At 45.0% G+C, this 131048-nt stretch overlaps 6 protein-coding genes across 8 annotated transcripts in view; 2 read left to right on the top strand and 4 right to left on the bottom strand.

Moving 5' to 3' along the window:
* Positions 1 to 4955: 4955 nt before the first annotated feature.
* CCR9 (C-C motif chemokine receptor 9) lies at positions 4956 to 7712 on the top strand. Its single transcript, XM_034065133.1, has 3 exons — positions 4956 to 5073; positions 5550 to 5555; positions 6619 to 7712. Exon 3 carries the CDS (start codon positions 6636 to 6638, stop codon positions 7710 to 7712), a length of 1077 nt encoding a protein of 358 aa, XP_033921024.1. The 5' UTR covers positions 4956 to 5073; positions 5550 to 5555; positions 6619 to 6635.
* An 11582-nt stretch (positions 7713 to 19294) lies between these two features.
* GLB1 (galactosidase beta 1) lies at positions 19295 to 57924 on the bottom strand. Its single transcript, XM_034062399.1, has 16 exons — positions 57791 to 57924; positions 48263 to 48432; positions 42890 to 43040; positions 42538 to 42598; positions 41746 to 41840; positions 40041 to 40221; positions 38327 to 38385; positions 37334 to 37455; positions 37191 to 37231; positions 36718 to 36830; positions 35310 to 35384; positions 29895 to 29984; positions 28243 to 28356; positions 26795 to 26926; positions 22990 to 23229; positions 19295 to 19724 (listed from the first exon to the last, which is right to left on the bottom strand). Exons 1-16 carry the CDS (start codon positions 57842 to 57844, stop codon positions 19461 to 19463), a joined length of 1962 nt encoding a protein of 653 aa, XP_033918290.1. The 5' UTR covers positions 57845 to 57924; the 3' UTR covers positions 19295 to 19460.
* Positions 51813 to 57906, bottom strand: TMPPE (transmembrane protein with metallophosphoesterase domain). Of its 2 annotated transcripts, XM_034062404.1 has the most exons (3): positions 57791 to 57906; positions 56156 to 56315; positions 51813 to 55502 (listed from the first exon to the last, which is right to left on the bottom strand). In XM_034062404.1, the coding sequence occupies exon 3, from the start codon at positions 55411 to 55413 to the stop codon at positions 54097 to 54099; it is 1317 nt and encodes a 438-aa protein (XP_033918295.1). In that variant the 5' UTR covers positions 55414 to 55502; positions 56156 to 56315; positions 57791 to 57906; the 3' UTR covers positions 51813 to 54096. The 2 variants fall into 2 exon arrangements, with proteins under 2 accessions (XP_033918295.1, XP_030908155.1); XM_031052295.2 differs by lacking the exon at positions 56156 to 56315 and having other exon boundaries at positions 57791 to 57879.
* A 3614-nt stretch (positions 57925 to 61538) lies between the features above and the next one.
* Positions 61539 to 97732, bottom strand: FYCO1 (FYVE and coiled-coil domain autophagy adaptor 1). 2 transcript variants are annotated; one of them, XM_034062859.1, is made up of 18 exons: positions 97614 to 97732; positions 88354 to 88538; positions 86763 to 86869; positions 85586 to 85711; positions 83332 to 83438; positions 82450 to 82593; positions 81596 to 81689; positions 78473 to 81103; positions 77042 to 77134; positions 75725 to 75843; positions 74293 to 74460; positions 73724 to 73873; positions 72102 to 72307; positions 71611 to 71749; positions 67229 to 67324; positions 66366 to 66576; positions 64531 to 64640; positions 61539 to 63780 (listed from the first exon to the last, which is right to left on the bottom strand). In XM_034062859.1, exons 2-18 carry the CDS (start codon positions 88406 to 88408, stop codon positions 63705 to 63707), a joined length of 4632 nt encoding a protein of 1543 aa, XP_033918750.1. In that variant the 5' UTR covers positions 88409 to 88538; positions 97614 to 97732; the 3' UTR covers positions 61539 to 63704. The 2 variants fall into 2 exon arrangements, with proteins under 2 accessions (XP_033918750.1, XP_005152776.2); XM_005152719.3 differs by lacking the exon at positions 97614 to 97732 and adding an exon at positions 94888 to 95020.
* A 5336-nt stretch (positions 97733 to 103068) lies between these two features.
* On the bottom strand, positions 103069 to 104082 carry XCR1 (X-C motif chemokine receptor 1). Its single transcript, XM_005152720.2, has one exon. It carries the CDS (start codon positions 104080 to 104082, stop codon positions 103069 to 103071), a length of 1014 nt encoding a protein of 337 aa, XP_005152777.2.
* Positions 104083 to 127825: 23743 nt separating this feature from the next.
* LOC101878302 (C-C chemokine receptor type 8) overlaps positions 127826 to 131048 on the top strand; it is a 3530-nt gene continuing 307 nt past the window's right edge. The window contains exons 1-2 of the mRNA XM_005152721.4: positions 127826 to 127907; positions 129808 to 131048. The exon at positions 129808 to 131048 is cut by the window's right edge and continues 307 nt beyond it. Coding sequence (XP_005152778.3) covers positions 129817 to 130872 — 1056 coding nt within the window. The 5' untranslated portion in view covers positions 127826 to 127907; positions 129808 to 129816 and the 3' untranslated portion in view covers positions 130873 to 131048. The remainder of the gene's footprint in view (positions 127908 to 129807) is intronic.

Raw genomic sequence — 131048 nt, 5'->3', positions numbered from 1 at the left:
AATACAAGGTACCATAAAGACAACACTGAATGCACGGGCCAGAGGTTACAGATCAAGCCAGATGCAGAAAAGGCAACTGTAGGCAGTGGCATGCATCCTTCTATACAAGGCTACAGTAAAGAACTTCTTCCTTATATCCAATTAAACGTCCCATGTTTCAGTTTGAACCCATCACCCCTTGTCCTATCACTACAGTCCCTAATGCAGCACCCTCTGTCCTAAGCTCACCCCATCATTTCTTCTGTCCATCATTAGTGTCAGGGCTTGCTTTGCATTCTCACCAGAGGGTGGCATCATTAAACACTCTCAGAATGCAAGGTCAGTAATGGTAAAGGAGTCACTGAGGAGCAAGCCCAGCGTGGAAAATGTACTTAAGAGAACTAAGAAGATCATCCCTTGCATTCTGCTGCTGGAGGAAACATCCATTTCTTCAGGTCTTTTTGATGGGCTTGTCCTTGAGCAAGTGAGAGCCTGTGGGTGTTAAATTAAGCAGCTTTACCAGTGATTCCCAAGCACATCAGGATCTCTTGTGAATCACAGAGAGCTGTTACAAAGAGAAGCTTTGTTATCAGTTTTACTTCAGTGCCCTGCATGCTTTCCTCTGCTACTGCATAGATCACATCAGTTACCTGTACAGCTTGTCTGAAGGAGGACGTGCAGTGAAACAGCTTTCACAGTGGGATGGATGGCAGTGACTGTGTCTCAGCAAGCATAGAAGGAAGATTAATGATTGCTAAGAGCAAGGACTGGCTCTTTCTTAGCCTTGTTCCTCTGCAAACACCTGGTTTTCTCTAACTAGCTTCCTTTATATCACAGCTGCCATGTGAGGAATGGGGCAGGAAAGGCTATGGAGGCACTTGTCTATGATAAGGCCAGCCTTTCAATAAGCTTTTAACACTACCAATCATTACAGGTTTGAGACCTGGGGGCACTACCACAAATCAATCAGAAACCAAAGCTTTTACACCAGAAAGCCACCCTTCCTCTGTATCTAAACATCTCAGGGAGCATCAAACTGGTCTGGATAATTCAATGCTGCCTTGTCTTTTCCCTTCCTTTGGAGAGCCCAGAGCAAGCTCCTTATGGTGTCACTGCATTTAAGAAGATGCCAGCTCATGGTTCTTGCATCAATGACTTTTACTTAAGTAAAACTCAGCCTCCAAAATGACTGTTCCAGTTGTGTTTGAGGTCTGAAGTTTCAGTTCTTGCTTCAGGAGTTCTGAATACAGCAGCTTTGCAAGTGCATGAAAGAAAGCAAACCAGGCTGAGGAAACGATGGCTGGTGCCATTCATAGAACAGCCAGTGGATGCAGGCGGCAGGATGCACAGGACTGGACCACCAAGAGGAAAACAGATGTAGACAACTGAACTTAGCAAGGAAAAGATGTTTTGGCCTTAAATCATCTGCTGTCAGTGCAAAGGCTGCCTTGGCATTTGGAGGTTCAAAAAGATGGAGGTAGATGATGAGTGGATCACTGGCACAACAGTGTAGACAGTGGTTGTCTCTAAAACCAGCTTCTGTTCCATCAGATCCCTGCAGTTTTAGTCATGCACAGAGAATGTGGAATAAATCTAAATGACAAGGAAAGGAACTGCACAAGGAATAGGTGGCACAAACACCTTCCTAATGAACAAGGATGGGAACTACAGATACACAGACTGCCCTCTCAGTTCACTTGAGTTGCAGAATTGCACAAGGCCTGACCATGCCAGAAGGGGTTGGCTGCCTGATGGAGAGAATGGAATTGTTTGTCCTGGTGTGACTTTGGCTGAGCCACACAATCAGTCTAAATACTCATTTCTGTGTAAGCTGCTCCCTTCAGTTACCATCATCTGCATCTCTCCTGAGGCAGCATCTTCTGGATGAGGACTTCGCTAAGAAACACTTATGGATCATCAGCCAACACTGATATTGGAGGCAATGGATGGTGCACTGGTGTATCAGTGGTGGGTATCTCACAGCCTAGCTCATGGCTTAGATAAACATCTCTCTATAACCCTTCCTCGCAGAAAACTCTTGGGCATCCTGTAAACTGGCAAGTCAATGATAAGACCTTCTGTAAAGGTGGGGGTGGCTGAACCCATCTTTCGGTGACAAGCAAGGTTTTAACTCTGTCTTGTTCTGCTTTTTGCTTTTATTAAGTTCCCCTCTTTTGGTTTTGATGGCCCCCCCTCCACCTCCCATCCCATATAAAAGGTTAATCTCCTCCCAGTCATGCAAAGCAGTTTTGGTTGACCTCTCTGCACTGTCGTGATTTACTTGGTCAGTGGCACATACCTGATAGCACGCAGTAAAGAGGTAAGGCTGCTTTCTTCTCCCCTTCTCCTGCCAACCCTTAGTTTTACAGCAGCATCCTCAGTGAGAGCTCTTCACCCTTTCCTCTTCTTTGGGAAGCCATCACAAGGTGTTTCTGGGTTCATCTTTATCCTCTTCATTTCCCTGAGCTGGCAGATAAAGGGTTTTAGAGCTTCATTTACTGGTGTTCAAACATCCTAAGCTTTCATTGTCTGCAACCACAACCATTCTTCTCTTTTTGTGGCTCTTTTCCTCCTTCTGCTGCCACATTCTTGGTCAGTCTCCTTACGAAGACAGACGTGCTGCAGCATTAAATGCGTTGGGATGGCACAATCTGCAGTACAAATGCTGCTTTGCAAGGCAGTGTGGTCCCACCATTCTTCTCCACCCAAGCCAACAAGGATCCTTTGCTGCCCTCACCTCTGGTGGAAGCTGAGCTTCCCACCCAAAGCAATGAGCAGATACAAAAAGCTGCTTCAGAAGCTTTTCCTTCTTGGAAGTCCTCCAAGGAAGCACTGGGCAAAAGCCAATAAGGCAGATAGGTGGTAGGTTCTTCTTTCAGGCCAGGGCCATATGGAATCATAGTATAGTTAGGGTTGGAAAGGACCTTAAGATCATCCAGTTCCACCCCCCTGCCATGGACAGGGACACCTCACACTAAATCATGTCACCCAAGGCATATAAATCATAATGAACTGGAATCCATAAGGCTGCAGACCTGGGTCCCTGCTAGCACTATGCTAAGGACAGGTCAACTGACCTCAAAGGGTTGCTGACAATAGATCACCCCTTAATCAAGAAGAGTTCTTCCAGGGTAGGTTGTATGTGGATTCAATGCTGTTCACTGCTCCTATTCATAGAAACTATCTGGAAATCAAGAAGAATCACCAGTGATGACATTCAAAGGAGATGCAGACACATAGTAGTTTACTGGGGCAAAAACATGACAGCCAAAACTAAACTGTAGAGCAAGAGATGGGGTTTTCCCTGAACAGCAAGTGCCCAAAGAAAGATTTATGTCATTGCTAACATGGGTGAAGAGCTGAATTTTGCCTCTCCTGCAATAAAGGAAGAGATTAATGGGGCCCTTACATGGACAGCAGAGCAGCAAGAGGAACAGCTTCTTGCTCCCATGAGTAGAGCTGATGAAACTGGTACCACAGCATTGCCTGCACCTCCAAAGGACTGCTAGTAAACTGCAGTGAAGATGCACATGTGTGCAGGGCAAAAAAGTGCCTTGGAGGGACATCTCCCAGTGACAGAGTTAAACCCCCAGAGGTGCAGCTTGTGGAAGGTGAGTGAGAAGCCATCTCCCTGCAATCCTTTTATCCCAGTAAAACATGGGACCAGTAGATCCCACATCTCCTGCTGCCTTCACACCAGGCTTTTTAGGCAGAAATGCTTCAGCCAGGTGTAAGTTATTGGCCAGGATATCAATGTCACCAGCACCAAGGCCAGGTTGGATGAAGCCTTGGGTGATATGGTTTAGTGTGAGGTGTCCCTGTCCATGGCAGGGGGTTGGAACTGGATGATCTTAAGGTCCTTTCCAACCCAGACCATTCTGTGATTCTATATAGGAGAGCAGCAAATAGCATAACTGAACCAAAGATATAACTAGATCAAACTAGGAGATGTATGCTCTGTTCTGGACAGAGACCGATGATTCTTCCTACCCTCCCAACTGCTTTCTTATCTTGTCTCTTCAGTTTCTCCTGCTACCAAGAAATCAGCCTCCCCTGTTGAGAAACAGCTTTTGCTTCTGCTTAATGGGTCTGTTCTGGGACATGGAGAAGAGCAGCACTTGCCAGGTGCTAGCACTGATGGGACTCAAACCCATCCACTTGTCTACCAATGGCCTCTGTGCTCTCTCCTCCCTTCCCAGGATCCCCCAAAAGACCAATAGAGCCCTCAAGAAGAGAGGCATAGGAGCTGCTGAGCTTCCTGTGTGACAAGAGCCACGGTAAACTCCTGCCCTTACACCACACACCCATGCACGTGCGCACAGCCTACTTCTTATCTGGTATTTTACTACTGTCACTGTTGGCCCTGGGTCGGTGGTAGCAGATAATGTGCTGCATACAGAACCTGCCACAGGAGATACAAGCAAGCAGCATGAATTAACACATCTTTGTTTCTTAGCAAGATAAGTAGGAGGCAGGAAGCTCAAACAACCAGGAAAAGAAGGAACCTTCCCCTCACTGACTCTGTACAGCTATTGTACAACCGACTGACTCCATACAGCTATTGTACAACAGACTGACTCCATACTCTATACATTCAGTTACAGAGTGTAATCTGCAGACTGAATGATGTGGCAGAGGGGCTGGAACAACACCTCGAGTGCCTTCCTCCTCTCTGCCCACCACGGATGACACCTTGAGTAGTTTTCCTAAGGTTAAGATGCCTTCTACACCCCATCAGAAAGAATGAGGTTTCTGTTGACTGAGATCTGCTCAGTGACATCTATTTCACTATTGGTTAAGGTGAAGCTGCTTTAACTCAGTGGAAACTTTGCATTTCCTTACACATAAAGCACATTTTGCTTGATTTCAGAGCTTAAGGGACCATCTGATGAGCATGGAGGGAAGAAAGCACTTGTGATACCATCTGTAAGGAAGTACGAAGCTTCCGTTCAGAGGCAGCTACCCAGTGCTTCTGCAGATGCTGGCTATTGCTGTGTAGGCAGCACCTCGACAGAGCTACCTGGGCAGAAGCAAGTGATTCTGCACCTTTAGAGCCAAGAAGCTTCTTCCCATCATCGCAGAGGAAAGGAGAAGGTAAAGCTCATAAAGTGCAGTTGCTTCAGCAGTTGTGTATTCTGTATGCTCATCGCGTGTAACTGCAGTGCTGCTTCATTAAGCTTTCCTTGCTGTCCAGGTAACTTTTAAAGCTGTTTTAACTCCTGCATCATCAGAGCTATATGTGCATCCTGGTAGTTATGTCTTCAGTTTTAAGGATTGCAGTATATTACACTGGGGCTATATTGCATTCAGGTATGGCTAGGTGCAGTTGTTGCAGTGCTCTCATCCTTACACCATTGGCATCAAACAGTTGTTACTCTTACTTGTGATTCAGATTAAGTTCCTCATTGTGTGTAATGGGACACAGCTGTAGGCTGGAGAGGTGGTGTGCCTGGGATGACACACAGGAGGGATTGGGTTAATGAAGTCAGTGTTTGTTGTTCTGTAGCAGCAACGCACAGTGCAAAGTCAAATAAATCAATGATGCTCTTCTGCTATTCCTACACATAAAGACAAAGGTGAAGGACAGAGTTCAGGCTTAGAAAAACTCTGGTTTTGACACTTGCTGTGGTGTGAATAACACACATCAGTGTTACATCAGCTGTATATCTGCACTGTGCCCAGGTTACCTCGAAGTAACGTAACTTAAACCCCTGTCTCTGCCTATTAGACAAGAACAGACATACAGAAATGACCAATTCCTGTTATTCATTTAGCCACTGAAGACAGCTCTTACCTGTCACTGACCTCAGGTCAGCTTCCAGTGAGTGTGAATTCTTCAGAAAGGTCAGATCCATTTTCATTGCTGTCTTCTTACAGTAACATTTACCTGATGAGATAGGGGGTGAAACCCTGAACTGCTACGAATAGCAGCTTTGCTTTATTCCACACAGGATTTATCCCTCTCAGAATTGATATCTGTGGTCCGTACCTTTCAATCCTATTTGCTTTCCTCTTCACTAAGCTCTGCATGCTTGGCATCCAGGTTGTACAGTGCTGCAAGGACTAAACACACATGTCAGGTGTGATGGGGAACGGCTGAGGGACCTGGGGGGTTCAGATGGAGAAGAGAAGGCTCAGGGGGGACCTGATGGCTCCCTACAAGTGCCTGACAGGAGGATGGAGTGAGGTGGGGTCGGTCTCTGCTCCCAAGGAACAAGGCACAGGACAAGAGGAAACGGCCTCAAGCTGCCCCAGGGCAGGTTTAGATGGAGCTGAGGAACAATTCCTTGCCCAGAGGGTGCTCAGGCATTGGAACAGGCTGCCCAGGGCAGGGCTGCAGGCACCGTCCCTGCAAGTGTTCACACAGCTGGAGACGAGGCCTCAGTGCCATGGGTTAGTGGTGGCCTTGGCAGGGCTGGGAATGGTTGGACTGGATGGGCTTAAAGGGCTTTCCCAACCTGGTTGGTTCTGTGACTACATTGCAAGGGTACACATGCAGGATGCTTAACCTGTGTTAGAGAACCTTTAGTGAGAAGTGTGTTATAAGTCAATCAGTGCTAATGATTCAGACTTGAGAGGTAACCACACGATCTTCATGCACCAAAAGTCACTGACATTTTTATGTTGTTTCCTTCTCAGGAACTGGGGCAAAAACCATGAATTTTTCAAGTACAGAGTCCTTTGAAGTTGACACCTCAACCTCATATGAGTTCTATGATAATTATGACGATGCTCCAAGACCCTGCAATAAGGAGTCCGTCAGGAGGTTTGCAGCCTCCTTCCTACCTGTTCTGTATACTCTGGTATTCCTGGTCGGGCTCATGGGAAACATCCTGGTCATTGTGGTCCTCTTCAAATACAAGAGGTTGAAGAGCATGACTGATGTGTACCTGCTGAACCTCGCCATCTCAGACTTGCTCTTTGTTGTATCCTTGCCCTTCTGGTCTTATTTCATGATAGACCAATGGGTTTTCGGGACTTTTTGGTGTAAAATTATCTCATGGATCTACCTGGTTGGGTTTTACAGTGGGATATTCTTTATTATGCTCATGAGCATAGACAGATACCTGGCTATTGTTCGTGCAGTGTTCTCCTTGAAAGCAAGGACTGCCTTCCACGGCTCAGTTACCAGCTTTGTCGTATGGCTTGTAGCCCTTTTGGCCTCAGTTCCAGAGCTTGTATTCGCAGAATCTTTCACTGAAAGGGATTATATTACCTGCACAGCAAACTATCCAGGCAATTTCACCACATGGAAGCTGTTTTCCACTCTGGAAATCAACATCTTAGGGCTCCTCATCCCCCTTACAGTTATGACGTTCTGCTACGCCATGATCATTAAGACATTAGGTCACTGTAGAAACGAGAAGAAGAATAAGGCCGTGAGGATGATCTTTGCTGTCATGATTGTGTTCTTCCTCTTTTGGACCCCTTACAACATTGTTGTGTTTTTACAACTGCTGGAAAACATGGGAGTCCTTAGAGGATGCCAAGTGAGCAGGAATCTGGACTATGCTTTCCAGGTAACAGAAATCCTTGGCCTTTCTCACTGTTGCCTCAACCCAGTCATCTACTTCTTCATGGGGGAGAAGTTCAAGAAGTATGTGAAGATGCTGTTTAAGAACTGGTGGTTACCTGGAGACATGTGCAAGTGGTGTAGAGTTCACATCACCTACCACTCTGAATCTACCAGCTCTTTCCACACACAGTCTACAGGGGATCAAGACCCTCTGTAGTGCATTTCCCACTGGATTCACCAGCAAGCCAACTGACAAGGGCAGGAGCTCCAAAAGGCCAAGCAAATGCACATGCATTCAACAGTATGGACATGCTGGACAATGACTCACTTCAGCTTTGATTTCTGCCTCTGGATTTGATGAAGGTTATGTCAGAAGGTGCCCTCCATGTGAAGCATGGAAGATGGACATGTGAGTTGTCTGCTGCAATCCCCAATCACTGCTCAGCTATAACAGCAGCCCCAGCTCTATGCAAAGCACTGTGCTGTGCATCTGCTTTTCACCAGGATCGGGATGGAGGTCGGCCCCTTGCATGGAGGGGAAAGGAGATTCTTGTCACCAGCACCTGGAAAACACATTAGTTTATTCCAGGAGGATTGTTAGTACTGTTGTGTTTTATCTGTGTTGGACTCATTCGCTCTGATTCTTAGCAAGCTCTTAATAGTACCTGTGATTGCCAAATGTTTCATCTCGGGAGGGGATAAGCCCTCTGTCATTAAGGACTTCAAGTATATTCTTTATGTGCACAAAGACGCAAAGCAAATGCATTACATTGTGTTACAGACAGTTTCCCTTAGGTATCCAAGCTGCCATGTGTACCTATGTGTAAGTGTATATACAGGCATTTTGAATTACTTTATCGCTGTCATTCAGGATTCTGTATTTTAATGAACATTTTTAAAGTGCTTTGGATAAAGTGCTTTAAAAAACCCTTATTTTCCAGCGTGTGTGAATAAATTCAAAGCATCTTGGTTAAAAGACTACCTTTAAAAGTCAATGTTCTTTGTTTCAGAAGTACGTAACCCCAACACTCAGTTTTCATTCACTAGACCATGTATCTGGCCATCGAGACAGTAAAACCCAAGACTGTATAGAAATGGTGTGTCAGAAACCCCACCAAGAATCCTAGTGCTTGATAACAGCAAAACACAGAGTGCGATGCTTCAGTAGCCACTCACAGATCTACACGGTATCAGTCAAAGACCTGATCAGGAAGCAAACTCATGCTGCAGTGATGAGATTTTAGCACAAAGATAACTTCAAAAGAGTTAAACATCAGTACTGTGGTGGCAGGTAAAGTAAGACTTGAAAAGATGCATATTGGGAGGTATTTCTGGTGTGTCTTTGTGCTGTATCGCAACCATTCAATAGGAAGACTTCTATTTCTTAGGTTGTCAGTGCAAAGTGCTCAGCACTCAGGCAAAGAGCAGACAAGACATTCAAATGCAGCAGGAAAGACATGTAAAAATATCACAGTGGTGTTGGCCTCATGGCCCTAACCAGGAAATGTTAAGTGGAAGCTCATCACTGTGTAACCTCTCTTATGATACAAGACTGAGAGTAAAAAGCAGCACACACATCCATCAGTCAATTTTTGGGGCTGAATTACCACCAGCTGTTTGCTGAGGCTGACAAGCAAGGATCTGCATTAATGCAGGTAATGAGAATAGCTGTGGAAGACATTACTTGTGGCAAGAAAGTGTCTTCCTTCCCAAGAAAAACACTATAAATTCTTACTACTCAAACCCTGACAACCACTGAGTAAATCGGTTGTGGGAAAATGCTGCAAGGAGTGGGTTAAGCCATTTATTACCTATGTTGAAAGAGAAGACCAAATAACCTCTCCCAGTCCACCCAGTAATACCCACCACTCCTCAGTGTGGGTGCTGGAGGAGCAACCAAGCTGAAAGCTGTGCTCTGAGCAGGGGGGGCTCACCATTAAAGTGATGGGCTCAGGAATCCAGGTCCTGGAGCTCATCAAACCTGGGTGGCTTCCTCCTCTGTCAATGGGAACAAATCCTTCTCCTCCATGCACTGGGCTACAGTGGATAATGCCATTCAGGGCTTTGGCATCTGCTGGGGAGAAAGGATGAGATGATGGTGTTAGTACAGACAGACACATTGCAGGGATTTTCAAAATGCCACTTGAACAAAGGTGCCATTTCAGCTGAACAAGAGTTTCCAAGCAGTGGGTGAAGTACAGACCTGCTGGACCATGAAAGAGTAGAATATCTATCCACTGATGGGCATTCTAGTGAAGTAAAGCTGACTCATTCCTAAACCTGCACTTTTACATCAGGGTTCCTCAGAAGGCCAGCCTGTGTTCTGCCTTCTGTTGGGCTAAACTGCCATAGAAAACAGACAAAGGGAAGAATCAGCTTAATTATATGAAGCACAAATCATGCTGAAAACATAAACCCAAGTTGGCTGATTGTTTTCATGCAGCACTTAGGCCACTACAGACATTCCCTAAGCAAGAAACTGAATTATACACACTTGCCTTTTACTCTGGAAGTCAGCCCCATTCCTCTTGACTGTACTGTCTGCAGCTCTGGTGTCCTCAGCATAAGAAGGACATGGAGCTGTTGGAGCAAGTCCAGAGGAGGCCACGAGGATGCTCAGGGGCTGCAGCACCTCCTGTATGGAGACAGGCTGAGAACATTGGGGCTGTTCAGCCTGGAGAAGAGAAGCTGTGTGGAGACCTCAGAGCAGCTTCCAGTGTCTGAAGGGGGCTACAAGGATGCTGGAGAGGGGCTCTTCATCAGGGACTGTAGTGATAGGACAAAGGGTGATGGGTTCAGAGTGAAACAGGGGAAGTTCAGGTCTGGTGTGAGGTGTCCCTGCCTTTCCAACCCAAACCATTCTATGACTGTGCAAAACAAGCATGATGGTCACCAGCCTCCTCCCAGTCTGCTCCTCCAACTCTGTGAGCCAGCCAGGAATTGCTGTTCTCCTTCCTATACTAACACTGCTTGCCTCTGCCCCAGCACCAGCTTTGCACACCTGGTCTGGAAGAGAGTACAATCCAACTGGCACTGCAGTGCTCCTCCAACACTAGGATGCTTCCAGCAGGGATCTACACACACACATTTTCCTCCAGGAGCTCTTAATTGTTCCTGCTTTAATCCAACCTCTCTCTTAACACAGCCTGAGACCAAGTTCATCAGCTCCCATCTCTTATGCAAATGCATTCATTAGATTTGATTTACAGATATCAAGGGCCATTCAGTAACACCATTCCAAATGATCATTAAAACACTATTTAAAGCACATCCTACATAGAGCTCAACAGGACTTTGCTACTCTGGGTATGAAAGAAGCTTTAAGTAGGAGGCTGGAGATAAATAGTCAATATAAGCGTGGTGAGATTTCTATACTTGCACAACTGATAAGACCTTTCAAAGGTGATGCAGTGCTGATGGTATCTGCAGTCATCTCACTGTAACCCAGCACTGATGGATGCGGGTTCTTATCGCAAGCAGTGTATTTAGCTCAGTAACAGCACGCTGCTGCAAGCTGCTTGAGATTTCGGGTGCTGCAAAATGAAAGCTACAGAGGCACTAAGAACTCTGGAAGAGATGTTTGTTTCCTTGCTTTTGCTGTTAACAAGTCCAGCAGGTGATGGAGCACCTGATTGACAGCACTGATCTGTTTCTGCAGATAGGAAAGCCTCAGAAAAGGGACTTTTGGTGCTGCTAGCAACCTGTAGGACAACAGACTGCGTGAAGGTTGATGTTACCAGACCAAAGAGACCAGGGGCATTTGATGAGCATTTTCCAAGCTCAGGAAGAGACTTTTGTACCTGGGATTGCGATTGGAACAAGTGGCAGAGGTGTCTGCATGAAAAGCTTGTCTGTTGTACACAGGGAATTGCCCTTCTTGAAGTATCTCCATTGAAGTGTCGTGGCTTGGGCAGCTGCATCCAAGAAAAGGTCCCTCCCAGACGTTGAGCCTGTCACCATAGAAGGAGCAATAGAATAGAAGGAGCAATACCAGCTAATAGTAACACAAAGGTATCTTAATCTAAGTGGAGAATGACCACAAGAGATCTGTGTACTCACTCATCCCCAGCATCCCTATAGCCCCCTTCAGATACTGGAAGGCCGCTATGAGGTCTCCACACCCTTTAACCCAACATTATTGCTTGCATTTTGCTTCAGCTTGAAACTCCTTTTGAGTAAGCACAGCCTGTTTTTCACCATTATTGAAATGGAATATTTCATTATTTCTCATTCAAAGTACATCCTGATGGGGGAAATCATTGCAAAAGTCCTCATGCAACCAAAAGCTATTGAAAGAACTCATGGACTGGTCTTATTTAACACACTACTCTTTTATAGACTATCAAAAACAGGACTGTATGGATTCAATGTCAATGATTCAACCTCGAATCTGCATCTATGGAAGGTCAGCTCTTCAATGACAGTGATTTAACCATTTGTATCAGAGGCTGAGAAGGGTCAGCAGGAACCAAGATCCTGCAGAACTTTCCTTCGTGTGACTGTTTCAGTTCCAGGAATGGGTTTGTATGGATGCAGTTGGGGTATAAACAGGAAAAGCAACCCACCTTTTCCATAAGGTGACTCACTATAAAGACCTCAGCCATCCTATGGTATGACTGAATGCAGCCTGCACTTGCAGTAGGGCACAGGTCTCATTCACCAACTGTCACAATGACATAAAGCACTGGAGATGTTCACTCTTCCAAGTTCCTGGAAAAATATAGGAAGAGCTCTAGAAACATCAACTGTTTGTAATAGAAATAGCTGTGGAAAAGCTGATACTGAGAGTGGAGGAAATGGGCAACTAGAATCAGTGTTCATTTCAGTGACACCTACAATAGTCTTCTGTAGTTTTACACCTGAGTCCACAAGAGCCCACAAAGACACTGCAAGAACCCACAGAGTTTAGCAAAACAACACACAGCAAAACAAAATCCTGGTGATAGGACAAGTGACAGGACAAGGGGTGATGGGTTCAAAGTGAAACAGGGGAAGTTCAGGTTAGATCTAAGGCAGAAGCTCTTCCCTGTGAGGGTGCTGAGGCGCTGGCACAGGGTGCCCAGAGAAGCTGTGGCTGCCCCATCCCTGGCAGTGTTCAAGGCCAGGTTGGACACAGGGGCTTGGAGCAACCTGGTCTGGTGTGAGGTGTCCCTGCCCATGGCAGGGGTTGGAACTGGATGAGCTTTAAGATCCTTTTTCAACCTAAAGCATTCTATGATTCCCAATTCAAACAAGCATCCCATTTTTGCATCAAAATGCATACAGCCTGACAACAAGCAAGTAATCCCCCAAATCAAACACACAGTGAAGCACAGACCAAGGTTGTTCAAAGAGAGCTGATGCTCTTAAAGGATCTCAGTTACTCCACACCAGTTTGCATTTCAGAGTGTGAGCTTTAAGAGCTTGGGGCTGGCTTTTTCACATACTGAGTCATGGTGAGCAAGCAGCTGAATCTGCAGTTAAACCTGAGTCTCTTCCACTGAAAAGAGCTTAAAAACACTTAAACTGCAGCTCAACTTCACAAGAAACAGCAAACCAACAAAAATTCACCTGGAAGTTTAAGGTCAGATGTGCTCACGTCCAGAAGAGCACACAGGGCTCAATGGACCCAGTCACACTCAGTGCCATTGTACTTGGATGACAAAACACACCTTCATTAGATGAGAAGAAGACAACAAAGGAGGTGAGCTGTGTGCTTTTGAAGCCCTCTGAGACAGCAGCATCCTCATGTGCTGCACACTCAAACTCATCACACAGAGAGAACAAATCCCTGGATATTCTTTCACTCACCTTTCAGGGCATGTACAACCGGATGCCTGTGTTTTGGAGGAAGGTGCTTGCTCACCAGAAACCACATTGAAACCAAGCCAGGTGTCATCTACCCATGTTGTTTCATGAGCATCTGATAAGAGGTGATGCATATCAAGGGCTGGCACAAGCATGGTTTGCACCTGGAATTGCAAGGGTAAAATAGAAGACAAGGCAGTGATAAAGCAGCTGGGGAGCAGATCTATGGGCATTCACAGCCTTGCTGTAAGGCAGGTTTCCATTAGGACGTGGATGTATTTCCTCCCCCTGCACATCCAGCCAGGGGAGCTGAACCTTCACCCCAGGTCACTTCCTTTCCTCCGTGTGGGATTCTCCAGTTGTAGCTATGGCAGTGTGCAGACAACAGATCTCAGCATCATCCCCTTCACCAGCTCAGTGAGATGCAAAGCCACAGCATGCAGCGGTGGCTGAAGGCATTAAGAAGGAAACAGTTCTCTTTCCCCTCTCCACTGCCAACCTGCTTGGGTTTGCAGATGTAACTAATAGGAACAAAGCCATAAACCCCCCCCACCAAGCCTCTATTCAGCTGACACCTTATGGTGCTTTTCCCTCTGTCTTCATTAGACGTCTCATCCAGAGCATGTTTGGGAACACTGAGCATCCTTGTTTGCTCTATCTCCACATTGCTCCAACACCCTTCACAGCACTTTATAGTGTACCTACAGGAGAAACTAACTCCATGCAAGTCAAGGTGGCTGCTGCTGCAATCCCAGTTCAGCAGTTTTGCACAGGTTCAGAGTGGAATTTAGAAGAAAAGAAGCCTTTTTGGGTGATTTCAGCACAGCTCTTGCTTCTACTCCAGTATGTGAATTACTGGCACCCTCTCTCCCTGTTTCCTTTATTACCTAGGCTGGGTGGACAAGCTTAACTTGCAGATTGGGGGGTGCCCCTTTCTCAACAAAGGGCATCAAGAGGAGTGTGCACTTTGGCTGATCCTAAACCACCAAGTGTCTTGGGGTCAGGCAGTTGAAATGAGACAGAATCCACAGCAGCTTGAGGTTTCCTTCAATGCACCTGAAGCCTTTGAGTCAAAGCGGGCAGAGAGGTTAGACTTGAAAAGGGGAAAGCAAAAACCCCAAAAGCTGCCTCAGCAGATACCAACCAGCAGCAGTTCTCTTTGAAGGCAAGATAGGTGGGACTCAGTGCTTTAAATAGAGTCATGGTTTGAGTACAGCCAAACATAAGACAAGGCTCATGCTGTTTTATCCTCTGTAGATGCTGCTCTGGCTCAAAGGACCAAAAAGCACCCCAGGAAAGCACTGCAGGACAAGTCAGTGCTTTGAGATCATAGGGGAAGTCATGCTAACTCCTCAGCAGTTCAGGACGAGGTTCTTGGGCTCTTCAGCACACCGGATCTACCTACCTGTGGTTACTGCCAACCACATCCTAAACGAAGGGGAGGGGGGAAACAGTCACAGAAGCTTGAGAGAAGGTAATCTGAGTGCATACAGGAGACCCATCTCCCAGAGCTTAAACTCTTCTGGGAAGCCTCACTGGTACAGTGGGGAGGACAGAAAGGAGTGCAAGTTTTCCTTCCACCAACACCATCAGGTAACAGGAGAACGGCTGCAGTCTAAAGCTCAGCCACAGACAGGGCCTGAGGAAAGCTAACAGTAAGGTACCAACTTCTCCTCCTTCTCAACAGCTCTACCTGTGCTACAGGAAGCAGGTTGCCCAGAGAAGCTCCATCCCTGGCAGTGTTCAAGGCCAGGTTAGACAGAGCTTTGGGTGACATGGTTTAGTGTGAGGTGTCCCTGCCCATGGCAGGGGGTTGGAAATGAACAATCATAAGGTCCTTTCCAACCTAAACCATTCCATGATTCTAAGTGCAGATCCTGCAGCCATCATGCACAACACACAGCCATTCTCCCAGGGACAAGTGCTTTGGAGAGTGCCATTGAATTCCACAACCAGGGAATTCTGGCTAAATTCAGAGAGATCCATAAAGAGTGGTCACTCTGAGCACCTGAGATCTGTGGGACTTGTGAAAAGGAACCTGTGAGTGAGGTTTGGAAGCAAGGATAATATTGTAAGCAAGTTGGAAGCAAAGGCATCTTTACCCAGCTTGCAAACCAGCAATGGATAGGTGGAAGCAGTGGACACATCAGCTCTGCTTCAGCCAAAGACACACATAAGACTCCCCTGGTGTGAGAGTCAAAACCAGAAAGGCTTAAGGAAGACTAAAACCTGAAACAGAGAGGAATAATCCCTTAGCTATAGCATTAGAGGCGTGACGGGCAGTTATTAGGCGTTCCTATGCATGGTGCTCAGATCTCTGGCCCACAACCACAAACCCTACTGGAAATGCTCACTTAATATCAGCATAGAAGCACAAGCCCTATGGAAACACCAAGCTTCACAAAGAAATAGTGCTTACACTGAAAACAAATCAGGAAGCTCCACAGAAAAAGGTCTGGAAACACAGGGACCAGCTGCAGTTCCTACTCGATTTGCACCAGTATTCAACAGATTCACTCAACACAAGCCCTTACCTGCTGGAGCTTCAAACACAATTCCCACTTCCTTTAGGGAGCCTCTTCCCACCCTCTCCCCCCTACATTGCCTACCAAAACCAACATGTAAGACAACACAATCCTTGCAGCTGTAAGCACATTACCAAAGTACAAGATCTTATCGTGATGCTTGCAGAGTCTGATAAGAACACATGCTGGGGAGTTTCCTGAGCAAGACTCTGCTTCCCATTGCAACACTACAGGGTTAAAAGCAGGACCTTCCTAAGACCCTGACTTTGGAGTCCTATATAGACATGGCTCTTGAGGGACAAGTACAGAACAGGACTTCTTAAGTACATCCCCAGTTCCTTGGCCAGAAAGACCATATATTCTACTGCATTACCCAAGCCAAGCACTGGTTCTGTGAAACCCTTGCAGGTAAAACACCCAGTTGCAAGACTTACCCCCTAGCTGGGGGCTGTGGGTCACTACTCCCATCTTTGATAACGAAACAAGGAACAGAAAATACCATCTGAAAAGGGATTTTGGAACATACACACTTTATTCAGCACAAACAAGACACAGATCCCTGTGACAAGCTTTTCCCCATTAAGCCCTTTGCATCAAGTCCCAAGATCATCTTTTCCTACCCAGGTTTGGCTTCTCGTGGAAGGAGAACCATTAAAGCTAGACCCCATTCTTCTGCATCCAGGAATCCAGTCCATCAGGGAGGTAAGAAAACAGCAGAGAGGGCACAAAACAGTCTCCGAGCACATGGACTGCTATGGACAGTGAAGGTGAGAACTGGCTTACATACAGCAAGGAAGACTTGTATTACCTGTTAATGTTTGCAGTCTGGTAGAAGATACATACAAGAACAAGTCAAAGACAAGGTACTGCACATCCATCAGCAGTTCCTTTGGGACCTTATGTTAGAGCATTTGCAAGCAAAAAAAGGGAAGATAAGTGATGGGAAAGCCACGTCAGACAACCATTCTCAAGTAGTTTCCTGCTGGTACAATGACCAGTAAATACGCAAGCTGCTCTGAGGTCTCCACGCAGCTTCTCTTCTCCAGGCTGAACAGCCCCAATGTTCTCAGCCTGTCTCCATACAGGAGGTGCTCCAGCCCCTGAGCATCCTCGTGGCCTCCTCTGGACTTGCTCCAACAGCTCCATGTCCTTCTGATGCTGAGGACACCAGAGCTGCACACAGGGCTGCAAGTGGGGTCTCAGGAGAGCAGAGTAGAGGGGCAGGATCACCTCCCTTGACCTGCTGCTCACACTGCTTTTGATGCAGCCCAGCACACGGGGGGGTTCTGGGCTCAAGCACACACTGAAGCTGCTCATGTTCAGTTTCTCATCAATCAAAACCCCTAAGTCCTTCTCAGGCTGCTCTGAATCCCTTCTCTGCCCAACCTGCAGCTGTGCCTGGGATTGCCCTGACCCAAGTGTAGGACCTTGCACAGCTCTGACAATTCCACACCGTGGCCTTCAGAAACATCAGATGCACCAATGCCTTGAGCACTAGGTCAAGGTGACCAAGGTAACTCCCCACAGTCCCTCTTCTATGCATTTGCCCTCAGTCAGAAGGTTTCATTCACCCCTGGACATAGAAATGAACTACATTTGAGGTTAAAATAACTGACCTGCTTGAGACGGCAAAGGAAGAAAGGCCATATTGTCCCATTCTGTATCACATACTCAGTTGCAGGAGAACTGCATGCCAAGGCTAGAAAACCTAGGGTAAGTCCTGTGTTGTTCTTGTTATGCTTTTAATTCTTGCATCTAACCAGATGCATGTTTGCAAACCTTGATGCAAAGCGTTTCTGCTTGTCATATTACAGAGTTATGGCAAAAAGAGATGTCTCATGGGTTACACTACATTTTCACAAGTACAATGTAAACCCCAATGAAGTTGGAATAAGAGCCAAGAGTCTCACTCCTCTTACAGCACTAGAAACCAGAAAAATAGAAGTCCTCCTGGCAGTTAAAGCACTGAACTGTTGTAGGAATAATACCCAAATACCACCATTGTTCTGCACACTTCAAGCCACAAAACCCACAGCTGGTATGAAACTAATTCTGTTCCATTCCTTACCTTCAAGGCCTGGCTCTCAGGTAATTAATACTTGATGATAAACTGCTTGCAGGGCATGTTCCAGGGTCTACAAAGGAATGGTGTCAAGAAAAAACCCATCTGGGGTCAGAGCAGGCCACTTTATTCCAAGAATGGAGCACATCTGGTACTGAACACACAGCTCCCAACCATTAGACTGTGCATTTGGGGTAGGAACTTAAGAGTAGAAGCTCTCTGACTCAAGTGAACTGCGTGTTTGAAAGCCCAAACGTGTCAACCACGTAACAGAGATGTAGATACTCATGTATGTGGTGCTGCCTTCCACTCTCTTCTCCTCTGGAAGTATCAGTCCTCATCAGCTGAGAAGAAATAGGTTTTCACAGTGGCCATCTCAGCAAAGGGTGGCACCTCCAGAGACCACAGAGCCCATTACAGATACTTGTGCTTTACTTTGCACACATCTTCATAACATAGGGAAACAAATGAGACATCAACAAGAACTCCTTGTCCATCAGAGACTTACAACCTCATTTCTCCCTTAATACTGTTATCACTCCTATCTTTTCCCCATCTCCCTTTTCCTTCTCAAACACACAGGACTGATTTTATCTTTAAAGAACCATTTTAATCACGTCAGACAAATCAAAGGAAGAAACCAGACATTATGAAAATACTTGATTCCATCTTATTTGTGTGTTGTTTAAATCTCACCAAAGAGTTTGCATGATTGACAGCAAAGCCATAAGAATCAAAAAGAAGATTCTGCCTTCTGCTCCCAAAGTGATGGCCTATGAAAAAGATACTCCAGACCCCAAAAAGAAGGGAAATAAACCCAAACCAGGATCCATTAATCTGTTAAAGGAAAAATGTCTTATTTTAAGACTATACCCTGCAGGCAGGTTAATCAGGCTGTTCTGATCCAGCCAAAACAGCCTAAATTTTACATGCATCCTTGTATTTACTTAATTTACTTAAAGCCTTCAGAGAAAGCAGAAGGGAAGCAGTGAATTTGCTTTCCAAGAGGTGACAGTTGGCTTCCCAGATGTAGACTACAAGGTCCTTCTCCATGCTACTGTTATTTGGACCACCTTGTTCTCTTTCATTCTCACTGTCCCTGTAAGAAACCAACTGAAATGTTTCCAAGGTCACTTGCATGGAGGTGAGATCCCCTCAACACCAGCAGTAAGCCCACTCAGACTCAACTGATATTGATACTAACCAGGGGTTAAAACCAGCTGGAAGTGTCTAGTCTATTGGCAGCTCAGGCCTACCAGCCCACATGAGTAAAACCAGTGAGCTAGGGAGACTGCATACCCCTTTTGCATGCTCCTCTCCAGTTGCAAAACATGGTAAAGAAAGTGTAAGAGGCTGTAAGCAGCCTACAAGGACTGCATTTTCACCTGTCTGCTGCACATCTTCCAGTGAAGCTCAATTTCACAGTCCAAGGCACGTTCTGAAGCTACAGCTTTTATTGTTTGAGATGATTTCAGTATTCAACTCTGGCAGGTTTAGAAAAGAAAACCTACTGATTAAAGCTGAGGCTTTAAAAAAGGGAAGTATGGGTTGAGGGAAAGGGAAGAATAGGGAAGATAAGGAAACACTCAAATCAGTATAGATGGTTCAGCCGTAAGTCTCTAGCAAAGAGTTGGGGTGCATGACTTTGATCCTGTGTGGTTCCATTGATGCTAGGTTTGTCTACAAACTCTATCTCACACTCCTGGGTGCTGCAAGGTGAATGCTCCAGCTCCAACACTGTTATGTTGTTTGGCATTGATGAAACAAGTATGTTCCTTGGAACAAAAAGGGTCAGCTGAGGACCACGGGCCGGCCAGTAGCGACCAAGATTAAAGCCATTGATCCAGATTTGCCCCTGTTGAGAGAGAGAAAAACAACAGGTTAATAATGTGACAGAGAACAAGTGATGCTTTAAGCAGAGCAATTGCTTTAAGTATAATGCTCTTCACATAGTAACTTAATTTCCTCCATCCTTCTGTTTGACAGGACACAAGGAGAGAAGATTGGTCTAAGGAAATACTAATAACAGACAAAAGGATCTAAATCACCTGATGAGTTAAAGCCATCATTAATACTTCAAAAGAAAGCAGTCACATACTGCAGTAATTCCATGTATGCCAACACTTCAGACAACACAATTGCAGGTTCCTGGCACTGAATTTTGCACCAAGTTTAAGAGCACAGCAAACCTGAAAGTTACATTTGCTTGGAGCTGATTGTTAAAAGGAGAAAGCACTCCCAAAAGAGAAAAGCAGATCTCAAATTCTGTTGTGGCTCTGTATGAGTGTAAGACCACATTGCCTTGGTAGTCCCTTCCTATTGCATGGTTTCAAAAGAAAGATTCAGCTTATCTAAACCACCTGAAATTAAGATGTTTATTAATTCATATTCATGTTCAAAGGGTTGTGATCAGCAGAGTAGAATCCAGTTGGAGTTCCCCATGCAGAGCAAATGGCCATAAACTAACACACAACAAGTGTCACCTCAGCATGAGGAAGAACTTCTTTACACTGAGGGTGTCAGAGCACTGAACAGGCTGCACAGGGGGTGTGTGGAGTCCCTTCCAACTCCAACCATGCTGTGATTCTGTATTATGCTGGTAATAGCCAAATCAAAAGAACTTGTGAAATCACACTGCAAGGGAGTATTGTGTTTTGCTGTAGCTACCTACAACCATTACCATCTCTGAATGTTTGCAAGCATTAACTGAAGTTCAATGAAATTGTGGTTTACCTGGCATGTAAAATCCCTTGAGTTACTTGTCATAGTGGAAATGGCCAGAATCCCTAGCTCAAAATCCTGGTTTAACATTATAAATACCTCTAAGTTCAAAAGGCTTCCAGCAGCGCAATTTGAACACAGTGAATAACGATGTTCAAGCTGGGTTGGAGGCATTTTTCTTGTGTTTTCTCTTTCAAGTATGTATGGAAACAAAGTCTTACAAAACTCCCAAGAGAAAGTTTATCAGGAGCTGGCACATCTGCAAATGCAGGGGAGTTGTTTCAGCTCTGTGGTACAAAACCCTGCCTTGCACAGGTCTGTTAAGGTGTTCATTGAAGAACAGGTTTGAGGTCAATGTCTGTTCATTATTTGATCAAGTTTATCATGCTTTGTGGCTTGGTTTTGCTGCATTAAAAGGCAAGAGGAAGAACTATTTACTACAGAAGCAAAGGAGTGAGCTTGAAGAGTTTTAAAGGAAAACATGGCATTAATGCAGCCTCCCGACCCAAACTGAATTAGTGAGTGTATCCAGTAGCCTATCTACTACAGAGTGACTGCACCTACTACAGAGAGTGACTGTAACCCCCTGGGAAGAAGGAGTTTACTGTAGGAATCAACTGCGTTACAGTTCCAATGCAGATGGTATGATCAGACAGGTCTCTTGTTTCTGATCCTGGTCATTGGTTGTAAACTCATTTTCCCAGTAAAGCTCTGGATGTCATTGCTCAATTCCAAACTATATTACTAACACTGCCATCTCCAGAGACTGCACACGCAGGAATTTGTATGCCCTTAACCAGCAAATCCCAATACTATATACACTACCAACCAATATGCCCCAGACAAAATCAAGGTGTGGGAGGGATCTCTATCTTAAATACCAAAAGTTCCTTTAGCAGGGTCAGCAACTACAACCCATGATTCCAGAGAAATCAAGAACTGTCCTGGCTCCAAATCCTCTATTCTGCTGAAGGGAAATAGTGTGATAAATCTAACCATACATGCAGGGCATGTATACTTCAGGCCACTGTGCTTCCTCAAGTGAGGGTGGAAGAAGTTATATGCAGGACCATCACTAGAACTTGATGTTTTCTTGCCAAGTGTTTGTTTCCATAGTTTTCCAACTACTCCAACACATCAATTTCAACCCCTTTTAAGAGTCCCTCTCCACATCCTGGCATAGCCAGTTCATATAATGCCACTCAAGGAATTAAGGCCAAGATACAGTGGGAGCTGAGTGGAATTTGCACCCTTAAGGCCCTCGACCTTAACTTTACCAATAAGCAAATGTCTTTATTTGGTAGTCTTGGTTTCAACACCCAGCATCACCTCAGTCTTACTCCTGGGTGCCTTAAAACTCTGGTCTGATCCATATAAAGCTTGAAGAATCAATTCAATAGCCCTACTTACAGTTCAGTTGGAATCTCTTCACCATGACTGCTTTAGAGGGTAGACAAACTATGTAAAACAGAGGTTTCTACAAATCAGAGGAAAGTATTTTCACCAATATATAAGAATTCTTGGACTCATTTGCCATTTCAATGATGGTATGGACAGGTATGGACAGGTATGGACATCTCACTTTCTGAAGAAGATTTGAGATTCATGGGTCTCAGATTCCAGCTATTTTTGGATTTTATTTAGTGATTAAGACATGCACATATATAGGAATGGATAACTCAAGCTTCCTCATCCAAGCTCAGTGCCAGCAACAAATCAGAGTCTTCTGCATATTGGGAAGTGCTTTAACCACTACAATACTGTAAATAGACCACCAGCAACTCCTTCTCCTATTCTATTTTAATAGCAGTAAATGAGTTGTTTCAGAAATCAGTAATTCTGCTACCTAACACTATCACAGGCACTTCCCAGAAGCCTGGACTTAAATGCTCAGGTCTCTAAGAAGAGTGGCACTTCATTCAGTCCACTTAACCTCCAGAAGACAAGCAGTGACATATTCCATGCATTGGATCTGTATCTATGGGCACACCACCAGCAGTTGTGCCCAACACTCTGTTTTCTAAGGGGATCCATATTTCTTCACACAGCACTGCAAACATGTTCTTAATATAACCAGGAAAGTGTCCTTCACCATGGACAGGCATTTCTAAATAGCCTGACATTTCGTCTTTCTCAGTGTTGAAAGAGTGGGGGTTTAGTTTTTGATGATGGCTCCACTTTCTACACCCACCTATGTATCATTTGAATATACCTTTCCCTTCTCTAATAGTTTCTCTCCAGATTTACTTAAAACAAGGAACCAATTTCCTACTTGCTTAAATAGATTTGAGCTACCCCATCACTACAATCAACCTCTACCCATCCAAGAGAGGTAGACTTTGATTGTCCATAGAAGCATTCTATGTGGACTTCCAACTTCTTACAGCAAAACACTGTACCTTTGTCCACCCAGGAAACTTGACATAGGTGTCCTGAGGCAAGTCTGGAATTCCTTCAGGAATTACAAGTGTTCCAGTGTAAAAAGTAGGTGCTTCATAACTCAGTGGATCATCAACAGATCTCTTTGGTTGATCAAGGTGTCTGTTAATACCATGGTTCACTGCTCCGTCTATGTCCAGAGGATAGATTTCCCAATCAGCAAGTATATCTTCATCAAGAGTTAAATTTGAAACGAGACCCTAGGAGGAAACAAAAACCCAGACCCAAAAGAGAACATAAATAAACTTCATGTTATTGAAGTTATTTAGCTGCAACTATAAACGAGTCAGGAATAAAAACTGCATCAAACCACTTGCAACAGCTGCCAACCTGTATCTGAATAAACCCCTAACATCTGGTCTTCACCACGTTAAAAGCTTTGCCTAAGAATAAAGAGCTCAGCTTTTTCACTGTGAAAGATCTGTTCCTCTTCTAAGTTTTGATCTTTCACTGATGCCCAAAGGGTTTTTGCCTGTGGTTTGTCTGTTTGTGGTTCTGGTGCTGGGGTGTTTTGTGCCTTCCTCTCCCTCAAACCTTCTTCATCATAACTGTGGAAAATTTCTGTTTTGCTTCAACATGGACATGATTCCAAAACCTGAGCTTTAATATAAAGTGGAAGAAGCATCTAATACCATTGGTCTGCGATACCATCAAGAGATTTGGTAACACTGAGTCACTAACCCAAGACATCAACCTGCACAATAGCAGAGAAAGCAGTATTTCCTTCCTGCAAACCCTCTCCAGCTAAGGTACAGTATGACAAAATCAAGGCACATGCTTTGTGACCCAGTTCAGTGAAATACTCTAAAGCTTACAGTCAGCTTCAAGACCACAGCGTTCTGTTTCACTTCTATGGTGGAACCAAGTGTGCAGCACTCCAGTGGACTCCCACAATGAATGCGAAAGCAAAGTATGGGCATGTATAAGAAGGAATGTTGTTAACCCTGCACAAATCCTCATTGTGTTAGAATAAGTTTCCAAAATGGTGTTTTAGTGCAACACAAAGGGTTGATTTCAAACCAATGCTGCTACATCCATAGAACTGCTTGAACAGCCCCTGCAGAGAGGTTGTTTATCAGTGCAACTTAAGTTCTGCAAATACCACATGTCAAACAGGAACAAGCAAAACCACATTTCTCTATGGCTTTGGAGGACTGATCTATGTTGTGTGTTGCTTCTGATGTCTAGTAAGCACTGCACTGACTCCACCAGCCTCATCATCAGTTCAAGCACTAACTGGTTTTCAATTCCTTTACCTAGATGCCAACTTCACAGAACAGGATCTTCTTTTTCTCATAGCAAAATAATGTATCTACATGGAATTAAGTGGCAAAATCCTTCCACACAACCTAGACTTTACTCAGTCAACAGTCAGATACAGATACAGATTTTCCAAGTGAAACAATGATGTAGGTGTAAGTGTGAATTTCAGCACATTCACAGCAACACTGAGCACCTTCCTGATCCAACATCTAACCCTCTACTCTGTCACCTTATTTTCACAGTAAGCACATTGGCTTCTTCATCACCTAGCCTGTTATTAAATAACTGAATACAATGCTTCTGCTACCTCAACACAAAGGCAACACACTGGGGTACTAGCTGCCCTCTCTTGCCACTCAGATAAGGTAAGGTACCTTGAAAAAACAGCATGAACAGAGTTAACACTGCTGCTACCCACTGAATTTATATGCCTCAAGCACAGAAAAGCCTCAGTTGCTGATGGTTTTAATCCAGAGGCTTTCATACATCCTAAAAATTCCCATAAGAACAAGTTTAGCTTGTTCTGATTAAGATTTAAAAGAACTGCATGCTTCCCAAAGTGTAAGGCAGGGGGAGCTGCTTTTACTGCTGCCTGTCAGCTAACAGCTTCACATATGCTTAGAGTTTGTATTGCTTTGCCTTGGATAGAGTCTTAGCATGACTGGAGATATACCTAGAAATCCTCCGCACAACACACTTCAGAACAAGACAACTGGTCAGTCACACTCCTTTAAACCAAGTCTCAGCTCCAAATCTTCTATGCTGCTTAATCAGAACAAATACATATCCTTCTTTAGCAACACAAACAGGCCCATCCTAACTCATAGCAGCACAACACAAGTGTCAGAATGGGAGTTTCTGCTACTGTCAATCTTTCAAGTCTTTTCCCAGTCTATGTTTCAGACAGACTGAGCTAGATTCTCCAACAGGCCCAAAATGTACCAGTTTGTGGTCTCATCAACCAGGCTACTCGAGATACATCCTCACTTGGGTTTACTCTTTCCTCTATTTACAAGCTTAAAAGTCCTGCTTCCTCACAGCACTCGTGCTTCTGCTTGATAACTAAATGGTACTCTTCAGGTACATGTCTTTCCTGTGATGTTTATCTTTCTCCTGCTCCTGCATCTAAACTAACCAAGAATCACTTTGGAGAAGTCTAAATTCTGCTCCACGACACCTATCACAGAAAGATCGAGGGGAAACAGCAGCTCTAATTTTCCTAGCATCACCCTAGCACCAAAAGGCACCATAATAACCAGTCAATCTGGACAGGCACTAAACATTTGACAAGCTTTCTGAAAGAACACCATGGAATCAATATAAGCCAAGTCACATCTTCAAATCTCTTCTTAATTTTAAAGCTTTGCAATTACTTCATTATTGCTTGTGGCCTACTAATATCAAAACCTAAACACAAATAGCTTGCTTTGGCACTGAACATAGCCAACATGAAACATAATAAGCCTAGCCTCTACAATACCCTCACATATATCACACCAGGGATCCCATTGAGTCTAAAACAGGAAAGGTTTCCTTTTTGCCCCTGCCCTTCCTACCTTAGTGGTACCTCCACTGCATTTGGTTTACATGGCAAGGGTTTGGCAGCAAGGAGACTGCAAGGGCAGCCTGCGTGAGAAGAGGCAAGAAGCTGCCCCTGTGTTGGACCAAGCCAGTTCCATGACAGACCCACTGCTGATTTCCCCCAGTCAACTCTCTTTTGCCCATAATGGTAACTGGTGAGTGGTCTCCTTGTCCTTATCTGGACACGTGAACCCTTCTGTACTTTCTCCCTGCCCTGTTGATGGAAGAGTGATGGAGTGGCTTGGTGGGTACCTGGTGTCTAGCCCAGGTCAACCCACCACAGCTACTTAAGGTGACAGTCCCAAAGTGTAGCATTGACTCAGAAGCATTCAGAAGGCTTTTGATCATTACCTCCAACACCTGATCAGTCCAATCCTGAACTGGCAGTTTTACATGGTGAAGTGCTCATGTCTAGCCCTTCCTAGCCACACTGAAAACACTGCAAGGCTACGCTGCTGACAAAGGAAACGTGACATGGTGAGAGATACAGAAGTGTATCTCTACATGCACATAAACACACTCACGAAGGCAATACAAGGATTCAAAAACCTTGAAGTACAACCAAGATCGACTGGCAATCAACCGATTTCCCAGCTCAGATCTGGAGTTCATCCAAACAGCTTCACACATTTTGAAGTGTTAGCTACAGACTCGACAACCTGAACGTCTTGTGGGTGACACTGGCTGACAACAGAAGTGACCATCACCACCACAAAACTTAACCTATGCTTGTCAGTTTTTAATTCCATGTAGGTTTTGGGGACTGGAAAAAAAAACCTTAGATGAAAACTCCCAATAGTTGTATCCTGAGGTACAGTTAGAACTGTGTAATCCTTTCTGTTCTAAGCCACTACGTGTTTTTTAACCTGTGGAAAAGAGGAAAACCCACCACAATTCAGGAACTCAAATGATTTCACTTACCTTAAAGTCATTGTTGTATCTACCAAAGTTGACTCGGCCCATATTCTCCACCAAGATGTCCAGATTTGCTCCAGCCTTTCCAGTTATATTTATTGAAAGCAATTTGTCCCTTTCAAGTACACCTTGAGGAACCTGTATGAGTTATACCATGAGGAAGAAAATGACAACCAGTGAAAACCAACAAAGCCCTGTTATTTGTCTCTTCAACTTGCATGAAAAAAGGGGGAAAAGGAAACAAAATAAGTAAAACCCCTTATTTTCCTTTCCACCTTTTGCACATGAGAACACATGCACACAAAAGCTGCTATATCAGTACTCACATCTCAGTGTACCAACTAGTGCTACTAGGTGGCATTTGTCTGATACCATCTCTTTCCTTACCTGGTTTCAACTAACTCAGCTGTTAGAAACCCTAGTGGGTTTTGATGCACCTGATTCACAAAAAGCAGGCTCTCAAACTGAGCCTAGTGACTGCAGAGTTGTTGGAAAGAAAAAGGGGTTTCATCTTCCAACTAAACTTGCTTCAATGTTGAGTTTTATTTATCCCCATTTTAACAATGTAAGGAAAGAAAAGCTTGACCTGGACACAAAGGTTGTGAGAGCCAGCACAGGTCAAAGATTAATTACAAAAAAGGCTATCAAAGCTTGTGATTTCATATCCATTCTCATTAAGCAGGAGTAAAACCCTTCTTAAGGGAAGAAAGGTAAAGTTTACATCCTGTACAATAAACATGGGGTCTTTTTAACCTGTAGTCAGAAATCAGTTTTTTAAGACAAGAGTTAAGCTCAGGCTTCCACTTCCCTCACCATTAAAGAGAATAAAATTCCCCAGAACCTATGCAAAGACTGTAAAAAGCCACCAAGCATAAATATAATTAACATATTTAATGAACTTGCAAGTAAACTCTTCTTCTAGTTTGTTTGTTTTTACTGAAGTAATGAATCTGTATCAACATTCAAATGTGTCAAAAATGGAAACAATTACATTTTCCTTAGAAATAAAATAGTATTTTCTGAAATATGATCATTTAGCATGAATCATAGAATGGTTTGGGTTGGAAAAAACCTTAAGATCATCCAGTTCCAACCCCCTGAATGGGCAGGGATGTATCACATTAGGCTCCAAGCCCCTGTGTCCAACCTGGCCTTGAACACTGCCAGGGATGGGGCAGCCACAGCTTCTCTGGGCACCCTGTGCCAGCGCCTCAGCACCCTCACAGGGAAGAGCTTCTGCCTTAGATCTAACCTGAACTTCCCCTGTTTCAGTTTGAACCCATCACCCCTTGTCCTGTCACTGCAGTCCCTGATGAAGAGAATCAACGGTATACTTTCTTACTTGTTCATCTGATTAAATAAGATTACCTTATACAGTTAGTTTGGTAAGGCAGTTACATGAATAACTTTCATGAGGCCACCCACTGAGAAATTAATACCAGGAAACACTTTACCCCATTGACAGAGACATAGGCACGGTCATGGACTCCATTTGAAGGTGAAGACAGTTGCGTTGGCTCCGTGCAGTTTTTGGGTAGTGCAGTTCTGTACAGTACAAATCCAAAATACTAAGAAAAGAAAGGAAAAACCCCAAAACAGATTAATGAACCATGTCATTCCACAGCTTCAGTTCAAGTCATGAATTAGATTCATCCCACATTCCTGCCCACATGCTGAGACTGACATGTTAACTTTCATTCACTTCAGATAGCATCTATCAGATACCAACTCCAGATTAGAACTCGCTTTGACCTTTAAGTAACGGGTGTAAATTCCAGTTTCCATTTTTAAGTGTTTCATACAAACATTTATGTAACTTTAGAAGATAAGGGTCTTGCCTATAAAGTTATCTCCTCTATTAAAACAAAGCAATTAATAACTGATAGTATTATCTCTTCACTGAAACCAATGAAAACATAGCTGGAAAATCCCTTCCCAACTGAGTTAATGTAACAGACTCCATCACCCACTGCCCATAATTGACATATTCATCATGATATTATTTAAGAACTACCTAATTTACATCTGGAATAATTCAGAATCATAAAATGTTTAGGGGTGGAAAGAACCTAAAGCTCATCCAGTTCCAACCACCTCCCATGGGCAGGGACACGTCACATTAGATCAAGCTGCTCCAAAGCCCCATCCAGCCTGGCCTTGGACACTGCCAGGGATGGGGCAGCCACAGCTTCTCTGGGCACCCTGTGCCAACGCCTCAGCACCCTCATAGTAAAGGATTTCCTCCATATACCTATCCTGAACTTCCCCTGTTTCACTTTGAACCCATCACCCCTTGTCCTATATTTTTCAGTAAGTTCTCCATCAGAAAACAACAAATGTCATAATGATTAGATTTGCTCTCATCACAAAGTGAAACACAACAAGTAAAAATGGACCACCTCTTTCACTCAGTAGCCACAAAACCATTTATCTTCTAGGCTTGGATTAGAACCTAACCCTGTGTCCTGATTTCAGCTAAGATAGCATTAATTTTCTTCCTTATAGCTGGTGTAGTGCTGTGTTTTGGATCTAGGATGAGAATAATGCTGATAACACCCTGCTGTTTTAGTTGTTGCTAGGCAGTGCTGACACTAAGTCAAGGACTTTGAGCTTCTCATATTGCCCTGACAGCACAGGGGGCACAAGAAGCTGGCAGGGGACACAACCAGGACAGCTGATCCCAACCTCCCAGAGGGATGTTCCACACCATATGACATTATGCTGAACAGTAAAGCTGGGAGGAGTTGGCATCCTGCTGCTTGGGGGCTGGCTGGGCATCAGGCAGTGGGTGAGGAGCAGTTGTGTTGTGCCTTGCTTGCAAAAAGGATTGTTGTGGTTTAACCCAGCCCTTCAGTCACTCTCCCCAATGGGATGGGGAACAGAACCAGAAGAAATGGTATGGGTTCAGATAGACAGTTTAATAGGAAAGAAAAAGAAAGGAAAATAATAACAATGATAACATAAAGCAAGTGAGACACAATGCAATTACTCACCACCTGCTAACCAATGGTCTAAGACACTGGATGCAAGAAGAGCAATATCACAGAGGGTTGTTCAAGTAAACTTGACAAAACTACTGACAAGTGCTTACTGAAAGGATCCTCACCTGCTTTAGCTCAACAAAGGTTAGTGGGTAAGTGCTTCTCACTGGTCCAGCATGGGACAGCCTGTCAAGAACCTCCACCACAGCACCCGCCTGCAGCACAGGAAATGCAGATACATGAAGGTCAGTAAATATCCATCCAAAAGTAACAGCTTGCATATCCTGCCACCTACCTGCCTCTTTCCAGAAAGCAAAGAAGTCTCAAACCCTTACATCATCCTTACAGATAATAATACAATACAGAGAATTGAAGAACCCTGAAAGAAACATGTTCCACTTGCAGTGATGTTTTATAAATGCAGATGTGTTAGATTTGCTCTACATTCATAAATGTGACACTTTATCATTGAATGAAAACTAACCCAGGAGTTTATCACAAAGGTTCTATAAACACAGCTGCTCTGGACAATTCATCTAACTGGTTTGTGTTATCTAAACTTTGCTCAGTTAGACTTACAATCCAAGTAGGGAAAACATTACTGATTTCCAATGAGTTCCATTGGAATCATTGTGAGGATCATGTGTGTAAGGATCTCACTTGGTTCCATCACAAGTTATCCAAGATGCATTTACCCTATTAGTTTGAAATGATTTTATGAACCCTAACACTGTGATTCAGTGTCACATTTCAGTAGCTGCACTGATTCTAGTGAGACTGGAGCAAGGTTGAGCACAAGTACCTTGCTGAATGAGGACCTGTATGTGTACAACTTCATTTCCTTCCATTGCCATTTACAATTTCCTTTTGTGATTTTAGTTCTCTCCTCTCTACAATTCTCTGTCAATGCCCACTATCAATCTTATGGTAGTCAGGATGCACACTATATGCCTTGCAAGCTAAGAAAACCTAACTGCAATCATGTTTTCCATATGCAAGATGTCTTGTCTGTTCCACAAGAAGTATTGCACTGTGGTAATAACCTATTAGACATTCAAAATAGTTCTCAAATTCAGATTTACTTATAAATCCTTCAGAAAAACAGTACAAAACCCCACTGTAGGCATTTAAAATCATGTAAAATTGTATATTCTTAAGAGCATTCACAGCAAGTCAAACTTCTGAGGCTATCTCAATAGCAAGTTACTGACTTTTTGCAGAGCACAGATCAAAGTCAGTAGTGATGAAATACTAACTTGTACATTAAAATGTACATCACTGTGCAAAATGGTGTATGTGATGGAAGTCGGCAGGAATAATTTGTGTACACGCAATTATTTCTTCAGTACAGTATCAGGTTTAGCTGGGATGGAGTTAAACTTCTTCATAATGTATGGGGCTATGCTTTGGATTCATGCTGAAAAGTGTGGATAACAGGGATGTTTTACCTGCTGCTGAGCAGTGGTTACACAGAATCAAGGCCTTTGCTGCTCCTCACCCCACCAGTGAGCAGGATGGGGATGCACAAGGAGTTGGAAGGGGACACAGTGGGGATGGCTGACCCTAACTGACCCAAGGGATATTTCACATCATGTAATATCATACCCAACAATAAAAACTGAAGGGAAAAAAAACAAGGAAGGGGGAGATGTTCAGACTTATGGCATTTGTCTTCCCAAGTTAGATGTGATGGAGCAAAAGAAGGCTGTAAGCATACAAAGGGCAATGCCATCACTACCTGGAGGTTGGGTCACCCTCACTAGTCCATAGCTAAGACTGTAACTCTGGCAAGAACACTGTCAGGCAAATGATGGCTTGCAAAACCTGGATGATAGTAGCTTGTTCTTATTTTTGCAGCTGAAGCATTGTACCTGAGCTGATAACCAGAATTCTCCAAATGCTCTGTCCTGGATGTGCTCCATTCCTCATCTTGTGCTCCTCCAAGGGAGCCAGTAATGTTAAAGCAATGTGCAGACCACAAGAGAGACTCAACCACAGGTCTTGTACAGTGGTTGTGAAGCAAGAGATCAATATCTCTGCACAGACACTGACAGAGCTGATTTACAGAACTAAACAACAGTCCTATGAGCATGAAGAGTACTGGCTCGAGGTGGAAAATGAACTTAGAAATGAATATAAGCAGTATTAGGACACACATGGTCACTTGAACAAGCTACTGTCAACCAAGTGCTGCTTTGTGCCTTGCTGAACTGCTATTAGCAGCTTGGCTATGTGCCTGTTTGGGTTTGTTGGTTTTAAGTTCCTGCTATCAAGGAGGCTTCTGTTCTAAATACAGATTGACCACATATGATTCATACATGCCCTGGGCTGGTAGAAGTTTCAAAGAAAGAAGCTGCTATGGATTATTTTTGCTCAGGTTTTCACCATGAAGTGGTGAATGCAAAAGGAACCTCCAAAAGTATGATCTGCTCTTGCTGCAAGTTCCTGTTGACTGCTACTCCGTGGACAATCGGGTTCACAACAGAAACTTAACCGTAAAGTGAAAAATCACAAATACTGTCAAGAACATTTGAAACCAGATTAAAATCTGTTATTTCATCTGTAAAATAACAGACAACTACTCACTGAAAAACAGAAATACCTTCTGATCCTCCAGAGCAAGGTCTGCAGAACCAAAGCATAGGAGCAATGTAAAACTAAGCTCCAACAGGAATGGTATCAGCAACTACCAGCATCCTGTTTGCTTAACCCATTTGTGTCCCAGCTCATGCCAGTGCTGCTCGCTATTTGCAATTGCTTGAGCTCTGCACATCCCAAGGAGTGAGTGTATCTCTAGAACCTATCAGCCTGCAGCTTGCAGGGCTGGGGCACTTGTATACAAGCCCTCCTCAGTGGTGACCAGAAACTACCACCTGCTCACAAGCCTGTACGGACACACTGCAGGCACCGAGACTCATTCACTTCCCTTTGGAAATGATGCTCCCCCCATTCTGCCTAATGCCTAAACGCTGTGATCTTGCTCACATATCTTGAGCCCATCTACTGCCCTTCTGCCTTTGTCTACCCCCATTCCTTTTCTCCAAAGCACTTTCTGCATCTATGCAACAAGATCTTCTCCTTATCACCTGCTTTCATGTCTTCTGCAGCAATGTGAGTGTCCCCAGCACCTTTTAACAAATTCATCCCACCAAGATTTCTTTAAGATAATTCAATAGCTCAAAATGAACAAGTGTCTGATAAGGGAACAGCAGGGAGGTGTGCTGCTGCTGTTGTTGGGTTTGGGCTGCATAGAACCCCAGACTGGTTTGGGTTGGAAGAGACCTTAAAGCTTGTCCAGTTCCAACCCCCTGCCACGGGCAGGCACACCTTCCACTAGAGCAGGTTGCTCCAAGCCCCTGTGTCCAACCTGGCCTTGAACACTGCCAGGGATGGGGCAGCCACAGCTTCTCTGGGCACCCTGTGCCAGTGCCTCAGCACCCTCACAGGGAACAGCTTCTGCCTTAGATCAAACCTGAACTTCCCCTGTTTCACTTTGAACCCATCACCCCTTGTCCTATATTTGATGGTGGTTTTGGTCGGTTGGGTTTTTTTTACCCCACCCCAACTAGCCTAGGTTGCCAGTTATTTTCACCTGTGGCAACCTATTTGCAGACCTCCAAAAGCCAGCAAATATGACAGGGAACATTGCTAAGGACAAAGCTCTCTTTTCCTCCAGGTTAGGTCCTGAGCAACAGATCAGGCACTTAAGGATTGAATTGTCACAGAATATCTTGCGAGGAAGAAACAATCTGCTCTGGTCACACATACCAATGTAAAATGCACCATATGCTCCCTGAAAACACACTGGAGTATCCCTTCCCTCCTCCTTTCTGCACAAGTGTTGAGTGAATTCACTGTGGTAGATTCAATGGTCTATATAGCAGACTGACTGCTGGATCTCAACTGTACAGTGAAGCTTTATACAGTACTTGTATTAGCACCATCACTGCAAATGATACAGCTGGGAAGTTTGCTATTACCAAAGCTAAGACCTATCACTCGGAATATCCCCTCTCTGCTATTCCCAAACACATTCAAGCTTCTCCATCAACAAGGTTCACTGGACCTAGTCCTGACGGGCTAGAATGCATTGCAGAGCTGGGAGGAAGGCTTTGGCTGGGATGGTATGAACGCTCTGCAATTTAAGACTCATCCTGCATTGCAGGGTAATGAAGCAGGGGAACAAAGTGCTGCAGAAACCAAGCAGTGGTTTCACAGAACAGAAGCAGTTTTCCTCCCAGAAAACAGATCTAGAGGCTTTCAGTGCAGATGGCAGCACATGTACAGGCAGCAAGAGGAACCTCACACCTGGCAGGTCAGACATGCCATCTGGACTGCTACAACTACTAAGCAGAGAGTAAAAGGGAGTATAGAAGCTGAGAAGGCACAAGAACAGGGCTCCCAGTGTGATGGCCAGGTCAAAACTGTGATACTTGAGCAGCTTCAGCAATTTGACTCATCCTGTGTAAGAGAGATGTCTGGGCATTCTGCAGCACTCATTTCTTGAAGGCAGGAAAGTTCATCATTCTACTGAAACTGGACAGCCTTATCTGATAGCCATGAACCATGAGAAGATGGAAGAGTCAAAATCTGATTGCTGTGCTTATAGTGATGAGCTTTGATAACAGCAGAAGTGGTGGGTGTACTGCCAGTGGTATAAAATTAGTCACTACCCTGTTCAGCGAAACCTCATATGGCAGCCTCCAACCTAAAATGACTGAGGATACTCAAAGGTTGGTGAAAATGATGAAGATTTGGCGTTATCACTTTGATACAAGAGGTATTTCTGCCCACGACTTGAGTGGGATGACTTGAAAGCACCTGCAAAGCCTCTGCATTACCAATTTTCCACAATAGAGCAGATACAACACTGATGGGAAAGGTGCCCACCACATTCAAATTACAAAGTACAAAATCAATGCATTCTGAACTACAGCATCCAGTACAGTAACCAAAGCAACTTGTTTGTGCCCAGCAGAATGAATACAGACAAATTCATACCTGTGGTCGCCTCCATCCCCTATACTCAGTGCAAGAACATATTTCTCAACCATCTTTTGCAGATAATTGTCCCAGGTTGTAAAATGATGGTGCTGTGGGCAAATCCCAGCTACTCATGTGCTGAGCAGCTGTACCACTGTGTCAGACAGGATATAACATATCTGTATGCTCTTCCCTTGGTAGGAAACTCATTTCTCTCACCAGCTGCAGATTGTCACAAATCCAGCAGACTTTCAAATGCATTGAGGTGTTCCACATTCAAACTTTAAACACCTAGAAATAACTCAGAGATATGTATATCCTACCTGCTGCTGCTACTTCAGAGGCATCACCAGCTGCAGAAACACTCTGCTCATAGCTCTGATGCCAGCATTCCCCCAGCTACATTAATCACACATGAGTTATCCTGGACAACTATGATCCTGTTGTCTTAATAACATATTAACGCCAGTTTAGTAAAACTTCATGCACAAACTGCATAATGTAAGAATTATCTTTTCTATACAGGTAAAACCCAGTGTATTAGAGGTACAATTTACCTTCTGCAAGCGAACCTTCCCATACGCGAATTTGGGTGTTGTTGGAGGGATAAGACCTTCTGGTAACTGGTTATACTAGAAAGGGAAGGAGGAAAAAAACCCACATGAAACAGATTAAAGCATGCTTTAATGGAATCCTCACTTTCCACTTCACAACATACAAAAGCAGAACTTAAGTAGGTAATCTCATTGTGCTAAAGGATTACAGTGTAAGATTGAGCTGCTGAAGAATCAATGCCCTTAGAGCCCTCCCATGGCTAGAGCCTGCACTGCTGTCTTCTAAAACCCTCCTGCAGTCCTCTTCTCAGTCCACAGGAGCTTGAGTGAACCTTTCCAAGTCTGGAGGGTGGTACTTCCAGCTGAGCCTTCCTTAGCAGCACTTCAATATGGGAACCATTAGCCTTCCTATCAACAGGACTGATGAAAACCTAATCTATATTTTTGGTAACAAGTTCATCTCTTTCTTTCTGTATTTGAAAATAATCAAGATACAGAATACAGACTGGTTTGGGTTTGAATGGACCTTAGGATCATCCAGTTCCAACCCCCTGCCATGGTCATTCAGGCTTAAAGAAATGGAAAACTGTAATTCAGCCAAGAGAAGGTGCTAAAAGTAGGAAATCTCAGTCCAAACAGTATCAAGACCCTTGAAAGGCTATCTAAATGATGCTCTCAATGGAAAGCTTAGGTATAATGGAGTGATCCACAGCAGGCCTTCCACAGATACAGAGACAAAGGCATGCTCAATCCTAGAGAAAGTGTAGTACACTTTTGGGAGAACTGCTCCCATCAGAAACATGTCTTTTAGTCACTAGGAATGTTGCAAGCATGCAACAGGATAGCGGGTTCAAGCCTGAGCCTTGGTATTCCCATTGAATCTGTTTTTAAGCCTCATCTGAAGCCTCCAATGCAAAGATATTCAAAATCCAGATACAGGTTCCATGTTTCACTTCAATCTCCAGTTTGTAAAGATACTGTGCATTTTTACAGCAAGGCAAGGCTGGTCCCACGCACCAGTTACAGTTTGTGGCATGACAAAACCCAAGTAAGTGCTCATTTGGACAAGCACACTCCTTCTGAGAGACCCCAAACCACAACATACAGTTTGGGATACCGTCAGCCAAAGCACTAAGCTGCAGTGATAAGTCTGAGCTGACTCAGTGGCTGATGGATGCTGCAAGGGGAAAAGCTCTGTTCACTCCCCATCAGGACCGAAGGGGTAACCAGAGAGGTGCAAGATCTTTCCCCTTTTGTAGCAAGGAGCAGTTAGGCTGGCCTAATTGCCTTGTTCTACTTCCCTTCCCTGCAGAAAGCAGTAAATTCAGAAGTAACCTGTACCAACACAAGAATGAGAGCATTTGCAATACACCAGTGATGTTTCCAGGAAACATGGCCTGGGGATACTCACCATTCCAATGACTTCCCTCAAGGCAAAATACTTCTCTGTCAGATCACCTGCTTCACTCAGTGGAGCATCATAGTCATAGCTAGTGGGCTGTGGCATATAGGGCATATTAGCACCTAAGAAGGGGGAAAAAAGGCAATTATAAACAGTGGTATTTGGGATTTAACACAGATAAACTCTTCCTGATGGAGGACAACATCCTTCTGAGCTCACACTGCTCTATTATGGTCTTTAGAAATACTCTGAAGAGAAACAAATTTATCTGTGTTTCAACTGCTTCACAGGACTGAGGCAGAAGTAGCCTTTACAAAGTTAAATACCATGTGGGCTTAGGACAACATGCTGTCAAGAGACAGACAACAGCTAATGCAGTCATATTTTGGCATGTGAAAGCAAGCAGAGCTCATTCTTTCACAGAGTACCTCATTCATAAAGAGCTCTTCTGCATCATGAGCATCACTTAAATAATCTCTTACCATTCCAATAGGCAAAGTTGGTCCCACCTATAAACATGTACCTAAAAAGGGGAAAAAAGCCATCCACTTAAATCAGGTTTTGCTGAACTGGGGAAAAAAATACCCCCACCCCCCAAATTACCCTCTACTAAGCACACACTTACAGGTTAACGTTAGCACCACGTGCCAGGATTTCATTAAGTGTTTTAGCTATAGTTTGTGCAGGCACAACAGAATGTCGGTGCCCCCAGTGATCCAACCATCCAGTGTAAAACTCAGAATTAACCTGAAAGGAGGAAGGGCAAAAGAGGAAGGGAAAATATGAAGAGGGAACAAGAACAGAATGCAATGTGATTTCAGGTTACTAACTGTAAGAGGGAAAGAAAAAGGGCACCTTGACTCATTAGAGCTATTTTTGAACTACTATAAATACAGCAAAGTACACACTAAGTCAGTTCTTTCCAGCAGATTAATGGGCAAATAAACTAAAGGATTGTTCCAATCATTTTATAGGGACACTGAAAATAACTGTGGAAGTACCAAACAGCATGAGCTTTCTGTGAACTGTCAACACAAACATGCTGCAGAGGCTTGACATTCAAATCAACAATGGAACTAATACATTGTCTGCAGGACAGCACACACAGACTATATTAAAGTAGATCTTTCCAATATCAAATGGCATTCTAAACACCTTCACAGCACAGAGATAATCTTGCACCCTCAATGGGCCTTCTCCCCTTATTGAAAAGGCTTCCAGTGATCTCAACCCCCATTATAGCTTGTGTAAAACCTCTAGGGTAGCTGAAAACAGGAAGCAACTTCTAATCTACCCTTTTAAGTTTGCTTTTAACGTCCACCCACACACATACCTAACTCATCTCACCATCCTCACTGTTTCCACAGCTTTGTAAACATTTGTCTTTGCAAGGGAAAGCACCAAGGCAAAATCATTACCTTTGACTACAAGGGTATTTGCAGAGCAGCAGTTAATGTGGATTTCAGACACACACAGAAGCTCCTCTATGCAGTTTGTCTGACTTGGAGATTACATCTTTGTAAACCTGTCCCTCACTGTCCAACACACTGTTGTCAACTCCTCTCCTATTAACTGCAAGATTAAGAATGATACAGGAGATTTAAGTGAAAGGACATACCAAAGGGCCTGTAGGTTCACTGCTCCTTTGAGCCAAGAATGCTGCTGTGACATTGCCACCTATAAACAGATAGAAATAAAATTGAGTTGTTACATCCACAGCTTTTTTGGTCCAGCTTTATTTTACCAAAACAGATGTCTTATCTCCCCACAGGGGTCAGTGTTGGGACTGATCCCATTCAACATCTTTGTTGGTGACATGGACAGTGGCATTGATGCACCCTCAGCAAGTCTGCTGATGACACCAAGCTGTGTGGTTCAGTTGATAGGCTGGAGGGAAGGAATGCCATCCAGAGGAACCCTGAAACACTTGAGAGGTGGCCTCACAAAGTTCAACCAAGCCAAGTGCAAAGTCCTGTGGGTGGGTCAGGGCAATACCAGGCACAGCTGCAGGTTGGGCAGAGAAGAGATTCAGAGCAGCCTGAGGAGAAGGACTTGGGGGTGCTGGCTGATGAGAAACTGAACATGAGCAGCTTCAGTGTAAGCTTGAGCCCAGAAACCCCCCATGTGCTGGGCTGCATCAAAAGCAGTGTGAGCAGCAGGTCAAGGGAGGTGATCCTGCCCCTCTGCTCTGCTCTCATGAGACCCCACTTGCAGCCCTGTGTGCAGCTCTGGTGTCCTCAGCATGAGAAGGACATGGAGCTGTTGGAGCAAGTCCAGAGGAGGCCACGAGGATGCTCAGGGGCTGGAGCACCTCCTGTATGGAGACAGGCTGAGAACATTGGGGCTGTTCAGCCTGGAGAAGGGAAGGAATCAACACCTTTGATTCCAGTGTTTAAGTTGCAGAACTTACTTAAAATACACACATACATCTTCTGAAACCCCAACTTTCCCCAGGAATGACATCCTAGCACCAAAAAATGTGGTGTGTCAAAAGGACTACTTGGTCACTGGAAAGCTGAGGGCTGGGGTTGTGGTACCAAGACTGTGGTGAAGAACAGAAGCCAGGCAGTCTCTAAAGACTCTTCATCAACCTACTGGCTGAAGCTATATAGTCTGGAAATAATAATTCCATTAGAAGCTTTCCATCTCACAAATGATCTGCATGAAGATGTTCAGTTTAAATCTACTTCTAAGAAAACAGATTCCTGCTAAGCAAATATCTTTGAGAACAACGTACAAAAGAAGCCAGATATAAGAAAATACAGAAAGATCTATCCTGGAGTTTGTTTCTTGTGCCTTAAGCCTATTTTGCCAAGTACATGTAACGTATGAACATTTCCATCATTAAATTAACACTCCTCTTCCATCAAAAGGGCAGTCTGAACACACTGGGGTTGCTTCAGGCCTGCATCCCAGCCAACTGTGGTAGTGTGCACACTTCTAGTGATCTTCAGCAGTCACTTTTTTACAGTAACCACTGGCTTAATAAGAAATGAACAAGGAGGGCTGGATTCTGGGACAGACAGAGGACATTCAAAAAATACATTAAAAATCCATGGAACCTATGCCAGCTTTTACTGCTAAGATTTAGGAGATACACGCTATGAGCAGTGTCATTTCCTAATTCATGGTTTCATGATGCAAGGAAGCGATTATGACTCTCTAACTGGGTACTTGTGGTGATTCTTGTACATTTAAGAGTATATCAAATACACCTAAATGCCTATTACCCCCTTTAAACAAAGCAGGCAGGTCTGTCGAGCAGTCAGGTCAGTCTGTCCTGCCACAAACACACATGCAGCAATTTTCAGTATCAAACAGCATTTTCCAACCTGGGGCAAAGTCCACTGTTGCATAAAGACCCTGGAGAGCTCCACATCTCAAGTGGAATTGGCTTGCACCATCAGTTGTGAACAGCACCACCTCATCACCAAGATGCTGGCGGAAGAGCTTCAGAAGGGCACGCAGGTAGTCGTAGTCACAAGCAAAGTAGCTTCCATACTCATTCTCTACCTGCACAGTTAAAGCAAGTCAGTAAAGCAGTAGGGAGTTTGTCTGCATCTGATATCATAGAATCATAGAATAGTTAGGGTTGGAAAGGACCTTAAGATCATCCAGTTCCAACCCCCTGCCATGGGCAGGGACATCTCACACTAAACCATGTCACCCAAAGCTTCATCCAGCCTGGACTTGAACACTGCCAGGGATGGAGCATTCACAACCTCCCTGGGCAACCCATTCCAGTGCCTCATCACCCTAACAGTAAAGAATTTCTTCCTTATATCCAATCTAACAATGGAAAGCCCAAATCCAACCCTCTTCTTTGGCACCAACGCTGAAAATGTCATTTTAACTCCAGACCTGAGGGGTATGAGAAGACAACACTTGGGTTCTCATCTCTTTTATCTGTATCTTACAGTGGAGCAAACATTCAGTGGAGGTAAGGCACTTTCCCATAAAACCACCCTCCACACAGAAGTCTCCACTCTAGCTACTTCACAGCAGTGAAAAATGGAGAGCACAAGCACAACAGTCAAACCATAGGACAGGATGTGACATGATCAAAACTGCAGCAAAACTGGACTTTCAGAACAGAGACACCTACAAGGCGCTCACATAACAGCAATGCCCCACAATGGATTGAAAGGACTGAAAGAATAAGGACAACCCTGCTACTACTGAGAAGTATGCACCTTGCCCCTTTCCCAAGGGGCTGGATTTTCAAGTCCTAGACCCAATGCTACACACACCTGAAGGTTATTCCTAAAACTCTTGTTATAAGCACCTTATTTCTGCCAAAGAATAATTTTGACAGTGGTTTGGCTCAATAGATACAATACACTGTTCAAGAACAGTGCATAATTCATCGTTCAACATCTTGGACATCCTGTAAGAAGGGTCTCCTACTCTTATCCTGTGCCAACCAGGATGCTTAAAGAATCATTAAACCAAAGCTTTTGTTATGGTCAAATACTAAGAATATGGAATAATCATCACTGCACATCTAGAAGGAGTTTAAGAGACCAGCTACTCGCCATGAACACCCAACACTGGATCCTGAATCATTTACAGCTTAAGTTAGGAGCCAAGAACTAAAACCCCTATGTTTTGAGGCTCTTTTTTGTCACAAGTTTTAGCCTTACTCCCTACTGCTTTTGCTTCTACCTATATTCCTTACCCTAAGGTAACCTTGCATCCTAAATTATCCCTATTCCCTTCTTCCCTGACAGAGAATTTCTGGCAATTGTAATGTGTTTTGGCTTTATAGCATAAAACTCTGATCTAAAAAGCTCCACAAGGTTCCTCTACTGCTTCCTATAGTTATGGGAAACAACTTTGATAGAGCAGATGAGCCCTCTCTGGATTCTGGAAACAGTGAATGCAGTTCTTTAGGATAAGGGAATTCACCAGAATCTTTGAGCTCCCTGAAACTGCTAAAGAACGCATGTGACATTACCCTCCAGCACCCATGGAGGGTCTGCAAGAGCAATATAAGCACCCACACTGCTTGGGTTCATTGAATTCTCAGGGAGTTACCTGCACCATGATGATTGGACCTCCATTTTCATAGAGGTGAGGCCTCATCTTTGGCAAAAGGACACCCATCCATTTCTCTACTGCTGCCAGGTAATCTGTGATACACAAAACAGAGATGTCTCACAGCTTTTCTGCCTTTGTTTTAAACTCTGTATGTGTCGTTTTTACCTAGTGCTCTAAATATGTAAAGTATAACGCAATAGCATTTAACAAACTGATGTGCTCTTATACCTGCTCATACACAGCTATTCCCAGTACTGTTAGCTACAAAATAAAACAGATGAACTTTGAAAACCAGTGTGCCTCACACAGGTTGTTGTAACACATTTCAACAGCAACATGCATGCTGCTAATGTGTACTGTGTTCTTTAAACAGATAACTTACCCCATCATGAGCAGAACTGAAAGCAGATATGATATCCTAATATACACTCTCATAACTGTGTTAATCCCCTATCTCATCTCAATCCCTCCATGTCCATGAGAACCAGACCAGTTGGCTGTTGTAAAACCAAAACCCTCAAAGCTGAGGACTACCTGTCTCTTCCTCAGTGGTGACAATGATTTCTCTCTTGGCACCAGTTTCCATGAAGGTTGTCAATACCTTGGAAACATTCTACCCTACTTTGTTCATTCCATATACTTCTGATCACACACTTCTAATTACAAGTATTACACATTTTAGTTACAAGACGACTTAAGCTGAAATATGAATTACCTAATAATGGCCCCAAACAGCAAGTCACCTTGCTGCTAAAGTGTATTTTTGCTAGTCTTTTCTGATGCCTTTACCTGAATCAGAAGACCTGAGAACAATAGATTTTTTCTCCAACAGCCATGCGGGAAGACCTCCCTGGGAAAGAAAGGGAATCACATCCATGAGCTTTTACTTTTCTTTGAGGAAATGTAAGAAGAATGTAGCTTTTTATCAAAATATATACCTGAAAATTGATTTTCAACAAGTAATAGCTCCCAGTCAAAAAACAAACACAAAGTAAGCTTGTGTTGGAACAAGTCACTTGTATGCATGGATTTTAATACACTAAACCAAGAGTCTTGTCCAAAGTATGTTTGCCTACTTAAGACAGAAATACTTGCATTAGATTTACTCATCAAATGAGGTAACCATTACAAAAGGCTGTACCATGTCCCATTCTGCACAGATGTAAGGTCCAGCTCTCAGGATAACCAGCAAACCAGTCTCGTTGGCAAGCTGCAGGAAATACTCTAGATCTTTGTCACCAGAAAAATCATACACGCCCGACTGGGGTTCGTGGTAGTTCCATGGCACATACCTATGAAAAGAGCAGATCACCTTCCATTAGGAAACTGAGGCTTAACCAGAACTGTGAATAACTACTGCCTGCATCACGCACCTCACATCTGTAATGCTGGCTTGGTCTTCAGATTAGTCAAATACAAGAACATCCCCACGGCTTCTCTGCTGTGAGGTATTTCAGATGGCAGAAAGTGTTAATACTGAAATAAGGCTTAGTATTTCGCAGTATGCCAGCATGAGCAGCAGGACAAAGGAGGTGATCCTGCCCCTCTGCTCTGCTCTCCTGAGACCCCACTTGCAGCCCTGTGTGCAGCTCTGGTGTCCTCAACATAAGGAGCAAGTCCAGAGGAGGCCACGAGGATGCTCAGGGGCTGCAGCACCTCCTGTATGGAGACAGGCTGAGAACATTGGGGCTGTTCAGCCTGGAGAAGAGAAGCTGCGTGGAGACCTCAGAGCAGCTTCCAGTGTCTGAAGGGGGCTACAAGGATGCTGGAGAGGGGCTCTTCATCAGGGACTGCAGTGATAGGACAAGGGGTGATGGGTTCAAAGTGAAACAGGGGAAGTTCAGGTTAGATAGCAACTCATTCACTGAAAAATGCTTCTAGCAGACACCTGCAATTGTTTCAGCTAAATCAGGATGACAAGATATTAACTTCATAACAGTTTCTCACTACCTAAAATACTACTACAGAAAGACAGCAACTACTTATACTCCTTTATCTTTAAGCTACAAGTTAGTTGCTTAGTACAAGTAGCTCATTGTACAAGTTTGTACTAACCTTAGTACGATTTACAACTCATAAGTAAATTACAGGTTAACACAAGAAAAGCATTCCAGTAATTCAACTACACCTTGTAACTTGTTAGTTACAAAAATATAATCATTGGAGAGCTTCATGATGTTTTCCTAGAAATAAGTCTGTGCTTAATAGTGTCTGAGATGAGGAAAAAAGGGTTTCTCCAGCTCCCTTTTGTTGAAGATAGAAAAGCACAGAACCATAGAACCAAGAAGGTTGTAAAAGCCCTTTAAGCCCATCCAGCCCAACCATTCCCAGCCCTGCCAAGGCCACCACTAACCCATGGCACTGAGGCCTCGTCTCCAGCTGTGTGAACACTTGCAGGGACGGTGCCTGCAGCCCTGCCCTGGGCAGCCTGTTCCAATGCCTGAGCACCCTCTGGGCAAGGAATTGTTCCTCAGCTCCATCTAAACCTGCCCTGGGGCAGCTTGAGGCCGTTTCCTCTTGTCCTGTGCCTTGTTCCTTGGGAGCAGAGACCGACCCCACCTCACTCCATCCTCCTGTCAGGCACTTCCAGAAACAGTTTTAATTTATGTCCCATGCATTCCCACTTGGCCACAAAAATCCCACAATTTTTGGTGGAGAATGGAAGCAAATGAAGACAAAACTGTAGGGAAACGCTTTCTTGTGGAATGAATCATGATATAAACGTATTTTAAACACTGGTCTAAAAATTGTTACTAACACCCTTTCATCCCCAGTCTATTGTCTACAGCTAGGAATGGCCTCAAACTAAACCATTTTACTTTGAAATTGTTATTATTAGCAAGTATAATTCCTACATAATGTTGTACAAATTTACAGGCACTTGTTGATGCTGCACTGCTTTAGATACAGAATAGTGAATTTACAAAGGAATGCCACATTCCTTCCACAAACTTGAAACACAGAGTTTCTGTATTTGAGTAATAGCATTTACTCACCATTTACACACAATTTCTAAGCTTTATCCTATAAACTTAATTGTCTTCGGGTCATTTTTCTCTCTCATTTAATCCTGTACATATTTAGCCCCATCTAGTGGTTAACAATTTATCTCCTCCATGCGAAAAGAAACCAAACCCCAAACCAACCACTAACTTTCAGTATTTTCCAGATGTCTTCATATGCCAGATGTTCAGGAACTGCAAATGAGGACAGGTACCCTTGTGTGAGCAGATGCCTCTGCTTGCTGCCTGCTGTGGGCAGGACTGGAGCTCCGAGGACAATACCCATCATCTTCTGGGATGTTACACCAACTGCAACATCAAATTTCAACCTCCTATTTGAAGATTTATGCCTTGATATATTTATAGCTTTAATGTAAGACTAAGCTTCCTGTTGCCTGTCTACTTATATTCTGTTACTGCTTAAGAAGGACATGGAGTTGATGGAGCAATTCCAGAAGAGGCAACGAGGATGCTCAGGGGCTGCAGCACCTCCTGTATGGAGACAGGCTGAGAACATTGGGGCTGTTCAGCCTGGAGAAGAGAAGCTGCGTGGAGACCTCAGAGCAGCTTCCAGTGTCTGAAGGGGGCTACAAGGATGCTGGAGAGGGGCTCTTCATCAGGGACTGTAGTGACAGGACAAGGGGTGATGGGTTCAAACTGAAACAGGGGAAGTTCAGGTTAGATCTAAGGCAGAAGTTCTTCCCTGTGAGGGTGCTGAGGCGCTGGCACAGGGTGCCCAGAGAAGCTGTGGCTGCCCCATCCCTGGTAGTGTTCAAGGCCAGGTTGGACACAGGGGCTTGGAGCAACCTGGTCTGGTGTGAGGTGTCCCTGCCCATGGCAGGGGTTGGAACTGGATGATCTTAAGGTCCTTTCCAACCCAAACCTCCCTATGATTCTGTGTTTCCTGGTGCAGAGAGCTATAGACATATACTGATTTCACCCATCCAAGAGTTCCAGATAAGCTGTGTGCTGACTCACACATCAGCTGAATCATGCATCAAGGCATGGAGCAGAACAGGAAGGAGAGCAGGTCTGGCTTGCTTTCACCACAAGGTATTTAATGTAGGACAATCCTGTAATAAAAGGATCACATTTACTTTGAAGTGGTTAAGCCTCACTGGGACCACCCTGATAAGAACAAAGCTCCCATACTTCAAATCACAACAAGACCCAATCCTGCCACACAAGAAAAGCCACAAGCAACAAAGCCACAGCCTTCAGAGGTGGCCCCAAGGCTGGGAGTCCAAGTACCACATTCTGCCAGAAAGTCTGGCAGTACTACTGCCCTTTGCACAACAACTTCACACAGCTGGGATCTCAGTCCCTTGCTAATAGTTTTACTGACCCAGGACAGAATAGGCAGAAGAGGAAACAAACAACTAAATAATCACCTAGACTGATCTCCATTTTTACCAAAACCACACAAAATCATGGGGCAGTTTATGTTTCGTGTAGCATGAAAAAAGTATTGCTCTATCTTCAATAACCGAGAGCAGGAAGGCATGTAAAAACCTGTTATCTGTCACCAGTGATTCAGCAACAACATCTAAAGCCACAGGTCATGTAACTACAGGGCAATATTTGATAGCTGTATCAGAAACAAACCACCAACATACAGCAGGTTGAGACCAGCAACACGAGGCAATTTCCACTCCTTCCTGCACAGTGGAAGGACAGTAATGGGAAACAGTAAAGCAGAGAGTAAGAGATCTCAACGAGTGAAAAAAGACAAATTGAAGAAGGAAAACCCACAACTTTGTTAGCAGGAGATTATAAAGGAAGAAGGAAGCAAGGGCAGGGGGTACTACCCACAGCCCTGCAGCAATTTTGCTGTTAAACAACAGTGATGGGGTGAACAGGGAGGAATCTGAAAAGACCAGTGATACAGCAGAGACACAAACAGGCAACTTCAAAGGAAAAAGGAAGGGACTGGTTGAAAAAGCTGGAAGTGAACAGAAGGCACTGAAGATATAAGGGGTTTGGAAGGAAGAGGAAAAGAAATCAGAGACATAAGGGAAATATGAGACTCTACAGATCATAAGTCACAGAGCCAGGATCCTGATCTTCCAAGCCAGACATCAAAAAGTATAGTTTTCAAGTCCATGTGAGATTACTTTTATTGCAGCAAAAAATAGTTACATGGGCAATTCCATGTCCTGAGCAAGTGTGTCAACTCCATTGCTCTTACTTGATGAAAGGGAAAACAGGACTTGCTTTATTAGAAAAAAAGCCAGAAATCACCCCAAAATACACCCACCAAACAGTCACTACATCATCACAAGACAGGGAAGAAGGTTAACACATGAAAAAGCCACCCCAACATAGAGAACCCTCAAGGGAAGGGAAGGGAAGGAAAGATGGTGCAAGACTTGCTGAGCAAACACTGGCACTCCATAGCACACAAGCAGCTCCTTGGGGGAGAAGCATTAAGCCTTGGAATGATTTAGGAGAGAAAAATCAACGTGTTTGGGAATTACAATCATTGCTTGAAAAGACTGTCCCTTACATTTGCCAAGCTTCCTTGACAAGGGAAGAGGAGCAGTATTAAAGTGTAAGAGTAAGCTGCATGTTGTTGTGTAATCTGTGCCTCAGAACTAAGTAAAGACAAGGAAGAGATTTGGTATATGCAAATGAAAGCTGTTTAAACACCTAGTTCCCAACTACTCTTCTAAATTTAACCACTCCTGGTGAAGCAGCTTTAAATATTACTGCAGCCTTTGCCAGTATTTTCAAGGCTTCAGGGAGCTATTAGGCTGTATTCAGATGTTACTGGCTCCTCTCCCCTTTTCTGCTTTCCAGGGATTATAATGCAGAGCACATATATCTTGGGTTTGCTGCAGGAGTTGTAACCCTATGGGGAACAAACACTGGAGCAGTTTGTTCCTGAAGGATGCACACCATGGCAGGACCCATACTGGAGCAGCTCATGGAGAATTACAGCCACTGGGAGAGACTCAGACTGGATAAGTTCATGGAGAACTGTCCCGCATGGGAGGGACCCCATGCTGGAACAGGGGAAGAGTGTGAGGAATCCTCCCTGAGGAGGAAGGAGCAGCAGAGACAATGTGTGATGAATTGACCACAAGCCCCATTCCCCATCTCCCTAAGCCACTGTGGACGAGGAGGCAGAGAATTCAGAAGCAAAGTTGAGCCCAGGAAGAAGAGAAGGATGTGGGGAAGGTGTTTTCAGGTTTGATTTTATTTCTCATTACCCTACTCAGATTTGGTTGGTAATAAATTAATGTCTGTTTTGCTTGTCATTAGTGACAGATCTCTCCCTGTCTTTATCTCAACCCACCAGCCTTCTGTTACATGTTTGCTCCCATGTCCAGCTGAGGAGGGGAAGCAACAGAGTGGTTTTGGTGGGCACCTGGTGCCCAACCAGGGTCAACCCACCACAACATACAACTGTTTTGTGGCTGTCAAAGTTCACAGTCCAACAATTTATGTCAGGTTATATTTGCACCCTGGGTCCTACAGGACTATAAATCACTTTGAAAGTCAATACTTACGTTTGAATGGCATCCAGTCCTGCCATCTTCATCTTCAACAGACGGTCCTTCCAATAGTACTGGGGCACACGGGAGTAGTGGATGCTACCCGAGATGTAACGGAAAGGTCTCCCATCCTTGACAAAGCAGTTGCAGTCATAATCAATCCCAAAACTCCTTGGGGGTATACTCTGTGTACCAAAAGAGATAATACACAATATAACCTTTTCCTGCATTGAAAGACATGGAGAACAGCCTATGCAACATCTGTAGGACGTTTTTCAAACAAGTATAAAAAGGTTTGATGGATCAGTCTGGTAAACTGCAGACATTTAAGTCATTAAAAATAAGCAATTTGGGGAAAAGTCCTACTTTAAATACCTTCCAGCTGAGCACAGACAAACCAGTGACTTCAAAAAGAAGCAGGTATATTGAAAGTAAGCATCTGCACTTGCTAGCCACAAGAAAAACACCTTCACTTCAAAAGCATGGGGTTACTCCTCAAGTGAGATGAAGATCTTAATAAGATTCAAATTACTATGACCACAGCAGTACTTTTGCTTTCAAAAAGAAGGGAAACCAAAAGGACTTTTGCTACGTGCCTGGCCCTATGTCTTTAAGAACCTTTAACTTTATTAATCTGAACTTTACTTAAACAAACCTTAACCTCTCACATCTTGCATACATCTTTGGCATCCCCATACTGCGTTTGACCTCTATGTCCCACTGAATACTTGGGGTTTTTTCTTCATGTTTGATGACTTAGCATCAGATTCATTATTGAGCAAGGAAAGATCAGTGGGGGTTTACAAAGTAAAATGAGAGGCAAATAATCAGTTAGTGCTCTGTAGCTATCAGAAAATAAGTCAGAAGTCAGCCAAACAAACCTCATGATTCACTGGAAGTTAATGTTATACTAGTCCAAACGAAACACACCTTTCACTAGTGTAAATGTAAAGCTATTGAAGGAAACTGGCCTTGCTACACCTTGGTCTGTCCCATATGGAAAACAAGGCTTAGATTCTATGAAGTAAAAGCAATGAAACTGAAAGGTAAGGTAAAGGTAGGTCACCATTTAACCCCAGGTGATCCCCACTACACAAGAGCATCCACCAACAGAGGAAATCTGCCCAACAGTCAAGTAGAGACCAACAGACCACACAGTTCTGAAGAACCTTCCCATGAAAGCTCCTCTTTCTGTTAAGTGGTGACCTGCTTTGTTACAATAGTGGGTACAACTACAGGGAAAGGAGATAGAAGGGAATGGGAAGAGTGGAATACAGCAGGCATGTAAAGCTGCAAGCTGCCAGGACAAACTCCTGGCCAACAACTGGGTGCAGCTGCTGACTGAGAGCATATCCTTAGTGCAACACGAGAGCAAAAGGGAGCTGGTGCAGTGTGTCACAGGCCAAAAGAGCAAGAACACAAACTACTGGGCACAGTACAAAGAGCAAAGAAAGCTTCTTGAGAGCTGGAGGATGACACTGCTGAGCAAACATGCCTATTTCTAGACTGCTGTTAAACAGAGCAATTGAGTGACATAACACTACAAACACTTGAACACTACAAGCTCCAAGGAGGAGGAAGACTACAGGAGGTTATAACTGTGACAAAGGCATTTCTTCACAGAAAACCTAAAATAAAGCTATGGAAAGTATCTTAGATGCAGCAACACAATTCTGCAATGCTATTAGAAGAAATAAAGCAGCATTAGGGAAAAAGCACATTGAAAGAGCATTATCCTTGGAAATAAAGGAGGAGAGTCAAAAATAAGTTGCTGGTGTTTCCCTCTGAAAGAGGATTTTAGCCCCCTCATTCAGACGACCTACAGAGGCCTATGGAAAAGACACTTTGCTCCATTCATGGCAGGTAACTGCTGGGAGATTATGAATGTTGAACCAACATCCTCAGGGGACACACACCTCTGTCAGAGCAATAAGACTTGTCATAAAACTATAAGAAGAAGGTATTAACTATGCTTATCATCATTCAACCGGTTGCCATTTAGAAGCCACACTTTTAAAGCTGTGACCATAACTGTACCTCCCCTTTCTTACATATACACTACCTGCTACAGTAGTATTACAGGGTGAGAAGGATGAAACTTCCAGAACACTTGCTGTGACTCATTTCATTTATTGCCCATTGTAACAAACATCCCTTCAGGTTCACTTAGTCAGCATTCTTTTATTGTCAGTGCATGATTCTAGCCATTGCTTGCAGACCAGGGCTTACAACCAAACCCGTTCTCATCATGAATCTAGGCCTGGCTCTGTTAATGCTGTGTACTCACCATTATCAATATGCATGGAATTCCTTCCCACTCTTTCTCCCTAGAAGATGGGGTAGCAGGTCTGCTAGTCCAGTAAGCACATTCAACAGACACAAACTCAGTGTGTACTTTAGGACACCAGGTCATTCATGCCACATCACATTAATGCCCAGCTGAAAATCCAGACCCTTGGAGGCAATGGTATAATGTTGTATCTTACATGCTCAGAACATACCCACGTGGAAAAGAACTACAGAATTTGTCCTTTCTTAAATCAAACCAGAACTTATTTGTGCAACCTTAATATTCTTTCTGCATCAGCCTTAATATTCTTTCTACACCACATCCTCATCTCTTCAAACTGCACTTCTTCCCCCTAGGAGAGGCATGAGGCAAATTTAAGTGGCCTTACCTTTCCCACTTCCCACCATGCCTCACAGTGCTGGCGCAAGACATCCCCAAACTACTCACATCTATCGTCAGTACCATCCCGTTGGCAAACAGAACTAGTGTGTTAGAACAATCCACCATGAACTGTTACAGTAAATACTGGTACAAAAGAAAAAGGTCCTCAGAGGCATCTTTCTTAATAAGCAAATAAAGTTTTATTAAACCCCAACATTTAAAGCATTTGTTATACCACAATTTACATATTTTCAAATCCACTCTATATTGAGTATTTAATGTAATAAATATAACTTCCACAGAGTGATGATACTGTTCTATTCTGGTATTATTCTTGCAGTGGTTAACTTCCTCCCAACCCTTCAATGGGCCTTTTTAGGAAGAAATATATATTCATTTCAGTTCTCCAACTCAAATACATTCCACACACACCAAATAAAACTTCATTACAAACAAAATAAAGCAGCACAGCAATTTTCTTCCCATCTGGAATACTGAACACAGGTCTGCATGGTGAATATTCAAGTCAAATGGAGAAAAGTATGGAGAAAGCCTTGAAGGATAATTAGGGATTGCTGTCAGATTGCACAAGAGGTTAATTCCTCTTACTATCAAAACCAAAGTTGATCTAGAATCCTTTCCATCCATGCTTAAAAAAGGCAAATCAGGAAAAGGCTTTGAAGTATTTTGGCACAGAAAAACAAAACCCATGTGAAGTGATAATCATCAAGGTTTCAGAGGGAGAGACTGAAAGAAACTAATGTAGAAGAACTAAATTCCACTGGGAGTACTCAATAGATTCATGAAATGATAATATGACCACTCCTAAAAGGATGCGCATCTGGTCCTGAAAGGATACACAGAGATCTTCTAAGAGAGGCATGGACAAAGTAACAAGGATAGGGAGGAAAAAGAGAAAAACAATACTAGCAGCTCACTGGGAAACTAATACTACCTAAAACCATTCCCACAAAAGCATCCCGATGAGGAAACTTGCTTAAAAATGTATTCCATCTAATAAATATGACATTATTCACTGTGTTAAGCTTAACACAGTAACAACCCTCCGCCTAACGAGTGAAAAGCTGTCCTCCTGGACCACTGGCCTAGAGTGAATACTCTGCACTACTAAGCCCAGAATACTGCTTTTAACTGAAGGCATGGTGATAAGTAAAGAGAGGGTTACAGGCTATCGAGATTCTCTCTACATAAGAGAGGGGAAAGAACCTCAGCTGGATCCCATATGGGTAGTATTAAATACACATGGAAACTTCAGGATAATTAAGTAGATATTACTGCACAAGCATAAAGAAGTTCATATAGGTGCTGGGGAACAATAATTACCTAGTCCAGCAAGTAAAGCGCCTGGCTGATGAGGTGCTCAGCTCTCATGGACTCCTCCAAGCCTTCCACCAACCTTCCAGCACATGACACATTTGCCCTATTTCTCAATAGGCCTGTAGTAAAAAGGAAAGCTTTTGAAGAGAGGAAGAGGATACAAAACCAGCTTAGCAGTTAGAAACTCTGCCAGGGCAGGGGTGTCTGAAGGCTGTGGATGAAGTAAAACTGAAATGTCACAGACAGAAAAGCTCAACTTCATAAAGCCTGTGGTTTAAATACACCCCACATTCCTCCTGCAAAAGGAGGACAGGAGCTGAAGAACAAACCAGCAGTGTGTCTGGTTCAGGAACACAAGGAAAGCAGGAAAAGATTGAGCACCACCTGGTTTTGCCATCCTCAGTCTCCTGTAGAAGCACAGATCTCTTTCACCACATGCTACATGGGTCTGCCTGAGAGGAACCCAGGTACTGGTGGGCAGAAAGGCAGAGCAAGGGACATCCTGTAGCAACAGCTACAGGCTTCAGAAGCAGGATTCCCAGACTTGTACAGTTCATGGTTTTCATACAGCAACACAGGCGTTGAAGGGGAGAAGAGAGGAAGATGTACAGAAGTCAACTGCTTCATCATCCTGGATGATACACACACATGAATTTACATCCTGGCTTTCTTATATGAAAACAGAGATTAAAAAGCAAGAATTGCATGGAATTATATGCGCAGAATTATATGGATTTGTGTTAAGCCCTTCTAGGAAAGACAGAAAATCTCTATCCCTCATTTTTCCATAGCAGTTGTTCTGCTATGTGCCTATCAGACAACCAGGACATTGATAAGCAAATGCTACTAAGGAGAAGTCACCTGCTGCAGAGTTCAGTATTCTCAAATAGGGCAGCATTTACTTGAAATATTAAAACCTCAAAGTTCAAGCATTAACCCATTTGCATTGTTTTCAAACAGCATCTCCTTACTCTTGTTAAGAGAAAAATCACAGAAGATCAGTTAAGCATCAACAAAGAACGTGCAGAATGAAAAGAGACTATTTCAGCTTTGGATTTTCTGCTTTACATAGGAGGTCCTGTATGCACAGAGAGCAAGAGAAGTTTGGTAATTCCAAGTTTTCTCTCTTATTTGCTTTCATGAGAGCAATTTTAGGCAAGTAATGATCAGATGCCCAGTTATTCTGGGGGAAATGCCTGCAGAAACACAGCTGCTTCACCCTTTGGTATCAGTCTCCCCAGCTTTAGAACTAGAAACAAAATGGATTTCAAGTACTGATGCGTGCCACCTTACTGTACTGGTCACAACAGACTGGAAGCCCTAGCACTGAGAGAATACCCGTAAAACCATTCCCTTCCCAGAACATTCCTAGCAAAAGGCCTCTTGAGTTCACAGACTTTGTGGATACTCTTCAATTGCTTCTGCAAAACATGCACAAATGGTGTCACTGCAGGAGATCAGAACTTCACCTGCCTCATACTGGAGAAGGCAGCTCCTGATGGATAACAAACATTGGAACACGAAGCAGCTGCAGGACACAGATATTGCTGAACACGCAAAGGACACATTGTCTCTGTCACATCAGTGCTATCTTTAAATGCAGAACCTCAATAATAATAATAAACACAAAGAATTAATTTCTTCAGTATTTTAAAATGCCCCCCTTTGTTTCATAGGCCCAAGATACATTTGGTGTTTTCTGCTCACACTTAACAGAACCTGCTGAAGTCCACCCCAATGCATCTTCTCCAGCTTCCCTGAAACAGGGTGGGCTTCCAGAGCAAAAGAGCCAAGATACTGACCAGAAAGGATGGTCCAAGTCTGTCAAATGGAAAAGTCCTCAAGGAGAACGGAGAATTATCTCTGTTATTTCAGCTCTGCTGCCCAGCCTCATGGGTATTCCAAAGTACATTGTCCCTGGGCTGACATACACAAAGGTGTTCTGCCCAACTTGATACAAGCCAACAAAGAATGGATTCAGCAAATAAGCTCCAGCATTTAGTGGGAAAATCTGCCCTCCATGAGTATGGCCAGAGAGAATCAAGTTGATGTCTGGTCTCTCCCGAAGGGCCCACTTGGCAGCAACAGGCTGATGAGCTAACAGCACTATCGCATGCTCACTGCTACAGCCTTCCAGGGCTTGCTTTAAATCCATGCCATGTCCTGAGTAGCGCAAGGCATCTGCTTCGATATCATCAACGCCAGCCAGACAGAACCAATCCTCAGTGCTCTGTGGTGAAACAATCTTCACATTCTCATTATGCAGCGGCCGAATGTTAAATGATTTTAACAGCTCAAACCAGTTGCTAACATCTGATGTGTAGTACTCGTGGTTTCCTGTGACAAAGTAAGTTCCCAAAGGGGAGGCGAGTTCTCCAAGAGGCTCAACAGCAGGTCGGAGGATCTCTGCTTCGGAGTCAGTCAGGTCCCCAACAATCACAGTGATATCTGGTTTTAAAGCCTTAACCATCCTCACAATCATGGCAAGCTTGGTCTTCCCAACTGTAGGCCCCAGATGGATATCTGAAAGCAACACCACTTTCAGGTTATTCATTGTTGGGGACAGCTTGTGAACTGGAACCTCCACAGAATTCACAGCAGGAGGCTGGGAGGCATTTAGCAGCCCCACAACAGTCAGTACAGCAGTCAGCAGCACGGCCAAGACTGGTTTCATCGCTGGTCTGCTCTTGTGGCCAGTGCCTGCCTTAGCGCCTTTCCCAGCCAACAACTTGTAGGCCTGCTCTACAGAGCCTAGAGTAAAAAGGAAGAACATCAGAATAATATAGGCCCCCAAGCAAGTGTAGGCAGCTAAAGAAAAGAAATAGGGCTCTTCTGCAACAAGAAACAGCATCGTAAAGAAGCTTGAATGAGCCAGAGCCAGAAACATGAACACAGCTATTTTCCAGGGCATGAAACAGAATGAGCTGGCAACCGAAGCCCTGGAGAACGTGGTAACCACACTTCTCCACACATGAAGAGATCCTATCAACATGAGTGCATTAGCAAACAGTGCCATCTGCAGCCTCAGGAGCCAGCGCCGCATCCTGAGGTCCAGCTTCTCTGACAGGTAACTCCGCGACAGCATCATGGAGAGGAAAACCACTCCTGCAGCCACTGCAGCCTTTGCTTCGAGGGATGCTTGCTTGAAGGAGATCATCTTGGCTTCCCAACCGGTCCCTTTTGTTCTGCAGGAGTCTCCAGTAGGCAATAATGTGGTTATGAAGGGATGCCTTGGGTCAACGAAGCCTGCAACCAGGAACCAGTATCAGCCCATTTAAAATAGCACAGACATTCCCTTTTTCCCAGCCTGCAATGAAGGACTGTTACTCTGTACATGCTACAAGAGACTGGGGTCATGCAGAATCACTATCATAGAGACAGAGAGGAGACTTCCTGGTGTGGAACAAATCAGACAACTGAAAGCACTGGATTCTGGCAGTCCCCTTTCAAGCTCTCTGCCTGCCTCCCTCAATTCCACCCCCTTTTACTTTTTAATACACTCTTTCCTCATTAAGACTTCCTTATAGTAGATGGCAGCAGATCACAACAGTGATGCAACAAGTCTGGGAACAATCATCACGGTATTTGGAAGCCTCACACACGTTCTGGGACTAAGATGCTCTGCTGTTAACTTCATACACACACATTTTCTGCTCTGCCCAAGCAGCCGGCTCCATCTCAAAAGCAGTTATCACCCCACATCATCCTCATTGAATGCAAGGGATTCTACTAATGCATGTAGTGAAATCCCCATTGGAACAACATCAGATACAACTGTGGGACCAGAAACTTTATGAGATGCAGCCACACATATCCTTGCCTCCAGCTGCAAATAACACTTGCCCAAAGCCCTCAGAACCAGTAGGACCAGTGAAACCACACTGTGCTTGGCTACTCACCTCCTGCTCACTTCCACTACATGCACAGTTCCCAAGGCTCATCAGCTACTCACACATATCCTGGTCTAACAGATGCAATTATGTCGCAAAGGGACTAAACCATCACACACTGCTCCTGCAGAAGTAAAGGGAGCACCAAGTCTAACGCATCTGATTCAGGCTGAAAGTAAATAAGCAAGCACCAGTTATGTTTGAATCCCACCACAATTCCCTGTTTGCCCTGTATTTTGTGCAGAGTTTATAGGGTTTCTGCTAAAGTTTGCACATTTCTAGTTAAAATAAACCTACTGGTCTTTCACAGCATACAGTAGAGACAAGGCTGAGATGACAAAGTGCTTTATTTAAAGCCACACAGCAGCATACACACACTATCAAAACCCTTCTCTCTCAGCCCACACTTGACTAGATGAAAAGCAGTCTTTACAGCCAGAAATACCTCAGAACTAGGGCACAACAAGCAGCCTCGTGGTGCCCTGCAGCAAGCTTCAGCCCCTTACTCTACAAACCCATTTGCTTACCTGCAGCATGTACTTCCCCAAGCTCATTTCAGAGCACATCAGTACCTCTGTGATGATAAAACCCTGCTCTGTTTTGGGGATTAGACCAGGTTTTAAGGTGTTTGCTCAGGGAGCTGTGGGTTGGTTGAGCATCATCAGCCCTCGTGGTTGGTACAAAACTGCTCTATTTTACACATGTTCCTCCACAGGGAATCAGAACCAGGAAGATGAGAGCATAGGGAATACCTTACTGGTCTGAGCCCACAGCCCCTCAAGACAACAGGCCACATTCTGCCTGGGTAACAGCAGTAATACAGGCTGCTTAAGGAAACAACCTGATCCCGGCCGCTGTCTGGGGCTGCTCTCCTCACACTCCAGCTGACAAAGCTCCTACATCAGGGATGCTGGAAGGCAAATCCTTGCCTGGTCCTTTTTGGATGGTTTTAATTAACCCAATGTATTTTAATTTGGCTCTATATGCTTTTGAGGTATTTTCATAGACTCATAGAATGGTTTGGGTTGGAAGGGACCTTCACAGCTCATCCAGTCCAACCCCTGCAATGAGCAGGTACATCTACAACCAGACCAGGTTGCCCAGAACCACATCCAGCCTGGAATGCCTCCAGGAATGGCTCATCCATCACCTCTCTGTACAACCTGTGCCTTACCCGTCCATCACCTACCAAGTAAACATCAATACTGGGCTTCAAGCCCCAGCCACAAGGCTGCCATAGCAAATACAGGGACACAGTATGTGCCTGGGCACCTGCTATGGCACCCACTGCCCCCAGCACAGCACTGAGGGACCCGGGAAGCGCAGGACAGGCTCCAATCCCTGCACACCCCCCATCAGAGCACACTTCCCATGGGATATCCTCCGGGATCCCGGTGTGTTCCCCGCAGCGATGCAAAGGCCGCACCGCCCGCTCCTCAGCGCAGGCAGCGAGGCCCCGGTGCGGACGAGGGCCCGGTGCGGGCCAGGCCCCGGTGCGGACCAGGCCCCGGCCCCCACGGGCTCCGGGTACCAACACCCGCGGCCACCGGAGCCGGTTAACGCGAAACGGACCGAACCAATGCCCCCTCCATCCCCGGGGGTAGACATGTCCGCCCGGAAACCCCCGGAGGACAAGGCACTCACCGCGGCCCGGAGGATGGCGGCCAGCCCGGCCCAGGGGAGCAGCAGCCGCAGCATGACGGGAGGTGGGAGCCGGGACCGGCCGCTCCTCAGCCCCGTGCCCCGGGATAAGGCGGTGCTGCCGGAGCGGAACGGACGAGGGCTCCGTCAGGCCCCGCTCCGCCCCGATAAAGCCTCGTCAGGGCCCGCTCCGCCCCGCTCCTCTCCCCGCCCGCAGATGGGCCTGCCCCGGGTGCCTGCAATGGGACAGGGAACAAGGAGCTTTAGAGGCTGGAATTGGGTGGTTTATAGATCGATAGAACCGTGGTTTATGGCTTGCAAAGTGTCTGCAGGTGGGAAGGATGGTCTGCAGGGTCATCTTGTCCCTGCTTGTCGGCAGTAACACAGGTGCCTTGGGGAAACAAGGAGCAGCTGCGGGGTCTGCCGTGGGCAGGCTGGTCTGCAGGGTTCTGAGCTATAGAAAGGTCCTAAATAATGGGATTTGCTTGGGTGGGGGAGGCACTGAGCTCACCAAGTGCAAACGTGCTCCTCATAGAGGACATGGAGTCTCAGGTGATGTGGGTTTAGGGTGAGACATCCCTGCCTGTAGCAAGGAGTTGGAACTGGATGATCTTAAGGTCCTTTCCAACCCAAACCAATGTGGGATCCTATGGCACTGGATCACAGCCACACACAGAGGGGCTGTTGAGCCTGTTTGGATAGAGGCAGGTGAATGTCCTCCCTTTACCTTGGTAGGGGAAAACAGGTACGTTAAGAGATAGATCTAGTGCAAGATCTAGTGAGGAAAGTAAACCTCTAGGTTAGCCTCAGCAGAGGGTGGAACCCCCAGTTCTGGTCTGTTTCTGCACAGTCTGTTGGGTTTTAAGCTCAGCACAAGGAGCTCCATGTGCCTCTGCCATTAGCTCACACACTGAATTAGGAGGAGCTTAAAAGTCAACCCCAAAATGGGCTCAAAAGTGAGTGTGTAGAAGGTGAATGAAGACACAGAAGAGATGCTGATAGTTTTCATTTTCCCACTTAAAGCAAACCCAAAAGAAGCATTACACTTGTAAGTTCTCTTGGTGAGCACAAAAGCAATGTATTTGTAAGGCAAACAGATGCTTAGTTTTGTAATGACATGAGCTGGAGGGACGTGACAGGTTCATGATCCAGGCTGGCAGTGCAAGAACTGAGCCCATCGTCTCTGCTTTGGTTTGAAATGAATTACCTGGAGACATCCCTGAGCAAGGGTACAAATAGGGAACCAATCTGGGAAGAGGGTTTGTAAGGTTCACATTGTGCTGCTTCTGTTCCCACCAATGGGGTAAAAATGGTGGTGGCATCAACTGTGTTCACGGAATAAGTGGGACATGGCAGAAAAGGAACAAACAGGATGAGCAGCTGCCCATGTTCTGCTCTGGAGACTCTTAGGCCAGTGGAAGTGAAGTGGGTAGCTTAAGTTACATTTATTACTTTGCTTCCAGGGAGAATTAAGCTAAGTTTAATTAAAGTCACTGAAATACAGAATGTGAAGGCTCAGATTCATGAAGGAGAGACCAAAAGACATGAAGATCCTTTGCACAAGAGGCTTTACCTATGAGCATGCCTTTACCATACTGCAGTTAATGCAGCTCTCCCAATGAGGAATGACTGCGTTACCACTGAGGCTGGAATTAGGGGTATTTCCATGGATCCACTTGCAGGCAGCCATGTGTCATGCACTGCACAGAGGTACCATCACATACAAGCCTACACACACTGCAGGAGGAGTTCCAGCATGACAACTGGTTATTGAGGGTACAGAGACACCTTAGCAGGGATTTCGCAGTTGAGCACCCGAGCTCCTTCCCCTTGGAAGGGGGTGCCATGCTGCTGATGCTGGAGTGTGGTGCCCAGTCACAGCTGAGCTCATCCAAAAGCAAGCCCAAATCATTGTTTTCTCCATAACTGGAACTGAGCCTGAACTGTGATTTGGAAACTTTCTTGGAGTGTGAGTGGCATGATCATAGAATCCCAGGCTGGTTTGGGATGGAAAGGACCTTAACATCATCCAGTTCCAACCCTGCCATGGGCAGGGACACCTCACACTACCATGTCACCCAAGGCTCTGTCCAACCTGGCCTTGAACACTGCCAGGGATGGGGCAGCCACAGCTTCTCTGGGCACCCTGTGCCAGCGCCTCAGCACCCTCACAGGGAAGAGCTTCTTTGCTGGTGGCTCTGAGCCAGCAGCACACAGTGCTATTTCCTCTAGCCTGGGGTCCAGCTCATGCAACACTGATTTAAGGGTCTGCTGTTGCTCTGTGGTGCTGTACAGATGTGGCCCTTCTCTACCAGCATCACAAACTGGTTCCTGTTTTCCTTATCTCACTTGCTCAGAAGCAGAATCATACAATCACCTGATGGATCCTCCAGGCAGAGCTCTCCCTACAAGACAGAAAAGGGACACACAATCTCAGTGATAGAGAGTTTTATTTAATTCCTGAGGTTAAAAAAGAAGGAAAAAAGCATCAAGAAACATCCCAGTACACAACCGTCTACATCTCTGTAACTGTACAGACACTGGGACATGTAAATCTCTCTTTCCCCTATCTGAAGCATGAAGTTTGATGTGAAAAGGGTTTGCAGTTCTTTGGCAGTTAAGACCAAAAGATGCTTCTGAACATGTTACAATCTCAGTGACTGAGCATAACTAAAACTATAGTGCAATTTCCATTTTCAGTAGCAAAGTCAGGCTTTTGTAGCTTTGCTGTCTTGTAACGCGGTACACTGTGGTGCAATACATCTCTGTGGCTTGTCATAAAGCAACATGAAGTAACGCTGAGTAAAGGAACACTGTCATTTCTTAAAGCAACTGCATTCTTTCCTTCACATAAACCTCTGCATAACAACAAATATTAGTCTCCATTGCTCCAGCACCCAGGAAAAAACCCAATTGCTTCTGCTGACCTCTTTGTCACATGAATGTGACATCCCCTTCAACTAATTTCATCAGCAGTTTTAAAAGGGCTTTACTATTGGCTCTGCACATCCTCTGAGGTGGAAAAGGCTCCTTCTAATTGACATGATGGGATTCCTGTTCTTGAACAGTTACTCGGAGCAGCTGCACTCCAGCTCACTTGAAGTACTTTACCAGCCTGAGTATTTAAACCTTTGCATCTTTTCTCCCTCTTAAATAATCTCCTTAGTTAAAAGCAAACTTTTCATCTTTAAAGTCCAGGTTCTGGCTCCCTCTCTTAGTGTCCTCTTTCAGAGAGCAATAAAGCCCCATAAAACTACTCTCATGGGGCAGGAAAACCTGAAGGTACCATAACAACACAAATACTAACTAGAAACAATCCAGTGCTTTTATTCCCCTCCTCATCTGCTTCAGCCAACCTCAGGACTGCTTACATGAAAGGCTTGCAAGGAAACACCTGCCTTACTACATGGAGGCAACCACTTGAAGAGCTAATAACCTTCAAAATACTTAATAATACTTAAAATATACTTAAAACAATTAAAAATACTTGCCAGAGGATGAAAAAAGTTAAGAACTGGGATGCAGAGACGAAATCAAGAGGCAAATCTGTCAAAGAGCTTTGAATGGAGACATTTCAGATACTTTTGAGCAGAGATATATGTCCTATTTTGGCCTAAGATACTTGACAGTGTCCCTTTACCTTATATTTGGCATTTTAAGAAAGATAACCTAGAAAGATTAGTATTCTAGTTAAACCAACAGCAAAATGCTTTAGAAAACACACCTGAAAGCTTAAAGGAAAACTTCAGGAGGCAGCAGAGCATATGGTACACATTTTTAAGCAATAAATAATCTTTCCTTGTCTAATTAAATATAAAACATAGCTTCAACACTGAAATCTGCCCTAATTCATCAACCGATCCATGTGCCGGTTATTGCCTGTTTATTGCCCACTTCAGTCTCTTGTCCATCTCACTGCCACGCACACAGCCAGGTCAGGGTTTAACTGCCTTGCAGCCTGTGCCCTCAGGAGGGGAGTAAACCAGTTTGCACCTTCCACTGGTGCCTGGCAGAAGCTGGGTGCACACCACCAGTTCCAGGAAGAGGCATCTGAAGGGAAGGCTATTGATGAGCTGGATGAACCAGACACCTAAAGCTAGGTGCTCCATGAAAAGGAGCCATCCTTTCACTATGTTTTCCAAGATAACTGGATTTATGCATTGTTAACAACTGGAATGAATGATCAGCAACCTTCAGCTTCACCTGCAGTATTCTTTCCTATAATCAGAATTTCCCTCTACCTTGGCTGCTGCTAGGTAAATAGAATCACAGAATCAACTTGGTTGGAAAAGACCTTAAAGATCATCAAGTCCAACCATTGAATCTCCAATACTTGTCCTGTGAACTCCACCTTTTAAACAACCTTTTGGTGTAGGAGATCCCTATAGTTATAGCCTAACTATAGTTATAGTCAGATCCCTATAGTTAATGGATCCAAATCCCTGCCCTTGTTTTTGCACTTGTAAGATTTGCCCCTTTCCTCTCCCCTAAATTGTCTGCTTCAGCTTGTGCTGTTCTTTCCCCTCATGGTTTATTTGCTGTCTCCCACCATGACCCCTTGTATACCAGCCACCAAGAGACTACAGGGTTCCTGGCAGGCTGTGCTGGCCTTCTACTAAATGCTGTGCTAAAACCTTCCAGGTCTGAGGTTTCCTTGGGAGAACATCATGAGAAGTCAAAGACACCTAAAATGATGAGGAAGGCTGTTCAGGAGAAAGAGCTTTTCTTCTTTCTCCTGTCAAATGTTTTGCCTTTCCATTAGAACACAGGATTTTTAATGAGAAAACCCCTGCTTTTGGATATTTTGACAAAAAGTTGAAATTCTATATAGACAGCAAATGGCTTGCATGGCAATGCTGCATAAATGAGAACCCAGCCTTCCCTAAAAGGCAGGATTGAGAGCCAGCTTTATCCCCAAATCTGAGACAAGGTTAGCAGCTGGCTAGGGCAAGTGCACGGGGTAGGAAGGGACAGAATACACCAACAATGGGTGCAGAGCTCATGGGGCTGGATATGCATTTGGGTATGGATGGATGTTCTGAGACTGATTCAGACATTATTGCTACGTTCCATGTGTTCCAGAGAGAGAGAGAGACACTGCTGACTTCCTCAGAAACTGTGCTTCTCTGTGAATGCTGATGACTAAGGTGCTAAAGCAGGAAAAGGGAATGCTCCTTTTCCTAATACCACAGTGAGCAGTCCATTCTGCAAATGACACTCCTGATTCTGCTGCTGGTACTCACCATAAGCACTGGTTTCAGTGCACCAGCTTACAGATGCTGGTGAGAAAAAGTGAAAGGAGTTGCTGCTTCCTGTTGTGTTGGTTTGCAACTGGCATTCAGTACCACAGCATTTTTAAAAGCCAGGTAAGACTTACCAAATCTTATCCCAAAATGTTAAGAATCCCCTATGTTTCCTAGTTATAAAACATGGAAAAGATAAAATCTTCCAGATGGATTACTCTATATGCCTGTGAAGACTGAAGCATGGCATACTTGCTGTTCTGACTGCAGGAGCAGCAGAGCAGAACATAAGTGGTTATATTTACTCCTCAGTGAAGAGGTCAACAAAAATACACTTTTTTTCCTCTTTAAATTTCCTTTGGAAGGAGATTTTTGGAAGCAATTAAAATGTCACTTGGCATTAACACTCCTCCACACTTGGTTTTCTCGGCACTGAAACTGATTCTCGACCTGTTAAATCAAAGTACATGGCTTTTCAGCAACCTGTACACAGTACAGAACCATTAGTGTTTCTAAAAAGGCTTCTGTTTTTAGTGTATACACATTCTAAGTGCATTATAACTATTGCATAGTTTCAAAGTCTTCAAACGCAGTGGTAATCGTAATGCTTCTGTGCACATAAATAAGACCATTCCTTAAAAAATTCATTTAAAATAACACAGTGTAAGTCAAGGCTATGGAAGATCACTTCCATCATAGATGACAGGTCGCTCGACAGCCAAGTGATAGAACACTCTCTTTGAGATAAACCTGGCAAGGGAAGAAAAGAGAGAAAGATAACCATGTTAGCTGAAGACAATTAGACAGGAAGCCTTAAAAATCCATTCAGGCTTTCAGCTCATACACAGGCAAAACACTGACTGTTGTTAACAAAAAGCATGCCTGTGCAAGGGCTGTCAGGGCTGTTGTTAAGTAAGGTGACAATCCTGACTTAACTGTCTTGGAAATAGTCACAAGTGACAGGCTTAGTTCTGTTTACCTTCCCAGATGTTGAGACAGAAGGGTGGAATGCTGGTGGGGGGAAGTTTAAAAACAAAACAAGACCAAGAACCAAAACTCAGGCTGAAGATCTTCTGGCAGGCTGGGATCAATTCCTCATACTTACTTCTGAATGGCAGAATACTGGTACATCTGATCATAGAATGGTTTGGGTTGGAAGGGACCTTCAAAGCTCAGCCAGTCCAACCCCCTGCAATGAGCAGGGACATCTTCAACCAGACCAGGTTGCCCAGAAACACATCCAGCCTGGCCTGGAATGTCTCCAGAGATGGTACACGCACCAGCTCTCTGGGCAACCTGTGCCAGGGTTTTACCACTCTTATTGTAAGGAGTTTCTTCCCCACATCCAGCCTGCCCTTGCTTTGAGTTACAGCAGTGATCTCACAAGGAGACTTTCTCAGACTGTGCCCATGATGGACAGAGTACCCCTCACGTCCACAATCAGTTCCACAGTCTGTACAACCAAGCTTACTTCAGCTTTTCCACCCAGCCAGGACCTACCTAGAGAATGTGTTGTCAAATATCAGTGTGTAGATTCCAGCGTTTCTGACTTTCACCTGTCCTCTGATAGTTTCCTTATGAGAATTGCAGCGGGTCATAGGAATAAGAACCTGGAATTCAATACAAATTAAAATGAAACTTGCTATTTGCCCTATAAATTGACATTTGCCTTCATATCCAGACTTGAGCCATCTTGAAGCTCCCAAAGTCCCTCTGTGCCTGCAAGACTACTTATTTTCACTGATTAGCATTCAGAATTCAGCCAAACTAACATCTCGCATTGAGACATCTGCTTTCCTTTGATAACCTCTTTACAGCATTAAACCATGGCTATAAATCTCTGCTTTAGAGACAGAATCAAATCCGCATCTTTTTAATGTTAATCTAAGCAAGTTGACTAACATCAGCAGTGCTCCATTAAATATATCCAAGAGCATGATTTAGCTAAGCATGTCTTGTAATACCTGGTTTTATACTCCCAGCATTATAAAATAAGCTATCTCAGCAAATCTGAATTGTTTATCTAAGCTGACAGCAAAAGTATGTCTTACCATCTATCTTGCTGTAAAACCCTATCAGAGACAGTTGTCAGAACAGCAACTGATACAGATCAAGGACAAGCCTATAAACCCCAAAGTTATATCAAATAGATGTATCAAAAAGCAACATTCACTCTTCATTCAGCTTTCAGACTAAGAAAAAAAAAAAGATTTTACATGGAGTTAGTAACTATGGAGGGAATTAACAGCACACTATAAATGTCTTCTTGCCCCAGAGAAATCACTGCCTTAGAATTCATAGAACCATAGAATGGTTCGGGTTGGAAAGGACCTTAAGATCATCCAGTTCCAACCCCCTGCCATGGACCCAGACACCTCACACCAGACAATGCTACCCAAGACTCTACCCAACCTGGCCTTGAACACTGCCAGGGATGGAGCATTCACCACTTCTCTGGGCACCCTGTGGCAGTGCCTTATCACCCTCACAGGAAGAACTTCTGCCTTAGATCTAACCTGAACTTCCCCTGTTTCACTTTGAACCCATCACCCCTTGTCCTATCACTACAGTCCCTGATGAAGAGCCCCTCTCCAGCATCCTTGTAGCCCCTTCAGACACTGGAAGCTGCTCTGAGGTCTCCACGCGGCTTCTCTTCTCCAGGCTGAACAGCCCCAATGTTCTCAGCCTGTCTCCATACAGGAGGTGCTGCAGCCCCTGAGCATCCTCGTGGCCTCCTCTGGACTTGCTCCAACAGCTCCTTGTCCTTACATCAAAGACACCAGAGGTGCACACAGTGCTGCAAGTAGGGTCCCCCCTTACCACAGTGGATTAAACCAACAGCTGCCCTGTCTTCATTAAAACTTTGTAATTAGCTGAATAACATTGATTCACTTAATCTATAATCCTCAGGAAATACAGACAGCACATATAAAACCTGGTATCTTGGGCACTAGCAAAGTGATTCTGCACACCATCAAGGCACTTAAGTATGTGCCTCACTGCTTCCCCTGTCTCCTTGTGGCCTCTGCTTAAGAGCAGAGAGAGGAGGGGGAAAAAGAAGTATTTTGGAGACTTGGACTTTTATCTTTGGTTAATAACAAGGTTAATTTTAGATGTGACCTACAGAAGCCAAACTGCTTTTCAGCTCAACATTTCCAGGCAACACGAAGATGTAGCTCTGCCTTCAGCAGAACTGTAGTTAACTGCAGAATCAAGTCCTTAATACAATAGCAACTGGTACTCTTGTGGAGACCTCCTAGCTATACTTGCTGATTCTTCTGGTGGCTGACTGTCGTGTACTACAACCTCTTGTAACAAGGAAACAAAGGCCTTACTTTGCACTGCTCCAGTGGTGTGTCTTCTGATTCTTGGTAGACAACACTGAAGGATATGCTTTTAGGGTCTGATGAAAAGATCCAGCTGATGGTTAGCCCCGTCTCTGTAACAGTGATGGGAATGATACTGTAGGTGCTGGATTTGATGAACAGCTCTCTGTTGCTTTCCCCAAAGTTTAAGATCTCTTCCACTGTAAGGGGTAATCTGACCCTGGGAAGGAGAAAATGCAATTACTTGAAGAGATCCAGTCTAACTACCCAGAAACAATAATCATTGTCTTTTATTTTCCATCTATTTGAGGCAGACTCCACAGAAACTTTGGGACATGTTCCCAAGATGCAGGAAAATTCAGCCTGGGATGAAGGCAAGAGGTACAGAATAGATGACTGATATCAAGCACTTTCACTACTCTAGAAAATGTGGATATTATTCACTTATTTAGTTCATTTTGACTAGGAAAATGTAGTGCTTGAATAAAGCTTTATAGAGTTACAACATAAAGAGTACAACATATAGAATATGACAAAAAAAAGTCTGCTGCCCTCTACTGTTCTTCCTAAACAAAAATTGAAACAAAAAATAGTCACTTAATTTGTTCACCTTTCCAGATACTATTTATACATGTGGACCCCAACCTTTCCTTCTTGCTCCCTCTTGCACTGAAGTTTTGCAGGGCTGAAGAGAGAGGGCCCCACTCATTGCTCCTGCTCTGTGTAGCTAAGCTATACTCTCTGCTCCTCCTCCTCAGACCAAATTCTACTGTGATCAGCTCTCCCAGGAGTCTGTAACTTATTCTTGCATGGCTGATACTTGAGCTCAGTCTATTTTTTCAGGCTGGTAGTAATGAAACTGTTCTGCTTACATGATTTCTCCTGACTTCAACAAGTATATCTCAGCATCTTGAGCAACTTGCCACTCTTCTGATTCATCAAAGGTTGAAGAATTACACGTGCTGTTTCTAGGACAAGATAAAAGAGGAAAGACGTGATTCTCTGAGTAATATGTGGTCAAATATCATCTGCATGCTGATGCCTTCCTAAAACAGAAGTGTTTTGATAGTCATGATGCCCAATTCTAGCCAATTATTTTGTGCATTCTAGTGACAAAACTGGGCAAAACTGCAGCCCCATTCTGCTACCCACTGTGCACAAATGGAACACTTCTGATCCCGTTTCCATGAGGTAGCAGCACATACATCCAGAACATCTCTCCTACAGTCTGAAGATAATCTTGAGATGCTGCCAGGTTTTAAAGATTCCCTGGCAGGTGGAAATCTTGATGGAGGGCAGGCACAAGCAAGTCACAAGGAAGTCTTGTCCTTTAAACAAAGCTTCCACAGGGATATGACATTTGCCCTGGATTTAATCTGTGAGGTGTTTTACAGACATATTACCCAGTTCCTTACTCTGACAGTGGTGCCCCAGACATACTGCTGTAGAATCACTACCATGCATCTTCTTTTCATAGAAGAAATACTGGGTCATTCAAACACAAACACCTCAAACAAGCTGTTCCAGGAGGACAAAGCAGGATGCCTCCTCCCCACCATGATACAGTTTAGAAAACTAAACTATAGCCTGCAAACCTATGCATATATTTTGTTTGCACAGTAGGAACAGCAACAGTCTCTATGCTGTGATCCACAGAACTCTCCCTTCTCACCATGACAGGTACACTGCTTTCATTTTGCAGCCTTGAATTTATACAGCCCAGGAGAACTACATGACTACAGGCTTCCCAGAAGTGTCTAACCCCACGATCTATTATGCAATGCCATTAGAGTTCCTTACTTAATCCATTATTTCACCTTTCTTTTGGGACCCAGAAAAGTAAATTAAATCCCCGGACCAATATATTTTCCATGTTCTCCTGTAAAATGTGATTGTCCTTGTTCCTGCTGCTGCAATCAAGCACATGGCTCAGTGGTTAGCTTGCCACTTGGCTGCTCTAATCCATAAATTCAGCAGACCTACTCACTATAGGTTAAGGGAACACTAAGTCTTCTACTTTGTCTCTTAAACCCAAGTGCATTACAATTACAAAGCAAATCCCCTTTCTCTTTATGATATCCCATTGAGTCCAATGGTCTAAGCTGAGGTCTGGTAGCCTATATGGAAAATATAAGAAACAGTCTCAAGATTTAACAGGAGCTCTTGTCCCCTGACAGAATTGATTCTTGCCTGGCTTTTTACACCAGGTGGCAGCATTAAGGATGTTCCTGCAGCTCACCAGGTCCCCAGCTTATGAACATGCACCCTCTGGTATTTATTAAAGCAGTCTGGACTGTTTCCCTTGTCTTCTGAAAGTGAAGTGGGTCTGAAAAGCAGGAAGAACTGACACATGGAAAAGACACTACAGCAAGAAAAGAACAGCTCTGGTTCAGCAAGTCCTTGAGACAAGGATTGTCAGAGGCTGCTGGAGCATTTTGAGGAGGTATTACTTGATGGTTGTCCTGTTCTTATGCTTTTCCTCAGGTATCTGCTGTTGGTCACTGTCCCTCCACTGGATGGTCTTATATATTATAAGATATATGTAATTCAGCAACCAGTTTTGGCTTAGGATCAACTCTGACCAGGAAAAGCATGAAACACCTAACAGTGATCACAATGTCTTTACTAGTGGGATTGTATTTCCTCTTTCCTGTAGGTTACCTATCTCAGCATTTACAAAGAAAATAAAAGAAGCTGTAAATAGTTGCCAGATTTTCTAGGCAGTTTTATAGTGGGTACATAAACCAAGTGGTATCACACACCCTCTTTTCCATCTCTAGCCTTTTAATTTCCCAGTGGAAGGCAAAAAGGTGCACAGGGGCAGTGCAGACTGGGCAGAAAGTATGCAAAAGCTCCTGCAGAGAGTGGCAGAACAAGGGTGAAGACTGGATTAGGGAAAAGAAAGAAGGGATGCTGGAGAGGAGCTGAGGGAGAGCTTTATGGAGCTGTGGGATACATATGATGAAAACAGGGCTGGGTCTGGCCCAAAGGCTGGAAGTACTTTGTATCACAGCTTTCAGATACCAGGTTTAACCTGTTTCAAACCATTCTTGCAATAGCCATGTTCACTCTGGATGTTCTTTTACTCCCCATACTCGGTCCTTCCTACCAGATGACTGGAGCTCAGTTGTATCTAACCTTTATTGGCACCACCATGCCCATACCACCTTTTTCCCCTTAGAAAACAGCTGTTTAGGCAATCCTTTCCTTACTACCCAATTTCTCTTGTTTCTCCCATAGTGAAATAGCGCAATATCCTTAAGAACAAAACTAGGAAGGAAAGTGCTGTGTGGCAAGTAAAGCTGCTAGAACAAGGCTGCTTTTATCAGCAGAGGGTGGCGAGAAGTTCTCTTGTCCCCACTTCTCTCGCTGGTTCTGTGCAGACCAGAGAATGCTTCAGACCACAATCAGTTCTCCTTTTTGCCTACACTGGCACCCTTCCCAGCCATGTGAGTTGTAATCAGGTCAGGAAAGACTGTTATGAGTCACTAAAAACAAGAATCCAAACCAAAGCAACCACAGTGCAGACAGGCCAAGATGTGCTTTCTACCAAAAGCAGCAAAAGGTGTGAATACACACAAAAAGGTGTGAACAAAGTCACTGTTTCCATACCAGGGTAGCAGCATCTTTTGGTTTTTTTCACACGTCTGCTTTGATCTTGATTCTGCTGCTGCAACCTTAATTGCAGGCATGGGATTTCTACAATATGTGAAAATGGGAACACTGGTTTACTCTGGGGACTTTGATCCAGTGTTATATAATATCCTCCTGACCTGTGTTTTGGAACACAGTCTGCAAAGGTGAATGCTTTAGAAATAAAAGACCTCCAAAATACAACACTTCAAAAGAGAACCCGTGAGCCTTGAAGAAGCAGGATGTGCTGCAACTGCACAACTTATCTCAGCTTCCCACAATCAGATTTCAATCAGGTTGTATCAAACTCATATAACAGACCTGAAAGCATGAAGTGACTACTCTTTAACCCTAGCCTTTAGGAAAGCGCAGTATAGTAGACACCAAAAGGGGCACAAGTAGAAAGGAAAATGTCCTTCAAGATCATTCACTGCTTTGGGCACAACTTGCATTTCCAGGCCAGCAAGGACCCACACCCAGAATAAGGTAAGGTGAGTGTGAAAATCTCAACCACAGAGATGCTCAAGTCATCCATAGTGTAATTCTCCATCCAAGCCATTCTCCTCTCCAGTGTTCAGTGTCTCAAGCACAGAGTAGGACTTTTCCCCAACTAAACCAGTCTGTACAGTCTGCCTTATACCCAAACTGCAAAATGCTGTGCTTTGTGCTGGAAACTGGTCTGCTGAGGGCAAAAGAGTCAAAGTCTGCTTCCTCAGCAGCAGGCTGGTTACTCTGTGGCTATTTTCAGCTTAGCCTTTTCATTTATCATACTTTTTCTGCTCAGAAGCAGAACAAGCCCAGAACTGAGGTGAAAATGCCCTCTTTTTACTTTGATTCTCAAATATATAGGAGTTTTTGAAAGACTATATATTACAGAACAGAAACTTTGGAAAACATTTAAAAGTATTTTAATAATATTTTGTCTAAATATGGATATATATTTAAACTCTAACGCCACAACGTATTTGGCAAACCAAGTACTTGGATATTCGGATGGCTTTAGGTCCTCTTCCTTGCTCATTTATGTAAACTAGATGTAAAACACACAACTGAAAACCTGCATTTGTTCTCATTTCAGGAAAAAAGAATAAACTTGTGTCAGATTTAGCTATGCAGTTCCTGTTCTTTTTGCTTTTTGTAAGTACTTATCCCTAAAGCAGCAAGGAATCCTACAGACACAGACCAGCTAGTTCACATTCAGTTCAATAAAGCCTATCATATAAAGAGCACATCTTTCCTTATCTTTTCCCCACCTCCTTGTTGGCTTGATATTAAGTAATGATGAGTCTGATAAAGAGTATTGCTTTGCTCCTATTGTAAGTTAAGTGTGAATGTGATCCAGTGTGGCCTGCAAGCTAATTTTGACATGCACTGAACTGGATTACTCCTCTGTGCTGTGGTGAAGCAGGTGGACCTGTTTGGATTTACTAGACTTGATGCTGATTGTGCAAACAGGCCAAAATCAATTTGTGTTGGTCTACTGAACATGTGGCTGGGAACAGAAGTGTCCTCTCTGTATGCAGAGGTTGGCTATCCCCAGTTAATTGAGAAGTAACCCAAAACCCAGTACTCCAAATAAAACCCAGACTAGTCCCCACTCCACGAAGCAGTGTTTACTCACAGATCTGTCACACTTTGATCCAGAGAATCTTGCTCCATCTGACTTTCACTGTGGAGAGAGTCTGATTCCTGTACTTGGCACAGCTCCTCATCAGTTATAATATCAAATGCTGCATCATCTGGTGCTTTAGAGGCTTCACCTGAAATGGGGCCATTCAAAGATATGAAAAGAAACATAAAAGAGTATTAGCTGGTTGTCTGGAAAACAAACAAGCAAAACCCTTACAGAGGAAGCCTGAGCCATTCTTCTACCTTTACAGAAGCATTAGGTCCCTATTGGAACCAACCGAAAACCTCAGGCTGATCAACACTCATTTAATATACATGCAAATTTCTGACAATACTCATCAAATTCCAATAATTGGACCAGTCCCACCCTGAAAGCACTCCATGAACACGTAGGTCCTTGGAGCAGGAGGTGGCCATGTGGCTTCTTGGAGAATACCTAAGAACTCTGCTTGTTTCCCCAGAGCATACACACAATAAACTAACCAAAACCCCTCTCGGATGGTGACACGGGTGATTCCAGTGAAGCTGGTGATCCTTCCTGGGTGGCACTGGATCCAGAGTCGTCTGCACTGTCCACAATGACTCTAGGCTTGTTAAAGCAAGCTCTGCAGCAACGCTCCTTCTTTCCACCAGGCTTTGTCACCATGTAGTTGTTGCAGCAGTAGTAGCAGAAAATGCGACCGCACATTCTAGAAATGAGTCAAACCCAAAGGTGTTAGAATAGTACCACATCCAGGTGGAACACATCCATGTGACAGAGCCTGGGGCTTTGTCATGATGGTCTTGTTCTTTGCAAAAGCCCAAAGGCTGTATCCATGGGAGAACCAATACAGACTGTGCTTGCTTTCTCAGATGAAGCAAGTTTTCTTGACAAACACAGGACAGATTCATACTTTACTGCCTTAATAAATAGGGAAAACAGAAAAAACCCTAAAAATACTAAAAACCCAATTACACGCACATTTAAACATAAAGACCAAAAAAATACTCACCAATATGCAATACAAATAAATATTATATACGTATTAAGGAAGAAAATATACTTAACAATATTACACAGGCCAAATCTCATACTCAGAGCCAAACTCTATTTGATTGTAAGGCCTATAAGAACACATCTAGATGTCTCTATCAATAACCACCCTTTCCCCCTTAGGACAGGGAAGAAAAACCAACACTGGACACATATACATACATCCACCCCTCCTGCTCTCTCAGCTCTGCAGCCTCTCAGAACTAAACCTGACAACTGCTTCTTAATGAACGCGTTAAGGTTTTCCTGAAGAAAAGCACCCAGCAGGGACAACTGCTCTTCATGAAGTCTTGGTGGGTTTGGTTTCTTAAATCAACCATTAGTAGGTGAAAACGCAAGCAGGTTTTGCAGATTTTAGTAGAAATGAGTGATTTGGAAATTGGTACTGGAAATGACTTTACTATTCATTAATCCTCATTGAATGTTCCCTACATTCATATGCAATTGAAACAGTCCCAATACTACTTACCTTAGAGGATGAATCACAAATAAAGAACAGTAAAGAGACATATGACTAAGACCCTGCAATGCATCCACTTAAATACATTTGAACAAATCTAGATCTAGTCATTAGTTAACTCCAAGCAGGCTAACTGCATAGGAAGTAATTTAATGTTCAGGTTTTTTAGAGGTTACTGTGCAGTCAGTAAATACCCCTCAACATACCTAGTGTAAGGAATCAAATTTGTAATTGCACAGCATGTTGCTTTTGTTCTGAAATACTTCTATCACAATAGCAAAATCATTTTAGTGAATATTGTTTACAGCATGCATAGAGCAGTGCATAATGAATATATTAAACCCCAGAAACACACTATATAGAGTGTGATTATCTTTGTTTCCACAAACAAGAAACTAAGTTGCATGCAGATCTTTGCCTTAATACATGTCAAAAGGCTTTTCCATTAATGTCTCTTTCCCCCTTGTGAGCTCATGTGTTCTTTCAGCCTCTACAATGACTTGTATTCATGATTTTGACCAATGAACTGCGAACATTAAGAAGTGCTTCATCCATATAAACATTTAAACTGGATTTTGCTTTTGAGCAGTGTGTAGTGTTGAACAAACTGACCTGCAATGGTGTCGGCGCACCATCCATGAGAACTCTTTCTGGCAGTCCAGGCAGTGGTTAACCTCTGTGTCCCCCTGCCACCTTTGCTCTGCACTAAGCTTCTGCTGGAACTCCAGAGCATCTGATTTTTGCCACAGAGCATCCTTATCTCTGCAGAGACACAGTTAAAAGAGAGAGAAACACATAGAAATGATTACTGCTGGTTTACTGATAACCAACCTCAATTTGAACGCTGGTGAAAGTTTCACAGTAAAAATTGCTTTGCTGAAACTTCTGAGGAGCTTTCAGAAATAAAGATAGATCAGAAACCTACCAAAGCTCTTAGGGAGGAGCAGAGAAAAATACATGTCATGGAGAGAACTATGTTATTTGCAAAACAGACAGCAAACTAAGGAGGAAATAATAGTGGGTGTTATATTTTTGACTGCATGATGGAAATGCAAAGTTTCAGCTGCATTCTGAAACTCGGCCATTACTTATATCTTCCACTGAGGAATACAAGACTGAACCACCCCTAACATCTTAAGCTAGGATTTCAATTGCTTCTTGCTCTTTATTTTAATGCCAACCTGATAAGTTCTATCAAACGTTCTTCAAGGAACTGTTTTGTTCTTGTCAGATCATCCAGTTCAGCAAATAACTTCTGGTCGCTTCTGTCTTTGTCTGCTGCCACCTTGCTGAGCTTCTCACTGTAATCCAGGACCTTCTCTTTTGCTTCTTCAGCTTCTTTCTGAATCCTGCTCAAATACAAAGGCAATTAAGAATAGTTTTTAGCTCATGTGCATTCAAGTCTTCCCCATGGCGGAAAGGGGTCCTCCACCCTCATAAACAGGTACTTTCTCAGTGCATAGTTTTTATAGTTAGTCAGAATCTCTCCACTTTTCTGCATCACTGAAAGTGCACACAGATCTGTTATCTAGTGAACACACTCAGCAACCAGCAATTTCTTGGATGCCCTGCTTATTACAAAGCTTATGATGGCTACCACACTGGGAGTAAAATAGCTGTTCTTGGAAGCTAAGATCAGCAGCAGCTGCAAACGGAGCTTCACATTCACAAAAGGGAAACAAACCAGTTTCTCACTATGTGAATTGAATCAGTGTTAGAAGAACAAACTAAAGGTTAAGACAACTCAGTTCACTGCACAGTCAGTGGAAGGAAATTTTCCCAGGAAGCTTCCAAGAATGTCAACAATATGGCAACTTCAATCCTGTGAGTCCCAGCAACAGATCGAAGATGCTACAGCAACACAACCCAAACGGCTGAGCTGCTCTCAACTCACTCAGCCATTTCAACTGTATTCACACATTTTGACCAGTCAGATTTTGCACTGACAACCTTCAGTACAGATCAAGAATCATCAGTTTTCCCACAAAGAGAGATGGTATCAGCAAACAAAGCATAAACAAAGTTGGTTAACCAAAACTCTGTGTGAGCCCGTGCCCCATGACGATCTATTCTGGACTGCCAACTAATCCACACCACACAGGCTCACATTACAGACCTGTGTTAGATACTTTAAACTGATAAGAAACATGAGAAACACATGCAGGATGTGGTCCCATTCAAATAATTCTTACTGATTCCCTGAAATATTAAGAAGAACAGAGAAAAAAAAAAGAGTTAAAAAGCACGTATTTTCCATTCCTTATGAAAACAAAGCCAATATTGACACTTTAGTTTTGTTATTATGCTATAAGGTAAAAAGAGGTTGTAAAGTGTCTTTCAGTCTCATAAAGGAAGTCATACAACGAATTTACGTCATCAGCTACATTAACAATATAATAAAACCCAAACCTTGCATTTATGTGCACTGTGCAATTTACAGACTTCTCATCTGAAGTGTCAACCTGATGTTTTAGATCAGTGCCTGGGCACTATTTGCCCTATATAAACCCTATGGTATATGCCACTTCATAAGCCACAGCATTTTCAAGATGCTCTGGTTACTGGCCCCTTACTTGGCTTACAACTGATGGTGTAAAGAACCCAAACTCCCACCTTTCCAAGAGTTCTCTCAGAGATGTCACCTCCTCTTCCTTCTGCAGCCGAGCAGATTCTGATTCAGACAGCAGCTCTCTTGCTTCATCCAGCTTTCTAGACAAACTTGTGTTTGCAGCCTAGTGAAATAAATGACTATATTTCTTTACATAGAAAAACAACACTTTACCAAGTATAGGACAATTACCAAGACACCTAAACAATGCTTTAACAGAATCTGTTAAAGCCAAACCACCAATTAAGATATTCTTGTATAAGCAGATGCTAATTAGTTGTGTACTAGTGACTGATTACTCCTGTCACGCTGAATAAAGGACAGACTCTAAAGCGAGACAGTATTAAGTCTCTAATTCTTATTAGTTCATATCAACCGAGCTTTTGCCTCCTTATCAAGCAAAATCTCTCAAAGATAATAGCAAAAGAATATGCCCTGGAAGTTTTTTCACCACCTGAAAGTTTCAAAAGAACAAATATATCCAGAAAATTATTACTGCCCAAGGAAGTGATAATGCTCCATCCCTGGCAGTGTTCAAGGCCAGCCTGGATGGGGCTTGGAGCAACCTGGCTTAGCAGAAGGTGTCCCTGCCCGTGGCAGGGGGTTGGAACTGGGTGAGCTTAGTGTCCTTTCCAACCCAAACCAGCCTGTGATTCTGTGATTATTAAAGCTATATGGCACATGAGTTATAATGGAAACAAAAACTTCTTTCACAGACAGCCTCTCCAGAGGAGTCTGCCAAACTTGAAGTCCTCAGGAAACATACCTAGCTGTATCTAAAGGTTCATATATTTCCGCTAGAAGGCAGGGCCAGGTCCAGTAACCTGAACTGTCTTATTTCTGGAGCCCTTACACCTCCGTACAACCCTCCTCCCTCAAGTGTTTGATAAATGCATTGCAAAAATCACGTTTTCTTCCCAGCTGGATTATTTCTCAACCAGATTAATTCTCTGATGCAGTGTGCTTTGCAGCCTGCAAACAGCTGGATCCACACACATGGCTGTGTGCAGTGGGCAAGCAGGGCCTAAGACAGACACCTTTTAAACCTGCACCCCCATTTAGAAGTGTACACATAGCCAGGTTTTACTTAAACCCTAACTAGCTTTCACTGCAGGACAAATCCTAAATGCCATTGTGCTTTTTGTAATCTGTTTCAGTGGCTAACTTTCAGTGGCCATGTTTTTTGTCTGCAGCACCTGTATTTATTCAGGAACATTCCCAGCCTTGCATCCAGTCACCAGAAATGCTGCTGCCTTCTCAGCCACAACACTAATGCCTGCTGACACAAACACCTCTGTCTTTTAATCAGATCAAGCACCTACTTGTAACTCTGCAATCTCTTCCTCTGCAGCACGCTGTTGTCGCTTCTGCTCCTCCAGTTGCTCTCTTACTTTCCCACACTCTTCACTGGCAGCCTAGCAGAGAGATGGAGCCAGGAGTTAGCATTCCTCTAGCAGCCACCCTTGCTCTTTCCCATTTGTCTGTTGTCTTTCATCCCCCCCATCTCTGCACTCCTGTAAAAAGCCCAGCTTTCTTCTTAGTAACTCTCTGAAGGTGCTGGGGGGATGCTCTTAGGTCTTCTCCAGGCTGAACAAGCCCCATTCATCAGCCTCCCTGCACAGAGCTCCAGCACTGACCATCCTGAGGGCTTTCTGGTGATCAAGCTGCAGGTTACTGATGGTTTTGAAGGGACAAACAATATTTCAGATGTGGCCTTATGAGTACTGAGTAAAGAGGGATAATCACTGCCCTTGTGCTCCTGGGAGTGCTCCTGTTAGTATAACCCTAGATGAATTCCCTTTTGCTTCTGCCACAGATGCCACAGAGCAGTTGTCTCCCTCTGGCCAGTTTTCTCCAGGCAGCTATTTTTCCTCCTCTGTGGCCACCAGAGGTGTTGCAAAGGCCTATTTCACGTTCCTCCACCTTCCCCTTCACTTACTGCTCTGTGGACACTGGCCTCCTGTTTAGATGTGCCCACCTGAGATGTGATATTCTCAGCTGAAGCACTTACGCATGAGAAGCACTGGGAACCTCTATGAGTTTCCTAGCTGTAAATCAAGAGTGCTCCTAATGCCATGTATGGGATAAACACAGCACCACTGTCAGCCTTGTGGCAGACAGCTAAGGAGAAACACAACTCATGGATGCAAGGAATTCCCCTCTTGTGGCAGACTAGCTGTGGTTTACTGTTCCCATTACAGCTCTCAACAAAAAGCCAGATCAACTTTCAAAATGCCTTGGCTCAAAAGAGGGAGATAACCCAAATCATACCAAGGTTTATGAAACCTTTATGGAAATGAAACATAGGTGAGCGTGGGCTGTTCTGTCAAACTTGTGGGATTTCTGGATACCACCAGTGGCATATGGTTCTTGACACTGAGGGTGTCAGAGCACTGAACAGGCTGCACAGGAGGGTTGTGGATTCTCCCTCTCTGGAGACATTCAAACCCACCTGACACGTTCCTGTGTGACCTGCTCTGAGTGGCCTTGCCTTGGCCCCAGTCCACTTAGGTTGGACCAGATGATCTCCAGAGGTCACTTCAACCCTAATGATTCTGTGATTTTACCTCAAATAATCCTAGGTCATAAGCATAGAGGCATTTTAAGACTCCCAGGTTAAGACTAGCTGTGTGCTAGTCCCAGAGCCTGACGATCACAAACCTCAGGGTTTCATGCAGTTATTGCTGCAGCAGATGGTAAAGCAGGGGAAATCCTGCACAGCTCCCTCAGCTGTAATCATCACATCCATTTACCTTGAATTTTGTCTGACAATTTAGAATCTCTGTGCTCATTTGAAATTTTATTGCAGACAACTCTTCCTGGCTGGTCTCTTGGAAACTCTGTGCCTGTTTCCTTGCTGTCTCCAGCTGCAACTGCAGACCTGGGACAGCTGAGGCACATACTTGAGCCTCCTCTAATTTCTCTTGAAGGCTCTTGTTCTCCTGTCTGAGATTAGAGATATCAAGCTTCAGCTTCTCCTGTTGCTTGGCTGCCTGTTCTTCCAGTTCTTCAAGCCTTTTTGTAGCCTGGGCTAACTGCTCTTCTGCATCCACCTTTTCAGAGGTCAAGGCACAAATCTGAATACCAAGTTCAGCCATATCTGTGTTGGTCCTGTGGAGGAGATCTTTGTTTTCTTCATTTTCCATTCTAGCAACTTCCAGGCACTGCTTAACCTTGGATAGCTCTTCCTTCATGCTCAGCAAATCATTTTCTAGCTGAGCTTTTTGGTGGGCTGTTGTCTCCTGCTCTTTCTTCAGCACTTCTTCTCTTTCTTTACATTGCACCAGTTCTTGCACATGGTTTCTGTTGAGTGACTCACTCTGCTCTTTAAGCTGCTGGATAAGCACCTTCTGCTCTCCCAAGGAAGCCTCTGTGATTGCCAGCTCACCTCTCATCTGCTCTCTCTCATCAGTGGTCTGCTGAAGCTTGACTCGCAGGTCCAGGACCTCTGCTTGCAGCCTAGACACTTCACCACGGCTGACCTCCAACTGCTCTTCACTCATGGCCAGTCTGGAGGTCAGCTCCTTTGCCTCCTTCTCCAGAGAAGCTGCCTGCTGTAGTTGCTGTTCTTCCACTGATTCCTTTTCTGATGTGAGGGATTCTATAAGCTTTGTCTGATGAAGGCATGTCTTTTCAACACTGAACTTTTCTACCTCAAGAGCCTCCGACTTCTTCCTATGTCTTTCAGCTTCTGCTCTTAGCTGCTCACACTGGCTCTCCATGTCTTGCAGTTTTAGTTCCTTCTCAGAGAGCTGTGTCTGGAGACACTCTTTGCTTTCCTTCAAAGTGCCTAAGCTTTTTTCCATCTGTAAATTATGCTGTTTGGCACTCTTCAGCTGTCCTTCAAGGGAGGCATAAGACTCCTTGGTGGCCTCTTCTCTTCGCTTTAGTTCTTCATAGTCTGAGTGCAGAGCCTCTAATTTCTCCTCAAGGATTTGGCTTTGCCTCCTGGCGTTCTGCAAGTCTTCATCCAGCTGTTTGTTCTCACTCCGGAGCTTCTTCTCTTTCTCATCAACTGACACCAGGGCATCCTCTATCTCACCCTGAAGCTGTTTCTCAGAGGCTCTCAGCCTGGCTACCTCGGCTTCCAGGGAGGCTTTAGAAGCTTCCAAGTTTTTCAGCTTCCCTTCCATCTTCTTCTTGGACTGCTGCAAGTCCACATTCTCTGCTTGGAGCTTCCTGCTCTCCTCACCCATTTCACTCACTGCAGAGTTTTGCTGCTCCATCTGCTCCTCCAGCTCCTTGACTTTCCGGCTCAGATGCTCCTTCTCAGACAAGAGATTCTGGTTTTGCTCCTCAAGGCTACACACAGTCTGACTCACCTTTGCTAAGCGACCCTCCTGCAGTTCAAGTTGCTCTGCTTGTGACTGGGCTTCCTGTTTCAGTGCTCCTTCCTTCCTACCATATTCCTCCTCAAGTTTCTCTTTTTCTTTCCTTGCTTCCTCAAGCTTTTTTTCCAGTGACCCCACCTGAGCCAGCGACCCCATTACCTGGGTCTGGAGCTCAGACACTTCCTTTTCTTTCAGGGCCAGGGCCTTCTGAAGTGCTTCCGTTTCCTTTGCCATGGATTCCAGCCTCCCAAGCAGCTTTTCACTCTCTTCTTTGGAGTCAGCAGTGAGGCGATTGTATCTAGATTCCAGCTCTTTCTGTGCCTCTTCTTTCAGCTGCAGCTCTTCCCTTGCTGCTTTCAGCTGAGATGCTTGCTCATTATTGAGTCTTTGCATGCCTGCCTTTTCCTTTTCTGATTCCTGAAGCTTCTCTAACAGTGCCTGTACCTGCAGGGCAGAATCACAGTGGGCTGTGGCTTGTTGTCCCTTCTCCTCCAAGGCAGCATCAACTTTTGCAAGGAGGTTGAGGTTCTTCTGCTCTGTGGAACTCAGCTTGGCTTTGAGCTCGTCAATGCAATGATCCTTCATAGCAACCAAAGCCTTAGAGGCCTCCAGCTCCTGATTCAACACCTGCAGTTTTGAGGCACAGTCTTCCTTGGTGGCCATGAGCTGCTCCAGTTTTGTTGAATATTCCTTCTGCTGCTCCACTGCATTCAGCTCCAGTGACTGTAGGCACTTCTGCAGGTCATGAACAGTGCTCTGAGTGGAGTGTGAGACCTCACACTGTTTCTGTAACTCTGTGATCATCTTTGTCAGCCGGGAGTTCTCCTCACTGTAGTTATTGCTCTTCTCCTTTTCTGCCTGTACTTGTTCTTTCTGAAGGCTGACAGCTGCCTGCAGCTCCTGGTTTTCCATTTCTAGCTGGTGAATACGATCTTGAAGTTCCCTCTGCTTCAACTCAGCCTGGTCAAGTTCTACACGCATCTCTTCAAAGCCCTCAAGGTGTTCAACATTTAGGGAGTTATTTGCATCAGGGCTGGAGGGGAACTCCTGGGCCTAAACGAGCAAAAGGGGAAAAAGCAGAAAGTTTGAGAATGCATTTAAATGGTGTGCTCAGATGAGAGCAAGTTCAGGCTTTTAATGCACAGTGATGTTCTATGTTGCACTCACAGCACTACAAGATATCAGCTCCCAGGAAATGGGGCTTGCTGTCACAAAAGATAAATGAAAAAGCATGTAGATCAGGCCCTAAGGTTTAGTGGTGTTCTTGGAAGTCATGGGGTAATGGTGGGACTTATGATCCTAAAGGTCTTTTCTGACCTAGATCATTCTATGATTTTTATGATGCTATCTGCAGGCAGATACAAGGTCTGCACGTTCAGTTGAACCAGCTACTGGACAATTCCCTATACTTTTAACTAAGAACTCTCTTTTGTAGTTTACCATTACACGAGTCATACTCACCATAAAGCTATGAAGTGCTCTGGAATTATGCCATTAATTAAGGATCTACTATGTCACATGAGCATTCCTTTGTAATATGCTTACCTGCAAATAACTGCTCACTAAACTGCTCATGCTGGAACTGCGACTTGGGGGCTTCCATAAATACGCAGAAGATCCAAGTGAGGACAGTGTCCTCCTGTTGATCACACAGAGAAATAAGAGCTATAAGAGAAGTCTAAGCACATACATGTGAGAGTAGGAAGACATGCATGTAACATTTGTTGAGTTGGAACTACCATATACCAAAAGACATAACAGCACCTGCTGTTATGGGACCAACAACCATTGAAGTGGATGGAAAACAAACTAGGGATATCAAGAAAGCTTATGGGATTGGCAGCCATGATTTCCCACGTCCAGAACCACAACGCAGCTCTGCTCTAAGCAATTGTTTGGTGGCGGCTCAACCAGGTGGTGGCAGCATGCAGCCCTAGAAAACACCCACTAGAGAATGGATCTGGATCAGACCTAGAAGTTATCCCCCTCTTTGAAGTAGGATCAGGCTGTAAGTGACCACATCCTGTCATCTCTACCATTGCTGCAAGTGAAGCACACTGCTTGGCTTTTCAGTCATCGCATGTCTCAGCTCTTAAAACAAAAGGAGCTAAGAATATTTGTTCTTGTTCCTGTGAAGATGAGAATAGCATGGGATGTGGCCTAAGCAGCCCTTATTGGAAGTACTCCATTACAGAGCATCAACTCTGATCTCTGGTACACAGTATATTGAAAGAAATAAAGGCCAATTTGATCATAGACTAATTACATGGAGAAAGCATATACTGCTCTAACATGAATATTCATACCTTCAAAAGCAGAAGCTTTAACAGACTGAAGAATGTTATGCTACATTTTATGGCCCTGTTAATACTAAATGACAAAGTAGTGTTCTATCGTACCTGGCAAATGATGGCCAGGCAGCATCTAAATCATAGCCTCTTGATGCCAAGTCAAACTGAACATCAGTCAGCTCATAGAGTTGACCCACAATGTCAGAACTCATCCTGGAATTGAGAAATGGACTTCTTGCATAGTACCAATCACTTGAAAACAGACACAAAAACAAAGTAAGTAATACTCACAAAACTCATTCATAAGTCAAAAAGAAGCAGCAGTTTTTCACTTGCAAAAAGCCCCACAGCATCATTTTCACTCCATCCATGTATAAAAATATACACTGTTCTAAACACAAATTGCTCTAGTGCTTTGCTATACACTGGATAATCACATAGTAGATACCTAAAGCACACACTTAAAACATCAGAAATGAGGGACAGAATGTAGCAGAGTTAAATACACTGTGTAAATAGATGGCTTTTTCTAAAAGCCATAGCAATGCCCCCCTCAACAACTACAAACTATCTATCTTCGTTGTTCCTTGGCCTTGTTCCTCTGTGTGACAACTCAGGGATACACGTAAATGTTTCTGAGGTTTTGAGCAACACATCCACATTAATCCTCCTTTATGATGTCCAGCACAGAAGATCAAACCTAGGATCTTCAATGCTTCTAAAAACATCACCTTTGAAACCAAAAGACAGAAGCATAAGCACCACCCACTCCACAGACATTTAGCTGTAACAACTTTCAATCTTTACCAGCCTAAAATAGGTATGAACCAGTGACCCAAGTCAAAAGGTCTGTTATCCTTCCTATCCTATTACCAGCTCTCTAAGCCAGCCATTTGGAAAGGTTTCAATTCCTTTCAATAGCTACTTTGTGATGCTGCCTGTTCGCACTGAGCAAACACCCATCAGTGAACAAGGTACTTTGCTATTCACCTGGTCACCTTGGTGTTCATAAAACATTGCTGCAGGGTGTCTGCTAGCCTTTGGTGCACCAGGGAGTAACGAAGAAATGCTCTTCCTTTTCCAAGAGATGTTCGTAGCTGAAAGGGAGAAACCACAAGAAAAGAAAATCCTAAGTATCATCTGTAATGTAGAGACATGGCCAGAACAGTCTACATATCAACACAAACCCACTCACAATAAGCCACTAGTTGTAAAGGAAGTAGTAAGAACTGAGAGACACCTTCTTCCAACACTGTCACTGGGTGGAATCCTTTTTGAATGATGAATGTGCACCTACAGCTGGCTGTGGCTGACGTCCACTTTATAATAGTGTAGAAGACATCACAGGATCAATGATTCATTTAATATTCTGAGTACATGAGTATAGACTATGCTAAGGATGATTCTCAACACAAGGCGAAATCCCAGTGTGCCCAGCAAAGCCAGAAGTGACTGCTTAGGTTACTTAGGATATGTCTGGCCACAGCTGGAAGAGCATTAGAGCAGCTCTAGTCATAGAACAAAGATGTACACATACACAAATACACATCCCCACAGACCCACTAACCCTTTCTTAACACTTAAACCATTAAATTAATAAAAACCTAATTCTTACTTCAGACCAAGAGCAGCTGCATGACCAAAATTAATGGCTCTTTCCATGAAGACAGCTGTTAAATCAACATAAAGGGCATCACAAAAGTCAGTATTTATTTAACTTGGTTACAGCTCTTGGCTTGGGGAACTGAGATTCTGGGTTGTCTTTTACATCTGAACTATTTGCTGTCCTGCAAAACAGTGAAACACTAAACAGCAGTGTTTTATTTCTCCTAGCCATCAAAGTCACTGATCAGTTCAGGAATGGAAACTGATAGTGATGAAAGAATCTCTCACCAGGCAGTCACGCTCCTGACCAAACTGCTCATCCAACTAACAAACCAAATATACTCAAGACCCAGAAATGGAATCCAACACTAGAGGGGCTGAGGTTAGTAGGTTACTGTGAATATTGATTGAACAGTTAGTGTGAAAGAAGGCTCAAAGGCCACACTTTGCTTCCTTCTTCAGCAGCATTCCATGCTGTTACTGGGCTTCTGCACTCAAGTCAGACTCAGGTTCCTCATTTAACTCGGTGATACACTATATACAAAAACGTTCTTTATAAATGGAAAAAGGAAATAAATATGGAGCAAAAGGCACCCTTGGCTGCTTTTTGGTTTGAATTCTAAAGGAATCAGCCAGTCATCCTCAACTCTACTGATCAGCTGAAAAAGCCTTTAAAAATATCAAATATGGTAAATCTTTCCTCTTACTTAGCGCCAAGCCCTGCTGTAAGCTATGCTAAGGATGGCAGGCTTGACTTAATTTTATATTCCTTTTAAGAGAAAATGGCACTAAGTTTATGAAAAGGCAAGGCAGAACCAGAGACAAACAGGACCATCACTTGCATAAGTGGTCTTAAAGTAAAAATTTGATTATTTGATCCTATATAATTTAGTGCCCTAGTAAAAACAGCAACTTGGTATTTTGACAGAATCATAGAAAGCATTGGAAAGGACCTTAACATCATCCAGTTCCAACCCCCTGCCATGGGCAGGGACACCTCACACTAGACTAGATTGCTCCAAGCCCCTGTGTCCAACACGGCCTTGAACACTGCCAGGGATGGGGCAGCCACAGCTTCTCTGGGCACCCTGTGCCAGCACCTCAGCACCCTCACAGGGAAGAACTTCTGCCTTAGATCTAACCTGAACTTCCCCTGTTTCAGTTTGAACCCATCACCCCTTGTCCTATCACTGCAGTCCCTGATGAAGAGTCCCTCTCCAGCATCCTTGTAGCCCCCTTCAGACACTGGAAGCTGCTCTGAGGTCTCCAGGCAGCTTCTCTTCTCCAGGCTGAACAGCCCCAATGTTCTCAGCCTGTCTCCATACAGGAGGTGCTGCAGCCCCTGAGCATCCTCGTGGCCTCCTCTGGACTTGCTCCAACAGCTCCATGTCCTTCTCATGCTGAGGACACCAGAGCTGCACACAGTGCTCCAAGTGGGGTGTCACGAGAGCAGAGCAGAGGGGCAGGATCACCTCCCTTGACCTGCTGCTCATGCTGCTTTACATGAAAATTAAAATACAAGTTCCCAACTTTTTTGGCTGTATGTTAAAAGCAGTGCATTTTCTTCTGGTTTCTACTGCTCTCCAAGACACAGCAGAATGTAAGGCCACATATTATGATGCTGAACGGATATACTCACTTCAGTAATAGACTTGACGAAGCGGATTCCATCATTAGCTCCCTTGACTTTTGCTAGACAGTCACAGAAATAATCCCAGTAGTCTTTTCTGTTCCCCAGCAACGAGCTCTTTTCTTTCTGGTCAAACTGAAGTGAGAGAAAATGCAATGAGCAAAACTTAAATACAAATATAGTTATATTTAGCTACTTGGAATTCTCTCCCAGCATCGTGCTTTCATACCTCCACTTTGTTTTAGCCAATGTATCCACAAAGGAAAGAGACACTGATGGAATCCAGCAGATCCATAATCTACTTTACAGACAGTAACAGATAATAATGCTCTGGGTGTAGTTAAAAATACAGACATTCATTCAAAACTGCTGAAACAAAGATTCGCAGCAGATTCAGCAGCAGTCTAAGAGCAACAATCAGTTGCTGAGAGACATGGAATCAAGTGTGGCAACAGCACACATGTATGCACCAGAAAAACCTGCTCTATCTAAATCACCTTCAGAGCAGCAATGCAGTGAGGGCATGGACTGCAGCTTGGACCATCTAAATCCCAAAGGAAAGCTGAAGAGCTTCTGGTGAAGCCTCTACAACCCAATTAAAACTCAAGGCTATATTAGCATGTCTTTGTCGCAATCAGTGATATGGATGCACTATGTGTGGACACGAACATATGCAAACTGGATTTCAGTGTGCACAGCAGTCTCCTCTTTTTACTTAAACTCTGAGGATGGACAAAAAGCAGTATGCCAAGATGAATAATCAGCCTTTTGTATTAAGCCTTCCATACAGTTAAAATGAATCTCCAAAGTGAAGTTGCTACAAATTCTATCAGTTACTCACAGCACTATATTCACACTGTTAATACCTCACTAGTGCTTATTTTGTGTTAAAATGTTGTCGAGATCTCATTACCATAGTTTCTTCCACAATAATTTATCAGGAGATGCCTTTAAACTCAAGCTTTAATCTTTCAGACCAATTAAAGAATGCCAGCACTGCCTTTTGATCACATTTATTTACTGTCACTTGAAGTATGTACAATAAGCAACACAGTTACTGAAAAGAGGGAGACTCAACTGGATATTTAGGATTATTTGAGTTGAATCCCACATACTGAAGTGGCAAGAAGAGAAAGCAAGGCCTAGCTTTGATGGTGGATTACAAGTGACACACATCACTTTTTACCTGTAGAAGGTACTCGAGTTTGTAGGAGAATTTTTGCAAGTTGACACTGTCATCTGTGATGGGTTCCCCTCCTTCTTTAAATTCTTTGCTTAATTCAGTCACAGCATCTTGAAAACAAGACAGCAAAACAGTTAACTACTGCAATAGATATATAGCATTGAATCCATAATTGACTAAATGAATGACTTTTCTGTGTGGACATTACAAATGTATTCAGTTTCTTTCAGTCTAAATGTCTTAAGGACAGTGCAAAAAGCTTCCTGATATGTCTGCAATTTAAGATGACCTATAAAAATATAAAGCTCAAGTTACAGCAATTGGTTGCACAGGCTAATTCTTCTTGAAAAGAGCAAAACCTCCTTCTGATACTTAGCAAAAATGAGTAACAGACAGTTGCTAACTGATTCTTCAGCAGAGGAAAGAGAAATAACTTTTTGCTGCCTCATGTGCACATTAAGGTAGTGCCACAGGACAAAGCAGATTCTGATTAGAAAGGACAAAGCATGTCATCTGCTAGAGGGGATCAGTAACACGAGAACAGTCTCTCAGTCAGCACATTTATCTTCTCCATGCTTTATTCAGGAAGGTTCAGCTTGTGCTGGTTACAAACACAAACGGGGAAAATAATTTACATTAAAATAAGCAGACAGCAACTGCTCTTCCCTAAAACCTACACCCTTAGTGGGTGAGAAAATCCCAAGTCAAAGCAAACTGTAATCTTCCTGGACACTCTGGCCCCAAAAGGGTGCACTTCTCAGCATCAGAATTGCTGGGTTTGAGCTTGCTTTCCACTTGTTTTTCAGGTGCCTGAGTGAGCCTTAACTCACAGTCCCACTTGATCCCCTTTGTGAAGTAAAACTGCTTCCTGTTAGCAGGCACATATCTCTTTTATTATGTTAAGGGAAGATCTAGATTTCCAGCTTTGGGGCATATCACACTCTACATTTAACCAAAATTAAAAGGAGAAATATCTGGATCTTGGTGTAGACAGCTGGTTAGGACAGAGACAGAGCAAGCAGAACAGTTATGAATCTGCCTGCCTGCAACAGAGCTATGGAAAATTAAGTTGGCTACTGGTAGCAAAGGACAAGTCAGGTGCACAGAAAGCACGTTCCAAGAACAGCAGATCCAGTACTCAGCACTCTTCCTCTGTGTCTCCATTCCAAGACTGGTTTGGCCTCTTGTTTTTTATCCTTCCCACATTAGCAACAACTCCTCACCAGCTTCCCACCAAGGGAGGGTGTAAAAATCAGGCCTCCTCCTTATGTCACATTAAGTCTTGTAACAGCATAGCCAACAAAGTCCTGTCTCACACCACACACCCCAAAGACACTTTTTTTAACTGTAAAACTTATTTCTCATCTTGCATGTTTAAATTTGCAGGATTTAAGCATGTAAGGAGCTGCAGAAGGTACAGCACATCTCGCACGAGAAACATCAGCCACATGCTATTGAGCACATCACACACCTTGATCGATGCTGGTACAATAGCTGCACAGGAGTTACACAAGTGAAAACACAACTCCTTCTGTTTCCAAACACAGAGGTGTATTCCAGCCTACAGAATGAAGCTGCCAGCATGCCACTGTACCTTGCAAGTCCCTGATAATCCGCTGCAACTGGCTTTCACCACCGCTTGCTGCCATCCTAAACACCAAAGGAACTCTCCTTATGGGCCGTTGACCTTCTCATCCATTTAGGTTAAAACAGCAGAGTTCATGTCCTTGATGATCATTGGGCTAATGAAGATGATTCTTCGCTGTGATACCTGCAATTCTGTAAAAGTCAAAATGAAAACAAAGACTTTATAATCTCCAAGAAGCAGAAGAGAGGTGCTTTGGCTTTTTAGATCCTTGTTAGTAATGAATTCCCATAAGGCCAAGTCTTTTCCAGGAACCTCCTTCCTATTTCCTTCTAGATTTGAGTTTCCATTTCAGTTATTTCTTCAGTTAGATCTTTCAAAACTCCTGAGCAAACCTCAGAGAGCAATTTTCCCTCACTGCAGTTACAACACAGTTGGTCTGACAGCCCAACACAGGCTGGCATTTCATGACATTCACCTTGTGACCCTGAGGGTGGTTCTCGTGACACGGGGCTATCCCTCCCAGACCCTCTGCCAGATCTTCCCCACAGGCTGCAGACTAAACTGGCACAATAACTTTTGCTTTTCAGAGAGATTATTTCAAGACACAGACTAGGCACAGGCCAAGGAGTCAAAAAATGATGTGTGTTTGATTCTCTGGCATTGAAGCATATTTAATGAGCTACTTAAAAAGGTAGTACTGGTTTTAGCGTAAGAAACATCCTCTCCTCAGAACCCACTGTTCCCAACACGTGTAAGAGGATACTACTCTATTTTAAGCTCTGTAGCAGCATCCCTGATTGGATAAATATACCTTGCACCACTTCCCTTGCTTAGAACAATGACGAGTGACTTATACCATTGCAGGGGGTTAGAACTGGATGATCTTAAGGTCCTTTCCAACCCAAATCGTTCTGTGTTTCTATTCTATACATAGCTCTTGTAGAAAATCTTTCCTTCATTAAACTTAATGAACTAAGATTAACCTAAAGCCTCAGAAGCTGTTCAGAATTCTGCATTCTGCCTGCAATGGTACAGCCAAATTTGCTGACAAAGCACTGAATCTTCACAAAGTGTGCTGTTATACTTCTGTGCTTTTGTTATCATTCAAGCTCAACAATGGTGAAATTAAGTTGTAATTAAAATCTGACAGACTCTTGAAGTAAGGTCAAATTATTACATCTTCCTCCTTTCTTTCACCCCCAAAATAACTACATTGGCATGGCTGAAGCAGGTGTCTGAATGAATAAAACTTAAATCCCTCTGTCCTACGTACCAAGGAATTGTTTGGAAATTACCCTGATGTAAGCCTGTACTCTTTTCCATTTGAGACAAAGCAAACCTTAACAAAGCCATAGAGATAGAAACATGGGAAGTATAAGGAAAAAGCTGTAAATAACCTATTAGTGCAATGTTTATCTTAATACCTGTGTTTTTTTACCTGCTAGTTTCTGTTTCCGTATTTTGATGGCAGTTATTATGACACAAGTGTCTCATGGACCATATGGTGTCCAACAAAGGGTCTTGGCCTGCAAAATCCCCACCACAATTGAGTTGTTTCAGGGAGAGGAGGCCAGCACAGCACAACCCTTTGTTGTGCCAAACACAGGCTTTTACCCTAAAGCAACAATATTACTTACCCAGGATTCCTATCTTGATTCTACTGAGTGATCATATAAAGCACCACACTTCCTTGCTGAGTTTGGGTGCCAGTGAAAAAAAGCAAGAAGGGAACCCAGAAAGTCAATGTTTCCATGTCTAAACATGAGCATTAATATCAGCTGTATTTGTTCACTTCAGCAACTGTTACAGAAAGGAGCTTAAGTGAGAAAAACTGTGCAATAGGAGCATTGGAAAACCAAAATATGTGGCCAAACAAAATGCTCTTCCACATGCAAAGGGAGAGAAGAGCAAGGACAAACCAGGGTATCCTGCCTATCTTTCCCAATGGCTGGAACAAGCCCCAGTTCAAGGCTGCAGAGGCACAAAGACTATGCAAGAGGCATGCTAGGGAAACTGAACAGGCCAACTGCAGGCATGAACAGAGATCCTGGAAAAGAAGGCAGTTGGGTGTTGAGCTCCTGTCTGTTCCCAGTTACCCCCTTCCTCAGTACAGGGAGCACGATCTCACAGCTTCCCCCTCCCTTGCATCAGCTCCCACCCATGAAACATTTATTTCCTCCTTTCTCTTCCAGATGTAAAAGGGATCTTTAGACCTGGGCAATTGCACAAGGAGAATCACTGAATCACAGAGTGGTTTAAGTTGGAAAGGAACTTAAAGATCATCTAGTTCCAACCCTCTGCCACAGGCAGGGACACCTTAATGTGCTGAAATGTTTTCTACCTGCCTTCTCTGCAATATGGGAAGAAAGGTACTTCTCCCCTCCATGGTCCTTCCAGACGTGGTCCTTGAAAACACAGTCCATCTCATGGAAAGGTTCGGAGCTCTCACTTCCTATGGCAAAGAAAGCTGACAATGGGCCTGAACTGGTTTCCTGAAGTTTCAAAACAGGAAGAGCTTCTGTAACACCTGATCTAGTCCTTCCTGACCACACAACATTTTGCCTTTAGAGCACAACCCTGTTCCTCCCCAGCATTTCTTCCTATCCTATTATGTAGGCCTGTAAATATTTGCTAGGTGAAAACAGCACCACCCATGTGTCAGGCACAAGTGACCAGCTGTGGGTCAAAAGCTTTTTAGATGATGCATCACTACCTCTTATGCAATAGCATTTGACTAAGGGGGAGGGCATTAACTAGCACAAAGCTGCAGAGCTGTAATGACATCAATGCAGTTACACTAAGGCCCTGGCACCCAGAAGGCAGAGGAAACAAGACAGGCCATGTCACCAGTCCCTCCTTGCACTCAGGCTGTGCCTGCTGGTGTCTGAAGGTGGCTGCTCCCTTCCCTGCTGGCATAAGTACTGGTGAGGGGGTGTCAATCTTCTTTACAGAGCAGGATATCCTGGAGATTTAAGTAAGAAGCACATAGGAAACAGCCCACTTACAGGAAAAGACTGACCTGAAGGGGAGTAAGACACATCCAAAACAAGAAACAAAATGACTGTAATTAAACTGGTTAGTGGGGCAGCTGCAATGACCCACTTTTAATCTGATTTCATAACATTTCTCTTTGTGTTTCTGTAGGCAAATCTGCATTTCCAGCAGCTACATTTGCTTAATTCATTGGTTAGTTCTAGCCAACCTTTGGCAGAAGGTAGAGGTGTTCAAAATACTACACTCCTCCATGTGCAATCACAACGGGAAGCTGGAGGAAGTCCATAAGCAGAGTTCCTCTTCATTGATAAAAAGGCTGCAGCCAGACCTGTGTTACAGCCTGGTATCAGAGAATACACCCACCACCCAAGTCATTTTCAGTGTATACTAAGGAGAGAGCTCACATTTCAGACGTGGTGTATCTCAGTTCAAAATCAAACAATAAGGGATGCTCAGGAGCTGGAGCACCTCCTGTATGGAGACAGGCTGAGAACATTGGGGCTGTTCAGCCTGGAGAAGAGAAGCTGCGTGGAGACCTCAGAGCAGCTTCCAGTGTCTGAAGGGGGCTACAAGGATGCTGGAGAGGGGCTCTTCATCAGGGACTGCAGTGATAGGACAAGGGGTGATGGGTTCAAACTGGCAGTGTTCAAGGCCAGGATGGACGGGGCTTAGATCAACCTGGTCTAGTGTGAGGTGTCCCTGCCCATGGCAGGGGGTTGGAACTACATGATCTTAAGGTTCTTTCCAACACGAACCATTCTGGGATTCTATGATTTAAATCATATCTGCAAGGCAAATTCATTGGAAACTAAGGCCACAACCGTCTACTGCTTGCAAAAATACTTTACATTGACGTAATTACTCTGGTCTAGCCACACAAAACAAGGACAACTCACCACTTGGCACCCACTACTATCACCAGACCTTCATCTGGTGCCTGCAATTCCATACCTGTTCTAACACTGAAACAAAACAGACAAGTGAAGGTATCCAGCCAAATCCTACATTCACAAGTCCCAACAACTGCAACTGTGTTATTCTCTTGGGTAATGTGCATCTTGATTTGTCCCATAAAAGCAGGTACTGCAAGGCACACTTCTGGAAAGAGTGTGGACAAAAACAACCTACTTGTTCATACAGTGCTAAAAGAACCATTGACAAAGAACATCAGAGCACCAGTGGAATTCACTACAGCTGTAGGGCTAGCTCTTCTCCTTTTGTACCACAAAGCTGCACAATCATAAATCTAAAGAACTTTACGCTGGAAATAAGGGTCTGAGGTGAACTCCAAAAGAGACAGGACAACTCTTCTGTCAGGCACACACATGCTTCTCCTGAGCAACCCAACCTTTTGGGCTCTACACTGCATATAAAGATACGGATCTGATGAAAACACACACAAGCCTACGTGAAATAGGAGCATTAAAAACAAAATGTAAGCACAGCCTGAATGTCAGCCAAGGTTTCCATTCTAAGAAGTGAAATTTTCTTGCTGAATTAACCTTCCCCATTCATTTTCTATGCCAACAAACCTTTACATTTCAATTATAAAACTAATGTTTTGGAGGAATAGTTTCTCTTTCTTTTAGCACTTCAAACCTAAGACCATGCTGCAAACCTGTACTGGATTTCCACACACTTATAGACACAAACCTTGTTTTGAAGTGTTCCAGCATATAAACCTAGACCCATAGAATTCCAGACTGGTTCAGGTTGGAATGGATCTTAAAGCTCACCCAGTTCCAGATCCCTGCCATGGGCCTCACACCAGACCAGGTTGCTCCAAGCCCCTGTGTCCAACCAGGCTTTGAACACTGCCAGGGATGGGGCAGCCACAGCTTCTCTGGGCACCCTGTGCCAGCGCCTCAGCACCCTCACAGGGAAGAGCTTCTGCCTTAGATCTAATCTAACATTCAGTACTAACACATATCCTGCAGAAAATACACATCCAGAGAAACAAATTCACAGAGTATAGCTCAGCAAAACAAGGCAATGAGACAAAGTGCACAAAGCCAATCACATATTTTGCAGATGCCTAGCAGAAAAAGTAGCATGTTATAGTTATGGAGTCCCTACAATAAAGACCTTTTGTGGGGAGGCCCTTGTGCTTTAGCCATAATTGCATTTAACAGCCTAAGAACACAAACTAATGATATACACAAAATCCTGCTTTAACCCCTAACCTGACAGGAGAGACTGACACAAAAGAATTGGAAAAGTTTTGTATAATCTTTGTGCAAACTTCTCTATTCTATGGACACCTGGCCTGCATTCCCCCTTTATTCCTTATATTTGCAAGTTGTTCTTCGGAAAAGCTCAAAACTAAGCAACAGAATCAAGTATACAAGTGGTATGATGACAATTCCATAAGATAATATTTAACCCACATTGGGGAAAGCTGACAACCCTAACAATGTTTTTAATGCTGCATTTCCCAAATTGGGTATCTACTGTAAGACCTGACTTAAGGGCAGACGCATTAGACCAGGAACACAGATTCCTGACCGGAAAAATACAGTACTTTGTCTGATATTCCTCACATCAATAACTGCTGAACAACATGAACTCAAATGACCACTTCCTGCCACCACCATCATAGGGACGAGCTTGTACGTATCTCACAAGGTCAAGCCTGTCCTAGCCCTGTCTTATGACTAAAGAAGTTGTCTGTTTGAGGAAGCAGTCTGCTCACAAGGAGAAGAGAGCTCTTCTGATAACAGGAATTGCACTGGTATCACTTTTAACATACACATCTGCCCTTTTCCCTTAGGACACCCCAGACTTCACCCTGTGTCAGGAATGCTCCACTGTGTTTATTAAGATCTAACATCTAACTCCCAGGGACTTGCTTCTCCTCTGCTGCTCCCATCCTATTTCACTCCCCTCAAATGTACCCTGCTGCCTCAGAGCCTGTATGGCTGGTTTAAAAGACAGATTTCATTCAAAATTTAAAAAAGCTCCCATTTACACTCTCGTTCTTCCAAGCCATTCTCCCCATGTCCCTATGTACCTGCCCTGCCACAAACCCTGCTCTTCCTCTACATAACTCACCCAACTATTCTAACCTCTTGCATGTTCTCCAAGCCAGGCTCCTGCTGCTGAAATGATACTCTGATGGGACCCATATAGACACCTACAGACACCCTACCACAAAACTTGCTCTTCCTCTCCATAACTCACCCAACTATCTAAATCTCTTCCATGTTTTCAAGCCAGGCTCCTGATGATCAGATGCTACTGAGGAGCACCATATAAACACCTACAGAAACAAACACTAAAGGTCTCCCAGCTGCAAAGGAGCACTGATGGTCCATACTTGCTCATTGTACAAGCTTGGAGTCTTCAACAAATCTCAAGGATTTCAGGTCTCCAAAGCTGGTCTCTGAAGTTTGCTAACTTCCTCAGCAAGCTTGGCCTGCCTACAGCATCTCAGCCACCTCTGGGCCTTTGGGATAGTTAAAAGCAACAACCACTGCATCCTAACTCTGAATGGGAGCTTTCCTTAGGAGGATTTTGTTACCTCTGCATCTCCCGTTCCACACTGACCTTCCAAGCAGAGGTTTCAGAAGGACTTGAAAAGGCTGCCTCCAACTAATGGCTTTGGGAAGCTTGGCAGGTGGATGCTGAGACTTGCTCATCTGTAGAACTCCATCTGTCCTCCATCCAGCCAACAGCAGCAGTAGCTCCCTAGCCCATATGTAGTTCCCAGGGAACTAGCAACAAGCAACATGGAAAATTATAGGTTTTGGGCACGCACACATAAATCAAACAGGAGGTGAGGCAAACACATTAAGCAGAAACGATGCTGAGACAACCCAAACTGACATGCCACTGAGTGAATCATGCTACTCCAGAGCCAACAGCAAAATATCCTGTTTCCTTTCCTCTGCAGCAGGAAGTATGGAGTATTTTCTCTCTCCCTCTTTTCTCCTGTGAAGGTCACCATTTGGGGGGAAAGGGGAAAGAAATTTCAATCACAAATCCCAACTATTTAAAAACCTATGGAAGAGGTCTGTATGAGACTGTCACCACTGAACTGTAAACTCAGTGTCACAGTGGACACATTCAGGGCTTAACCGTTTACAAGTATCTCTGCTGAGATCACTTTATCATCCACAATCACAGAACACCTGATGGACAAAAACACTAATCCAAAGGGAAGGGTGAGCAAGTCAAGGCCCTGTGGAGCAACAGCTTCCCAGAGTTATGCTCTATATAAAAGGTGCTGCTCCTTCTGCCAGTGTTACAAACTGTAAGGCCTTCTTCTGAATACACCTGGACAAAGCATTCAAACTTACTGCTATTATAGGATTTTTGGACACCAAGACCAATCACTCCCTGGACAAACCCTACATGAAAATATGAACTAAATTAGGTATGAGCTGCTAAAAAGTCCCTTTGCACTGGCAAAGCCAAACAGAAATAAAACCATAGGAATGTAAAGAAATAAGAATGTGTCATAATAAAAACACTTAGGGCTCTTAAAGTTCCCTCCAGTTTAATCATCTCAACAGCATCTAAGGAATACCAGAAGGATTTGGCATTTATTTGACAAACAGGCAATTGTTCATTTTAAATAGGATCAACTAAGGAAAACAAGTAACAATCTAAACTGAAAACAATTCTCTTTGCCTGGAGTCCACCACATCATTTCTGTACTTACACATAGCATGCTTTCCCTATTTGTTCCTTTATGTCTTGACCCCATACCAACCAAGGCCTCCAGGATGTCTTCCTTTTATGCAGCAATGGAGTGACTGCAAATACAATACACCCTTTCACTGTTACCAGATGGTGTACATAAAAGGCTACTTTCTAGAGGAAAATCAGGCTCCAAACTGGCTTTTCAGAAGTAGTGAAACCTTGCTCACAACAAACACTGTCAAATATATATATATATATATATATATATATATATATATATATATACTGCAAGAAGAGCAAAATCGACCATCACTCATTTTCCATCCTAGTATCTTAGATACAACTTTTTAACTACAGTGCTCTCTTCTAAACCTGAACATTCAGAAACACTGTTTGGAACATCAGGAACATTGTTTAAATACAAGCACTCCCATGAGGACCATTGGAAGACTCCAGAAAGTTGCCTTGTCCAGAGTAACACCCAGAAACCAGAACAGGCAGTCCTGCAAGGCAGTTTATCCCCTCTGCTGCGTGTCCTACAACATCACCTCGGAGCCAGTAACAGAGAACATGTCGCCATGTGGCCAGCAAACAGTGTTTTAGGCTAGAAGGTTAATTCCAGCTTGCTTCTATGGGTGTGTGAAGGCAGAGCTGGCTAAAAACAAACACCCACTTTCACTCTTCAGCACTGTATCCTCCCTCTCTGTTTACACTGGAAAAGGAACTGCGTTTCCAGCCAGAGGCTGAACCGGGAGCATGACCACCTCCATAGGCCAACACCAGCAGGAGGCTGGGTGCAATGAGCCGGGGAAGGCAAACACCGGGGCCCTGAGCTCCGAAACAGGCAGCAACAGACCCACACAGCCCCTCCACAGCCCCACTTACCACCGCAGCACCTCTGCCCGACGAGGATCCAGAGCACAAAGGCAGCAAATGACCACTTCATTAAAGCCTCGCTTTCCCCCCCCTTCCTTGCTGGCTCTGGATTACCGCGATCAACGCAAGCCGTAGGAGGGCTGGCTGCAACCGCAGCATCTGCTCTGGACACAGAGCCGGCCCGTCTGTGCCAGCAGAACCCTCCCTGTCCGTCTGTCTGTCTGTCCGCCGGCGATTTGCCGACACAAGGGCGAGGGGGATTAGGGCTGCACAAGTATTTCCCTGTCAGCACTTTATAGCGGGTGAGAGCACGGACACGGGCGGGTGTTAGTTTCTAGCAGAGCCCCAGGTGACTGCTCCTGTTCTGCACAAAGTGGGGTGGACGACGGGGGACAAAACACTGTTTATGTCGGCCTAAAACCTCCGCTCACCAGGCACAACCAACCACCCCTAAGATGACGGGGCCTGGGTGCTGGCAGCCACCCCCTTAGCCCCTGGCCGGACATGGGCCACCCCAAGGCCGCTGCGAGCGGGCAGAGGTGCGGACTCCCCCCGGCACAGGGCCGAGGCCGGCCGGGCACTGAGGGGCCGCAGCTCCGCTCTCTGCCCCCCTCCATCCGTCCCAGCGGAGCTCCTCCCCTCAGAGCCCAGCAACAAGTGGAAGCCGCCGAAGTTACTTCCCCCCTTCCCTTCCTTCCCTCCCTGCCGGCCTCGCTCCCTCAGCGGGGTGCCCGGCGGCTGTGGCCCGGTACCTGCTCGGCCGCCGCCATGTCGCGGAGAGGCGGCCCTGGGGTGAAGCTCCGGCTCCGGCTCCGCTCGCCGCCGACTACAACTCCCGTGAGGCCGCTGGAAGTGCCTCCCCACCCCCAGGGCGGTGTGAGCCTCAGCTGCGGGGGAACGGATGGGGTTTAAATGTCCCTATAGCGGAAATAGCCGCTTTTCCCCACAGCTGTGGGGTCTGGGGTTACTTTGAAGGGGGTGTGTTGTTGGTACCCCCAAGCACGGGCCCGAAGTGTAACATTGTAGTACAGTACGGGCTTGCTCTTAGGACGGTTGAGTATGGGTTTGTTGATGGGGTTTTGTTTGTTCTGGGTTCTGTTGGGGCTTGTGCATCAGTTCATCGAGCTCTTTGCATGGACAACTGAAGTGAATGGGGAAGTCAGGCTCAGCAAATCCAAGGCACGGCAGATTTCCCCTTTCTGCCCTGTTTGCCGATAGGAAAATCCTCTTCCCACAGCTGAAAGGTGTAGGTAGGGATTAATAAAGGCTACAAACAGGAAGAAACAGTGAGAAAGTGGGTGTGAAGCTGGAAGAGGCCCCATTCCTAAGGTGGGATGCAAGGGATATGTGGTTCATGGAGTTCCTTAACACCCACACCAGCTCCTACAAACAAACTATTTCCACTACCCAAATCTTAACCTTCCCATAACACATGTGATACTTGTAAAGGTCATTTCTTTTGCAGCAGCTGAAATAGGGTACGCTGGATTTGCACTTGAAGCATGCTCAGTTTCTATGGGGTTTTTACACATTGCTTTGGTAAAGAAATGGTTTTAAATAAAAGTCATGACCAAACAGTTTGGCATCAATTCTTGTCACAATGCTCATCACTATGTTAGCATCATAATCTTCAGCTTAAGGTCAAAGCATCATATTTTCAATGCTCTTAAGGAAATACATATAGTATGTAGTCACTGACATGCACTATCATCCTCATTCTTACATCCTCACCTTCAGGATGACTAAGGGACAGTGAGTTTTGGTGATGAATCTCCCCCATGGTTTTGCATAGCTCCAAAGCACTTTGATGCCCTCAGAAGTGCAGGTTACAGGGCTGAGGATGCTGTGGGTACGTGACTTGTGAACCAGATGGGATGTCTCACATAGTTCAGAAGCAACCTTCAGGCTGACTGCTGTTCATGTTCTTTACAGCATCATGGACTACAGGGCCAAGAGGAGACAAATACCTACCATTGACCAGCAGACAATGGGGTGTCTTCCAAAAGTAACCTCAGGGTCATCAGTTGCAAATAATGATAAAGGGAACCCCACATTGTTTCACTGAAATTGCCCTTTTTTTACATCTTTTCATAAAGTCTTTGTGCAGTTTTACTTCCCAACAATAATCAAGTACAACAGTGTTCCTCTTTTTAGTGATGTAGTGACAAGCGACTGTCCAAAATATATAATAACTGACATTAATTGTATTCCTGCCTGTTTATACAGTCACTTTCTTCTGAGAAAAACCTGCTCTTTCCAGTTATGCCCATACCTGACAAAAACTCCCTTGGAATTCCTTATATTTTCTCATTTCTTAGCAGCAAAAGAGGGTCAAGACTTTTGTTTTTTGGAAGCTGTCAGCTTTCCAGACTGACTTCCACCCGAGCACAGCAGGTTTAGGAGCTACCACTGCTCAGAACTGGCTGAATTGCACTCTTGTGTGGACAAAGCAGGTAGAACTGGTTTGATGCTGGTTCAACTGGAGCAGCAATGATATGGGAGAGCCAGGGCACAGACTCTGGACTGTGCAGTTTAAATGAGCTTTTATATACACTGAGATATATGGCATATATATAAAGAGCATACTGAGGTTTAGGTGGTTAAGAGTTGGTTCACAGGGCTGGAAGGATATCATCACTAAGAAAGAGAACTTGACCTTAGGAGGCAGCATTGTTTGGAGGAATCAAATAAACTCAGAGTTATCTTAAATTGGGTATCTCAGCAGTTCCTGTCTATGGAGAGAGTTCTCCACTCCCTGCATTCCCTTTGTCATTCTCAGTTCTTTGCTTCACTCCAGTCAGGATCTTCCATATTACACTGTTCTGTCAATGTAAAACTGAAGATACATGTATGTTCTTTTAACTTCCCTTCACTTATCAGTGAAACTCTCCATTTAACACAGGCCCTTCCTATTTAAACACTGGATGAGCAAGAGGATTTGAAACTGCTGAGTAACCATAAGGAGAAATAAAATAGAATTTTATTTATGATTTTAATAACACTGGTGGTATTTTCAAAATACTGAGTTATAGATGGAGATATCCTGACCCCCAGTGGAAATCCTTCTGGCAATAAGCAGTGCATGCTGTGCTTTGCCCAATTCATTGCATCCACTTATGAGTCTGTTGCTCTGACTATGATCAGAAGCAAAATTATCATTTATTTTAGTAGGAACAAGATGCTTTCTGAAATGTGTGGATTTTAAGTTTGCTTATTTTATATAAGTCAGTTTGCATTAGCAGTGGAAAGGATTCATTTGGTGCCTTGGTCCTTACCAGTGAGGATTGTCCCTACTGGTACAAGCTCCCATGGCTGCATGGCAGGTGGGAGCTCTGACAGGCTGTGGCAGTGATGCTCAGCTTTGTGTTGACCTGCCATAAAGAGAGCTAGAGAGAAGGGCTCAATCCACCTAAACTGCTTGTGAGAAAAGCCATTGTCCTCCCATTTGCACTGAGTGGAATTTAGTATGGACTTAATCAGAGCAGCGAGAGCATGTGCATTTAACTGTAACTCGCAGCTAGGGCTAGAGGTGCCACCCTTGCACTGTACAACAGCTGTGGTACTCTGACCATGCAGTCTGACACCCGTCCCTTCCCCCAGATGGACTGTGGTTTCCAAACCCAATTAATTTCTCCTTTTTCACTTCACAGGCCTCTGTCTCTCAGTTCTGCATTTGCTCAGACCACATAATATTTGATGGATGGAGTGACATTAATGATTCAAGGTCCTCTGAGCATTATGTTTTACCCGGAGCAGTCTATATTTTCCAAGCATCTGGAGGTCCTGGAGGGAATGAGATGTGCAGGCTGCCATCCCTAGACCTGCACGGGGCACATCCTATGGCTTTAGCAATATAGGTATTTAATAACATACATGTATAAACAAAGATGGAAGCTACACCAGTGTATTTCTTGTTGATGATGGCTATAGCTGCAAGTGCCCTACGGGTTTCTGTGCCTAGTAACAGAGTTTGGAGAGGGGGATACAGCCCACACAGAGGAGAATGGCTTTGGGACAACTTAAGTAGACTGGATATATAGTTATTTGCACTGGACAGGATGCATGTAATGGTTTCTGAGGGCATTGCCCAGTACCACTGCAGGGTGCTACCTATTACCTCTAAAGGCCATGGTGACCTGGGAAGTCCATGATGATTTGGAAAAGGCAAAGCTCATGCCCACTTTCAGCAAAGGCAAGAAGGACAATCCAGGGAACTGGTCAGTCTCATCTCTATGCCCTGGAGGATGGTGGAGTAAATCCTCCTGGAAGCCATTACCAGCCAGAAGCAGGACAAAAGTGTTTGGGAGCAGCCAGCAAGGACATAGAGAAGGCAAGGAAAAGACAACACCACCAGGGTGCAGCAAAGGAAATCTTGTTCATGTAGAAGGAAATAATTCCACCATGAGGGTTGTTAAACGTTGGAACAGGAACACAGAGCAGTTTGCAGTCCCTGATCTTGGATGTTGTCACAGTTTGACCAGACAAGGCCCCAAGCAACCTTGTCTAACTGGGAAGATAGAACTGCTGGGAGCAGGGTGGAGGAAGACAGCCAAGAGACTCTTCCAAGCTAAATGAACCTGTGAAAATTCACAGTTACTTCTTCAAATACCTTAACTTTAATAGGTGGTTATCAAAGGCAGAGAACCATTGTCACAGTGTAGTATTCCATTGAATTCCTGAATGTTTATTAGTACCACTTTATTAGATCAGGAGGGGAAATCTCCACATTCTGAATTACTTTGGTTATGGTAGGTAACGATATAACTGGGTAGTACTAAGTATTCCCTTTACACACTCAGACATACTGTAACAAAACCTGCTAATGCTACAGACATCTAAATAACCTGTTCAAGCCTGCACAGAGCAGGATATTTCAATCTCTCATTTTATTGCTTCTGTTAATTCTTGACTGGTTTTTTAGAGACATGTAAAATGTATTGATTTCAGGGTAGTATAGCTCTAGTGCCAGGAGCTGAAGGACAGTTTGTTGAAATGATGTAGGTGCATGAGACCTTTCACTCCTCATCATAGCATTTTTGTCTTGCAGAGCTTTGCTGGTGCCCATGAGGTGGTCCTGGCTTAACAGAACAGAAGAATAATTTGGACTCATTAGTCCTTCAGTAGGTTGTCTCTTCATAATGGATGGTATTGAGTCTCTAGCCCAAAGTCTGTTGAAGTGCACAGAAACAACCACATCCATTTCAAATGTCTCTTATCAGGTGACGAGAGCCAAAAGCTGGTCTTCACCACAAGGCACATGGCAACCTCTGCCTTTCCATTTGTTTGAACACTTTGGGATTAATGAGGAACCTGTTCATTTTTAAGTCTTAGGCAATAACTGTAGTAATGGGATGCCAGGACTGACTTGTTCTTGTCCTATAACCTTCTTAGAAAGTTTAATTCTTCTCAGCTCCATAACAAAAGGAGAAAGGGAGAGAGCATTTGGAGGCAAATATGCTCCTGTGCTGCTGTGGGGATGGGCTGCTGATCCACTGCAGCCTCCTAAAGGGATATTCAGAGACTGGAAGGTGCCTGCAGTAACAGGAGGAAAACTACTATCCTAGTGAAGTATCTGCTTAACAGCTTGTGTTCCTTCTAAAGCTCTCCCAAAACTTCCCATTGCAGATACAAAAGACTACTTTTACACTAAGCTACTTATATATACATATATATATATACCAAGAGATAAAAGAACATTTGTGCTGAGAACTTCAGAGACTTAGAGTTCTTGTGGCTGTTGTCAGGCCAGTTAATCCTGAGTGTCCCCAAAAGAGATAACCAATGAGTTCAGCACTGATAAACACTGTAAAGCATTAAAGGCTACAGGAATACATGTGTCCATTGCTATATACAACCCAAGTCAGGTGACAAAGCAACATGCAACACTGCTTATGTTAAAACCCAATGTTTCAGCTCCCACAGAAAAAGCTAATATATTTCTTTTGCTTTTAAAAAGAAACTATACATCCATCTCACTGCACAAAACATAAAGATAAGACTTACAGGCCAATGAAGTAGTTTCTCATCATCCTCAGCTCCCCATCCCACTGCAAATACATTTTGGTGTGATTTTCCATGCACAGCATGTTTGCAAAGAGTAAATTTCTGTGTCTTTCTCAGGGAAGTGCCTCTAAGAATTAGATGTTATCCATGGCTTTTAGAATCAGAAAGCTCATCCAGGGAAAGTGCTGCAAGGGAGGTCTTGCTTCAGTAGATGGATGCATGTTCATAGTGGAATTTGCCTTGAGAGCAGACCCTGGGGCTGGAGACTTGTCTGTGGCCACAGGGTGAATACTGACTGCATAAACGGAACAAATGCCTCTTGAACTTGACTCCGACAAAGACATAGAGCACAGGGTTGAGGCAGCAGTGGAAGAAAGCGATTTTACGGCTGATGTAAAAGGCAAGGTTGGAGTCTCTTTCATACTGACAGGTAGGTGATGGAAGAGTAATCAGAAAGCTGAGGATGTTGTAAGGTGCCCAGCTGAGGAAAAAAGCCAACACAATGGTGAGGATGAGTTTCACAGTTCTGTGTTTCCTGCGAGACCTTGACCTGAGCAGGATTATCAGTATCTTGACGTAACAGAACACAATGGCCCCAAAGGCAAGCAGGAAGAGTGCATTTCTTTGATAAATGTCCACCTTCTTCCATTTCCAGTCATCATAATCACAGATCTTGTCCCCCAGGTTCTCTTGCACTGTGGTGTGGATAACCTCAGGAACCACAATTAATGTGCTACCAATCCAAACAGCCAAGCTCACCAAAACCCCCCAGCGCTGCATCTGGGATCTCAGGATTGAAAGTGGGTTTGCTATGGCCAAGTACCGCAGCGCCGTCATGAGGGTCAGGAAGAAAACACCACTGTAGTAGCCAATGGAGAAAACAGCATTTGCTGCCTTGCAAAGGAACTCACCAAAAATCCACCCAAAGGACTGGTCCACTGCCCAGAAAGGCAGCATGCAGGAGAAGACTAAATCAGAGACAGAGAGGTTAATGATGAAGATGTTCGTTAAAGATGTGAGGTTTTCGTATTTGAATAGGATCCATAACACGAGGCTGTTTCCAAGCAGGCTGAGCAGAAATGCCAGAGTGTAGAGGACAGTAGAGAGGTGGGTGTAAAACACAAAATAGTTGCCCATTTCGCAGACATTGCTTTCATTAAAGACATCTTCATAGGAGTAATTATCACCTGGACTGGGTGTATAATAGTGTTCATCCATTTGCCTCTGCACTGTTCTCCAGCAGCTAGTTTGAATCAACCCCAAATCCTTATGAAAATCAACCCAATAACTAAACTCCCGCTGTGGAGCCTTCTGCTTTAAGAGACAAAAAGAAGCAGTGAAACTACCTTGTTTGTCCTGGGTTTGGGAGAGAAAGGATTCATTTCTTCTTATGACTAGAGAATGAACTGGTGGATACTGAAGATTTCATCACCATCATGTCCCCTTTCAGCTCAGGCGGAAGGTATGACTCCTCCATAGCATCTCAATGGAGGATCTCACCTACCCCCAGAGATGGGTCTTTGTTCCCATGTCACCTGGGGCCTCCTGCTCCTGTGCAGAGCAGGACTAAGAGTGTGCTTTGATGTTAAGTTTACAAGCCCTCCATCAGGTCGCTGATTAATAAAGAAGCCTTGTGGGAAACTGAGGCACCTGGATCTTTCCTTTCTTGCTTGAGGTTCAGTAAAGAACTGCTGGGATTAAACCTGTGTATTTTCTTTATTGTATTTTACCTTTTTCTGCTCTATAAACAAGAATCCTGTGCATGGATTTTTCATCAAAGACACATGCAAAGGAGATTAAAAACCTGATGGGATTGAATCAGCAGGTGAAGAACATGCTGCCCTAACACAGAAAGTACAAATCATACAACTTGTCATTATGTATATGATGATACAAATAAGAGCAGAAGGTGGCTGGAAGGTGGAGATTACCTCAATTTCTATTGTCAGGACAAATAGGAACAGAAGAAAAACACATCCCACAGTTGAAAGTAATCCCTGTCCTTGTGAAGAACACTCAGCAAGGCATCCAGCATTCATTGCATTTGTGGCCAGAAACAACAGCTTTTCCAGAAGCTGCCATTTTTCTAGCAGTGTTGTTCTTTGCTTAGGATCATGTTAAAAAGGGATTTTAACACAGAAATGGGGAAGTGTTATCATTAGGGGCCTCTAGTTCACTCCTGGTTTTCGGTTAGACTTCCTCTGTCAGCTGGAGATGCACAATGGTTGTCAGTTCCTTTATGCTGAGCATTTGACAGTGGCTGGGAGGAGCTGTCTGCTCCCTTTGCAGTCACTAGAGGGAGAGGTTGGCATTGGCAGAACCCTCATACCCTCAGTGGGTATTACACCAGCCTCCTCCTCTTGCAGTGGAGGAGCTCCCTTTGAGAAGGTTCCTGTCATTTACACAGGCAAACTGGGGTTAACCACAGCTTCATTGGAAAGGACCAAGTGAATATAGCATAGAGAAGACCCTTACCATAAGGCATGCACTGATGGCACCTACCTTGAAAGCATCTGTGTACAGATTCCTTCTGCTTCTCTGGCAGCACAGGTTGTTCTCCAGGTTTCTCAGTCTGATTTGCACTTTAGGTTGCATGCAGGCAGCAAAGGTCAAAACCCAAGTTTCTGTTCCCCTAACCTGGAATTTACCTGGTAGCTGCTTCCTCAACCAATGTCCTGCTCCAATTCGGGCTAGGAAGGTAAATCCCAAATGGGAATTCTTTATGGCAGGAAGGGGGTTTAGTTTTTCAAACAGGTTTATGGAACAGTCTTTTATTTATAAGGAGTTAGAGCACATTAAAGAATGTTTCTCCTTCCCTATGACTGGTGTCAATCTTGGAGCACACGCTTGGAGTCACACATAGGAGGAGGACAGCTGAGTCCTGGAAGTCATGATTAGGATGCAGACTTAGCCCAAAGTACAGAAGTATTATGGACAGTGTGGGGTGAAACAACTTTCTGTCTGCTTAGGGGAGTTTTGCACATGGTAACAAACTCTTCCAGGACATGGGTAAAATGGAAAGTCAGCAGGACTTTCTTTGCCCAATTCAGTTTTGCAGAGCCCCAAGAATCACAGCTCCTCAAGAAAACTCTTACTCTGCTTTTAAAGCAAAACCTGCTCTTGAGTTGGTGTCATTCTGGGGACTAGTGATTCCACTTGTGCTCCAGGGGTTTCCCAAGGCAGGTACAACACACACAGTCCACTCAGCTCCTTGGTGATCTCCAGTTCCCCCCTCATCTCTGCCCTCAGTCCTGAGCCCTGTGATAACCTCAGCCTAGGGAAGCAGAAACATCTCAAACTAAGAGCCTGGCCCCTGCTCCTGAAATACCTATATGAGGTCAAATATGCATACTAAGTACCACTACAGCCAAGGCAGGACCAGGTTATGGTACCTACATAGACACACAGAATTAATGTGTGTGGGACTTGCCATGCAAAGGATGATATTCTTTATGAGTGCTGCCACAGCAGTTGCTGAAGTAACAGCCCTTCAGCTCATCCAGAGTTGCCCTGGGGGTAAAATTAGCAGCCAAGTCTGTTTTTACAATGAGGAAGAGGTTATGGTGTCTTCTTCTCTCCCTCTCCAGCTTCTTCTTTCTGAAGAGCTGCCAGCACATGCTATGGGCCCTTTATCACAGTTTCACTTTAGGTTCCTCTCCTCTGGAGGTATTTTAGGGCAGAAAAATAACACCCTGGCATTTACACTCTGCTTTTGCTGCCTTTCCTTCCATCCCAAACCACACTTCTGGACAGAAGGGATAACAGGGAACAAAACTGTCACTGTGGGTTACACATTAGCAACAGGACGTGCTGCCATTCGGTGACTCACTTCTGGGGCATTGCAGTAGCCCCTCTCCTGCCACCCTACTGGGGCACTGGGGTGAGGGCATATAGCCTGCAGGACCATGGTGCTTCATGGTGAAACCATGACCCCATGCCTACTTGATCCAGTTTGACTGGTTCTAAGGCTGATTGGAAAGGATGTGGTGCTGGTGGCTGGGGAGCAACCAACCATGAAGCACTCAGGCAGGAACAACGTTGGCCAAAGAGGCTTTGATGGAAGTGGTGTTTGTTAACTAGCCTGTGGTTGCCCACAACAGGCTTTGAGCCAGTGTGTTTATAGCTCTGGGTATTCCCCATGCTGCCCAAGAGCAAGGGGAAGGAGCAATCCATCCAGCCCCTTAATTTGGCTGGGTGGTGCATTGCTTGCTGCTGGGCAGAGTCTGGCCTGGGAGTTCATGAAGGGATGGGATGAGCAAAAGTGAGCTCCTTGGGCATGAGAAGAAATGATCCTCTGGGAGGAAACAGTGAACTGGAGCTGTCTGGGGTTTTCTGAGTGAGGAACTTGTCCCTTTGTTTCTACAGGGTAGAGACAAGTGAGACTTCAAGTGCATTGTCTGCAAGCAAAGAGATTGCATTGATCTGTGTCTGACATGTAATTCTGACTTATCTTAATAGCAACACTCTTACCAGGCACCAAACACTGGTGCATTTCTCATAGGCCAGACAGCAGGGATGTGACAGATCAGTTTTCCATCTGCTCCATGGAGAACATAAACGCTCCATTATTCAGCCGTGAAAAGAGCATCTCTTCGGTTCTTAGTCGCTGGGTTTGTTGGCACTTGAAGCCAAGCAAATTGACTTCTTATTCTTAATACCAAAGCAGAACAGATATGCAGGTTTCTGCTGCCAGCAAAGTGCTGCTCTGTGCCTGCTTTGTCTCTCCCTGTGTAGATGTACAAGTATCCCCCCTGAAACATGGGGCTGGCCTTGATAGAACTCTGCAGACACTCCATCATGTATTTAATTAGCTAATGATAAGGCTGTGGAAGGGGTCTGTTTAGTATATGTGTGTAAAGGAGCTGGTGCTATAGAACACCAGTTCTTTCAGGCACAAAATAAAGTGGATAGTCAAGGCAAAGGAGCATATTCCACTTTGGGGGAAAACATTTGCTTATCTTCCCTCTGAAGCTTGGCAAAGCTTCTGCCTCTGTGGAAAGTTCATGAACTCATTTTGATGGCTCAGGAACAACTTGAAGCCCAGGGATGTATTTCCCTATAGAATTCCATTGCTACTGGTGTATTTTTGCTATATACATTCCATTTTTAAACCTTTGTTTCAAGAGGGTTATAAGCCATATGTGTAAAGAACTTGTGTATCACACATGGGGTGGAATTCCCAGTGCTGCTGCAGGAATGATGCTGAACCAGAGGGAAACTGCTGGCAGTGCTGGTGTGACCGCAGGTATAAGGGAGAGACACTGTTTCACAGCTCACTGTGGATACACTGATGAAACAAAGCAAAATAAATCACATTTCATTAAAAACCCAGCCCGTGGTTACATTCAGAGCACTGTTTGCACTAACAATGAGGCAATTCATCACTTGCACCACAACGGATCGACCGCAACCAAAAACACTCTTGTGCTGGTTTAGCCACTACTTCCCCAAATGCCAGCACTTCCTCCTGGTGCCAGAGGCACAGCCTCGTCAGGGTCATTTGCAAAAGCTTCATCTGAAGAGGGGATCTCATCTCTTCAAATGGTTCCCCTAAGTTCTTAAGAGTGACACTGGCAGCAATGGCTTCATAGGATCACAGAATGGTTTGGGATGGAAAGGACCTTAAGATCATTCAGTTTCAACCCCTGCCATGGGCAGGGACACCTCACACCAGACCAAGTTGCTCCAAGCCCCTGTGTCCAACCTGGCCTTGAGCACTGCCAGGGATGGGGCAGCCACAGCTTCTCTGGGCAGCCTGTGCCAGCGCCTCAGCACCCTCACAGGGAAGAGCTTCTGCCTTAGATCTAACCTGAACTTCCCCTGTTTCACTTTGAACCCATCACCCCTTGTCCTGTCACTACAGTCCCTGATGAAGAGTCCCCTCATAACTGATCTGTGGTGACTGCAGTTCAGGTGTCACTGGGGTGCTCTTGGTCCATGGTGCTAGGCAGGACCCATCTCCTGGCAGTCAAAGCTCATGCTTTCCTTTCAATAGGCTTTTCAGAGGAGAAATCCTTTCCCTTGGCTCCCCTTGAGCACAGTTGTTCCTTTCAAAGGTTTGGGCTGAAATACAGCTGGCTGAAACCTTCACAATGAGCCCAGCAATCCTGAAGCTCCTGGCTTGCACTCACATTCCCAGAGCTCATTCATGATCCTGAAGGTTCACTGCTGTTGTAAGAGGCAGCACAAAGCGCTTCACCCCAACCCAACCAGAAGACATCTGCACATTTCCATCTGCCAGTGCCGTGCAGTTTGCACACACATCTTTCAGCACCAAAGTATGAGCAAGCAGGTGGCCAACAGCACCAAGCCCACCCAGATAATCTGTTCTTTAGCAGCAAGGCAGATGTAGGGCACATTCCACAGCAGGAGGTAACATCAGGGGCTCTGTGCATGAAGCATGGTTGAAGCGAGACAAAACCTTAATATCCCAGTTCCTGAGAGGTTTCAACACATCTCCGGCCATCTGTCCTTTGGTGGGGACTTGCGGTAAGGGTAGTGAGGGCAAAGAGTGCGTCATGCAACAAGGGTTGGCATGTTCTTCCCCAGAACTGCTCCTGCGTCAGCTCCAAGATAGCTCCAGTCACTCAGGCCATCTGTCCGGTCAGTTCACATGGCAGAGGGTTGTGCTTCTTCTATAGCGATGCTATGCTCAAGCCATGTTAAACAACCACTGTTGCTTCTCTCAGGGAATATCCAATGGGGAAGGATGGCCAATTCCTTCCCCAAATTAAGGGGCAGGAAACAAGAAGCTGAAGGCAGTAATGGCACTTAGGAGCTGTGAGTATGAGTCTGCAGGCTTGTGTAAAGGCAGCCTCCTTGGACACTCCTTTTCCAATTGTTCCTTACTTAGATTTTATATACCTTTGTGGATGATAACATGGAATTGAGTTCAGGCTGATGAGCCATGGATGGCATGAAGGATCCACACATTAAGAAGCACATCTCCATTCCTCACAGCTGGGACAGATGTCATCCCACCTATCCCCTCCCTCTGCAAAAGAGCAGCTCCAAGGGGTCCCAGCCCCAAGGAGCACAGGGTTCCAAGTGCCCCTGTGCTCCTTAAAGCAATCCTTAAAGACTTTAAAACTCAAATACAACTCTGTTAGATTTTGCTATATAACTTAAGACACACACACACACACCACCACCACCAGCAGTACCTCTGTATTTGTCTGCACCATTTACAGAATCATGGGTTCTCAGACTGGTTTGGATTGGAAGGGATCTTAAAGCTCATCTGGTTTCAACCCACTGCCATGAGCAGGGACACCTTCCACTGGACCAGGCTGCTCCTTATACAAGTGTAAGAACTAGGAGCCCTGTGCTTCCCTGGGCTTCAGGCATAATGCAGTTTCTTACATGCGTGTTATAGAAGACACCCTAATATCCAGAAAGGTTACTGGGGTGTCTGCTTTGACTGGGGACACCCCACCCTGCCCATGCCCTTCAGCAGCAGCGCTGCCCTTCTCCATCCTGCTTGGGGATGAGGTGTGCATGTATTTAAGGGAGTTTTCCTGCCTGTTCACAGGTATTATTGATTTTCCTAGATCTCTAAGCAGAGCTGGAGAAAAGGAGGCTCATGAGCCAAGAGCTTTGCCTGGTTTCTGCGGCAGGACCGGCTGACTTGACAAAAGCTCTAGCACATCCTGCCTACACTGACTGCAGAGGGAAGAAGGCTGCTGGATGGGTGCAGTGGTGAGGGTTAGCAATAGGTGGCATGCTTGAATAGGGTTAACCCCTGCCTTCCCCAGACAGCCCTATGGAAGGGACCCCAGCAGCCTTTGCTCTCTTCTAAAGGCAGGCTTAGCTGAGCTCATCTCCAAACAGATACATCCATATCCACACTGGCATTAACAGGCACAGATTTGATCAGGTCCTACATGTGGCTGGAGGTGAGCCGGGGCCCTGGTGCTGTTTGCTGGCACTGGGGTGCTGCTGGTGTGCTCTTCACCAATGATGTTAGGTCTCCCTTTTAGACCATGCTCCCTTCAGTCACTCTCAATGGGCCTCTGCAGGACTCGATCTCCCACCCAACCTGAAGCTCCATCACACCAACCTGGGCCTGGCCACCTTCCTGCTGCATCACCCCTTCCTTCCTGCTGCCTTCAAACCACCAAGCTGGATGTTTCTAGGTCCCATGGTCTTCACCAGGCAGCTGAGTCTCTCCTGGAAAGCACACGAGAGGCTCTGAGCACTGGCAGCATCCATGTGGGTAATTCATGGCTCACTATGGGAAGCTGGACTAAAACCTTGGCAGCAAAGGGAGGAATACAGAACTGCTGCCTGCATCTCCTGAAGCATCTTTCTCATTTGATTTCCAAAGAGAAGGTGTCTCAAATGGGAGGCACCTCCTGGCCCAGTCTGATGGACGGAAGTGTTATGGTTTTCTTGCATTTTAGATAAAAAGAGAGCATGTTCTTTCATCACAGCTCCACCACCAGCAGCCACGTTCACACTTCATCTGATAACAACCACCTAATGTAGTAACATGGTATTTAGGTTTCAACGTTCCCTTTCTCAAAGACACCCCAATACTTTGCCCTATCCTGACTTCCATCTGGGTGTATCCACATTGCTCATCACAATGTTCCTAAATATCCCCATGAGGGAGGTGATGCAGAAACCAGCAAAAAGGGGTGACAGGTTTTTGTCAGAGCTGCAATAGTTAATGCTGTATTGACCATGTACTTCTAAGTTAATAAACAAGGAAATAGCCCTGCTATAGTCAACTGGAGTTCGAGTGGAGGAGATACCAAGATGAACTGATGAAGTCTTCTTTTGTATGAGCCTCTGGTTATGAAACTGAGTCTCAAATCTCAATCCATAGAATCACAGAATGGTTTGGGTTGGAGAGGACCTTGAAGCTCACCCGACTGCCATGGGCAGGGACACCTCACACCAGAGCAGGTTGCTCCAAGCCCCTGTGTCCAACCTGGCCTTGAACACTGCCAGGGATGGGGCAGCCACAGCTTCTCTGGGCACCCTGTGCCAGCGCCTCAGCACCCTCACAGGGAAGAGCTTCTGCCTTAGATCTAACCTGAACTTCCCCTGTTTCACTTTGAACCCATCACCCCTTGTCCTATCACATCTATAGAGGTGGTTTTGTTTCAGTTCTTAATCTAGGATTTTATGTGACTGTCCCTCAGGTATCCAAGCAACAGGGTATAACTCTGCTCTTCTGTGCTGGAAGTTCAATGTCTATATTTCCTTTCACAATGACAGAGAAAAATGACAAAGTTTGCACCCTGGCTTGGAAATGCATCCTTATGATGCATAAAGGAAGCTCAGAAAATTAAATACAGGCAAAAAAGAAGGGCAAACTACCTGTGTCCACAGCACATGGCAGGTTTGACTCCTCTGGTTATCCTGAAGTGCTCTGCAGCTGAATGCAGAGATCTTCCAGTGACTGGCAAATGAAATACAACTGGTTGGGATGGGAAGTGGGTTTCCTGCATGCTAGGTTGATTTGTTAATATCTACTACCTCTAATGGCAAAGGAATGCTTTGGAGAAAACAGGTTTAATAAAGTTGTATGTTTCCACTTCAAGGCTGAGAAGCTCTAAGTGCAGGGAAGCAGGGATCTGTCCTAGCAGCCCCTGCAGCTCTTGTTCCAAGTCCCTGTGTGGGGTTTAACTGGTCCACCCCATCAGAGGAGAAGAGATGCACTATTATATGTGCTGACCCTTGGGCAGGCTTTTCAGCCCCTGGAGGGATGAAATGTGTGCTCACTGCATGCAGGTCAGGCTGTTCAGGTCAAACTGGTGAGGAAAGTGGGGTTAATGTTAGTTAGTTAGTTAGTTAGTTAGTTAGTTAGTTAGTTAGTTAGATTAGTTAGTTAGTTAGATGCCTTACCAGACATCACTCAACACCCCGCTTTGCTGCTTTAGCACAGGGGATCGAAGGCAGGGATTTGAGCTGCTGCCATAAGAAGCTATGAAGCTTTAACGGGTGGTTATGAGCTGTTAAAATCATGCCAGTGACATTGCACTTCAATTCAAGTCTGGTTATATCTGCTGATGTATTTCTGTATCAGCTTCATGCCTTCCTCCCCTCAAGGCAAGCTGAATTAATAAGCCCCATTTCAATCAGATTCAGTGTAACCATTTGTAAACAGGTTTCTCTAAAACCTGCTTTTAGGCTGCCTGGAAGACTTGTCTGTTCTAGAAACTGAGTCAAAGCATCACCACATGTTCCTGCATTGGGGACTGGTACATTTTGGTTAGCTTCCTGCACGTTTTTACTGAAGTCATCATGAAACCAAGCATCAGACTTAGCTGAAACATTACCTTTCCCCATTTGAGCCCCTGCTCTGCTGAAGATGGCAGAGTGGATTCATGTCCTGCTTAGAGGACACCATGAGGACCTGACAAAGTGTGGCTAACACAGAGCCAACTGCACCCAGGGCTCACACATGCAAGCAGCTCCTCTCCTTTAGGGTGACTCCTTATGGGGTGGTGTTTAGGGGGGTCATGGGGGCCTGGTCTGGTGCCATGAGGCTCTGATTGATGTCTGGGAGTTTATCCAGACCTCTTAAGAACGGCTTTGAAAGATGTGATCCTATGGAAGGTCTCATACCAGTCCAACACTGCAGGGATGAGGAGCACAGGGCACAGGAGACAATCCCTGCTGGCATGACTTGAGCATCGGAGTGGATTGGACAATAAAAGCTATCCCCAGCAAATCACTGTTGCACAATGAAAGCCTCAAAGTGGAAACCTCAGGTATGAACCATCTGCTCTTTGAAACCTCTTTGGGTTCCTGCTTGAAGGTTATGAACAAGGAGCAAATCAGTGAGGCCCTCTCCATTGGGGTAGATGCAGCACATCTGCATGCCCATTCCCAAGTTTGCTGCTTCCACTCTGCAGCTTTGGCTCAGGAATACAGTCACCACAAGAGCTCCGATCAAACCAAGTCAGTGTAAATGACCTGCAGCAGGGATAGGAAGAGGGAATGAGGCCAGGAAGGAAGATCCCTTGAGCAGTTCATACAGTGCTTTGTGCAGTAACCCTGCTGTGGTCAGTGGAGCTGCACTTGGGTGGCTAAATTTGACCCTGTGGGGCTCTATCCTGCTAAACTGCAAGAGGAAAAGTGAAAAGGGAGGAGAAATACACAGGAATGAACTGGAATCCTGCTCTGGAATTGGAGCTGTGATGATGATCAAAGTTATATAGTCTTGATTTTACAAGCATAAACCCAGGCAGGAGCAATCTGGACCCTGACGCATCTTCCTCTTCCCAATGCTTCCCTTTCAAGCTATTCTCTGGCCCTGTCCTTCCCACAAGGTGTTCTGTAATCTCTGCTCCTTGCTGCAGTGTGTGCCACCACAAAACCAGCCCTGTGAAGACAATCAGGATCTGAGATGTGATGGTGACCATTCAGGGTATTTCAATAGGGTAGGTTTTGGAGTCAGGACCTCGGGGCAGATGCTGGCTCCTGATCCAAAGCTTATTCTTTAATGTTTTCTTGGAGAAAAGAGCACATCTTTAGTGTGCTAAAGGAGAACACTGGAGAAGGAGCACCTGAGAGTGAGGTACAATGCCAGGAGACAAGGACCACAGGGCAAGGCAGATGGGATGAGTTTGGCTTGCTCCCAGCACTGATTACACCCTTGGCTACCATGACCCAGCTAAGGTCCTCTGTCCATTGATGGGCACCACTCATGGACAGGTCTGATCTTCACAGTGCTTTTACCTACATAGCTTTGGAGAGTTTCTCCTGTTCTCTGGAGGGATGTGGAGTATGAACTCCAGGGTGTACAAGGAGAAGCTGAGGAGAGCTGGCAGCAGAGCAGAAGGTAGAACACAGCTGTGAAGAGGCCAAAAGTGGAAGCCGGAGCATGTAGTCAAATAGGCTTTGCACAAAGGGGAACTGGATGCTCTCAGTTTACAGCAGGTAAAGTTAAGCACCAGTTAGCTGCAGAAGACCAGCTCCATACCCATCTGGCAGCACTGGCAGCAGAGCTTGGTCCCTTGGGTCTGCATGGTGCTGCGGATGAGGGATTGGTGCTGAAACACCTCAGAACAGAAACCTAAGACAGACCAGCTCAAGCGTGGCCAAGGCTGAGGACTGTGCAAGATGTTCATCACCAACTGCTTCCTGTTCCCCTCCTGGTGCATCAGTGCTCATCCTGCCTTGTCCTGGCTACCCATGTCCCTTAGTGGAGAGTTGTGGGCATCCAGGGCACCTCTGAGCTGCGCTTTGCCATGGTTGCTGACCCCCAGAATGGGTTCCATCAGCAGATGTTGTCTGTATCCCTCCTCCTGCTGCTCTTCTTGGGGTGCCTGGATGCCTCTTTCCATCTTCTGCTTGAGGCTGCCCCTACTGTCCCATGGTGGTCCCTGCCATCCTGTGGTGGCCCCTGCCATCCCATGCCAGTCCCTGCCATCCCATCAGCCCAAGACTTAGATGTGCATCTCTTATGGGTGGATGGTGCTCTGGATGTTGAGGAAGAGTCTGGTGGGGGACACCTCCAGAGGAGATGCTACTGCCCATGGGGGTAGATGATGCACAGGGCAAGAGGCTGTGCTAGGGGAAGACACCCCTAAGAGGCAGCTGGTGGCTTGGGAAACCCACCCTGTGCACTGTAATGGTGTAACATGAACTGTGTGCGTGCTCTCGGACCCCAGCTCACAGTTCCATGCAGAGGAGCCGTCTGACAGCGGCAGCAGCCATGGACACAGCATGGACTGAAGCACAGGGAGGCACTCGGGCTCTATCTGACGGCTCAGGAGGGGGGGCCCGTGATGCCCAAAGCCACTGTCCCTGCGCCAGCCTCCAGCTGGGAGCTCCACAGGAGCCAGCAGCTGCTGCCCTGCAGCACTCATTGCTGCTCCCAGCACCATCCGCACGGCTCCTGCCCCAGCGCTGCGCCGGCCGACGAGGAGAGGAGGAGGAGGAGGAGGCTGCAGCGGAGCTGAGCTGGGAGGTAGGTACCGCTCCCAGGCACGGGAGCCTGCTTTACCCCTGCCACTGAGGACAGCGTGCCCAAAGCCGGGCACTGTTCCACAGGGGGACTCTGTGGTGGTGTTTTATCTTTAGGACAGGCGTTGGTTTCCCTCTTGTGCTCTCCGGTGTGTTTTGGATGCTGGAGAGGGGCTCTGCAACAGGGACTGTAGTGATAGGACAAGGGGTGATGGGTTCAGACTGAAACAGGGGAAGTTCAGGTTAGATCTAAGGCAGAAGCTGTTCCCTGTGAGGGTGCTGAGGCGCTGGCACAGGGTGCCCAGAGAAGCTGTGGCTGCCCCATCCCTGGCAGTGTTCAAGGCCAGGTTGGACACAGGGGCTTGGAGCAACCTGGTCTGGTGTGAGGTGTCACTGCCCATGACAGGGGTTGGAACTGGATGAGCTTTAAGGCCCTTTCCAACCCAAACCATTCTGTGACTCTATGACTCTATGAAGATCAATTGTTGCCATGCATCTCCTCCTCACACAACTGCCTTTGCCATATGGGAAATGGCTGTATGGGAAGTTGGCCACTCCTTCCCCTCTCTTTGATTGCTGTATGTTTGCACCCACAGTTCTGGGGGACAGTGACCATGTGCATCCATCAGCTTTGTGGTGCTTCTTACCTTTGTTAATTCAGTCCCTACTGTCTGTGACATGAGAGAGGAGCTGAGACACAGGCCTGCTAGGGAAGGAACAGCATAGATGATGCTTTCAGCTCAGGCACTGTATGTTCTCACTTGGCAATGGCCAAAGGGCTGATCCTTTCTCACCTGGCTGGGTCTCTGAAAACACTTCAAATGGGATGTGAGACCTCTGGATACCCCTGGTACCCCTGATTGCCAGCCGAGCTGCCTGCTGCTCAGAAGAGCTGGAACTGGATGATCTTAAGGTCCTTTCCAACCCTAACTATTCTGTGATTCAATGATTCTATGATTCTATGATTCTATGTTCTGTCTGGTGGCAATTCCCTCCCCACTGTGCTTGTACCACAGGCAAGCTCCTTCCATTCAGCACAGGGTGGACTGTACTGTGACCATGTGGCAGAAGTGAAGTGTCAGGGCAAGAGCTGGAAGCAGCAAGCAGATTCAGGCAGATGCAGGTAGGTGGAGGCAGTAGCAGGCAGATGCAGGCAGCAGCAGACAAATGCAGGCAGCAGTGCGTGCTGCAGGGGTTGTGCCAGCTGCAGTTATAGCTGTGTTTTGCTAGACCAGCCTCTCCCAGTCCTTTCCAGGTCCCTCGGTCAGTGTCCTGTTGGTCTCATGCATACCCAAAAGCCTGCATGAATTTGTTTCCTGAAGAGCTTCTTGAAGGACCACCCTTGGGATCAGCATTTTGATGGAGGGTGGTGAATGCTGCTCCTGTAACCCCTGCAAGCCATTTGTGTGATCTCATTGGCCACCAGCATGCACAGGCCATAGTTTATGATCCTAGACTCAAGCCCAGCTTCATATTGAAACCATATCTGAATGTCAAGCTTGTAGTTGAGTCCCAGGGCTGAGTTTTTAGCACAGCGAGTGATTCAATGACCCTTCTTTGTCACAGGTTTCTGGAAAGCCTGAAGGCAAACATGTAATTGCTCTATGCAGTTCTTTCCTCCACAACAGGCTAGTAGAAAGGTGTGTTTTAATCCAAGCTCAACATGGAGAGCATAAATGAAGTGATGCTGGGAGCACACTCATGTTGTTGAGTAGCATGCCTTAATGGGAAGTACATAGAACATTAACCTCCTGTGGTATACGTGGTCAGGTGCTTTTTGATGTCTCATCAGAACATCTATTCACATTTCAAAAGGCAAAGAAAGCCCCAAACATTGGGTATCTGTGGGTTTATGAAGAGATTCCACTTTGCTTCCTTGGACCGTGGATCTGTTTTATTACATTACAATGGAGAATCTTCATTTTAACTCTTTGGACTGGATTTTCCAAAACTGAAATGAGACACAACAGGAATAAATTAGGGTTGTTCTGGTTCATTTCAGACCCACTTTACTGACAAAAAGCCTAAGTGACCACAAAGGAAAGCCTTCCTTGTCCCAGCTTATGACAATTAGCAGTAGCAAAGTGAGGTGCAAACGTTTCCCACTGCTGAATGGGATACCACCTTTGCTCTGTGCTCTTCCTTAGGGAAAACCTTCATGTTCGGAACCACAGGCTTTGCACATGTTTGGTAGAATAGAGAAGAAATAAGCAGACAGCATTTAGGGGAGAAGAAGCACAAACACCTGAACCACTACTTTGCATTACTGGATATTCAGTATTATCTGAGGCTAATTCAAGAGCTTCCTTTCTCTTTAAAGGTGGCCTAAAGTTGCCCTTTGCTCTGCCCAAGCAATGTGAACATATTGCTATTACTCTAGTCTATTGAAGTTGGTCTTGTGTTAGGTTCTGCTCAGAAAGACACCTTCACACCCAGTGATTTCACATCATTAATGGAACGTTTGACTTTTTACCTCTTCTGCCTCCAAACTTATCAGAGGTGAGGTGTGAAACCTTGATGGTTCTTGAGATGATTGGGGTGTATCAGCAAAGGGTGAGCAAAAGAAATTCTGGGTATTATAAAAGGAAATACAGATGTTACCCCCGCAGGGACGAAAGTTCATCTCTTCTGTCCCGCTCATTCGAAACCCACAAGAGCACCTCTCATGCTTTCAGTACACCCAAAAACCATGAAACTGCAGTTTGGTAATGAGAAAACCTGCCCCATACATCTGCATGCCAGAAAGATCATCCTCCTCCTCCTCCTCAACCCAGCCTCTTGCTGGAGCTGGTAGTTTTGTGCTGTATCTTCTATGACCTTTGAGCTGTGCATGTCCATCCCCAGCCTGCAGGAGAGGAGGACAGTGTAGGTGGTGGGATAGCCCTGGCTATCCTAAAGGATTGTGTCCACTGGTGTGGTGAAGAGGGGCTAAGAAGGGCTGATACCTAAAGCAAACCCATCCCTGTCAGTGCATGGTCAGCCCTGCTGCAGCCAAAGCCAAGCTTGCTGCTCCAGGCTGGGGCAGGAGGCATGCCTGTCCATCCCTCTACTCCCCATAGCTTCACCCTCTCCTGCCAGCATTAGGGTTAGGTCTCCCTGATAGCATCGGGGCCTGATTATCTGCTTGTTTTCCTAAGCAAGATCAGGACTTTAAACACAGTGAGCATTGATCCCTGCAGGTTTTGTGCCTGCACTGCTGCCTGCAGCATAGGACAAGTCATGGGTATCTGCCAAACCCTTGTAGTGTCTGTCTTGCTTGCTGCTGATGTGTCTGGGATGACTCTCTGTGTCCACCCTAACGTCCTGTGCACAAGTGGCCATCCCTCTTCCCCATCACACTCTGGCACATGGGCTCAGTGCAGCTGCACTTGTTTGGATGGTGCACGTGTCTGGTGGGGACATCAGGCTCCATGGTGGGTCTTTGGTATTGAAAATGAGCTCCTAAGAGGCTGGTGCTGCAGCTCTGGAAAGAGCTCTGTGCCCCTGACCCTCCTGATCAGCTTTGGAAGCTCTTTCTGGTACTGATGAAAAGCCCCTGAGTTTGGGGCTTGAACTAAGTGGTCTCCAGAGATCCCTCCTAATCCTAATGACTCCATGATCTAATCATAGCACAGATGTATGCAAGTGTCTGTATTCTGCATGGTTGGATTGTTTCAGCCTTTCCTTCACTACTATGAGCTTCAGCTTCCCAGTGCAAGTTTTCAGTGCCATTGTGATGCCCTCCTTGCCTTTGACTCACCACCGCTTGTAGAGCGGCTTGGGCTAAGTTGGAGGTTTTCAACACTTTGTATCTTGCACATTTCCTGCAAGAGGTGGCAGAAAAAATGTGTTTCCTGAGATGAAATAAGAAAAAAAAACCCAGCTACACAAACCAGATCAAAAGAGCCTAAAAAACACAAGAAAAAGAATAAAGCTGCTCAGCAGCTTCCTGTTTACCAGTGGCTCAAGTATAGATCCATCAGCGGCATCACCACACTCTCCTAACAGTTCCTCTCCTTCAGCAAAACTCTCTTCACACTCCAACAAGGGACAACACCGCATAGAACACTGCTCTGACATGGTAGCCACTGTGGTCTAGATGGGCATCGCCAATGGATGCGCTGTGTGATGCTCTTGTGCTAAGAGCAGCCCACCCTGCAGAAGCATTGCTAAAGGCATGGGTCCAAGGGGTCCTGCTGCAAGTGGCAGGGTCCTCAAGTCACCATCTTGCTCTTAACCCACACAGACTTCCCTGTTTTAACAGCATAATTTAATACACTAAAAGCCTTTTTTCCTTTTAGAACATGATAAATGACCAGAGCTGCTTCATGGGAAGCTTCTGTGGTGAGAGCAGACATGGGCACCAGTGGCTGCATGGGGAATATCCCACCCTGCAACCCCTCACATCCCGCATGGCCCAAGGCAGGAGAGGTTGTCCCCTTTGCAGACGGGGGCTGGTGCTGTTGGGGCAGGGTGCTGGCTCTGGTGACCCTTTGCTTCAAACCAGAATAGCCAGTGCCAAGCTCCAATGGCCCTTGCTCTGAGTCAGTATGGTGAGGAAACAGCAGCCTGCAAAAGAAGGGAAGTTACTGTGCCAGTGTAATTGCAGTTGCTGGAAAGCACAGAAGGAATAAGAGGCTGCAAGAGAACAGCAAGTGTAAAAGACAATACATATTTGTTGAGAAGCAGCTTTATCACATCATCCTCAGTTGGGTGCAGGAGAGGGACCCATCATAGGGGACTGTAGCAACAGGACAAGGGGTGATGGGTTCAAAGCGAAACAGGGGAAGTTCAGGTTAGATCTAAGGCAGAAGCTCTTCCCTGTGAGGGTGCTGAGGCGCTGGCACAGGGTGCCCAGAGAAGCTGTAGCTGCCCCATCCCTGGCAGTGTTCAAGGCCAGGTTGGACACAGGGGCTTGGAGCAACCTGGTCTGGTGTGAGGTGTCCCTGCCCATGGCAGGGGGTTGGATCTGGATGATGTTAAGAATCATGGAATCACCAACTGGTTTGGGTTGGAAAGGACCTTACACCACCAGGGATGGGGCAGCCACAGCTTCTCTGGGCACCCTGTACCAGCGCCTCAGCACCCTCACAGGGAAGAGCTTCTGCCTTAGATCTAACCTGAACTTCCCCTGTTTCACTTTGAACCCATCACCCCTTGTCCTATCACTGCAGTCCCCTATGAAGAGTCCTTCTTGACAGATTAAAAAGCCTGAGAGCAATGGGTTGCATTTCATTAAGGACAAGCACCAACTTCTGCACATAGGCATTGAGTTTATGGTCAACTGAGACCACAAACACAGGATGGGGAAGGCAGAGCTTCTGGAGAAAAGGATTTGGGTGCTGTCATCCAGCACCACAGAAGCATAAGTCACCAGGGGTACGTGGTTGCAGAACAAGACAGCAGGCAAAAGACTTCCAGTCTGCTTTGCCAGGGGTGAGGCCACAGCTGGGGCTTTATGTCTAGTTTTGGGCACTGTGATGCTAAAAGGATTAAGGAAAGCTGGGCAGCTGCTACAGGAGAACAGTGCCATGATTAATAGTTTAGGAAACATGGCTAAAGGGAAAAAGCTGATGGAATATGAGCTACTGAAGTCAAAGGGAAAACTGCACTTAGGGTACTTAGAAGTGGCTAGAAGAGAGTAGTTCTTGTTCCTCCAGGGATAAGGTTAATAACTGACTCAGATCATACCAGGAGGGTTTTAGACATTAAACACTATGTACTTGAAGAAGAAGTAAGATAGATTTACTAGGAATGAGTCTGAAGAAGCACTGGGATGGTTTGTAAGGAGAAGCTGGGGGGAAAGCAGGGGCTGTAGGAGCAGGCTTGGCAAGAGTAACAGTGGGACATTGCCCTTGCCTTCAGGACAGGAGATGGGCTACATGATCTGCCAGCATCCCATCCAGCCCTCTCATGTGATTTCTCTGCTCTCATTCATTCTGCTTTTGTCCTTCTCTGTTCTCCACCCTCAGGCAAGGCAGTGTCAGATGCTGATCTGAGAGGTGCCCTGTGCTGATGTACCAAAGGTGTGGGACAGCAGAGTGCTTCAGGGTGAGAAGAAATGCATCAGATGAGGGGCAGACAAGGGTCAGTCTTGTTCTCAGGGATCCCATGTGCACGAGGTGGATTCGGTTACTTCTTTCTGTCCCACATTCACCCTGTTGTAAAACCTGAGTGAGAAAACCCCTCTCGCTGCTGGCATTGCTATGAATGAGTTACTGTGCTGGGAGGTTTGCAACGCTCTGATTCCTGCTTGGCTGCAACTAAGCAATTGTGCAAGGCTGCAGCTGTCACAGCTGTAATCCTTGTGGCTTTGGTGGCGGCAGTGGGAAGCAGAGCATGGAGGAGAGAGAACTGGAGGCCTCGCCATGCACCTCCAGCTGCTTCTGCCTCACAGACTCAGCACTGGCCTTTGAAGGATGCCCTGGATCACAGCCTTTCATCTGCACTGAGCATCTGCTGCAGAGGACAGAGCCAGAGCAATGCCCAGAAGGCTTTGTGCCTATGCACATCTGCTCATGTGGTGTAGCCAGCAGGGCCAGGGCAGGGATTGTGCCCCTGTGCTGGGCACTGGTGAGGCTGCACCTCGGATCCTGTGTTCAGTTCTGGGCCCTCACTGCAAGAGAGACCTTGAGGTGCTGGAGTGGGGCCAGAGAAGGGCAATGGAGCTGGTGCAGGGCCTGGAGCACAAGAGAGATGGGGAACGGCTGAGGGACCTGGGGGGTTCAGATGGAGAAGAGAAGGCTCAGGGGGGACCTGATGGCTGCCTACAAGTGCCTGACAGGAGGATGGAGTGAGGTGGGGTCGGTCTCTGCTCCCAAGGAACAAGGCACAGGACAAGAGGAAATGGCCTCAAGCTGCCCCAGGGCAGGTTTAGATGGAGCTGAGGAACAATTCCTTGCCCAGAGGGTGCTCAGGCATTGGAACAGGCTGCCCAGGGCAGGGCTGCAGGCACCGTCCCTGCAAGTGTTCACACAGCTGGAGACGAGGCCTCAGTGCCATGGGTTAGTGGTGGCCTTGGCAGGGCTGGGAATGGTTGGACTGGATGGGCTTGAAGGGCTTTTCCAGCCTGGTTGATTCTATGATGCTCTTTGCATATACAAGCACGTTGTCACAGTGATGCAGTCACTGTGGTGGAGGGTGTCAGTGCATCTGCTGACCAAGCTGAAAAGCAAGCTAAACATTTCTGTCTGCTGTCAGCAAACCAGACACATCTTAGTTCTACTGGAAGAACCTGTGAAGCTTTGAAGCCTGCCTGGCTTGAGGAAGCAGGGTTAGAAGAAGAGGTTATTTCTTTGTAAAATGCTGTATTTGATAATGACACCTTTAAGAATGACAAATGGCAATGGTTTGGCTGGACTGACTCTTCTTTTACTTTTCTTTTCCCTCTAACTTGGAAGGGGGAATCCCCCTCGGCACTTTCAGAGGTTTTCATCAGTTTAAATCTATTTTATTGGTGACAAAAAACCCCAATTACTCAAAATCTCACCTGGTCACAAAACCTCACCCCCCTCTTTGTACACAGGCATACAAACATGTTATCCCTATCAAGAAGGTGAAATGAGCCCTTCTGTGTATGGCATATTTGTACCTCTACACTGGCAGTGGCTGATTAAACAGCTTTGGTTAAGATCATGCAGTCCCGCTAAGCTGGTGCGTTGATAGGGAAGCTGATGGTGGAATCATAGCCATGGAATGGTTTGGGTTGGAAGGGACCTTAGGGTCATCCATAGGCACATTTGAAGAAGTTCTGATTGATAGACCCAGATACTGTGGCACTAACTGAAAAAGGCAAAGATTCCTCAAAGTCACCTCTCCTCCTCTTCTAATATGGGAGAGTAAGAACTCTGAGGTGTAAGGTGAGGGCTGGTTTGAAAGGGAAAGGCCTCTTTTTGACTAGGAAGCTGTTCTTATTTGGCTGTGAAGCCAAGGCAGAGAAAGTCTCTGGGTAAGAGTGCCTCACTCAGATGGTTACCACCATGTTGAGATGGGTGGAAGCAGAGCATCACATCCAGGCAAGCTTGTCCTCCACTTTCCAGCTGGGTGTTATGATAGTAAGCAGCTCCAGGAAAGACTTAAGTCTTAGGAAATACCCTACAAGGTAGAGTATCTTACTCTGCTTTTATTCCCATCTTTTCTTAATGGCTGCTACACCAACATGGTGACACAAAGGTGCCTCCCATCCGCTTGACCAAACAGCCAGAGCTATACCAGGGCTTGCGGCTGAGGCTCCTGAGGCCAAAGCAAGTTCTTGCTGGTGGTGTCTTTTGTTTCGACCGCAGTTTCCTTTCTGTGATCGAGCTCGATTCACCCAGAGCATCTGTAGGAGGAAGGAGAGGTTTCTACAAGAGCAGGTATAGCAGTTCTGCAGCAGCTAAGCTGGCTGTCACCCCAAAGTGACAAGAAAACCCTCTGGGGTTGATGTCAGAAGCTGAGCTGGTGTGTATGGTGGTTCCCCCAGTGCCAGCAGGTATGGCTGGCTGTAGGAACCACAGATGTGGCCATGCTGTTTGCCTCACAGCAAGATTCATTGTGGTTGTGGCATTTGCCACAGCCTTTCCAGTTTACATGGGCTTCAGCAGAGCATCTTCCCTGACCTCAGGGCTCTGAATAGTCTGGGGGAGAGGAACTCTGTGTTACTGGGATGTGCTGGTCACTTTTAGACTGACAGTGTCCACATGAAGCATTGCATGGGGGTTTTCTTCACCACTGAGGCAGAAACCATAACTTCAAAGAGCTGTTGGCAACCACCACCAAAACACAGGACAAACCAGAAGGCTTCTCCTACAGTGACCTTTTCCCTGTGGTTTTGGACCTGTGCACCAGTGTTTTCACCATGGTGGTGATGCCACATGGCTCTTCCCTCTGCAGTTCTGAGTGGGGGCATGCAGCAGTGTGTGGCATAGCTCCTGCACCCAAACTGGCCATAGGCTGAGCACTGGAGACACCAACAGTCAGTTGTCTCTCTTGCTGTAAGGTGTTTGTCACAGGAAAGCCCACAAGAACATGGAGAGACATCACTACCACTGCTGTTAGTGTCCAGATAAAACTCAGCTGGAGCGTGCTGCAAGGCAGCAGCCAGGTCTGCTCTAGGGTGGGTTTTAGATGGGCTCTTAGCAAGCAGATCTAAGACCCCCCTGCTCTCTGTGTCCCATCCAGCACCTTGGGATCACCCCCAAAGCCCTGGGAGGGACTGTTTGGTGCCTGCTGCCCCATCCCCAGCTATGAGAGCCTCCTGGTCTGGTGTCTGTCTCCCTTCACACACTTAACCAAGGACCACTTAGACCAGCTGGCTTGCTCTCCTCCTGCAGGAAGGCTGCTCCACAGCACCAGCATCAGCTCCATTCAGCCCAAGGGGCAACCTGCAAACATTGCTCTTCTGTGCCTGTGCTTTCTGTAAAGCAAGACAATCCTCTTTGCCCCTGGCCTTCTTCCTGCTGGGCTGTCTGTATGTTCCAAATGTATCCCTCACATGCCTTTCCTTTATCAGGCCAGCCTTTCTGCACCTCTTTCCATCCGAGCTCAGCACTTTCAAATGCAGGTGACCTTTAACTTAAAACCTCTTGCTGGTTTACCACATGTTTTGCTTTGTTATCCTCCGTAGTTGAACTTCAAAGGATGTTTGTTGGCTCTATAGAGAGCCCTTGTTTGCCTGCATGGTCCTTGTGTAACTCAGGAGGAGGTGCAATTCAGGATTGTAGAATGGTTTGGGTGGTAAAAGGAGCTTAAGACCATTCAGTTCCAACCCTCTGCCAGTGAGCAGGGACACCTCACATCAGACCCTGCCACCCAAAGCTCTGTCCAGCCTGGCCTTGAACACTACCGATGCTACCTGCAGACTGAAAAAGGGTGGGAAGGATGCAGATCATTGCAGTCTGGCTCATAGCTGATGGTGGAGAACATTGGAAATGCATCCTTCCCATCCTTCCCCCTCCAGGTAACCTCCTTTGAGCTTTCAAGGCAAGTGTAGCATACCCACAGCGTTCAGCCTCCCACATCTGTGAACACACATTCATCTCTACCACCTTCCAGCCCAGCAGTGCTCTCTCTGCCCATGCTCACCTCAGATTACCTGTAAGAGAGTGAGAAACCAGATTAGTCATCTCCTAAACCCGTTGCTGCTCCGCTCCTTTCACTGCCTTCAATAGATTACATCTTCCATTGCCTTTAGTGAACTGCTTCCTCCATTCAGGAAAGCTTGGAGGATGACTGTCAGGATCACACATCACCCTGGTGCTCCAACCACAGCAATCACCAGGCCTGCTCACTTCTATCTTCTCTTTTTCCACTTGAATTCAAGCTCTTTTCCTTGCCTTTAAGGTTCTCTGCATCTTCTTGCTTGCTTCTGCTTTCCCCAACATACAGAGTGCTCCCTGCCACACTCTTCCACCTCCATGCCTCACTTTGCCTGCCTCTGCAGAACTGCTGCTGCTGCACATACACAGCTTGAGGATCTCAATGATAGCAATAGACATTTTGGGAGAATTGAGGTCTTTTGCAATACCATAATACCTGCAGCAGAAAATGATGTGAGAAAAAGCACAAGATTCTCTTTTCATGTTAAAATAATCATGAATATATAAGATTTATATATATTTCATTGTTTTATTGCTTTCATGACAAACTATTCTTACTTTTTATATATGTTAATAACTTATTGGCCAAACTAATGCACAAACCATCCAATGGAAAAGGGGGCACCTTTAACTGACTGATGTTTGCTCATAAGAAGAAATGATGAAAGCTATTGATTTCTAAAGAACGAAAGTAGGTAGAATAGAGTTCCATTATGTATGTAACAGGAGGAGGGTTCTAACTGGGTGTTTGGGGCAGGTCATTGGTAGCATTTTGAACTCCTCAAGGGAGAGGTCTTTTCCTTCTGCCTGTGCTACTGACTAGTGCCAAGTCCTTTGGCTGCATCCAAAGGAGTGTGGCCAGCACGCCAAGGCCAGGCTGGATGTGGTTCTGAGCAGCCTATCTAGAAGAAGATGTCTCTGCTCATTGCAGGGGGTTGGACTGGGTGAGCTTGGAAGGTCCCTTCCAGCCCAAACCATTCTATGAGCCTATGATACTATAAATAGGTTGCTTCTTCATTTTGCTCTAGCCCATTTCTCACTGTTACCTTTGTCTGCCTACACCTTTCAGCTCTTCTCTCTTTTGGGGATCCTCTTTCACTATTTGTTTCTGCAACAGCCAGCAAGCTGGAAGGCTACTTTGGATTGGAGCTGCCACCAAAGAAGTCAATGACTTTAATAACAATCAAGCTTTGGATCTGCCAAGTACTTGTCTGTGTCTCTTGGGCAAAGCTCATCTTCTCTGTGCTCCTGTAAATGAGGAAAACGGTGCTTGTTGGGATTGATGGATGGAAAGCGTTATCATTCGGCTGACTTACAAAGCACCACAGTTTACATTATACAGTACAGAGATCATTTAAAGTTATTGAATAAAGACAAAAAAAGTCAAGCTTGTCTTTGTTTCAGTATTTTACCCTCGACCTAAAATAATGCACTAGAATATACTTAAAAGAAACCCCAGGTCACAAAGAAGCTCTGAGATAGCTCCACTTGAATAAAAGCTGCTTAAAAACTGATTGCAAAGAGGTAGCAGCAGCTGTGAGTTCGTTCTTTGCTCCTAAAGTGAACACATTACTGATGGGGAGGGACCCAGCCAGAGTGCAGATCTTAGCTAAGGAAACAGAACACTAACATAACACGGCTTGGAAATGATCCACCAGCTTCTATAGAAAGGTGCAAGCTTATGTATGTGTCCTCTGATGGAGATATCTCAGCTTTACACTTGTGTCAGGGGTGGCTGTGAAGCAGTGGGGTTTAGCAAGTGCATTGGAGGACACCTATTCATGTGCTACCTTCACTGCCTTGAAAAGGGCAGTGTTTGAGCTTTGTTTCACATAATGTGTTTGTGTCACCTCTTTTCCTGTTTACCACAGCTTCAGGATCTTCTATTTGCCTCTATTCTGTAACTAGCAGCTGCTCATTCGACACCTTCATATCACCAAAGCTGAGCCATATCCACAGGTGATGGAGTAAACCTGGAAACTCCCAAGCCTGCAAGAGAGGACAAGGACACAGTAGGACGGGACCAGGGCCAGCGGAGGGAGTAGAAGCTTCTTGCTGTCCAAGGTAAAGTCCATCCCCATTTAATGTGCTACTCATAAAAGTAATAGTCTAACCTTGGCAAGGAGGGCGAAGGGACCTCCTCCGGAAAACTGCTGTTTCATTCTGACTGTTGCACCAACTGATGTGGAGAGGGGAGATGATGGAAAATGTGCCCAGGTTGGAAGCTGTCAAAGGTATTAAGTGTTTCAAAAGTCATCTGAAATCTAAAGCAGAGCCTCAGCAGTTCAACCCTGGAAATGCATTTCTGACTTCTGCCAAAATCAGATGCTTTATATCTATAAATCTACCAGTCTATGCATGTATTTATATATCTATATGTATCTGTAGCACAGCAGTCGTTATTGTTTGATATTTGGTTTTACTTTTTGGTTAAATCTATTGACTGCTTCTAAGGGGTCCCTGAAGGAAATAAGAAAACCAAGCCATTGCTGAACTGCCAACAGTCACAGTGTGAGGGGGGCTCACACATCAAAAGCATTAGCAGGAAACATCTACCCATACGTATTGCTGCATGAACAGCCGTTATCTAGTGACTGAAAATGGCAATATTTAGGGGCTTATGCACAAAAACAAAGTTGAAATTAATAACACACATGTCCTACCTACAGCTGCAACCTCAATATAGGAAAGCATCACACGATCAGCATAGGTTGCAGCACTGCTTTCTTTTCATTACCTGTATTTATGAACAAGGAACACCGTAGTATTGAATGCTATGTTTGTAAAAGGTTTCTCTGCATTGCATATGCCAATTGCCTTTGGAGGAAACAGTCTTGGTGCCCCAAGAAAAGCTGAGGTGGGTCAGTAGGGCATTGGTATCTGTAGCTGGAGCAGAGGATGAACACTGACTCCTGCACCTCTCTGTGTTGTGTATACTGATCCTCCTATTTCCCTGCACAAGGAGGCACAAGATAGGCAAGAAGGGGTGAATTCTGATCCCTTCCTTGTCAAGATGAACGTTTTCACCATTCTCTGCCTTTTTATATACCTTTTAACTTATAAGAGCACGTCCTCTGCTCTAATGAATTAATTGCTGTCAATTATATTATTATTAGAGCTTACTAGCAATAATTATAGTCCTGGAAAAGGTATCTGTGAAGGTCTTTCATATGCAGGCATAACAGAGGTGCAGTGAACAAGAAACATACAAATGTCTTAGCAAGGCTGAAACAGTGTCTTGCAAAAGAACCATCACTCCTTAAAACGTGGGCACCTCACTCTGCAAACCCAATCCCTCTTATAGGGTGATGAGGTGACACCTGGAAATGAACAAAACCCAAAAGGTGGCTTAAAGCACTGACTCCCTTTTGGAGAGGAGATCAGACTATTTCAACACTGTCTTCACTGCAATGCTTCGGAAAGGACAGAGAAGAAATGCTCTCCATGCCCTGAACATGTGCTGATGCTGCTGGGTGGTGGCTTCTTCAGTCCACACACTTTCATAAGGGTCTTTATGCTACAAGTGAAGAACCTCCCCAGCCAAGGAACCACAATAAAATCCAGATTCTTAGATCAGATGCAGGGTTTGTACCATTTTACACCATTACAACTGTTCAGGGCATTAATTCTTTCTAATGGTAGTGGTTGGACTTGGTGATGCCTTAAAGGTCTTTTCCAGCCTAGTTAAATCTATGTTACTCTTATGAGGGGCTAACTCGCTGCCACTGAGGCAGTTTTGGGGAAACAGTGCTCATACCTATGCATGTATAGGAATGGTGGCAGGCTTCCAGCACCAACCCAGTGCTTTTGAGTGGTACGAATGAGACCAAGACTGCATCTTGCAGTCCCTCTCTGCCTGGAGGCTGACCCATGGGCTCAATGCAGCACAGAGAGAGGCAGAAGCCACTCTAGGAGTCTGATGCCAGGACAACCAGCCATTTATCCCTTGCTTTTTCCTGCACAGGTATCTGAGATGAATCCCACAAGCCCGTTCTTTGGTACAACAGAATATGACTATGGATATGATGAAAACACTGCTCCATGCAACGAAGGAAATGGCTTTCACAGGTTTAAATCCCTCTTCCTGCCCATTCTTTACTGCCTTGTGTTTGTCTTCTGCCTTCTGGGAAACTCCTTGGTCCTTTGGGTACTCCTGACCAGGAAAAGGCTGACGACAATGACTGACATCTGTCTGCTGAACCTCGCAGCCTCTGACCTTCTCTTTGTTGTGCCTCTCCCTTTCCAAGCCCACTATGCTTCAGACCAGTGGGTTTTTGGCAACGCTATGTGCAAGATAATGGCTGGCATTTATTACACAGGGTTTTACAGCAGCATTTTCTTTATCACCCTCATGAGCATTGACAGGTATATCGCAATTGTCCATGCTGTCTATGCCATGAGGATACGGACAGCCTCCTGTGGTATAATCACCAGTTTAATCCTCTGGCTGGTGGCTGGCTTGGCTTCTGTACCCAACATCATGTTCAACCAGCAGCTGGAAATCGAGCAGTCTGTGCAGTGTGTCCCCATATACCCCCCAGGAGACAATACCTGGAAGGTTGCTTCTCAGTTTGCATCCAATGTTTTAGGCCTCTTGATTCCCCTTAGCATCCTCATCTGCTGCTATGCCCAGATACTGAAGAACCTGCAAAAATGCAAAAACCGGAACAAGATCAAGGCCATCAAGATGATCTTCATCATCGTCATTGTTTTCTTCCTCTTCTGGACTCCCTTCAATGTTGTGCTGTTCCTCGACTCCCTGCAGAGCCTTCACATCATCAATGACTGCAAGGCGAGCTACCAGATAGCCCTGGCTCTGCAGCTGACGGAAACCATCTCCTTCATCCACTGCTGCCTGAACCCCGTCATCTATGCCTTTGCTGGGGTGACATTCAAGTCCCATCTGAAGGGACTGCTGCAGTCCTGTGTCCGTGCCCTCACCAGCCCTGTTGGAGGTGCTGGGGGTGGTCAGTTGTTCCCAACACCCAGCCAGGTCTCCAGCTGCTCGGACAGTGCAGTGATCCTGTGAGCCCATCCGAGCTGCCTTCTTCCTGTGGGAGTAGTTGGCCTGAGGTCCAACGTGGACCTGGAGGCTGGTACCATGTGTGCAGCATCCTCTTGGGAGAACCAGTATACCTCCTTTTGGGATATGCTGTGAACAGAAGAAGAGGCCATGTTAGTTTCCTAAGAGCCCTGGTGTGTTTG

This window comes from Melopsittacus undulatus, chromosome 1 (assembly GCF_012275295.1).
Source record: "Melopsittacus undulatus isolate bMelUnd1 chromosome 1, bMelUnd1.mat.Z, whole genome shotgun sequence".
In the NCBI taxonomy this organism is placed as follows: domain Eukaryota; kingdom Metazoa; phylum Chordata; class Aves; order Psittaciformes; family Psittaculidae; genus Melopsittacus; species Melopsittacus undulatus.
Note: the sequence above shows the minus strand (reverse complement) of the source record. Positions and strands in the feature narration are given on the sequence as shown.

Excerpts from the sequence above, each read along its gene's own strand:
- CCR9 (XM_034065133.1), top strand. The coding sequence starts at position 6,636 with ATGAATTTTTCAAGTACAGAGTCCTTTGAAGTTGACACCTCAACCTCA.
- TMPPE (XM_034062404.1), bottom strand. The coding sequence starts at position 55,413 with ATGATCTCCTTCAAGCAAGCATCCCTCGAAGCAAAGGCTGCAGTGGCT.
- GLB1 (XM_034062399.1), bottom strand. The coding sequence starts at position 57,844 with ATGCTGCGGCTGCTGCTCCCCTGGGCCGGGCTGGCCGCCATCCTCCGG. Across the intron at positions 37,232-37,333 it reads CGTGGTGCTAACGTTAACCT|GTACATGTTTATAGGTGGGA; the intron begins GTAAGTGTGTGC and ends TCCCCTTTTTAG. Across the intron at positions 36,831-37,190 it reads CAACTTTGCCTATTGGAATG|GTGCTAATATGCCCTATATG; the intron begins GTAAGAGATTAT and ends CCCCCTTCTTAG.
- FYCO1 (XM_034062859.1), bottom strand. The coding sequence starts at position 88,408 with ATGGCAGCAAGCGGTGGTGAAAGCCAGTTGCAGCGGATTATCAGGGAC. Across the intron at positions 85,712-86,762 it reads AACTCGAGTACCTTCTACAG|TTTGACCAGAAAGAAAAGAG; the intron begins GTAAAAAGTGAT and ends CTCTCACTTCAG. Across the intron at positions 71,750-72,101 it reads ACCATCCGAGAGGGGTTTTG|GTGAAGCCTCTAAAGCACCA; the intron begins GTTAGTTTATTG and ends GCCCCATTTCAG.
- XCR1 (XM_005152720.2), bottom strand. The coding sequence starts at position 104,082 with ATGGATGAACACTATTATACACCCAGTCCAGGTGATAATTACTCCTAT.